The 144,179-nt window shown below is 44.2% G+C and overlaps 1 long non-coding RNA gene across 1 annotated transcript; it reads left to right on the top strand.

Annotated features, from left to right (window-relative positions):
- Nucleotides 1-26,745: 26,745 nt before the first annotated feature.
- Nucleotides 26,746-138,851, top strand: LOC141101066 (uncharacterized). Its single transcript, XR_012234877.1, has 2 exons — nucleotides 26,746-26,995; nucleotides 137,921-138,851. It is a non-coding gene; the product is annotated as an uncharacterized lncRNA (long non-coding RNA).
- Nucleotides 138,852-144,179: the final 5,328 nt, after the last annotated feature.

The following is a 144,179-nucleotide window of genomic DNA, read 5'->3' as shown; positions in this document are numbered from 1 at the left end:
TTTTTTAACTTTATGACATTGTCCTGGGGGGACATCACTATCATGTGTCAGATCGCTGATCTGACACGTCACACAGCGCTGTGTCAGATCAGCGATCTGACAGGCGCTGCACAAGGCTTCCTCATGCCTGCGCTCTGCAGGCACTGAGGAAGCCGCCTTCCTGCAGGCCCCCAAAGACCCCGGCAGCCATAATGGATCCGGGGGCCTGCAGGGAAGGAGGCCCCCAGAGCAGCGCAGCACATCACGCTGCTTCGGGGGTCTCAGGGAAGCACGGGGGGAGCCCCTCCCTACCGATGGTTCTCTAAACCCCCGATATACTGCCATCATGTTTGATCGCTGTGTGCCAGGGGTTAACATGCCGGGGGCGGTCCGTGACTGCCCCTGACACATAGTGCCGGGTGTCAGCCATGATAATCAGCTGACACCCCGCCGCGATCAGCAGCGGCGCCCCCCCGGGAGCGCCGCTGGTCGCGATGATGTACTATCCTGTTCCCGGTCATAGGGGCCCGGGTCCCATGGGCGGGATAGTACGACAGATGTCAGAAAGGGGTGAAAAAAAAGTCTGGCGGAACAAGCCAAACTACATCCACAGGTCCATAATCTCTTTTTGTAACTTTTCTATGTATCTGTTTTCATGAGCTCATCTCAGCTAATTTAGGACCAGATCAAAGTTTAGCTCAATGTTTGTGGTCATCAATCATTTGGGGGAATTTCAGGAAAAGGACAGTCAAAAACAGTTATAAAATTCCCATCAGAGCCAGCTCACTAAGAATTCCACAGGTAAAGAGAACCTGGCACCTGATTCATGCTGCCCAAACCTAATTGCTGAATTGTATATATTTTCAGCAGAAATGCTCCAGCCTTCAGAGAAAAGATATTTTTAAAGACCCGGCCGAGTACCACAAGAGACAAGTTAGCTGCCTCCCCTGGCCGGCTGCTCCCAGCACCTCTGCAGGAGATTGACAGGTCTGTCTCAAAACAAAGGACGCTTTCAATTACTTTTAACAGTGCAGGGAAGAGCTGCTGGAGGTGGTAAACTATAAGATGCAAACACTGCAAGATTTGTCATGAATTCCAATTACATTTTAGCATTTAAGTAACAAAAAACAAAATGCCCCTGAAATCGTCCATACCCCGAAAACTTCTTACGCTGTAAAACTTTTGTCAAATTAGAGCAGAAAAATAAAATAAAGAACAAAAAAATCAAATTTATTTTACAAACCCGGGGCAATTCTTTTCAGTTCTGTGCTACCTCTGATGGGAAGAATACTGACCTTCAAACAGAGATCATCACAGTCTCATCATAAAAATGTCAAAGCGATCGTAAATCCTGGTAATACTTCATGTTGTGCAACATCTAAATATGGATAGAAACAAACGGTGAAATATATATTTTCAACTCTATCATTGTAAAAATATACCCTTGATGATCCTATATTGATTTATGAGTAGAGTTGAGCGATACCGTCCGATACTTCAAAGTTTCGGATCGGAATGGATCGGCCGATCTTAAAAAAAAAAGTATCGGTATCGCCGATTCCGATACCGGAAGTCCCATTCAAGTCTATGGGACTTCCGGTATCGGAATAAGAAAAACCCTGTTTTTGCCTTGTACAGCCTCTCTGGGGTCTGTACGGGCCTTTCGGGGGGCTGTGCCGGCCTGCCAGGGGGTCTGTGCAGGCTCCGGTGGTCTGTGCCGGTCTGCCGGGGGGCTGTGCCGGCCTGCCGGTGGTCTGTGCAGGCTCCGGTGGGCTGTGCCGGCCTGCCGGTGGTCTGTGCAGGCTCCGGTGGGCTGTGCCGGCCTGCCGGGGGGCTGTGCCGGCCTGCCGGTGGTCTGTGCAGGCTCCGGGGGCTGTGCCGGCCTGCTGGGGGGCTGTACCGGCCTGCCGGTGGTCTGTGCAGGCTCCGGTGGGCTGTGCCGGCCTGCCTGGGGGCTGTGCCGGCCTGCCGGTGGTCTGTGCAGGCTCCGGGGGGCTGTGCCGGCCCGCCGGGGGGCTGTGCCGGCCTGCCGGTGGTCTGTGCAGGCTTCGGGGGTCTGTGCAGGCATCGTCCGATGGGACTACAAGTCCCATCGGGCGATGCCTGCTACCATGACAGTGATTGACACATTAGCCAATGATGGGACAGTAGTAGTCCCATCATCCGGCTAATGTGTTGAATGTAAAAAAAAAAAAAAAATTACATGCTACATACATGCTACATACATACAACATGCATATTACATATATACTACATTCATACTACATACATGCTACATTCATACTACATATATACTACATGCATGCAACATGCATACTACATATATACTACATGCTACATACATACTACATATATACTACATGCATGCTACATACATACTGCATGCTACATACATACTACATGCTACATACATACTACATATATGCTACATACATGCTACATACATACTGCATGCTACATACATACTGCATGCTACATACATACTACATGCTACATACATACTACATATATGCTACATACATACTACATATATACTACATGCATGCTACATACATACTACATGCTACATACATACTACATATATACTACATGCATGCTACATACATATTACATGCTACATACATACTACATGCATGCTACATACATACTACATGCATGCTACATACATACTGCATGCTACATACATACTACATACATACTACATACATACCACATATATACTACATACATACTACATGCATGCTACATACATAACACATATATACTACATGCATGCTACATACATACTACATGCTACATACATACCACATACATACTACATACATACTACATGCTACATACATACTACATATATGCTACATACATACTGCATGCTACATGCATGCTACATACATACTACATACATACCACATATATACTACATACATACTACATACAATACATTCATACAATACATACATAGACATACAGTACATATAACATAGAGTAACATACTTACCAATACTTGTCACATTGTTCCCCGAAGCCATTGTCTTTTACGGAATAAATATTAACATAACAAACCACAAAAATACTCACCCACGATCCGAAGCAGTCCACGAGTGTGTCCCACGACGATCTTGGGTAGAGAACTGCAGCATCAGTTGATGCTGCCTTTCTCTACGGGCTGCAGGAATCCAATGACGGAAGGTAGGTATCCTTCCGCACTGTATTCCTCCGCCACTTAAAAAAAAAAAAGTCCCTAGTCTCACTTTATGCCATTGCTGTGTGGGAATTTCCCACGCAGCAATGGCATAAAGTGAGACTAGGGACTTTTTTTTTTTTTAAGTGGCGGAGGAATACAGTGCGGAAGGATACCTACCTTCCGTCATTGGATTCCTGCAGCCCGTAGAGAACGGCAGCATCAGCTGATGCTGCAGTTCTCTACCCAAGATCGTCGTGGGACACACTCGTGGACTGCTTCGGATCGTGGGTGAGTATTTTTGTGGTTTGTTATGTTAATATTTATTCCGTAAAAGACAATGGCTTCGGGGAACAATGTGACAAGTATTGGTAAGTATGTTACTCTATGTTATATGTACTGTATGTCTATGTATGTATTGTATGAATGTATTGTATGTAGTATGTATGTAGTATATATGTGGTATGTATGTAGTATGTATGTAGCATGCATGTAGCATGCAGTATGTATGTAGCATATATGTAGTATGTATGTAGCATGTAGTATGTATGTAGTATGTATGTGGTATGTATGTAGCATGTAGTATGTATGTAGCATGCATGTAGTATATATGTGTTATGTATGTAGCATGCATGTAGTATGTATGTAGTATATATGTGGTATGTATGTAGTATGTATGTAGTATGTATGTAGCATGCAGTATGTATGTAGCATGCATGTAGTATATATGTAGTATGTATGTAGCATGTAGTATGTATGTAGCATGCATGTAGTATATATGTAGTATGTATGTAGCATGTAGTATGTATGTAGCATGCATGTAGTATGTATGTAGTATATATGTGGTATGTATGTAGCATGCATGTAGTATGTATGTAGTATATATGTGGTATGTATGTAGTATGTAGTATGTATGTAGTATGTATGTAGCATGCATGTAGTATGTATGTAGTATACACTCACTGGCCACTTTATTAGGTACACCATGCTAGTAACGGGTTGGACCCCCTTTTGCCTTCAGAACTGCCTCAATTCTTCGTGGCAGAGATTCAACAAGGTGCTGGAAGCATTCCTCAGAGATTTTGGACCATATTGACATGATGGCATCACACAGTTGGCGCAGATTTGTCGGCTGCACATCCCTGATGCGAATCTCCCGTTCCACCACATCCCAAAGATGCTCTATTGGATTGAGATCTGGTGACTGAGGAGGCCATTTGAGTACAGTGAACTCATTGTCATGTTCAAGAAACCAATCTGAGATGATTCGAGCTTTATGACATGGCGCATTATCCTGCTGAAAGTAGCCATCAGATGTTGGGTACATTGTGGTCATAAAGGGATGGACATGGTCAGCAACAATACTCAGGTAGGCTGTGGCGTTGCAAAGATGCTCAATTGGTACCAAGGGGCCCAAAGAGTGCCAAGAAAAAATTCCCCACACCATGACACCACCACCACCAGCCTGAACCGTTGATACAAGGCTGGATGGATCCATGCTTTCATGTTGTTTACGCCAAATTCTGACCCTACCATCCGAATGTCGCAGCAGAAATCGAGACTCATCAGACCAGGCAACGTTTTTCCAATCTTCTACTGTCCAATTTCGATGAGCTTGTGCAAATTGTAGCCTCAGTTTCCTGTTCTTAGCTGAGAGGAGTGGTACCCGGTGTGGTCTTCTGCTGCTGTAGCCCATCTGCCTCAAAGTTCAACGCACTGTGCGTTCAGAGATGCTCTTCTGTCTACCTTGGTTGTAACGGGTGGCAATTTGAGTCACTGTTGCCTTTCTATCAGCTCGAACCAGTATGCCCATTCTCCTCTGACCTTTGGCATCAACAAGGCATTTCCGGCCACAGAACTGCCGCTCACTGGATTTTTTTTCTTTTTCGGACCATTCTCTGTAAACCCTAGAGATGGTTGTGCGTGAAAATCCCAGTAGATCAGCAGTTTCTGAAATACTCAGACCAGCCCTTCTGGCACCAACAATCATGCCACGTTCAAAGGCACTCAAATCACCTTTCTTCCCCATACTGATGCTCGGTTTGAACTGCAGGAGATTGTCTTAACCATGTCAACATGCCTAAATGCACTGAGTTGCCGCCATGTGATTGGCTGATTAGAAATTAAGTCTTAACACACAGTTGGACAGGTGTACCTAATAAAGTGGCCAGTGAGTGTATATGTGGTATGTATGTAGTATGTATGTAGCATGCAGTATGTATGTAGCATGCATGTAGTATGTATGTAGTATGTATGTAGCATGTATTATGTATGTAGCATGCATGTAGTATATATGTAGTATGTATGTAGCATGTAGTATGTATGTAGCATGCATGTAGTATGTATGTAGTATATATGTGGTATGTATGTAGCATGCATGTAGTATGTATGTAGTATATATGTGGTATGTATGTAGTATGTAGTATGTATGTAGTATGTATGTAGCATGCATGTAGTATGTATGTAGTATATATGTGGTATGTATGTAGTATGTATGTAGCATGCAGTATGTATGTAGCATGCATGTAGTATGTATGTAGCATGTAGTATGTATGTAGTATATATGTGGTATGTATGTAGTATGTATGTAGTATGTATGTAGCATGCAGTATGTATGTAGCATGCATGTAGTATATATGTAGTATGTATGTAGCATGTATGTAGCATGCATGTAGTATATATGTAGTATGTATGTAGCATGTAGTATGTATGTAGCATGCATGTAGTATGTATGTAGTATGTATGTAGTATTTTTTTTTTTTTTTTTTAACATTTAACACATTAGCCGGATGATGGGACTACTACTGCCCCATCATTGGCAAATGTGTCAATCACTGTCATGGTAGCAGGCATCGCCAGATGGGACTTATAGTCCCATCGGACGATGCTTGCACAGACCCCCGGACATCAGCACAGCCCCCCGGCAGGCCGGCACAGCCCCCCAGCAGGCCGGTACAGACCCCCACAGGGTGCACAGACCACCGGCAGGCCGGCACAGCCCCCCGGCAGGCCGGTACAGACCCCCACAGGGTGCACAGACCACCGGCAGGCCGGCACAGCCCCCCGGCAGGCCGGTACAGACCCCGGGCAGTCCACACAGCCCCCCGGCAGGCCGGCAGAGACCCCCGGAAGGCCCAAAATGACGGCGCATCATGATGCGCACACACCGCGCATCATGATGACGTCAGGCTGTCAATCAACTTTGAACTTCCGATTCCGATGCCGACTTCCGATATTGAAAAAATATCGGAAGTCGGTATCGGAATTCCGATACAGCAAGTATCGGCCGATACCCGATACTTGCGGTATCGGAATGCTCAACATTATTTATGAGCTATTTTAAAGAGAAACTGTGGCAATAATGATGTTATGACACTGATTAAATTAAATTGATACCTTTCTTGAAAGAATCCAATCAGTTGTTCTTCTTTAAGTTTTGTTCTGATGATGTCTTCTGTGGATCGGGGCAGGCTTGCTGGTTCATTTTCTGCCCCAGCTCCTCTGCCTCCCTCCTGTGTTTCTACTAGTCACTGAATATTCGGTCACCTGCCTCTGTTTCGACATTTTGTGCTGCCCTCATCATCATTGGGTGGGCAGCGCGTGTGCAATGTGAGATTCCCTGTCTGGTTTTCGGGTCTTCAGTAAAATGCCGCCGGAGTCGACGTAGAGCAGATCGTAGGTCTCAGCTCAGCTCTCTATCTGTACACTGATTTAAATAAAAAGTTTATAAGAAACATTTAATACTTTTCTCTATTCTACATTGAATTTTTAATCACATGAAAGTAGAAAAGCAAATTAAGCGTCCACACATAATAGCTTAATTTATTGCATATAAATGTAGAACAAGAAGCAAAGATAGATCTGTAACAATATTAACATCTGTGATAAATCATTTCTTAATATAACTTAATGGTGGATAGAACTCAGTTTATATGATACACGATATAATATCGTCTTTATATAAATAGTGTACGATAAAACTGTGTCTGCATACAGTGATACATGATAAGATTCTGTCTGCAGCCAACACCAGGGAGAGCTCTCTGTATACAGAAACACATGATAAGGTTCTCTCTGCAGCCACCACTAGGGGGAGTTCCCTGGATACAAAGATACATGATAAGATCCCATCTGCAGTCACCACTTGGGGGAGCTCCCTGTATACAGAGATACATGATAAGATCCTGTCCGCAGCCACCACTAGGGGGAGCTCCCTGTATACAGAGATACATGATAACATCCCATCTGCAGTCACCACTAGGGGGAGCTCCCTGTATGCAGAAATACATGATAAGATTCTCTCTGCAATCACCACTAGGGGTAGCTCCTTGTATACAGAGATATATGATAAGATCATGTCTGTAGTCACCACTAGGGGGAGCTCCCAGTATACAGAGATACATGATAAGATCCTGTCTGCAGCCACCACTAGGGGGAGCTCCCTGTAGACAGAGCTAAATGATAAGATCTGTCTGCAGCCACCACTAGGGGGAGCTCCCTGTATACAGAAATACATGATAAGATCCTGTCTGCAATCACCACTAGGGGGAGCTCCCTGTATACAGAGATACATGATCAGCTTTAGCAGTAGTTCAGAATTCACACCATTACTGTGCTCATTGTCTGTTGGATGCTAGATATAGCCAATCTCTGTACTAATATTTGCTTTTCTTTCTTTTCCTGGACACACTGCTAGTTACCTCTTTCCTCAGTTGAACCTGAGGGGTACGTCTTTTCTCTTAATATTCTCACTATGTTAATATTCCAATTTAGGTGAATAAAGGATATTAGTAGTTTTCTCACATTTCCTTAATCTCTTTTGATGCATTCAGACCATGGTGTTCGTTTACTCCAGGTGTGATACCCAGACTGTCAGCTATGTTTCAGCTTTGCTTTTAATCTCTCCCTGAAGCCAATAATAAGAGATAAGTCATTGACAGCGATTGCCTGTCTAAGGCTAATGTGTATGTGTATATATAAGATATATATTTTAGGTATGAGTTGTGTTCTTTGAAGAGATCATTTGTGGGAGGGCTGGAAATTGGATTACTGTTATCTGCTGTGTAAATGACAAGGATATTCAATGTCCTAAAAACGTTGAGTCGACTTTAATTAAAAATGCAAAACGTAGGGACAATATTTGGTGCAGATACTGTCAGTCATGTACATCAAAGCCACAAATTAGAGAAAAAAAAAGACAATTGTAAATAAGATTTGATTTATTCTAACGTTTAATTAGTGGTGTCTTACAAAGACTCTATTATGAACTAATTACTTTGAGCAAACATTGCTGGTGAGTTTAATGACTGACACCGCATAATTCTGTTCACTTTATTCTTTTTTTTTTAACTTATTTAGCTTAAATACATTAAAATTAGGAATTCAATTAATGGAAAAGTGAAGAAAAGTGGAAGAATACAAAGAGAAATCTGCATCTGAATATTGTGTGTAAATACCCTGAATTTATAGACAACAGAGCGGTTGGTAAGGTGCCAACGTCTCCAGCCTGAAGCTTTCTGTCATGATCCAGGATGGGGTTTGTCTTTGGCCCGTCCTGGTCAGACAGGGGTTAATTGTTTCTGCCTCTCTCTGGCAGAGGGCGAATATTTAATGCCCACTTGACCTAGGTCCGGTGTCAGTTAAACTCCTGCCCTCGGCTGAGTTAGTTGACCTCGTGCGTATGTGTGCCTTGTGCCTGATAACTTGCTTGCTTGTTTGGTTTTGATCCGGTTCTGTCCCTGTTACGAGTTCTGTCTGTCCATCTTGTACTGCGCTACCTCTCTGTGTATGACCCTCTGCCTATGACCTGACTATTCTCTGCTCGTCCCTCTGGTACCGCACAGCCCTCTCCGTGTACAAACCCTCGCTTGTCTGACCTGCGTTTTCCTCTCCTCTACAACAGTTTCCCTGCAGGAAGCACATTACATCATCTGCAGCAGTAGGACGCTAAGCCCCGCCCCCTGTAGTCACATGATCGTAGGTCCTGGGACGCCTTACTATTTTCAGTGTCGCAGGTCCTGTCTGCTTGAACCATCACTACAGTGTTGGACCCCGTGCTCTCCCATAGTGTGGGTAAGTCACCCTGCTCTGCGTGGCAGTTTGCCGATGCTGACAGGGTCCTGACATTAGAGTCCTGACACTTTCAGTCACAGTTGTCAGAATCACCCCTTTCTCACTCACTATATTAATTTGATACATTATTACTAGTGATGTGCAAGATTGCTCAATATTCAAGCAAACATTTCTCTCTCGTGCATTCCGGGGAATTGGAGCAGCTGGCTAGCAGTCTTGGAGACACGAGTGGAAGGTTTGGATTGTTGAGTAGGTTACTTTTAGGTCATTAGTGGAATGGAGAGGGGCGGTATGGTGGTAGACTGAGATGAGGCAGGAGACGTAGGGTGGTGCAGAAGTGCGGAGAGGACAGGCAGGGTGGTAGAAGGAGATGAGGAGGAAATGTAGGGCAGTGCATCACTGTAGAGAGGAAAGGAATGGTGGTAGACAGACATGAGAAGATGTATGGCTGTGCAGCACTGTGGAGAGGATGGGTAGGGTGGTACATAGAGATGAGGAGATGTAGGATGGTGCAGAAGTGTGGAGAAGACAGGTAGTGTGGTAGACAGCGATGAGGAGAAGATGTAGAGTGGTGCAAAAGTGTGGAGAGGATGGGTAGGATGGTAGACAGTGATGAGGAGGAGATTAGGGTGTGCAGAAGTGTAGAGAGGACAGCTTGGGTCGTAGACAGCAATGAGGAGGAGATGTAGAGGAGTGCAGAACTGTGGAGAGGACAGGCAGGGTGGTAGACAGTGAAAAGGAGATGTAAAGCGGTGCAGCACTGTGGAGAGGACAGGCAGGGTGGTAGACAGCGTTAAGAAGGTGATGTAGGGTGGTGCAGAAGTGTGGAGAGGACAGGTAGGGTGGTAGACAGCGATGAGGAGGAGACGTAGGGCGGTGCAGCACTGTGGAGAGGATGGGTAGGGAGGTAGACAGCGATGAGGAGGAGATGTAGAGTGGTGCAGCACTGTGGATAGGATAGGCAGGGTGGTAGACAGCGATGAGGAGGAGATGTAGGGCGGTGCAGAACTGTGGAGAGGATGTGTAGGGTGGTAGACAGAGATGAGGAGGAGGTGTATAGCTGTGCAGTGATGAGGAGGAGATGTAGGGTGCTGCAGCACAGTGGAGAAGACAGGCAGGGTGATAGACAGCAATAGGGTGGAGATGTAGGGCAGTGCAGCACTGTGGATAGAACAGGTAGGGTGGTAGACAGTGATGAAGAGGAGATGTAGGGTGGTGCAGATGTGTGGAGAGGACAGGCATTGTGGTAGACAACGATGAGGTGGAGATGTAGGGTGGGTAGGGTGTCAGACAGAGATTAAGAAAGAGATGTAGGGTGATGCAGAATTGTGGAGATTACAGATTCAATTTTCAGTGTTCAGGACCTGGTTCCTACATTGTGAGATTACCGTGCAGCTGTACTCAGTGAGTGTTAGTGCGCATATGCAGACACAAGAGCTGAGTTCAGGCTGTGTACGCTCATGGCAATTGAGTGCTGTCAATCAGAATTGGGGAAAATCAGTGAATTGCAGGTTGAGGGGTCATAACATTGTACTGATCTCTTGGCCATGCAAATATTAGGTGAGCCAAAGCCTCCTTATTTAGTTGTGATATTAAAGTGTTGGTACTGTAAGGTACTATAAGCCTAAAATGTACACTGCTAGAATGGGTTTTATATTGGATAAGTCACTTGCATCACTGTACCTCCCTTTAAAAAAATATGGACAATTTTCAAACAATTTTCTTTCTAATAAAAAGCATAAAAGTCATGCATTGGGAGATAAACACATTTTGGCAATTGGGTTTGGCAATTTGGGTCTGCTGGGTATCGCTGATCGCGCTCGAACGTCGTGGGCCGTTTTTTGATCGTTGGTCTCCCGCTGGCCAGCGCGCATCGCTGCGTATGGCAGCAAGAGACCAGGGATCAGCGACGCTGGGAGCTGGTTTCCAATGTAAACAACGGGTATCTAAGAGCCGTGCAGGCTCTTAGATACCCGCTGTTTACATTGGAAACCAGCGTGCTCGCTGGTCCTGATCGCTGGAGGGGCTGTCTATGTGATAGCTCACCAGAGATCAGCTAACTATGTCCCAGCGATCCCATCCACGTCGGATCGTTGGTGGGATCGCAGGGACATTGATACGTGTAACGGGGCCCTTAGTTAACTTATTCTGCAGCCAACAATGTGCATTGAAACAAACAGCAGAGGTGTAATGATCACGGTTGCAGAGGTCACGACAGGGACCTGCTGGTGGGTGATACACCAACGCCAGTACAAACTTCATCTGGATGTGCATATGTCAAACCTTTAGCTGAAGTTTATTGTGGCACTGTAGGGAGGTTGAACTGACAGATAGATCTGCCTGTAGGAAGAGGCAGAGGGGTAGTGCAGTATAGGTACAAAAGCGCTGAGATAAAGAGAAAGGGGTGCTGTGTTGTAGTTTGACCATTAGAGGGCAGTGGGGAGGGTAGGAGTTTGACTGTGTAACTGCCATTGGTCAAAGAAACTGTCAGGTGATAGTGGGCGGAGCTACCAGGACTGGGAGTATAAGAGGTTGAGTGAAGGTTCTGGAAAGTCCAGTCAGCCAGGTAGAGAGAGACGGTAGAAAGGCTCCACAGAGTAACTGACAGTTGAGACGATCACGGGGGGTGACCTAGACGACAGTAGCTGCAGATGTAGACGGTCTGAGGGTACCAAGCGGACGGCGTACTTGGAATGGTGAAGCGCTGTGGTGGGTAGGCCTAGGGCAGCCACAGTGAGAAGAGCCACAAAGGACGCCATGACGATGTAAATAAGAAGTGAAGGTACCTGAGTCTGTGAATAAAAGAAGTGTGAAATTCCTGTGGAGAATTGCTGTGGTCGTCAGTGAGGCGGCCAATAAAGACGGACCTGTTGAATACAACCCTTGTCTCAGTCTCGTGTCTGTCGGCGGCAAGAAGTGGGTCACCCACCATCCCTGTTGGTTACACTCTCTCACCTATCCTGCAGCAGAGATCTGTGAGCAAATTACAAACCAGCAGATGACATAGGCATGCACGTGAGTGGCAGCTCATGTCCTGTCACTTGCTCGCTGAAGCCAGCTGCCAGATTCAGAAGATGATGTCATGAGGCTTGGGAACAGGGGAAGGTTAGTAGAATAGTTTATAATTTTTTATGCGTTAAAGAACTTCAGCAGAATGGGGGACATAAAGTATACAACAATTGGAAATTTCAGGATGGAGCTCGGATAAGGGCCATATATATCAGAATGGGGGATATATATCATTATTTGGGGTATACAGTGCCTACAAGTAGTATTCAACCCCCTGCAGATTTAGCAGGTTTACACATTCGGAATTAACTTGGCATTGTGACATTTGGACTGTAGATCAGCCTGGAAGTGTGAAATGCACTGCAGCAAAAAAGAATGTTATTTCTTTGTTTAATTTTTTTTTAAATTGTGAAAAGTTTATTCAGAGGGTCATTTATTATTCAACCCCTCAAACCACCAGAGTTATGTTTGGTTCCCCTAAAGTATTAAGAAGTATTTCAGGCACAAAGAACAATGAGCTTCACATGTTTGGATTAATTATCTTTTTCCAGCCTTTTCTGACTATTTAAGACCCTCCCCAAACTTGTGAACAGCACTCATACATGGTCAACATGGGAAAGACAAAGGAGCATTCCAAGGCCATCAGAGACAAGATCGTGGAGGGTCACAAGGCTGGCAAGGGGTACAAAACCCTTTCCAAGGAGTTGGGCCTACCTGTCTCCACTGTTGGGAGCATCATACGGAAGTGGAAGGCTTATGGAACTACTGTTAGCCTTCCACGGCCTGGACAGCCTTTGAAAGTTTCCTCCCGTGCCGAGGCCAGGCTTGTCCAAAGAGTCAAGGCTAACCCAAGGACAACAAGGAAGGAGCTCCGGGAAGATCTCATGGCAGTGGGGACATTGGTTTCAGTCAATACCATAAGTAACGTACTCCACCGCAATGGTCTCCGTTCCAGACGAGCCCGTAAGGTACCTTTACTTTCAAAGCGTCATGTCAAGGCTCGTCTACAGTTTGCTCATGATCACTTGGAGGACTCTGAGACAGACTGGTTCAAGGTTCTCTGGTCTGATGAGACCAAAATCGAGATCTTTGGTGCCAACCACACACGTGACGTTTGGAGACTGGATGGCACTGCATACGACCCCAAGAATACCATCCCTACAGTCAAGCATGGTGGTGGCAGCATCATGCTGTGGGGCTGTTTCTCAGCCAAGGGGCCTGGCCATCTGGTCCGCATCCATGGGAAGATGGATAGCACGGCCTACCTGGAGATTTTGGCCAAGAACCTCCGCTCCTCCATCAAGGATCTTAAGATGGGTCATCATTTCATCTTCCAACAAGACAACGACCAAAAGCACACAGCCAAGAAAACCAAGGCCTGGTTCAAGAGGCAAAAAATCAAGGTGTTGGAGTGGCCTAGTCAGTCTCCTGACCTTAACCCAATTGAAAACTTGTGGAAGGAGCTCAAGATTAAAGTCCACATGAGACACCCAAAGAACCTAGATAACTTGGAGAAGATCTGCATGGAGGAGTGGGCCAAGATAACTCCAGAGACCTGTGCCGGCCTGATCAGGTCTTATAAAAGACGATTATTAGCTGTAATTGCAAACAAGGGTTATTCCACAAAATATTAAACCTAGGGGTTGAATAATAATTGACCCACACTTGTATGTTTAAAATTTATTAAAATTTAACTGAGCAACATAACTTTTTCGTTTGTAAGATTTATGCATCTGTTAATAAATCCTGCTCTTGTGTGAAGTTTGAAGGCTCTAACTTATTTGCATCTTATCAAACCTGCTAAATCTTCAGGGTGTTGAATACTACTTGTAGGCACTGTATGTACCAGGATGGGGGGATATACTGTATATACCAGGATGGGGAATATATACCAGGCTGGGAGATATATATACCATGATGGAGCTAGAATAAGGGACTTATATACCAGGATGGGGGATATATATCAGGATGGCGGGTATATGTACCAGGATGGGGGGATATACTGTATATACCAGGATGGGGAATATATACCAGGCTGGGAGATATATACACCATGATGGAGCTAGAATAAGGGACTTATATACCAGGATGGGGGATATATATCAGGATGGCGGGTATATGTACCAGGATGGGGGATATATATACCAGGATGGGGAATATATACCAGGATGGGGAATATATACCAGGATGGGAGATATATATATAAACTAGGATGGAGCTAGGATAAGGGACATATATACCAGGATGGGGGATATACTGTATATACCAGGATGGAGCTAAGATAAGGACATATATACCAGAATGGGTGATATATATCAAGATGGGGGGCATATGTACCAGCAAAGGGTCCAGTATAAGAGACATATATACCACGATGGAGCCCAGGATGGGGAACACATATACCAGGCTGGGGAACATATATACCAGGATGGAGGACATATATAACAGGATGAAGAACATATACACCAGGATAGGGAATATATACAACAGGATGACGAACATATATATCACGACAGAGGTCATATATGCCAGGATGAGGGACATGTATACCAGGATGGGGGATATATATACTATGATGTGCCCAGGGTGGAAGACATATATATCAGGAAGGAGCCCAGGATGGGGGACATTACTACATAATGTGGGAGGGGGAGCAACTTATATGTCCTTATAGGATTTAAAACGCTACAAGGACCAATACATCCGACCAACATGCGGGGTGCAGGTCCAAACTTTGCATATGGGGTACATTAGACTCTATTTACCCCACTGACAAGGAGAAATTAAAAAACAAACAATGCAACATGTTAATGAAACTTAACTTCATAAATTATTTTTAGCCTCAAATATACACATTTAGGTAAAAAAAGAAAGATTCCAAGGGTTTTCATACCCTTTAAAGGGGTTACTCGGGACACACATCCATGGAAGTCACCTCTTCACTGGCCATAAAGCAGCCAAATTTACTTAGTGTATGGAGCTGGAGCAGTTTGAGTGGCTCTTCTTGGGTGCTGCAGCTCAGCATTCATTCACAGTCACAGGAGCTGAGCTGTAGTACCTGAAATGGGCACTATATGATTTAAGGCGCTGTGGTGTTCTGGTTCTGTCCACTAATATTACCACAACTCAACTGAAATCCTCCGACCTGGCATTATCTGTCACATGGGGAAGAGACAGAACTGGTAAAGTACCGCCACTCATTGCACATTACTCCTGCAGACTTATGTCCATCCAGCATCTGATCGCCATAACTAAATCAGAATTTTTCCATTGTCTTTCTCCCTTTCGATTATATTTTTGAGATTTTTGTTTCTATCCCTCTCATTCTCTTGATTCAGCTCCTTATTTGTCCCCTTTTCATTTCTCCTCATTGCTGTGCCCAATATTTATGGAAGCTATCTACATTGAGAAGATTAAGAGTGCCTTCCCTCCGCATGTCTTGGCTTCACAAGCGAGGACCGAGGTTGTGATTGACTATGCGGCTCGGAGTTTGGAGAAGACCTTGATTATTTTTATTGTGAAACACAAAGACACAAACAGATGAAAGTAGAAATTTGTTGATGTTACCAGTCATCTCCATTGATTAGGTTTGCTCGAGTGGAAAACTCACATTTCATATTGATACAGACTGCGCCGTTGATGAATCCTTTTGTATTACGGTGGTGCGGGTACTTTATTATTACTTGTTACATGGAGAAATACACCATCGTTCTCCTGAAATCCAGCCAGGAATCTGCAAATGACTATTGATGTTGTGTCTCGTTATCCATAAACATCGTGGAGCGCACTTATAATAAATGTGTCAGTAACGCACTTCATAAACTCTACAATTAAATGTTCATTTCTGAAATTGCAATGGAAAATGGGTCATATATTGTGTCGGCAAATCTGAGCTAGAAGTTACCGGGCTCCCAGGAATCTCTTACTTATTCAGCTCCAGAATCCTTCACTTCAGAAGACGGTGTCTCGATAGTAAGGTCATCATGCGAGCCCATCATTGGAAACGTACTTCTGATCGACTCAAGGTTCTTCATTTCAGATTGTTTCTTATTCCTTAAGATAGAACATACAAGATTGTGGAATGAGTAAATTCTTCTGGACCATTCCAAAAGTCCCAATTTACAGCTCAATGTGAGATTTGCGCCATTAGAATATACTGGGAGTATCAATTTATATGTATGGCCCTGTCTATCTGTCTGCTACTTATTGCTCCTCGGCTCAGACCATTGGCTTTGTTCATTGTCTATTGTCTTGCAATCTGCTCATCCAATGTCGACCCTTGGTTCCATACCAGAATCTGCTGATTTACTGCCCCCAATCTATGTTCTTGCGATCTTCCTGCAGCAAAGTTCACATCTCCATGCACTGGTTATAAGTGAAATTAAAATCTGTTATACCTTGCACTCTAGACTAGCTAAAAGGGTGGAACATGACTGATCACTGAACATAGCACTCTGTGTTCCAGATCTGATGTTCATAGTTCTGCCACTTTCCATATAGGAGGAAATTTTAGAGTGATAAAATCCCTGAACTGTTACAGCAGAATCCACCTTGAATTACCCTGCACGTTTCATCATTGCTTCTTCTGGGGATCAGAAAATGGGATAAATCTCAATATGACTATATGGATTAATATGTTATTTAAGGTTTGCAGGAAGGTAATTGACAACCCAAATGGATATTGGGATGCCAGACATCAGTTCTCCTGAATCTGTTTTCCATTAAAACGTGACTATTAAGAATAAGCCATCCTGTGTGTCTATATTAGAAATAACACCATTTATCTTCATTGTAGCTTTTCATTATGCAGATTCCATCTCAGAATTTCAGTTTTCTATATGTTTGTGACTGTTTTGATGTTTTCCATAAACAGCATCTACAGCAGTACTGAGCAGTGTAGCCATGAATCCAGCGCTAATGTAAGCTAAACACTTACTTGGAAACAGTAGCATAGGTTTGTATGTGTATTTTCCTCTCTCTGTGCCCCATTTCCATTTGTGCAGGCTTCAGCAATCAGCTGTAAACTGATCGCCATTTAGCTGACCGTTCATCTTGATTTGACTAAGACAGATTTTACCACTGTTTCACAGGAGGCAGGATGAGGAGAAATGGATCACATGTGGAGAAAGAAGCAGATTTTTCTCAAAAAATAGTGCAAAATATCTTCCATTTGCTTGTTCTACTGAATCATTCAAAGTTTGTTGAAACGACAGAGACCATTAAGTAAGCAAGACAACTCAGAAGCAGCTGAACAGACAACGCATATTTTACCAAAGAATGTCAGTCACAATAATGTAAATCTATATAACATTAATACAGTCACCGATTTAGATTTTCCTGAAACCCTCCAGGTACAACCAGTAACAGGGTATAAAACTGAAAGCACAGAACATTAGAAATGAAATTGCAAAGATCCTAGAGAGCAGCAGATGTGGTGTATAATTAATATGAGCATTAATGTGGGATGAATTATCGATTCTTTGTTTCCTTGACACTTTAACAAGAGTCAAACCAAAGAGAAATCTTTTGGAAGAAAAATACTAAAAAAAAAAACCACCATATCCAAAAATGTTCAACAAGCAAAAATTGTATGAAAATTCACAACTAAATCTCAGGAAGGATCCAGCTCAGATAAAACTCAACAAGGAGATATCAAAGGACCAAAATGTGACAATGAGTCAGTAAGAGGGAAATTGTTTCTGCACAAAAATGTGCGACTTACTGTGATCCTGAACCGCTCTCGTCCTCCTATCTTTAAAAAGTTGGTGGGAAAGTTGGAGTTAGGCCTCTTTCACACATCAGGTTTTCGGCATCAGGCGCGATCCGGCGCTTTTGACTAAAACCGGATCCGGCGAAATGCAATGCCGGATCCGGTTTCCCCCCCATTGACTTGCATTAGAGCCGGATTGAGCCGGATGGCCATGCGTTTCATCCGATTTTCGCCGGATGCGGCAATGTGACGCGATCCGGCGTCTGGAAAAAACGGCTACTGTAACGTTTTTTGTCTCCGGCGAAAAAGCCGGACACGCCGGATCCGGCGTGTCCGGCTTTTTCATACAATGAAAGCCTATGAGCGCCGCAATGCGCCTGATCCGGCGACAGCCGGATCCGGCGGCCGGATCCGGTTTCTTTGGTCTGAGCATGCTCAGTAGCTCTGCCCACAGGACATATATAAAAGCAAGACAATGGGACCCTCAGCCACACCCAACATGCCACCCAAGCCAAGAACCAGGAGCAGGAGAAGGCAGCAGACATCTGCAGCAGCAGCACCATCAGCACCACCCCAAATGGAGCAGCATGCTGAACAACGGGAGGGGAGTCCAGCAGCAGATGAGAGACGGTAATTATCAAATCCCCCATTCCTCCAAACTAGGGCTATGGAATATCAAGATATTCATTGGCCCTTTGTTTCTCTTTATTCAACAGCCGCCCAATAGATGCAGCAGCAGCAGCAATGGCAGCAGCAGAAACACCACCCACAGCCATGGAGTCTGGCCATGAGGAAGACAGCATATCTTCTGGGAGCCCTCCCTCGCATCATCAGCGTTTGACGGTAAGTTTTTATTTCCAAAATCCATCTCTGTAATATATGTCTATTCATTGCCTTTTATTTCAAAACAGGAATCACAAGATGAAGAGGAGCTCCCAGAAGAAGAAGGAAGGGGTGGACAGACACTTGGAGTGGGCTCACAATTGGTAAGTTTTTTGCATCAAACGCAGAAACACAACATCACACTACACACAACACATAGAAAACAATGTTCTGCAGACCACACACAGCAAACAAATGCCTACATCCAAAGACATAACATTTTTTGTTTTCTTCTCTAGTCTTCCCAATCTGGTGCTCGGCCAAGAGGTCCTCGCAGTGCCTCCCAGGGTCGTCAGCGACAGCAACGCGGCGGTCACCAGCGTGTAAGTATAAATATTTTTGCTTTGTTTTTTTTGCACTTTTTATTTCATTTCTTTTGTGGAGGCTAATTATGTTATTTTTGTCTTTTTCTTTAACAGCCTTCACAGCGTGCTCCCGACTCTGACGGTGAGGATGGAGGGATTGATGTGGACCGCCTCATCGATCTCGTCAGAGAAAGGGAGCCGCTCTGGAATATGGCTGACCGCCGCCACGCTGACCTTATCGTTACCCGACGACTCTGGGAGGAAATCTGTTCGCTCCTTGTGGGCCGCTGGGAGGACCTCGAAGCTCGGGCCCAGATTAAAGAGCGTAAGTATATACAGTACCGGTTGCTTGATTTAAACCAGTGTTTCCCGAACTCCAGTCCTCGTGGTCCCCACGGATCATGTGTTCAGGATTTCTATTTACTTTGGAAATCCTGAAAACATGACCCCTGGGGACCATGAGGACTGGAGTTTGGGAAACACTGATGTTGTATACTAACCACTTTGTCCTTTCTCGTTTCAGGGGAGAGAATTGTGAAGCGGTGGCGGTCTGTGAGGGATTGTTTCAAGAAGGAGTTCAATAAAGAGATGCGGGCCCCGAGTGGATCTGGAGGACGCAGGAGCAAGTACGCACGAGCCCTGTCGTTCCTCCGGGAGACAATGCTCACAATAAAGGTAAATATTACACACCACATGTGACAAAAAAATGTTTAGATGTAACTTTTTTTTTTCAGCCAGGGCCATACCATGTCACTATTTTAATTGTTTTTTTTTCTCTTTATTCCACAGCACGGTGAGCAGCACTCGGGAGCCTGCACGATTGGACCCTTCTGAGGCGATCCCTGAGGAGACCGACACCGAGGGACACTTCGACCGCCCCGGTACATCTGCACCTTCCCAGCCTTCCCACACATTCGACCCATCTGTCCCATCCACCAGCACAGGAGCATCGTGGCCGCCTACATTACATGAAGCTGCTGGTGAGGAGATCGCTTTCCCTTTACCCCACCCTTCTGCCCCTGCCACCTCTAGTACACCTGCGGGTACTGGGCAGCAGCGGCAGAGGGGTCAGGAAAAGAGTTATGCGCCAGAGTTCTTGCATCTGAATGCATCTTTCCAGAACTGTCTAAAAGTCTTGTCAGAGCAAATCTCCGCAGGCTTTCAGCAGATCAACTCCAGCATTCTGGAGGTGAAGACACTTCTGCAAACCATGCATTCAGAAGCAAGTTCTTCGCCAAACCACACCTTTTTCAGGTCTGTTGTGGAGCGCATGGCAATACTATCTCCTACCCAGCAGATGCATGTAATGCATTCGTGCCACGGTGCTTTACAGCAGGTTACCTCCCAACCTCCACCTCCCACCACTGTAGTTCCTCCACCTGCACCCCCTCCAGCCACTTTCCATCCTCCCCCTCCTATTACATCTGCACCCCCTCCAGCCACTTTCCATCCTCCCCCTCCTATTACATACCAGCAACCTCCCCAGTACCAGCAACCTCCCCAGTACCAGTCATCTCCCCACTTCCAGCAACCTGCCCCATATCAAACTCCTTCCCCGTACCAAACTCCTTCCCCGTACCAAACTCCTTCCCCATACAACTTTCCATCAACATCATCTGCTCCTACAGTCCCTGCCCAACCCTCCACTCCACCGCCCACCACCTCTTCTGCCTCCCACATGTCCACCCATTCTGTAGCTTTTTCCACACCATCACCTCTAACTGTTCCTTCCCCACCACGATCCCAATCCTCTCTCCACACTCCCAGTGTCGAAGTGTCCCGCAGCCCCTCCAGCAGTATTTCCACCCCACACTACACAGATTTATGATGTGTTTTGTAATAAAAATGCCCATGTTTTTTCAAACCTTTATTAAAAAAGTTTTTTTAACTTTAAAAACAGTTTACAAACAAAAAAATATTTTAAATAAAAAGTTAAATTATTGTTTACACTGGTTGTCTGTCATTTCTTTCTGCGGCGAAATATGTTTAAAAAAAAGGTTAAATAAAGGGTATTTAAAAGGTAAAAAGGTATTCCAAACCAGGTATATAACTGTGGGTAAATTTTAGCTTTTTGCCACAGTTGTGTTCCTGGTTGTGTTTGAAGCAAAGTATTTCACCTAAAAAGTTGTGTTTATTGTTGGTGATTTCCTAACAATGTACACAACTTTTGTTAAAAGGTGAAATACTTTGCATAAAACACAACCAGGTACACACCTGTGGCCTAAAGCTAAAAATAGAGACCATGACAAGATAGCCAACTTTGGTTGGCAAAGGTATATACTGTTGGTCCAGAAGGTACACAAGTTTGGTTAGGGCACAAATCTTTCACACTCTGTCATCCTGCCAGTGTACTCTGCCTTGAGGTGACATAAAGTATAGTGCAAAATTGTCCCTCATTACTGAAACCGTCACAGAACTTCTAGTGGTAATGTCATGGTAATCTTGCAAGGTGGTTTCTTCAGAGGTGTCCTCAATGGAAATGGGTTCCTTGCAGATAACAAAATTGTGGAGTACCACGCAAGCTTTGATCACCTCGTCCACAGTTTCTGTCTTGAGGTTGATCGCAGTCAATAGGACCCGCCATTTGGCTGTCAGAATACCAAAGGTACATTCAACCATTCTTCTTGCTCTTGTGAGGCGGTAATTAAAAATGCGTTTTGGTCTTGTCAATCCTCTGCTAGAGTATGGTTTCAAAAGGTGTTCTGACAGCTGGAAGGCTTCATCCCCTACACAGACAAATGGCATAGGTGGACCAGATGTTTGCGGCAGCGGTTCAGGGGGTGGGAACTGGAAGGTGTTTCCATACAGTTTACGCCCCATGGCAGACAGTTTGAAAACTTGAGAGTCATTGGAGCGGCCATAGGCCCCAATATCCACAGCAATAAATTTGTATTCCGCATCAGCGATGGCCATGAGGACAATTGAAAAATATTTCTTGTAATTGAAATATTCCGATCCCGATCCGGCTGGCTTTACAGTGCAGATATGTTTCCCGTTCACAGCGCCCAAGCAGTTGGGAAACTGACATATCTGTTGAAACTTGTCAGCAATTTCAATCCACCTCTCTGTTGTGGGCTCTGGTAAAAACTTCAGCTAAGGAGTCCCACAGTGCACGGCATGTGTACTTCACTATTCCTGATATGGTGGAAATCCCGAGTCTGTACTGGAAATGCAGTGACGAAAGGGATTCTCCAGTTGTAAGAAATCTGTGGGGAATTAAAAAACAATAAATTAGTTTAAAATCACAGCATTACATACCAAAACTCAGCTATAACACTTGGAGATACAAACTACCACCAACAAGATTGCAGTGAAAGTGTGCTCTGATGCGAGCATATCCAATAAATGTGGCTTACCTTAAAGTCACCATCAGACGCTCTGCGGGTGAAACAGAGAAGCGGCAATAGGTGTCTGCTTTTCTTATGAGGTGTGCAATGCGCTCCACCAAGTAATCAAAATTCTCCATTTTCATCCGAACATAGCCAAAAAATTTATCCGGGTTTCGTCGAAGGTCCATGCAGAGTGTAGAATAGACCCCACGCGTCATTCTCTTGGCTGTGATGGGGTGGATCCACAAACGTCGTCTACGATGCCTGATGCGCTGCTGTCTCGCTCTCTCCTTCTCCAGAACAATCACCCTCAAACGATTCGCCTCCGCTATAAAATCCGCCAAATTCTTCAAAATATTTCCAATGACAACATCCATCTTCGCCAGTAACTTGCTCTTCTCTCCAACCTGCACTTTCTCCTCGACAACCTGTCAAAGAAGGGCTGTAGGAACACGCTATATATAGTTTTCCAGTAGCCAATCCCGTTCGGAAGGCCACAAGGGTCAATTTTAAAAACCGGATCCGGCGTAATCCGTCGAAAAACGGATAGAAAAACGGATGAACCGGATGAGACGGATCCGGTTTTGTCTGTCAAGAAAAAGACGGATCCGGCAGAAAACCGGATCCGTCACATCCGGTTTTACTAAACATTTGCCGGATCCGGCGTTCCGGCACGACGCCGGATCGCGCCTGACGCCGAAAACCTGATGTGTGAAAGTAGCCTTAGAAAGTCATAGTTTTCTCTCCAGGACAATCTAAAAAATGGAGTTACAGCTCTCTGCATAAGTGTTACATCTAAGGATGCAGCAAATGTATCATATGGGCTATAATTTGATAACTTTTGTGTACATGAAGAAAATGCTGCTAAAAGCAAAAGTGACCAATAAATCCCCCCCCCCCATTTTTGGAGGGGTCAAACAGGTAGTCATCTTGACGACCTGATCTACAGTCATGGCCAAAAGTGTTGGCACCCTTGAATTTGTTCCATAAAATTAAGTATTTCTCCCAGAAAATTATCACAATTACACTTGTTTTGTTATACACATTTACTTCTTTTGAGTGTATTGGAGCAACACACATAACAGAGAAAAAAGACAAATTGGACATAATTACACACAAACCCCAAAAATGGGCCAATCTTGTTGACACCCTCAACTTAATTTTTGTTTGCATCCTTTGGAATAAATAAGTGCAATCAATCACTTCGTATAACCAACCACAAGCCTCTTGCACTTTTCAGCTGGAATCTTGGACGACTCTTTTTACAAACTGCTCCCGGTCTCATGTTTCGCCGTCTCCTAACAGCAATTTTAAGATCTCCCCATCAGGTGATCAGTGGGATTTAGATCCAGACTCATTGCTGCCACTTCCGAACTCTCCATCACTTTATTTCCATCCATTTCTGGGGGCATCTTGAAGTTTGTTTGGGGTCATTGTCCTGCTGGAAGACCCATGACCTTGGATGCAAACCCAGCTTTCTGACACTGGGCACTACATTGCGGCCCAAAATCCTTTGGTAATCTTCAGATTTCATGGTGCCTAGCACACAGTCAAGGCACCCAGTGACAGCAGCAGCAAAAGAACCCCACCGTATTTAACTGTTGGTACTGTGTTCTTTTCCTTGTAGGCCTCCTTCCATTTTTGGAAAATAGTAGAATGATCTGCTTCACCAAAAAGCTCTATCTTGGGGTCATCTGTCCACAAGACCATTACCAAAGTAATTTTGGCTTACTCAGTACATTTTGGCATACTGTAATCTAGCGTTTTGTGTCTCTGTCAGCATCGGGGTCTTCCTGGGTCTCCTGTCATAGTGTTTCATTTTATTGAAATGTTGTCGAATACATATTCTGGAGTATGGAATTCATATATAAATGCTTAAACAAAAGCTATGAATTAACAAAAACCCATAACATAATAAAATGGGAGGCTGAACTTCACTTAAGTCTTGATCCTTCTGAATGGGAAAAAGCTTGTACCATTTCTTACTCTGCCACAGCTTCAATGTTCACTCCTTACAAGAATCCCACCATAAAATTCTTACTAGATGGTATTATACACCTGCCAAACTTTCTAAAATGAACCAAGAACATTCTTCATGCTGTTGGAGAAACTGCGGGCAATATGGAAGCTTAATTCACATCTTTTGACATTGTCCTATTATTAAGTCGCTTTGGAAAAACATTAATAAAATCATAAACTCAATACTTTCAAAAAAGATTCACCTCTCTCCTCAATTGGCACTTCTATCGTTGATCTCAGATCAGATAGACCCTACCGTAAAACCTCTTGTTATCCACAACTTATTAGGTACTAAAAATGCTTTGGCCTATTACTGGAAAAAGCCTGAACCGCCATCGATTCAAAATATTATTGAAAAAGTTAGCCTTCACAAAGGATTTGAACGGAAGCTAGCCATGCTAAACAACTCCTATGACAAATTTCTAAAGAAATGGACTCGTTGGATAGAACTATATCCTTGAACCCCTATGGGCTACAATATATATATATATATATATATATATATATATATATATATATATACACCAAATTGGTTGGTCATTCGATTTAAAGGGAAGGTGCCATCCAAAAAAATTTTTTCAGCAATTGAAAAAATGTAAAGAATTAATGTTTACATTTTCTTAAAAAATATTATCATTTGTTTTTAACTTTGCAAAATATGAAAAATAATTTTAAAAAGTTTGGCATTTCCACTTGTTAACACTAGGGGGAGCAGCTACTGAAATCTGGCACAAAAACCTATGACATCTAGGAACACAGTGAGCAGCCATTTTGATGGGACCTGCAAAGTTACTGACTGTCTTTGCATGTAAAGTCTGGATCAGAACGGCCATCAATCAGCCTGATCCAGACTTTGCATGCAAAGACCCCATTCCCCTCCTCAGATCCTGTCCTGGCCATGTGTGAAAGCGAGGCGACAGGTGCAGTCCGGGGTGCCGCTGGGAAGCAGGCTGGGGGGAAATGTAGCCATACAGTAACGATAAAAATGAGACCCCTCTCTTCAGCTGCCTCACCAGCCCTCCCCTGACTGCACCTATTACCCCTGACCCGTGTGCAGGTGCTCAGCCAGAACCACCCTAGAATGGGTCCCCTTTTAGCAGATAATACTGCCATAGTGTTCTCACATAATACCGCCATATAGATCATACACAATACCACCATGTAGATCTCACACAAAACCAGCAGGGTGACAGCAGCACAGAGTATTTCAGGAGAGCAGTATCACACGGGATAGGATTAGATATACGGCTCAGCAGGCAGCATCACACAGGAGAGGATTAGATACACTGTTCAGCAGTCAGTATCACACAGGATAGGATTAGATACACAGCTCAGCAGTCAGTATCACACAGGAGAGGATTAGATACACGGCTCAGCAGTCAGTATCACACAGGAGAGGATTAGATACACGGCTCAGCAGTCAGTATCACACAGGAGAGGATTAGATACACGGCTCAGCAGTCAGTATCACACAGGAGAGGATTAGATACACGGCTCAGCAGTCAGTATCACACAGGAGAGGATTAGATACACGGCTCAGCAGTCAGTATCACACAGGATATGATTAGATACACAGCTCAGCAGTCAGTATCACACAGGATAGGATTAGATACACGGCTCAGCAGTCAGTATGACACAGGGGAGGATTAGATACATGGCTCAGCTGTCAGTATCACATAGGATAGGATTAGATACATGGCTCAGCAGTCAGTATCACACAGGATAGGATTAGATACATGGCTCAGCTGTCAGTATCACATAGGATAGGATTAGATACACAGCTCAGCAGTCAGTATCACATAGGATAGGATTAGATACACGGCTCAGCAGTCAGTATCACACAGGAGAGGATTAGATACACGGCTCAGCAGTCAGTATCACACAGGAGAGGATTAGATACACGGCTCAGCAGTCAGTATCACACAGGAGAGGATTAGATACACGGCTCAGCAGTCAGTATCACACAGGAGAGGATTAGATACACGGCTCAGCAGTCAGTATCACACAGGATAGGATTAGATACACGGCTCAGCAGTCAGTATCACACAGGATAGGATTAGATACACAGCTCAGCAGTCAGTATCACACAGGATAGGATTAGATACACGGCTCAGCAGTCAGTATCACACAGGATAGGATTAGATACACGGCTTACAGATATACCCACACTGGTGAAACTTCCAGCCCCCCCATACACTAGACTATGGGCTGTATAAGTCACTGTCCTCCTCAGACAGCCATAAAAGCAAAGGTGTCAGATTACCGGAGATCACTGGGGCTGTGAGTGAGGAGGCGGAGACAGAGCAGGAGGACGCTGGAGCAGGAAGCACAGGGCTGAGCCTGGAGTAAGCAGTACAGAGGAGCATAGATAAAAGTCACCCGCACTCACCACTCTCCATCCTCCGGCTCCAGTGAGCGCTTCTCTCCTCTGCTGACCACCTTCTCCATATCTACAGCCTCTCCTCACAACACAGGACCTGTTGTGCCACAAGTGGTCCTGTGATAGAGGGTAAGTGGAGCTCAGCAGATAGCACTGGGCTACAGTAAAATGGCGCCCAGCCACACCTACAGCAGTGAATGGTGCAGCCCACAGGGGCGTGCCCAGTTCACTGCTACTGAGGCTGCAATGTGCGGTCGGAAGCCGACCGCAGTTTCCTATGTGCAGGGACGGCCATATTTGCAGACTGTATGAGTCCTCCACAGATCTGCAAATCAAGATGGCAGCGCCCAGTGGCTACATTAAAACATTATTACAAACAAACCATAAATCCTGGTTAGTACAACATTTGCTGAAACAACATGTTTTGTTACTTACTATTTTTTTGCAAATTATATAAAATTGCGGCACCTTCCCTTTAACATTGGTCGATATATTCACCTAATCTAATACCATATCGGTTGGTCAACTACTGTCTATATTAGAATTGATATAGAATACTCAAATAGTGTTTGTGCTTTCATTTTAACAATATGCAAACATTGTCTCTATTCATTTTAAGCCGTTCTGCGTAATGGCATGTTTGTATTAACAATGTTGAAAAATTTAAATGTTTGTTCTATATTCCCTCCTGGTCCTCCCTTGTTCCCCCCTCTTTCCCTCCCTCTCCATCTCCCTCCCTACCCCCCTTCGCCCCTTCCTTTCCCTTTTACCCTTTCCCTTTTAAATTCCAAAACCAATGAAAATGTTTGGAAAAGAAATGTTGTCGAATCGTTTGCACTGACAGTGAGACCCCTGAGTCGGCAGGACAGCTTGAATTTCTTTGGAAATTGATTGGGGCTGCTAATCCACAATCCAGGCTATTTTGTACTGCAACATTTCATACATTTTTATATTATGATTGCTTAATAGCGGGGGGACGGTTGTCATCTTAGATGTTGAGCTCCAGTGCACACTTCAACACTTCTCTGGCTCTCCACTTTCCCCACATGGAGAGCTTGCTTGAGCAGTGTTGAAGTGTGTTCCAACCTCGCAGGCTGCATAGAATGACATGACGGACCGTGGGCCTTGAATTTGTTACTTATGTGCTAGATGGTTTTTTTGCAGGGCATCATGGCAAGGCCAAGCCGCAAGATAAAACAGCTAACATAGAAAAATTCAAAAAAATTCACACAACAAGATTTGGCCTTACCAAAACCCTGTCTGATGACAAATGCACATATAGCAGGATTCAGCGGGCCTCCACTAATAAAGGCAAGGGACAGCTCAGGTGCAAACTACTGATAAAAACAACCACCCCACACCTAACAAACCATGGTGGGGTTGGCTGCCTAGTAGGAAAAATGCACGTAGATAAGGCTTGCATAGGACGTCAGGATACCCGATGTTTACCTTGGAAACCGGCTTACACACTGGTTTCCAAGGTAAACATCGGGTATCTAAGAGCCGCGCGGCTTCTGGATACCCGATGTTTACATTAGAAACCAGTGTCCAGCGTTGCTGATCGCTGTTCTCTCCCTGCCACATGCAGCAACGCGTACTGGCCAGCGAGAGACCAGCAATCAAAAAATGGACCAGGCCGATCGAGAACTATTAGCGATACCCGGCAGGGGGGCCGGTCGCTGATCCCCGTCACACGAAGCGATCTTGCTGGCGAGATCACTGTGGCATCACAAAATCAGCGATCTCACTAGCGAGATCGCTGTGTGTGATGGGGCTTAAGACTTGCTCTAGATAAAGTCACCAAGATCACTGCAGGCTATGATTGGAGCAAACATTTCTTCCTGCGCTGGATCCGTGTATGGGCTGAAAAGACATTATGCCTCTGATTGCTATTTTAAAACCATTACTGCCTAGATAAAAAAGTATTCAAGAGTTCTATAACCCCTTTAATAAGTTGGGGAAATAGCCAAAATCGCTAGCTCTTACATAATACGTGTGGGTTTCCTCTGGATTCTCTGATTTCCTTCCACAATCCTAAGACATACAGATAAGGAATTTAGATTGTGAGATGACAATGTATGTAAAGAACTGTGGAAATGGATAGCACTATATAAGCAATGCATAATAAATAAATAAATAATAAAATGCATACCTCTGGAAGTGCTGATCTCTGGGTGACCGGTGACAAAAATCAATCTCCATAATGTGGCTGGCCATAGCGACAATCGGACATCCACAGACAGTAGACACAACCCGTCAGGGGCAGGAACAGCTAAACTTCCATGGGATCAGCTGACCTTTACAATAATGGTGATACTGTAAATTAAACAATGAAATGATACATTGCAAATCCCCAAATCTAAATGTAGCAAAATTCTTATCCTTAGTGGTGGCATTTTCTTCATTCTTCTCACCCGTAAAAATTCACCCTCAGTCTTTAAATTCTTTTCTGGAGCAAAAGGTGCTAAAACATCTACTAAAAAAACAACCAAATAATACCAAGAAAAGAAAAAAACACGCTCCTTCCAGTCCAAACAATGTAGAATATTGGAAACTGTGACAGCCGTAAAATCTGTTTGTTTTCTCTAACAAACCTCGTCTGGATTCCTGAGGAGCACACAACATCAATAAGATGACATCTGCATTCTAATCCAGAAAGTTGAAATCTTTGTGTCCTTCGCCTTCATATAAAACTTTAGTTTCATGCTTTGAGAAGCGTTCACTCTTCTGTGGTTCCAAAGCTGCAAAGATGTAACTTTTCTGTTTCTTTAAAAAGAACATTTAAAATTTGCAACAAAATTTCAAAGTGGTTCCCCATGCAAAAAAATCTTCAAATCTCAAAATATTCGAATTTGCATGAAACTGCAGATTTCAGGAAACTCTACTGTAACTCGATTCTCTGTTGATCGATCTGCTCATCTCTATTCTCCATCTAGAGATGCCTGCATTGTTATTGTTGATATAGAGACGCCATGGTCCCTACTCTGGTTGTGCCCCAACCCACCCAGATTTTTACAGGATGAAAATGATGAAATGGTAAGACAGGATGTTGAGAAGGCTGAACTTTTAAATTCCTATTTTGCATCTGTTTTCTCTCAGAAAGAAAATGTAACATCAACTGTTCTTCACTGTCCTATTAAGGGAATAGAAGAATCCAGGATATCTATAAACAGAAAGATAGTGAGGAAACACTTAGCTAACCTAAATGAATTCAAGTCTCCAGGTCCAGATAAATTACACCCCAGAGTACTGAAGGAGATAGCAGAAGAAATTTTTGAACCCCTCTCCATAATCTTTGAAAATTCTTGGAGAACAGGAGAAGTGCCAGAAGACTGGAGAAGAGCAAATGTTGTTCCTATCTTCAAAAAGGGGAAGAAGGTGGACCCAGGCAACTATAGGTGAGTCTGACTTCTATACCAGGAAAGATCTTTGAACAAATTATTAAACAACATGTATGTCAATACCTGGATAAGAATGAAGTGATTAATCAGAGTCAGCATGGGTTTGTAACTAATAAGTCATGTCAGACTAATTTAATTTCCTTCTATGATGGTATTACTGATTGGGTGGATCAAGGAAATGCTGTAGATATAGTATATCTTGACTTCAGCAAAGCATTTGACAAAGTCTCTCATACAATCCTTATTGAAAAAATGACTAAGTATGGAATGGACAAGGCAACTGTTAGGTGGATTCATAACTGGCTTAGTGATCGGACCCAAAGAGTGGTCGTAAATGGCTGCACATCCAGTTGGAAGAATGTCTCAAGTGGGGTACCACAGGGCTCTGTCCTGGGCCCTGTATTGTTCAACATCTTTATCAACGATTTAGATGAAGGAATTGAGGGTAAACTGATTAAATTTGCTGATGACACAAAGCTAGGAGGGATAGCTAATACTAGAGAAGAGAGAGAGAGGATTCAAAAAGATTTAAATAAACTGGAGAAGTGGGCAGCAACTAACAGAATGGTTTTTAACAGGGAGAAATGCAAAGTACTACATCTGGGCAATAAAAATGAAAAAAGCATATTTAGAATGGGAGGAATAGGGCTAAGTGACAGCACATGTGAAAAAGACTTGGGTATACTAATAGATCACAGACTGAATATGAGTCAACAGTGTGATGCAGCAGCAAAAAAGGCAAATGCAATTCTAGGATGTATTAACAGAAGCATACAGTCTAGATCACGTGAAGTCATTATTTCCCTCTACTCCTCTTTGGTCAGACCTCATCTGGAATATTGTGTCCAGTTTTGGGCACCACATTTTAAAAAAGACATCAACAAACTGGAGCAAGTTCAGAAAAGAGCGACCAGATTGGTGACGAGTCTGCAAACCCTGTCTTATGAGGAAAGGTTGCAGGATTTGGGAATGTTTAGTTTGCAAAAGAGAAGACTGAGAGGAGACTTAATAGCTGTCTACAAATATCTAAAGGGCTGTCACATTGTAGAAGGATCAACTTTATTCTCATTTGCACAAGGAAAGACTAGAAGCAATGGGATGAAACTGAATGGGAGGAGACACAGATTAGATATTAGAAAAAACTTTTTGACAGTTAGAGTGATCAATGAGTGGAACAGGCTGCCAAGAGAAGTGGTGAGTTCTCCTTCAATGGAAGTCTTCAAACAGAGGCTGGACAGACATCTGACTGGGATGATTTAGCGAATCCTGCTTTGAGCAGGGGGTTGGACCAGATGGCCCAGGAGGTCCCTTCCAACTCTACGATTCTATGATTCTATGATTCTATACACACCAATTTGTGAGAGCAGTTTGTGTAAACTCCAACTTTTTCAGAAAGAGACTCTGCTAATTTAGTGGGTCAGTTTAGTAGGACAGTGGCCATTTGAGGTGTGCAGTCACCCATCTATACAGTTCCTCCTTTTACCTGCATTAGTGATTTGTTGCGCTTATATTAACCTTTCGTTTTCTTTCCAAATTTCTTTAACTGCTGTAGAAATGAATAGTAGTTATGGAAGCAGAACCTTGCTATTCTATTATTATACCCTCTTCTTCAGTGGCAAGCAGGCTTTTGGATAACCTTTTCCGCAACTTTGCTCCACCAACCAGCAGTTAATGCAAGGATGCTGCAAAGGGGCGCCTGCAGCAATGGTCAGATCCCTAAAGATGGGACACAGGGTGAACACCAGTAACACTTGTGCCAAGACACTGTGTCTGAGTTATGAGCTGGCATAAGACACATCTACCTTTCTTATTTTACTCATTGTAAATTTTCCAATGCACCTTCTCAACGGCTGTTACCCTAATATGAACTCCCTTAAAATTCTTCTTGCTGGAATTATCGGTCATTTTCACTTCATTTATTTTTAGGAATGTTTATATGTTTATTGGTTATTCAGGAGATTATTGTAGAAGTTACACTTTTGTCAGACGCCGTTAGGGAAACTTCTTACTGTCGCATTGATTTTCCCATCTCTGATCTTAGACGGGTGTGAGGTCTGTAAGTGAGAAAACAGTTAAATGGCAAGATAAATTCTAACATTTCACTGGAGACATTAAAACCTTCCTAATATTCAGAAGTTTTCAGTAATTTTCATCTGCAGTAAAAAAGAAATAAATTAAGTGGTTTATAGAGATTCTAATAAATAATAACAAAATAACTGAACTAAGACAAAAATTCACCAGAAGTTACAGTATATAGACATCACTAATCAATACGTAGTGCGAGGGACATGAAGTATTACACTTCAGAGCTGCGCTCACTATTCTGCTGATGGAGTTACTGTGTACATACTAGTGATGAGCAAACATGCTCACCACTACTCGTTACTCACTCGAGTATCGCTGTACTTGCGGTACTCAGCGAGCACTGAGCATTTCCAGTATTATCCAGCAAGAGCTCGGGTCCCTGCCCTGCAAGTTTGGTGCTCTTTAGAGTGCCAATCAACTTGCAGGGATTGTCTGCCACGCACTATAATGCCACAGCCATCATTGTTGTGGTATTACAGTGATTGGCTGGCCGCACAGCGTCATCAGGTCTATATCAGATCTGGCGCCACCCTGCTCGGCGCAGTTGCCTCCAGAATCAGACTGTGTAGGGAGAGTTGCTGCTGAGATATGGAGAGATTTGTGCTTTAATTAGTGTGGGTATACCATTGTTGAATCCACATGTCCAGCTAAACCAAAAGTCCTTCAAAGGACTAATTATAGATTGCAGTGCTAGGTAGGCAGGGAGTATATGTGGTTATATAATATCAGTTTAAGGCATGCAGACACTGTATCTGGCTCAGAGGCGTAGCTAGGGTTTTGGTTCAGGGGGACGAAACTTCTGAGTGGGCCCCTAACCAGAGAACCTAAGCAGACGACCGCGCTGTTGCTAAAAATAATCTATATATAAAAAGACCAATATTGATATTACGTCCCCGCTGTGTACTGGTCTGACTGCAGTGCAGCTCCTGACATCGGAGCAGAATCGCCGCTGAAATCAGCGTGGGAGCAAGGAGGAGAGGCGAATATAGTGGGGTTGTTAAAAAAATTTATATAGTGAGTCCTGGTTGCATGATTATGATACCCCATATGGGGGGGGGTGGCAGCATGACACCCTTATGAGGGGGCAGCATAATATACCCCGTATGAGGAGGGGGCAGCATGATACCCAGTATGATGGGGGCAGCATGATACCCTGTATAAGGGGGGCAGCATGATACCTAATATAAGGGAGGGCAGCATGATACCCTATGAGGGGGGCTGCATTATATTCTGAAGGGGCTACATTATATTCTTTGGGGTGGCTGTATTATACCATATGAAGGGGCTACATTATAAAGAAAGAAAGAACAGAGAGAAAGAAAGAGAGGAAAGAAAGAGAGGAAAGAAAGAGAGGTGAGAAAGAAGGAGGGGAAAGAAAGAGAACAGAGAGAGAGAAAGCAAGAACAGAGAGAGAGAGAAAGGAAGAACAGAAAGAGCGAAAGAAAGATTAGCAAAAGAAAGAAAGATTAGATAGAGAGAGAGAGAAAGATTAGAGAGAGAAAGAAAGAAATAAAGAAAGAAAGATTAGAGAGAGAAAGAAAGAACAGAGAGAGAAAGAAAGAAATACCAGAGAGAGAGAAAGACACAGAGAGAGAAAGAAAGATTCTATAAAGATACTATAGCAGCCCAGCTCCCATTGTAATGCCCACCTGAGCCTCCCGAGGCAGGACATATCATGATCCGCTCACATGGCCAACATCCCCTAGTCCAAGGCGATCCCGCTGTCTGCGCTGGAGAAGGAGGACACGGTGATGGATCTGAAGCATTCCCTGAAGTGCCTCCATGGTTCTGTCACAATTTCCTCCTGAAATTATCTCCTTTCTTGTCAGCTTCTAGCATGTCACTTCCAGTAGAATGTCACGTGTGAATTTTAAAGTGCTCCTCGGGACTCCGCCGTGTACACACACACGGCTCTGCTCCGTACACACACGGCTCCGCTCCGTACACCTCGTACACACAACTCTGCTACATGCACCCTGCAAACTCATCCTGACCCCGCACATAAACTTCCCCTCATCCAACACTATGACAATGAGCACACTGAGGCCCCTGATCAGGTGACCCCTGACTCCTCCCCTCCTGTGACCTCATCACAGGTCCTGTGCACACAGAAGAGAGAACAAAGCAGAGCAGGGAGGGAGATGATCGATTCACCCTGCTCTGCCACAGATACAGTTACAGTGGGTGGGCCCCCTCAGAGCACGGGGCCTAGGGCCACCGCCCCCCCTGCCCCAGGTAGTTATGCTACTGATCTGGTTTAATAGATATCATAGCATACATCAAGAGGGTCCATTCCATTACTGTCTGATGCTGCTGCCTATTACATATATTGACCGTATATACCTAGCCCCAATTATCAGTGGCTAGGAATAATTTTTTTTGCATCTTAATCCTGATTATTTTATTCCAAAGCAATCCAGAACCCCTATTTTTCTACATTCTTAATTTAAGAGTAAATAGATGACCAGCAGATAAATAAGTATAAGGAAAAATCCAAAGGTGGTAATCCAGATAACAAATATACCAGTTTTAAAGCCATATAAAGCACATAACAAATTGAGGCACATACCAGGAAAACAGGGACATTGTACATCTATTTGCTCTTAACCCTTCTGTACTGTTTTTTTGGCCATGTAATAGCTACTTCTATTAATTCACATTACCAGGCTATGTCATATGTTTGACGTTACACTTTTTAGGGGACATTGTAAACCATCCCTCTACTGTGTTCTTATGTGTCACTACTTTTAAGCCACATTTGTTTGCTATCTGGTTTTTCAATAAAGCTTTGTGATTTTTAAACCACAATATACTTTGGACTTTAGGCATTGCTTTTTTCTTTTTGGTTTATATTTATATTTTGGCAGTGCGTCCTGCATTGTCCTTATAATGAGCTGGAGTATTTATTTATGAACTTTCTAAATTATGACGTTATTGCTATTCAGCTTTCTTTGCTGTCTTTTTTGCTCATTTTCCCTCTCCCATGTACAGCTCCCATGCACTCCTCACCTTCCTGAGAAACCTCAGCCCATCTTGCCCAAACACATTGCAGAAAAAAACTACTTACAATTCCAACAACTATTTGCTCTTTATCTTCCTACTACTACTGATTTCAGGGGACATCTCCCCCAACCCTGGTCCACCATCCCCCAACCTCAACTCCTACCCTACCTCATATCGAAACCATAAAAATCCAATTAATATCACTTGCACTGCCTCATCTCCATCTTTTAATTGTGCCTTCTGGAATCTACGGTCTGTTTGTAACAATCTTCCTTTCCTACACAACTACGTTCTGAACAACTCTCTTAATCTGTTGGCCCTCACTGAAACCTTGATTCAGGATTCTGACACTGTCTCTCCTGCTGCCATTTCCTATGGTGGCTTACAATTCTCTCATTTCCCAAGACCCACAAACAGACATGGTCGGCATGGTCGACATGGTCGGTCAGACACAGTCGGCATACTCCTGTCCCCACAATGCACTTTCCAGGTCATCCCCCCAGTTCCATCACTCATATTCCCTTCTTTTGAGGTCCACACCGTCAGGCTCTTCCGTCCCCTCTCCCTCAGAGTAGCGGTCATATACCGGCCCCCAGACTCACCCACCCACTTCCTTGACCACTTTTCAGCCTGACTGCCGCACTTCATGTCCTCAGAACTTCCAACCCTTATCCTGGGAGACTTCAACATCCCCATTAACAGCCCTACTTTGACATCTGCATCCCAGCTTCTATCACTAACCACCTCTCTAGGCCTCTCTCAGCTTTCAACCTCTGAGACACACAAGGACGGTAACACCCTTGATCTGGTCTTTGTCCGGCTCTGTTCAATCTCCCAACTAAATAACTCACCGCTTCCACTCTCTGACCACAACATCCTCTCCTTCATGCTCACAAATCCTCGCCCACCCCAGCTCACTCCTACCTACCACACATTCATAAATCTACAAGCCATTAACCCTCTTTCAGATTGCCTACACTCATCACTGTCCCCAATCTCCTCTTTTTCCTGTCCTAATCTGGCTGTTCATCACTACAACAACACTCTTAGAAGCAACCTTGACCAAGTAGCTCCCCTCACCCTCAGAACCTCCAAGCACAGAGTAAAACAGTCCTGGCTCACATTGCAAACTCAACTTCTCCAGCGATGCTTTAGGAGTGCTGAACGCCTATGGAGAAAAACCCGCACACCAGATGACTTCATCCACTTCAAATTTATGTTAAGAACCTATAACGCTGCCCTTAACCTCGCCAAACAGACCTACTTCACCACCCTGATCTCCTCACTAGCCAACAACCCCAAGAAACTTTTTGACACTTTTCACTCCCTCCTCAGGCCAAAAGCAGAAGCCCCTATCACAGATATTTATGCTGATGACCTGGCCTCCCACTTTACAGAAAAAATAGATAATATCCGTCAGGAAATCTGCTCCCAACCACCAAGTGTTGTGACTACCATCACTTCCTGCATCTCCCCTGGCTCACTTTCCACATTTGATCCCATCACAGAAGAAGAAGCCTCCAGACTCCTCTCTTCTCGTCTGACTACATGCACTACTGACCCCATTCCCTCACATCTTCTCCAGTCTCTCTCTCCAGTCGTCACAACCCACCTAACTACAATCTTTAATCTCTCCTCCTCGGGCATTTTCCCATCCATTCAAACATGCCATCGTTACTCCATTACTAAAGAAACCCGCTCTCGACCCATCCTGCACAAACAACTACAGACCAGTCTCCAATCTCCCCTTCATCTCTAAACTTTTGGAGCACCTAGTTTATTCCCGCCTTGCCTGTTACCTCTCCACTCACTCCCTTCTAGACCCTTCACAGTCCGGCTTCCACCCCCTACATTCGACTGAAACTGCACTCATCAAAGTGACCAATGACCTTCTGACAGAAAAACATAATGGTGACCATTCTCTGCTCATTCTTCTTGACCTATCTGCAGCTTTCGATACTGTTGACCACCATCTCCCACTCTCTAGGCTCCAGTCACTAGGCATTAAGGACACTGCTCTCTCCTGGTTCTCTTCCTATCTCTCAGACCGCTCCTTCAGTGTTTTGTTCTCTGGCTCCATGTCATCTCCTCTTCTTCTTGCAGTCGGGGTACCTCAGGACTCAGTCCTTGGCCCCTTTCTTTTCTCTCTCTACACGGCCCCAATTGGACAGACTATCAGCAGATTTGGCTTTCAGTATTTCAGTACCATCTTTATGCTGATGACACACAACTATATACATTGTCCCCCGACCTTCCCCCTGCTGTACTACAGAACGCCAGTGACTGTCTCTCCGCAGTCTCCAACATCATGTCCGCTCTCTATCTGAAAGTTATCCTCTCCAAAACTGCACTTCTTCTGCTCCCGCCGTCTACTAACCTCCCTAAATCTGACATTTCCCTCTCCGAGGGTGGTACCACAATAACACCCCAGCAGCAGGCCCGCTGTCTGGGTGTTATGTTTGACACCAATCTCTCCTTCACATCCCATATACAATCTCTTGCCCTCTCTTGCCGCTTACACCTAAAGAACAAAAACCCTCACTGTAGCATTGATCCACTCCCGCCTGGACTACTGCAACGCTCTATTAATTGGCCTCCCCGTCACTCGACTATCCCCTCTCCAGTCCATACTTAATGTAGCAGCCAGGGTCATCTATCTGACCAATCAGTACTCGGACACGTCCGCTCTTCGCCAGTCCTTACATTGGCTGCCCATTCATTATAGGATCCAATTCAAAGTACTTGCTCTCACCCACAAAGCTCTCCACAGTGCAGCACCCCCCTACAACTCTTCCCAACGGCCTAACTGACCGCTGCGCTCTGCAAACGACTTTTGACTAACCTCTGCACTAATCCATACCTCCCACTCCCAACTCCAAGACTTCTCCCGTGCTGCTCCTATCCTCTGGAATGCTCTACCCCAAGAAATCAGGACTATCCACAATTTGCATAGTTTCAGGCGTTCCCTCAAAACACATTTGTTCAGAGTGGCCTATCACGTTCACTAATCAAAGTCATTCTATGTGTAAGTGTGCGTGTGTAGCCCATTCACTATCTCCATCCATACCTCACTCCCTCAAGATGGCTGGACCTTCTTTGTAAATACACCATTGTAAATACACACCTGTACTTTGTATCTCCCCACCTCATTGTAGATTGTAAGCTCTCACAAGCAAGGTCGTCTTATTTTGCTTTAATTATTGTATTGTTAACGTTGTTACTTATGACTTGTGTTTTTAAAATGTTAAATTGTAAAGCACTGCAGAATATGTTGGCGCTATATAAATAAAGATTATTATTATTGTTGACACTGCAGACTACAGCCAAATCCTTTTGATAGTACAGCGTGAAAATCTGAGTGTGCAGAAAAATCTACCATTTTTTGTGGTACTGTAGAACTGTTTTGGAGTCAATTTTTTCACACCATTTTGCTGCCCAAAAATATTTAGCTACAGGGTAGATATTTTACAATGGTGCAGTAAATAAGTATCTCTCTGTCCAATCCCTCTACACTTGGGCACATTATAGGCAGTCTGTCTGCACAAAATGACTGTTCAAACCAAGCACACGTGCTCGGTGCTCCAGTGGAATTGTCAAACGATTGAGTGTATCTGTGTATTTCCCACCCCCTTGTTTTCAATCTATCTCCATCACATCTTACTTGATTGACAGCCCTGTACCTTCAGATGCCAGAGGAGGATAGAGATAAAAGATAAAAAAGTAGGTGGCTAGGTGCACTGAATTGTTTGGCCTCACCAGAGGTGCATTGAGCGCCTGACCTTTGTCTGAACAGTCATTTTGCTGAGAAAGACACCATGTTATGGAGATACCATGCCAGAGAGGGGCCAGAAGATCTGCATCTGGTTTCATGAACTTCTGGTTAGAAGAACTTCACTATAATATTAAGCTGTGCAGGTTTTTTCCTTGTATCAGTGCAATGGTTAATCAGTTCAGTTGATCTCTCCTATTTGGATTGTTTCAGGTGTTTAGTGTTGGCCACTCTCCTCTGCTATATATATGCTTGCCTCTAGTACTTAGGAATTGCCAGTGTTACTTCTTATTTCCTGGTATTTAGTTGGAGGTGTAGTTTGTGGTAGGAGTTTGTGGTTGGAGATTGTTGCTTGGAGTGTTATCTGTGTGCACATCCTCATCCTCTCCTATTTTGTTTCTACTTCCTGTTTCTCTTTTGCATTCCACTCTGTTGCTTGGTGAATGTACAGTATATGGTATGATTGTTTTTTTCAGTTATACCTTTCCATCTTCCCTTGCTTGTCTGGTTATTGTTATCCTATGTACTTCAGCTATATATAGGGGCATAGCAAGGCACAAGAACCCAGTGTCACCACCTTCAGGAGTAATCCGGAGGACAGGGATAGACTGGGGAGCCCCTAGTTCTAGGGACATGGTTAGCACCCAGTGTCCCAAGACGCTGCGTGACAGTCTCTTTAGGAAGATGCTTGAGAGCTTTAGACAACCCCTTTAAGTAGCTGATTCACAAAGTGTAATTGGGTATCTGTTGACCGAACTTTCACTTAGCCGATATAATAACTCTTGTATATGAGGAGAGATTACTGTCAGCTGTGAGAGGGAGACAGTCTGCGTAGCATCATCACCAGCTGAACAAAGGGATCAGCTGAATGAATTCCAACTGAGTGACCCTTACTTACCGAATATCATCTGTCAGGGGACAAAAGGGGTGACCCCAAAATGAATTAAATGTTATGCCAATCCTGCCCAAATCAGTGGGTTCAGCTGAAGTTTATCTAATAAGTATGGCAGCTTTTAAAGTCCTGCTAAATGTTTGAAGACAAATGTGAGAAGTGCGCGCAAAACACTGATATATTTGGTGTGTTTTATACAGAGTACTTAAAGGCATTGTCCACTACTTAGATAAAGCTGTAGTCTCCTGAGTCAAATAAACAATATACGGTACTCACCTCCAGTATCGTCACCATCCCAGCAATGTCGGCTATTCATTGTGCGACTTTTTTGTACACGTAAATGATGCTAACAGTGGCTGCTTTAAGCTGCTTCACTTACACTTCCCTCCGAAAGATCTCGGACATCTGGGGTACACGAGAAGATGGCCGCATATCATCTGCCACTGATTTACTAAAGCACTTGCGTGACATGACATTATCATGCGAGCACTGGAAGATGCGGTGCCAACAATGATGCTAGTGTAGCAGGAGAGTATGAGGTTTTTTTTTAGGTTTTTTTTATATTTTACTCGGGAGACCAACACATTTTAAAAGGAGTAGTTCAAGTAGTGGACAACCCCTTTAAAATTGTACCTCTCCTGCCATATTAAAAAGACAATTAGTGTCACAGTGGAGTTACTTCCACTTACTCTGGATCATCACGTTCTAAGTTTCACACTTTGTGACAATTTGTCCAAACCTTTATACTGTAGTAGAAATATTAAATAGACTGAAATATTCTTCAAATTCTCGCTAAAGAAGAACAAAAAAAATGCTTGCAGCGTTAAGGTGAATGTTAAGGAATAATTACGATGCAGCCTCATGAAACATTGATAAAAGTAGATGTAATCAGTCTCCAAATCTCTTAACCTGGATGTCACATTTCTCTGTGCACAAATATTCTCTCATTACAGCGTGGAAAGCTTCTGGGGTGAAAGCAGTAAAGATTTTGTTAGGATATTATACACTGACCTTCTAAATAATAAAACGTGGATACTTTGTAAACATGGAGGCATGGAGTAAAATAAAGACTCCAGGGGAAAAGCTGTGCTCTCAGTGCTGCCGAGAAGAAACAAAGTGTCTGCTTTGATTACTATTACTACTAGTAATGAGCAAGCACTAAAATGCTCGAGTGCTTGTTACTCGAGTTGGGCAAATTGTAATGTTTGGGAGCTTGACCTGAGTATCGAGTATAATGAAAGTCAACGGGAAATTCAAGCATTTTTCCAGCACCCTCTCCCTCTCTTCCCCCTGAGATCTGGAGGGGTGTCACGGTCGGGAAGGACAGGGGACGCAGCTTAGCTTGGTTAGTTTACACTCCCACGCTGCCAGGCCATGACAACGTGGGGCATGCGCTACAGGTGGTAATGGAATGTGGACCCACTGGACCACAGAGGGAGACCCAGGCCTACCCGGACTAGGGAAGGGCAGCGACCAAGGTCTGTGGCAGCTGAACATGTGAGTGAGGTGGTAACATGCAGGACTGGATGACACCACACAACTTCAGGTATGAACGAACATAAAGTTTACTACATAAAGTCACATACAGAAAACAAGACAGTATGATGCATGGCTCCCGATACCACACATCAGGCAAGGGTGAACATCTAGGTCTCCAGGCGTCAGACGATGGCAGGAGGTCATCAAGAGTTGATGCAGTCCAGGGTCATCTGGCACGGGTATATCAGGAGAACCTCTCTCTTACGCCTCAGCCGTAGCACAGGCACAGCAGGAGAACATCAGACACTGACCTTGACAGACATCATCACAGGATGGACCCCAGGGCACAGGCAGGACATCGGGGGCACAGGCAGTACACTGACAGCATGAATTCAGAAAAACTGACGTGGCAGCACACGACATCGGCTGCTCAGATTCAGGAATCACTGGCAGAGGAAACAAGACTGGAGGCTCCCCAGAAACACGGAGGAGGAGCCTGTCCAGGAACATGACTCTAGAACACCGGCTGAACCACCTGGACCATGAACTGGATATCTGGACACAGGCTGGACACCAAGGACAAAGACAGAACATCTGGACTCCAGACAACAGACATGGCTCCAGGCAAAGAATATTAGGACCCAGGCAGGACATCAGAGACATCGGCAAACATTGGGCAGAGGTCATCAGGCTCCAGGCACCAGACAGCGGTCATCAGGCTCCAGACACCAGACAAAAGTCATCAGGCTCCAGGCACCAGACAGTGGTCATCAGGCTCCAGGCACCAGACAGCGGTCATCAGGCTCCAGGCAGCGATTGTCAGGCTCCAGGCTGCGGTCGTCAATCTCCAGGCTGTGGTCGTCAGGCTCTCAGCTGCGGTCGTCAGGCTCCGGGCTGCGATCGTCAGGCTCCCGGCTGCGATCGTCAGGCTCCTGGTAGCAATTGTCAGGCTCCAGGCACAAGAACACAACCTAGAAAGGAACTGCACTGCAGGATCAGGCCTGGACAGAGCTAGCACCGCATAATAAGCTGAGCACAGCGTAGTAGATGCTCAGTTCATCAAAAGATGAACACAGGTTTAATTTTCCAGACACAGGTTACAAGAAACTCACAGTCACTGGGTACATGCTTCAAGACACAGAAGAACTTCAGGGACATCACATAGCAGGAATCCACATTCAAGGCAAGGACTTTGGTACCAACACATAGACAGGACAGGTCCAGGGACAAAGATATCAGCTTTCCTAGAATTGATAGCAGGCAGACCAGGAGCAACATGGAGCACAAACACAAATAGCTAGGTTAAGAAACCTACTGAGAAGCTCTGGTAACACCCAACAGGGAAGAGGAACTTTAAATAAGAGCTGCCCCTCAGCAATAGGCTGGGGACAGCAATTCAACTGCACCCCCCGCCCTTAACAAAAGCAGGGAAGGTGTGGCCACGCACATCCTAAGCACAGACAGAAACCAGTACAGCATAGCCAGCACAGGAACTGAGGCGTAAGGCACCTGGCAGTGGCTGCAAGCCTGGACACACTTGGAAACTCATGCACCAGCTGCAGAGGACCTTGCAACTCGCGGATAGCTTCCACAGAGGCAACCAGGGACCGCACACACGGAGGGTCGTGCAGCAGAGTCAAGACTCTACAACACATGTACAGGTACACAGCAGAGCAGGGAACTGAGCAGCATCTATACAGGTAACAGTCAACAGTATTACAGCTGATTAGGGGGAAAGGCGCAAAGGGTAAGAGCACAGATATGCAGAGTAACACTGGGGAAACATGGTACAAACACATCGGCGTTACAAGGGGATCTAATAATTGCTGAAAACTATTTAAACAGTGTTGAAACAGCATGGGAAAAGCAAGGTAAAGACCCTTGGAAGCATCTCTGAATCCCAGGTTGCTGCTGAGAACAATGTTGTCAGGGTATTATGCCACTTTTACGGCTGACAATAAAACATACAAAACAGCACTGGAAAGAATGGTTAAGAAACATTCTTTCCAGGATAATTGTATATAGTAACATAGTAACATATGTTTGAAGGCTGAAGGAAGACCTTATGTCCATCTAGTTCAGCCTATTTTTAGTGCAGCTGTTCTGCATTGTTGATCCTGGGGAAGGCAAAAAAACCACAGAGTAGAAGCCAATTTTCTCCATAGGGAAAAAAATTCCTTCCCCTAAGCTGGGTCAACCATCTACCTATAATATTATGTTATTCATAACCTTCTATACTGTTACTCACAAGAAAAGCATCCATTCCTTTCTTAAATTCATTCAGTGAGTTGGCCATCACCACTTCCTCAGGAAGAGAATTCCAGAGCCTCACTGCTCTTACCGTGAAGAACCCTCTTCTATTCTGGTGCAGAAATTGTCTTTCCTCCAAACGAAGAGAATGCTCCCTTGTTCTTGTCACAGTACTTGATACAAACAGTTCATTGGAGAGATCTCTGTATTGCCCTCTGATATACTTGTACATATATGTTAGGTCTCCCCTAAGTCTTCTCTTTTCTAGAGTAAATAGACCTAATTTTGATAACCTTTCTGGGTATTGTAGTGAACCAACTCCATTTATCATTTTAGTAGCCCGCCTTTGAACCCATTCAAGTTCAGTAATGTTTTTCTTGAGCACCGGCGTCCAAAATTGCACACAATACTCCAAGTGTGGTGTGACGAGTGATAGATGGTCTGACGAGAGGTAGAATTATGTTTTCATCTCGTGTCCCCAGACCTCTTTTAATGCATCCCATGACCCTATTTGCTTTGGTGGCAGCTGCCTGACACTGGGCACTCCAATTTAGCTTCTAATTGACTAAGATGCCTAAGTCTTTTTCCATGTCTGATTTCCGCAGCAGTTTCCCATTTAATAAGTAATTGTAGCATCTGTTTCTCCTTCCCATGTGCATAACCTTACACTTATCTGTGTTAAACCTCATTTGACATTTTTCAGCCCAATTCTCCAATTTACTCAAATCTGTCTGTAGTTGCAAACTGTCCTCCTTTGTGTTAACTACCTTACATAGTTTTGTATCATCTGCAAATCCTGATATTTTACTATATAAGCCATCCACTAGATCATTAATAAATATATTAAATAGTAGGGGGCCCAATACAGAATCCTGTGGTACCCCACTAGTAACCCTGGCCCAATCTGAGCACCATTAATAACCACTCTTTGCTTTCTATCACTAAGCCAGCTACCTACCCATCTACACACATTTTCCCCTAGCCCAAGCTTTCTCATCTTACTTACCAATCTTTTATGTGGGACAGTGTCAAATGCTTTAGAGAAGTCGAGATAAATCACATCCAATGATTCTCCTTGGTCCATTTGAGAGCTTACTTCCTCATAGAAGCTGATCAGGTTAGTTTGACAGGAGCGATCCTTCATAAATCCATGTTGATATGGAGTTAAACATTTATTAACATTGAGATATTCCATAATGGTATCCCTTAGAAACCCTTCAAAAATGTTACACACAACAGATGTTAAGCTTATCGGCCTATAGTTTCCAGGTTCCCTTTCACACCCCTTTTTGAATATTGGTACCACATTTGCTTGCCGCCAATCAAATGGAACAGACCCTGTTTCTATAGAGTCTTTAAATATAAGGAATAGAGGCCTGTCTATCACATTACTTAACTCCCTTAATACCCGAGGGTGAATGCCATCAGAGCATATAAGGCAAAATAAATAAGAGACAGAAAAATGCTTCTCCACATCTTAGGCTATGTTCAAATGCAGTGTTTTTGCTGCATTTTTGTATGTTTGCAATGCTTTCAATTGTGAAAAAAACATTCCGCAGGAAATTTTATCACTTTAATTTCCATATCTGGCCATGTGCTGTGTGAGACATGATCAGACACAATGAAAGTTACTTTTTTTAAGGGCTATCAGGCAGCCATCATTATTTGTAGAGGGCAATCAGGTGACACTTTCTATTGCTAGAGTATCATAGGGTGTCTTTTAGTCAGAAAAGCCCAAGATAGAGCTTTTTGGTAAAGTACATTCATTCTATTGTTTACTGAAAATGCAATGATATCTGTAAATAAAAGAACACAGTAGTTACAGTCAAATATGATGGAGGTTCAAAGATATTTTGGGGTTGTTTTGCTGCCTCTGACCATGGGTGCCTTGACTGTGTGCAAGGCATCATAAAATGTGAAGATTCCGAAAGGTTTTTTGTCGCAATGTAGTGTCCAGTGTCAGAAATCTCGGTTTGCATCCTATGTCATGGGACTTGAGGCAGGACAAAGACCCCAAACATACTTCAAGAACCACCCACAAATAGATTGAAAAAGAGCACTGGAGAGTTCAGAAGTGGTAATTCCAGCTTAAGTAGCGTAAAGTCTCCCATCACTACCTCCTACATACACAAGCTACAGAAAAACTGTGAATGGACGCATGAAATCATTTAATTTTGCCTGTATTAATGAATTTCTGAGTACAAATCACCGTAAAAAACATAAATTGGTCAATAAGTGCAAGGAGAAAACCAGCAACAAGGCTTACAATTTATAAGGCATAATACCTGACTAGATGCTTGTTATATGCTATTCCTACTGCCACACACACCTCACCGCTGATGAATTGCAGATAGGACTGGTATTATTTTAGAATACAGAAGGGATTTGAATCGGCCCTGAAATTTTTTTTCGTTTCATTTTCATGGCAGCAAGAAACTGTGGAGTAATGCCAGTAACACTGCCAGCATTGATGAATTTCTGAGTACAGATTACATAAAAACAATGAGTGCACGGAAAAAAAGCAGCAGCAAGACTTAAGCTCCTTTCTGAAATAGCAAGATCGCTAGCGAGATCGCTGAAGCGTCAACGATTTTGTGACGCAACAGGGACCTCGCCAGCGATCTTGCTACATGTGACACGCAACGGCGACCGCCCCCCCGCTTGATATTGCTGATCGTACTCGAATGTCAGCACGTTTATTAGCATCCTGAATATGACCTGTGCACAATATATGCCGTATGGGAATAAACATGCTAGAAATAGGAGGAAACCACTATGGTTAAATAGAGCTGTAAGGGGTGCAATAAGAGATAAAAATAAAGCAGGAATTAAGCACAGTCATAGATAGACCATTATTTTTAATCTTTAAAGATTCCATAATAACAGAGTCTGTACCACAGGACTGGCGTATGGCAAATTTGGTGCCAATATTCAAAAAGGGGACAAAAATTGAACTTGGAAATTATAGGCCAATAAGTTTAACCTCAACTGTGGGCAAAATACTGGAGTATCTGGAGAAGAATAACCTCATGACCCAATATCAACATGGGTTTACAAGGGACCATTCCTGTCAGACTAATCTGATAAGCTTTTATGAAGAGGTAAGTTCTGGACTGGACCAAGGGAATACAGTGGACGTGGTGTACATGGACTTTTCAAAAGCTTTTGATACGGTGCCACACAAAAGGTTGATACATAAAATGAGAACAATGGGGATAGGGGAAAATATGTGTAGGTGGATTAAGAGCTGGCTCAGGGATAGGAAACAAAGGGTGGTTATTAATGGAGCACACTCGGACTGGGTCACGGTTAGCAGTGGGGTACCACAGGGGTCAGTTTTGGGCCCGCTTCTTTTTAACATATTTATTAATGACCTTGTAAGGGGCATAGAGAGTAGAATTTCAATATTTGCAGATGACACTAAACTCTGCAGGGTAATCAATTCAGAGGAGGACAATTTTATATTACAGGAGGATTTATGTAAACTAGAAGCTTGGGCTGATAAATGGCAAATGAGCTTTAATGGGGATAAATGTAAGGTCATGCACTTGGGTAGAACGAACAAGATGTATAATTACATGCATAATTGTAGAACACTGGGCAAAACTGTCACTGAAAAAGACCTGGGTGTATGGGTGGATGACAAACTCACATTTAGTGGCCAGTGTCAGGCAGCTGCTGCAAAGGCAAATAAAATAATGGGATGCATTAAAAGAGGCATAGATGCTCATGAGGAGAACATAATTTTACCTCTATATAAGTCACTAGTGCGACCACACTTAGAATACTGTGTACACTTCTGGACTCTGGTGTATAAGAAAGACAGCTGAACTGGAGTGGGTGCAGAGAAGAGCGACCAAGGTTATTAGGGAACTGGGGGATCTACAATACCAAGACAGGTTATTACACTTGGGGTTATTTAGTTTGGAAAATCAAAGGCTTAGGGGTGATCTTATTTCAATGTATGGATATATGTGGTGACAGTACAAAGACCTTTCTAATGATCTTTTTACTCTTAGACCTGTGACGGGGACAAGGGGGCATCCTCTACGTCTGGAGGAAAGAAGGTTTAAGCATACTCACAGACGCGGCTTCTTTTCTGTAAGAGCAGTGACACTATGGAACTCTCTGCCATGTGATTTTGTAATGAGTGATTCCCTACTAAAATTTAAGAAGGGACTGGATGCCTTTCTTGAAAAGTATAATACTACAGGGTATATACACTAGTTTCCTTAATTTTGCGTTGATCCAGGGAGCTAGTCTGATTGCCTTATGTGGAGTCAGGAAGGAATTTTTTTCCCCAATGTGAAGCTTACTGTTTGCCACATGGGTTTTTTTTGCCTTCCTCTGGATCAACATGTTAGGGCAAGTTAGGATGGGATATGGGTTGAACTAGATGGACTTAAAGTCTTCCTTCAGCCCTAATAACTATTGTTTCATTGCCAGCGTCCCACTGGCCTGCACGCATCGCTATGTTTGATGCCGACGAGCGACCTCGCTGAACTCAGGGACACAGGCGGGAATCGTCTGAAAAGCTGCTGTGTGACAAGGTACTAATGACCGGCGAGGTCGTTACGGGGATCACCGGATTGTTGTTGCATCGTTGAAGAGATCTGCCTGTTTGGCAGCCTACTAGTGACCATTTAGCGCCGTACCAGCGATCCTTACCAGGTCATATCGTCGGGATCTCTGGTGCGTTGCTAAGTGAAACGGGACCCTTAGAGTTTACAAGGCAATAATCCCTAATTAAATGCCTATCATACGCTATACCTACTGCAACAACTCACTGTAGATGAATTGCAGATAATAGAGATATTTTTTTCTTGTACATGGCAGGAACAAAATCTGGAGGAATGCAAGTAACACTGACAGCGTTAATTAATTTCTGAGTACAGATGACCATAAAAAACATGAAATGGTCAATGAGTGCATGGTAAAAAAACAGCAGCATGGCTCAGAAGTTATAATGCAATAATACCTGACTAGGTGATTTTTCATACGCTATACCTACAGCAACACCTCACATAGATGAATTGCAGATAAGAGGGTTATTACTATAATTAAAGAGAATCTATTTGAATTAGCCCTGAAAAAAGTGATTAGTTTAATGTAGCACCATCAAGGACAGTTATTTCATCAACTCTGCTGGGGAATATAATGAAGAGTTTCGCATCTACTCAGCCTTATATGGAGAATCTTCTGTACTTACTGTACAAACTCTCCTGTCCCAGCTTTGAATTTCTGTATGCAGTGAGAGAGCTCCCTATGTGATGACCACCTGACAGCCCACAACAAGGCACTGGATCATATACTAAGAGAACCTTTCGGCTCTTTTGGTTTCAAAAAAATTTCTCTTAACTACGAGGTGGATCCTCAGAAAAGCATTTTTTTCTTATTACTAAGGAGTGGATCTTCTAAACTGGTAAAGCGTGTGCACTAAGTGCAAGGGATGCAAAAAATTGGAAGGAGGTACCCCAATACCCCTTTGAAGAGGCGCAGAGGAGGGCTGGAGAAAACATTTTTTTCCCATTATTAAGGAGTGGGTATCCTAGACTTGTAATGATGGGCACTAAATGCGTGGGCTGAAAAATATTTAACCATGGGGGGTATACACAGGGCCGGCATTTGGAACAGGCAGACCAGGCAGATGCCTGGGGGCCCCACCTACAAAGGGGGCCCCCTGCATCTGCAGCCCATTTATCAAGTGCCCAGAGGGTGTACATCAGTGAATAATGCTGTGCATTGCTCTGAAGTCTTGGAGTGTCACTCACAAAGCCCCTGGAGGCCCCCTGTCTATTTCTTCCTGCAGTCAGGTTAAAAGTTGAGAGAGAGGGGGAGGGGCCGATTACAGCACAGTGACAGTGCAGGAAGATACCTGAAGCTCTGTATGTCTCCTCCTGAGTCCTGATCATGGCTGCTCCTAGCACTGTCCTTAGAATGGATATGCCTAAGTGAAGCCTCAGAACCTGTTAAGAACAGCAGTAACAGGTCAGAGTGCAGTGATTTCCTCACTGTGGTCCGGTGCTCTGTGTTGATTGCTGTAGGATCAGGATTCACAGCCACATACAGCAGCGATCAGCATCAGCTCTGACCACAGTCACTAATCACTGCTTGTAATGTGACAGAGCGACCTCCTGTCACTACTGTCTAGATGACACAAGACAGGGATATTGTCTGCTGAATCAGGGGATTTATGATATAGAAATAAATGAATTCCCATGTGAAATAATAAGGGTAAACCATACATATATATAGTACTATTACAGGTGTGCATAGGAATCCGTGTTTTTGGTGCTTTTTTTTTTTTTTTTGCTGCCAAAGCCTGCTCTCTTGGCAGTAAAAACACTGCTTTCAAAACGCCCATTTTTTAGGGTATGTGCAGACGATCCGGAAATGGCAGCACTTTGGATCCAGCGGACATGTGCTCCATCTAAGGTGCTGCCATCTTACACAGGTGATTCCACATGTGTTCATCCCATCCACTATGCTGTAACATCTGGCCGCTGCGGGTTGGATGACCGTGGACACACATACCCTTAGAGCTTTTGCTGTTTTTTTGGGTTTTTTTAGTATTCATTTTGTCTACAGTACATGTTTAATAAAGTTCGTTTTATTCACCAAAAACGCAGCGAAAAACAACGTTGCAACATTTGCAGCTTTTCTAAACCTTTTTCATTGCTTTCTACGGGTGAAAAAATTGCTGAAAGAAGTGACACGCTGCAGATTTAAAAAAACGCTGCAGTTGTGAAAATCAGTCAGGAGAAAATAAAAGGGTGTGCAGGAGATTCCTGAAAATCTCAGTCTTTGCTTGTGCTGTAAAATGCTGCTAACTTCTTATTTGCAGAAGAAAAAGCTGCAAAAATTCTGCCTATGAACGTGGCCAAAAGCTGCTTTTTAAAGTGCCAGCAAAACACATGAGATTTACGAAATCTTCTGCATGCGCTTGTTTTTTTTCCTGACTGAATTTCTGAATTGTAGCGCTTTTTTTTAAATCTGCAGCGTGTCACTTCTTTCAGTGTGTTTTCACCTGTAGAAAGCAATGAAAGAATATAAAAAAGAAAGCTGCAGATATTGCAACAGCATTTTTCGCTGCAATTTTTTAAGTGGCTTTGGTGAATTAAACTAATAAGTGTCGTTTACATGTTCAGTATTTGGTCAGTATTTCACATCAGTATTTGTAATGCAGAAACAGCAGTGGAACAATCAGAGGAAAAGTATAACAGAAACACGTCACCACGTCTGGATTTCTCACCCTCCTGGTTTTGACTTGCACATACTGATGTGAAATTCTGACCGAATACTCAATGTGTGAACGTGGCCTTAACCTCTTTCCTACATTGGACGTAATATTCCGTCCATGTGACCTGGGCCCTAAGTCCCATGGACGGAATATTACGTCTAATGCGATCAGCAGTGCCCACGTGGTGAGCGCTGCGGATCACGGCCGGGTGTCTTCTGATTATCACAGCTGACACCCGGTACAATGTGTCAGGGGCGGTCATGGACCGCCCCCGAAACGTTAACCACTTGCACACCGCGATCAAACACGATCGCGGTGTACCGGGGGTTAAAGGGAAGCATCGGCAGGGAGGGGGGTTCCCTCCATGCTTCCCTGAGCCCCCCACAGCAGCGCAATGTGCAGCGCTGCTGCGGGGGTCTCTTTCCCTACAGGTCCCCAGATCCAAGATGGCGACAGGGACCTTCGGGGGCCTGTAGGGAGCTGACTTCCTCTTCCTCAGTGCCTGCAAAGCGCAGGCATGAGGAAGTCTGCGTCTATGCCTGTGACAGATTGCTGATCTGTGATGTGACAGATCAGCAATCTGTCACAGGACAGTGATGTCCCCCCTGGGACAACCTAATAAAGTTAAAAAAATTAAAAAAAAGTGTAAAAATAATTTTTAAGAAATCGCTAAATAAATTAAAAAAAAAAATATTCCCAAATAAATTCATTTTTTGGAAATAAAAAAAAAACAATAAAAGTACACATATTTGGTATCGCCGCATCCGTCACAACCTGCCCTATAAAACTGTCCCATTAGTTAACCCCTTTAGCAAACCCCTTAAAATTTAAAAATAAAAAACGAAGCAAAAAATAATGATTTATCATATCGCCGAACAAAAAGTGCAATAACGCGCGATCAAAAAGACGCATATAAATATCCATGGTACCGCTGAAAACGTCATCTTGTCCCGCAGAAAACGAGCCATGATACAGCATCATAGGCAAAAAAATAAAAAAGTTATAGCTCACAGAATAAAGCGATGCAAAAATTATTTTTTATATAAAATAGTTTTCATTGCATAAAACCGCCAAAACATAAAAAAACAACATAAGTGAGGTATTGCTGTAACCGTACCGATCCGAAGAATAAAACTGCTTTATCAATTTTACCGCATGCAGAACGGTGTAAACGCACCCCCCAAAAGAAATTCATGAAACTTTTTTTTTGTTCATTCTGCGTCCCAAAAATCGGAATAAAAAGCGATCAAAATAAGTCATGTGCCCGAAAATGATACCAATAAAAATGTCAACTCGTCCCGCAAAAAATAATACCTCACATGACTCAGTTGGTCAAAATACGGAAAAATTATAGCTCTCAATATGTGGTGATGCAAAAACTATTTTTACAATAAAAAGCGTCTTTTAGCGTGTGACAGCTGCCAAATATAAAAACCCGCTATAAATAGTAAATCAAACCCCCCGTTATCACCCCCTTAGTTAGCAAAAAATAATAAAATTAAAAGAAAATGTATTTATTTCCATTTTCCCATTAGGGCTAGGGCTAGGGTTAGGGCTAGGGTTAGGGCTAGGGTTAGGGCTGAGACTAGGGTTTGGGGTGTGTTGGGGTTAGGGTTTCCAATGTTTGGGCATATCAGGTGCTCTCCAAATGCAACATGGCGTCGGATCTCAATTCCGGCCAATTCTGCGTTGAAAAAGTCAAATGGTGCTCCTTCCCTTCCAAGCTCTGCCATGCGCCCAAACAGTGTTTTACCCCCACATATAGGGTATCAGCCTACTAAGGACAAATTGCAAAACAACTTTTGGGGTCCAATTTCTCCTGTTACCCTTAGGAAAATAAAAAATTGGGGGAAAAATATCATTTTTGGGGAAAAAAAGATTTTTTTATTTTCACGCCCGGGCGTTATAAACTTCTGTGAATCACTTGGGGGTTCAAAGTTCTCACCACACATCTAGATAAGTTCTGTGGGAGGTCTAGTTTCCAAAATGGGGTCACTTGGGGGGAGTTTCAATAGTTTAGGTACCTCAGGGCCTCTCCAAACGCACATGACACCCGCAGACCATTCCATCAAAGTCTGCATTCCAAAACGTCACTACTTCCCTTCCAAGCCCCGATGTGGACCCATACAGTAGTTTTCTCCCACATATAAGGTATCAGCGTACTCAGGACAAATTGGACAACAACTTTTGGGGTCCACTTTCTCCTGGTACCCTTGGGAAAATAAAAAAATTGGGGACTAATTGATCATGTTTGTGGAAAAAATACGATTTTTTATTTTCATGCCCGGGCATTATAAACTTCTGTGAAACCCTTGGGGGTTCAAAGTGCTCACCACACATCTAGATAAGTTCCTTAGGGCGTCTAGTTTCTAAAATGGGGTCACTTGTGGGGGTTCCCACTGTTTAGGTACATCAGGGGCTTTCCAAACGCGACATGGTGTCCGATCTCAATTCCAGCCAAAAACGTCTAATGGCGATGCTTCCCTTCCGAGCTCTGCCATGCGCCCAAATAGTGGTTTACCTCCACATGTGGGGTATCAGCGTACTCAGGGCAAATTGCACAATAACTTTTAGGGTCCTGTTACCCTTGGAAAAATAAGAATTGAGGGTGAAAAGATCATTTTTTTGGACAAAATATGATTTTTTAATTGTACGGCTGTATGCTATAAACTTCTGTGAAGCCCTTGGGGGTTCAAAGCTCTCACCACACATCTAGATAAGTTCCTTGGGGGGTCTAGTTTCCAAAATGGTGTGATTTGTGGGTGGTTTCCACTGTTTTGGTACATCAGGGGTTTTCCAATCGCGAGATGGTGTCCGATCTCAATTCTAGCCAAAAACGTCAAATGGCCCTGCTTCCCTTCCGAGCTCTACCATGCGCCCAAATAGTGGTTTACCCCCACATGTGGGGTATCAGCGTACTCAGGACAAATTGCACAATAACATTTAGGGTCCTGTTACCCTTGGAAAACTAAGAATTAAAGATCATTTTTGTGGAAAAAATATGATTTTTTAAATGTACCACTGTACGTTATAAACTTCTGTGAAGCCCTTGTGGGTTCAAAGCTCTCACCACATATCTAGATAAGTTCCTTGGGGGGTCTAGTTTCCAAAATGGGGTCACTTGTTGGGGGTTTCCACTGTTTAGGTACATCAGGGGCTCTCCAAACGTGACATGGCGTCCGATCTGAATTCCAGCCAATTTTGCATTGAAAAAGTCAAACGGCGCTCCTTCCCTTCTGAGCTCTGCCATGCGCCGAATCAGTGGTTTACCCCCCATATATCAGGTATCAGCGTACTCAGGACAAATTGCACAATAACTTTTGCAGTTCAATTTCACCTGTTACCCTTGGTAAAATAAAAAAAATTGAACCTGAAGTATTTTTTTTGTGCAAAAAAAGTTAAATGTTCATTTTTTTTAAATATTCAAAAAATTCCTGTGAAGCACCTAAAGGGTTAATAAACTTCTTTGAATGTGGTTTTGAGCACCTTAAGGGGTGCAGTTTTTAGAATGGTGTCACTTTTGGGTATTTTCTATCATATAGACCCCGCAAAGTGGCTTCAAATGTGATGTGGTCCGTAAGAATAAAATGGTGTTGCAAAAATGAGAAATCGCTGGTCAATTTTTAACCCTTATAACTTCCTAACAAAAAAAAAATTTGGTTACAAAATTGTGCTGATGTAAAGTAAACATGTGGGAAATGTTACTTATCAAGTTTTTTGTGTGCTGTATCTCTGTGATTTAAGGGCATAAAAATTGAAAGTTGGAAAATTGCAAAATTTAAAAAATTTTCGCCAAATTTTCATTTTTTTCACAAATAAACACAAGTTATTTGAATGAAATTTTACCACTAACGTGAAGTACAGTATGTCTCAAGAAAACATTGTCAGAATCACCGGGATCCATGGAAGCGTTTCAGAGTTATTACCTCATAAAGGGACAGTGGTCAGAATTGTAAAAATTGGCCCAGGAGTTAACGTGCAAACCACCCTTGGTAGTGAAGGGGTTAAACATACTGTAGACAAAGCAAACATCCTCACTTTAAAAAAAGCTGAAAAAGTATAAAGAACACCAGAAAACAAGCTGAAAAACAGGTGTTTTGAGCACAACATTTTTACTGCCAATAGAACAGGGGTTTTGGCTACTGAAAAAAATGCATGTGAACATAGTCTTACTCTGAAACGCTATGGCTATCTGTGGTGTTACATAGGACTGCAGGTGACATCTACTACATTGTTCCCAGAGAGTTATTACTGCTCTCTCTGGTGTTACATAGGATGAGGTCACAGTCATGTGACTGGTCACGTGAGCCGGGGAGGGCTTCTGTTCTGGAGTGTGCTGTGCATAGAGGGAATTGTATGGCAATCGGTACACAGTCCCTTCTGAAATGACCGGTGGGTGTGGCGGCTGATTTGCAGTGCGGGAAAACTACAATCCCGCAGGTCGGAGTGTCAAAATCGGGACTGTTCCGCTGGATCCAGGACGGTTGGGAGCCCTGCTGTGATATCTGCAGTGTTAAAAAGAAAAATTAAGAGGGGGTTGGGGGACAGCTCTGTCTTTGGGGCTTGGGCCTCCATTCTTTTCTGACCCTAGCAACGCTCCTGTGTAATGCTAATAGTGGCAGACCCGTCGGCCGATATAAGGCCCCTGAATATGCTGGCCACAGTGCCAGCACTGGCTCCAGTCCCCTCTGCCAACTGTTCGTGTAATGTAATCTAAATGTATGGTTTTACAATGTTAGCATTTGGGGCCCCACTTTAAACTTTAGTCTAGGGCCCCACTTTGTCTAAAACCGGCCCTGGATATGCATACTGTATACATGAAAAAGAAAGTTCGATGTAGGCCTCTAAAAATTGTTAATGTGGGCATCAAAAACACTCTTAAAAAATTTACAGCAAGGGAAGCGTGATCAACCTGTTGATATGGTGGAGGAGGATGACCCAAAAAAGACGAAATCCTGAAGCGTATTCCCATATTTGGGTGGGATGTGTGCATGCGAATAGACTAGAGAAAAAAATGGATTTGGATTTAAGTTTATGTTCCACTGCTGTTATCTGGTGGTGTTATGAAGTCCGGGCCAATCCAGCCCTTATTCATTTTGATAAGAGTCAGCCTGTCAGCATTTTCAGTTGACAGGTGGATGCGCCTATTGATTATAATTAGTAATGGGCAAGCACTAAAATGCTCAGGTGCTCGTTGCTCAGGTAGAGCAAATTTGAATGCTCAGGTGCTTGACCTGAGCAACGAGCCCTATGTAAGCATTTTTGCCGGATCCCCCCCCCGAGATGGGAACAGTGCTCAAATGCCATGGGGACTTTATGGAGACTACCCCTGACTCCCAGGTCACAGCTGTGAACAATGTTTTCAGAGTGTTACGTCTTTTACAAGCGCACACTAAAACATACAAAAACGAAACCAAAATGGATTTTTCTGGGAAATATGTTAAGGAACATCCTTTCCAGGGTAATAATTTGTATGTAAGGCAAAATAAATACCCACCCCCCAAAAAAATGTACCTCCACCACTTGGGCTATGTTCACCTGTAGCATTTTTAATGCGTTTTTCAACTGTAGCATTGCTTTCAACCAATCCAAATGCATTCACTGTGAAATGTCATTTTAACATTTAAGAACCTTAGCTGGCCATGTGTAGTATGAAACATCATCAGACACATCTTGATTCATTTATGAAGGAGATCTTAACTCTGAAAGTCACAAAGCCTATTTTGATAGGGGCATCAGGCGGCATTAAGCTTCTTAAAGGGTCATCAGCCGGCTTTGCTTTGTTGTTCCATTATTAAACAGTGGGTCTCCTATACTGTTATTATCTATGCAGTGAGTGGCTGGGCTGGCAAAAATTAGGACGCACCCCAATACCACTTTGATGACACGTACTGTACAGGAGGGCCTCGTGAAAAAAGTTCCCATTATAAGAAAATGGGTCACCCATAGTGTTTGCCTATGCACTTAATGCAAGGCCTGCCTTGCCGCAAAGTTACACGCACACCAATAACACTTGTAACAGAGGTCCTGAATGGCCACATAAAAACCAAGTTGCCATTTTTTTCATTTGATACTGCCATACTGTTAGCCTATGCTTTGAATGCAAGGCCTGCCCTACCCTAAAGTTACACGCATCCCTATAACACTTGTAACAGACGTCCTGGATGGCCACATGAAACCAAAGTTCCCATTATTTTTCATTTGGTACTGCCATACTGTCAGCCTATGCATTGAATGCAAGGCCTGCCCTGTCACAAAGTTACACGCACCGCAATAACACTTGTAACAGACGTCCTGGACGGCCACATGAAACCAAAGTACCTATTATTTTTCATTTGATACTGCCATACTGTTAGCCTATGTATTGAATGCAAGGCCTGCCCTGCCACAAAGTTACATGGACCCCAATAACACTTGTAACAGACGTCCTGGATGGCCACATGAAACCAAAGTTCCCATTCTTTTTCATTTGGCACTGCCATACTATTAGACTATACCTTGAATGCAAGGCCTGCCCTGCCACAAAGTAGCACACACTGCAATAGCACTTGTGACAGACATCCTGGATGGCCACATGAATCCAAAGTGGCCATTTTTTTCAATTGCTACTGCCATACTGTTAGCCTATGCATTGAATACAAGACCTGCCTTGCCCCAAAGTTACACGCATCCCAATAACACTTGTAACAGACGTCCTGGATGGCCATATCAAACAAAAGTTCCCATTCTTTTTCATTTGGTGCTGCTATACTTTTAGCATATGCATTGAATACAAGGCCTGCCTTGCCCCAAAGTTACACGCACCCCAATAACACTTGGAACAAATGTCCTGGATGGCCACATGAAACCAAAGTTCCAATTATTTTTCATTTGGTACTGCCATATTGTTAGCCTATGCATTGAATGCAAGCACTACCCTGCCACAAAGTTACACGCACCCCAATAAACTTGTAACAGACGTCCTGGATGGACACATGAAACCAAAGTTGCCATTTTTTTCATTTGGTACTGCCATACTGTTAGACTATGCATTGAATGCAAGGCCCGTCCTGCCACAAAGTTAAACATACCCCTATAACCCTTTGAACCGACATACTGGATAGCCACATGAAACCAAAGTTCCCATTATTATGAATTTTCTGCATCCATAAGTTTGCCCACAAGTGAATGTAAGGCCTTCCCCAAATTTGCTCGCACCCCAATCTCCTTTGGAAGAAACGTGGAGAAGGGCCTCATAAAAAATGTTCCCATTAAAAAGGAGCGTGTCTCCTTTACTTAAAATGCCCATACACTTTAGTATGGGCTGATATACCTTTCCTCCTTGGGGGGTACACATCAACATAGTGTGTAATCTAATTTTTTAAGGGCATCATAAACACCCTTGAAAACAGTAACGTGGTTTCTTGCACAGTTGCTGCTGTGAAGGTGCAGGTTTTTAGCATAAATATGGTGGACAAGTTGTTGGATGAAGTGATCAGGAAAAGGGGCATGGTGACGGCAGGAATGGGAACATAAAGGATTATTAATAGGGGGCTATGGAAGGTATGAGATACAGGATCCAGCCTACAATGATTAGTTGTTTACCCACCACCAATTACCAGAATGCATTTGACGCCTGTCAGAAGATAGGTGTAACAGATGCGCGTCTGAAGCTCGGCATAAAAAATGCCCATGAGGAATAAGTTGCAAAAGACGCACGAGTACGTATAAAGGGTAATGTGCGAGATGTTTAATTCTAGAAAGCAGCAGATCAGTGTTGGAGGAAAACCAAACAAACTGATGCTCGGGAAAAAATAAGTTTACACCAGCCATAACTATCAACACACCCGTGGCACAAGGTTCTTCATCTTCACCCATACATATTATATTACCAAGAATATCCATATTTCACAGCAGAAAACTGTTTGTTCCGGTGTAACGAACACTGTTAAAAGAATGCCAAAAAACTTCATTAACCACGACCCTGGGAAACAACAGATTTACTCTTTACAAGATATGGACAATGATGGTATTGAAGATGACTTGGAACTTTCCCACATCCCAACCAAGAAGATGAAGATCACAGCTGCCAACACTGTGCAAAAAGGGCTGTGAATGTCTGGAAATTCATTTTCGCTTGGTCAAACTTCTCCTCTTACTGAAGTGGTAGAGAATGAGGCATACATAGCTCCCATGTCTACTCAGCAGGAGACTTCGACACCTTTATTGCACACAAAGGCTCTAACCATCATGTCATGGACACTTGTCACAAAGGAGGCTAGTTCATTAGTAGGGCCCACTCCAAAAGAGTCTGCCTTTAGCCCAAAAAATTACCATTAATAGTTTGCTTTCAAGAGTCACAGAGGATGCTATTGTGGAGCTTTTCTGTGTATGTGGTGTCTTGAAGCACACCTGCTTGTTGAGTTACGAAGTTGCCGAGGTTGTGTTTGTAAGAAAGTTAGATGCAGTTGGTGCCTACAAAAAATACAACAACAGATACCTAGATGGACAACCAATGAAATGCAATCTTCCTTTAAATGGTAGTGTGATAACATCAGACCAGCCTATACTTCTAAGATTAAGTGACACCCCATCAAAGAAGGAAGGTGAATCTAGAAAAAACACAACCTCCTCCTCCTCTAGTGTTGCTTAAAATCCTCCACCTGAAGTTGATCCTGATACTATCTTAACCCCTTCCTTACATTGGATGTACTATTCCGTCCATGTGACCAGGGACTTAAGTCGTATGCGAACAGCTGACACCCGGCACTATGTGCCAGGAGTGGTCACGGACCACCCCTGGCACATTAACCCTTGGTACACTGCGATCAAACATGATCGCAGTGTACCGGGGGCATGAGGAAGAATCGCTCAGGGAGGGGCCTTCCTGCGTGCTTCCCTAAGACGCTCGGAGCATTGTGATGTGCTCGCGTTGCTCCGAGGGGCTCCTCCCTGCAGGCCCCTGGATCCAATATGGCTGCAGGGGCCTTCGGGGTTGTGCAGGGAGGCAGCTTTCTCAGTGCCTGCTGAGAACAGGCACTGAGAAAGCCTCCTGCAGTGCCTGTCAGATCAGCGATCTGACACTTTATTGTAATCGCCCCCAGGACAATATAATAAAGTTAAAAAAAATCATGTGTAAAAATATTTTTTATAAAAAAATCCTAAATAAATAAAAAAATTCTCTAATAATTTTTTTTGTAAATAATAAAAATAAACAATAAAAGTGCACATTTTTAGTATCACCGCGTCCATAATGACCCGCCCTATAAAACTGTCGCACTAGTTAATCCCTTTAGTGAACCCCTTAACAAAAAAAACAAGGCAAAAAACAATGCTTTATCATCAAACCGCCAAACAAAAAGTGCAATAACACGCGATCAAAAAGACTTATATAAATATACATGGTACCGCTGAAAACGTCATCTTGTCCTGCAAAAAATGAGCCATGATACAGCATCTTCAGCAAAAAAATTAAAAAAGTATAGCTCGTAGAATAAAGCAATATAAAAATAATTATTTTTTATATAAAATTGTTTTTATTGTAAAAAAGCGCCAAAAAATAAAAAAATGATCTAAATGAGGTATCACTGTTATTGTACTGACCCGAAGAATAAAACTGCTTTATAAATTTTACCACACGTGGAACGGTGAAAACCCCCCCCAAATGAAATTCATTAAATGCTGGTTTTTGTTCATTCTGCGTCCCAAAAATCAGAATAAAAAGTGATAAAAAAATGTCACGTGCCCGAAAATGGTACCAACAAAAACGTCAACTCGTCCCGCAAAAAATAAGACCTAACATGACTGTGGGCAAAAATATGGAAAGATTATAGCTCTCAAAATGTGGTGATGCAAAAACTATTTTTATAATAAAAAGTGTCTTTTAGCGTGTGACAGCTGCCAAACATAAAAACCCACCATAAATAGTAAATCAAAGCCCCTTAGTTAGGGAAAAATAATAAAGTAAAAAAATTGTATTTCTTTCTATTTTCCCATTAGGGTTAGGGTTAGGGCTAGGGTTAAGGCTAGGGTTAGTGTTAGGGCTAGGGTTAGGGCTGAGATTTGGGTTTGGGATGTGTTTGGGTTAGGGTTGGAGTTAGAAATGGAGGGTTTCCACTGATTAGCACATCAAGGGCTCTCCAAACGGAACATGACATCTGATCTCAATTCCAGCCAATTCTGTGTTGAAAAAGTCAAACGGCGCTCCTTCCCTTTCAAGCTCTGCCATGCACCAAACAGTGGTTTATCCCCACATATGGAGTATTAGCATACTCAGGACAAATTGCACAACCACTTTTGGGGTCCAATTTCTCCTGTTACCCTTGGAAAAATAAAAAAATTGGGGAAAAATATCATTTTTGTGGAAAAAAATATGATTTTTTTATTTTTATGGCTCGACGTTATAAACTTCTGTGAAATGGTGTCATTTATGGGGAGTTTACATTGTTTATGCACATCAGGGGCTCTCCAAATGCGACATGGCGTCCGATCTCAATTTCAGCCAAAAAAGTCAAATGGTGCTGCTTCCCTTCCGAGCTCTGCCATGCGCCCAATTAGTGGCTTACTCCCACATTTGGGGTATCAGCGTACTCAGGAAAAATTGCCCAAGAACTTTTAGGGTCCTGTTACCCTTGGAAAAATAAAAATTGGGGTGAAAAGATCATTTTTGTGGAAAAAATATGAATTTTAAATTTTACTGCTGTACATTATAAAGTTATGTGAAGCTATGGGGGTTCAAAGTTCTCACCACATATCTAGATAAGTTCCTTTGGGGTCTAGTTTCCAAAATGGTGTCATTTGTGGGGGGTTTCCACTGTTTAGGCACATCAGGGGCTCTTCAAATGCAACATGGCGTCTGATCTCAATTCCAGCCAAAAAAGTCAAATGGTGCTGCTTCCCTTCCAAGCTCTGCCATGCGCCCAGATCGTGGTTTATGCCCACATTTGGGGTATCAGCATGCTCAGGACAAATTTCACAACAACTTTTGGGGTCCTGTTACCCTTGGGAAAATAAAAATTGGGGTGAAAAGATCATTTTTGTGGAAAAAATATGATTTTTTTAATTGTACGGCTGTACCTTAAAAACTTCTGTGAAGCCCTTGGGGATTCAAAGTTCTGACCACATATCTATATAAGTTCCTTGGGAGGGTCTAGTTTCCAAAATGGGGTCACTTGTGGGGGGTTTCCACTGTTTAGGCACATCAAGGGTTCTCCAAATGTGACATGGCATCCAATCTCAATTCCAGTCAATTTTCCGTTGAAAAAGTCAAACTGTGCTCATTCCCTTCTGAGCTCTGCCATGCGCCGAAACAGTGGTTCTCCCCACATTTAAGGTATCAGCGTACTCAGAACAAATTGCACAATAACTTTTGCAGTCCAATTTCTCCTGTTACCCTTGGTAAAATAAAAAAAATTGGACCTGAAGAAATTTTTTTGTGAAAAAAAGTTAAATGTTCATTTTTTTTTAAACATTCAAAAAATTCCTGTGAAGCACCTGAAGGGTAAATAAACTTCTTGAATGTGGTTTTGAGCACCTTGAGGTGTATAGTTTTTAGAATGGTGTCACTTTTGGGTATTTTCTATAATATAGACCCCTCAAAGTGACTTCAAATGTGATGTGGTCCCAAAAAATAAAATGGTGCTGTAAAAATGAGAAGTTGCTGGTCAACTTTTAACCCTTCTAACTTCCTAACAAAAAAAAATTGGTTCCAAAATTGTGCTGATGTAAAGTAAACATGTGGGAAATGTTACTTATTAAGTTTTTTGTGTGCCATATCTTTGTGATTTAAGGGCATAAAAATTCAAAGTTGGAAAATTGCAAAATTTTCATCAAATTTCCTTTTTTTCACAAATTAACGGAAGTTATATCAAATAAATTTTACAACTACCATGAAGTACAATATGTCTCGAGAAAAACAATGTCAGAATCACCAGGATGCATAGAAGTGTTCCAGAGTTATTACCTCATAAAGGGACAGTGGTCAGAATTGTAAAAATTGGCCCGGTCATTAACATGCAAACCACCCTTTGGGGTAAAGGGGTTATAAGGACTGTTTAAATCCTCAGGGTAATCAGCAGTCATCCAACCACCTGCATTTAAGATTAAGCTATGATGACACAGACACAACTTGGAGACTGCAATAAAAGAGATTCAAAATTCACATATGGGCCCAGAGACTCCTTTAAAAAAAACCTTCATTTTTTTTCTTGCTTTTTTTATAGCGCTGATGATCACCAGCAGGGAGTTGATGTTTGAAGGAGTCTGGCATCAGACATTGGACAATGTATCCTGTTCCCAGCATTGTAGTACAGTTCACCATCAGATTTGGTCCTGCGGATCCGCAGCAGTTTCCATGCGGTTTACAGTACCATGTAAACCTATGGAAAGCCAAATCCGCTGTGCACATGCTGCAGAAAATTCCACGCAGATTTGCTGCAGTTTATTTTCCGCAGCATGTTACTTCTTTTCCTGCAGCTGCAGTCTTTGTTACAGGACATAAAAGTATCTGTCTCTCTCTCTCTCTGGTATCTGTGATTTGAAGACACAGAAATGCTGAAGGGAAATTGCTAATAGTGATATAAATACTGAGATGTGTACAGAGGAATACTAGGAGGACACACAATGTGGTTTTCTATGAACTTCATCTGCATTTAAAAATTGTTATTTAATGCTGGTAATTAAAACACAATTACTCTATTGTGCCATACCACGACTATCAATTTTCTTCCTGTACAACCCTATATTTTTTTAAAATTGATATTTATTTTGCCGCCTCATCGGGGGGAGACACAATAATCGATAAGTGAACTCTGCTGAGACCACAAACACCTCTTTGCAAATAATAATGTGGTTGTTGCACATGTTCACTCTGGTGATCTAGTGGTGGTGTCTGAAGAGACGTGGAGGATTTGTAGTATCCCACACAGTGGCCAATTCTATGGGATACCGGACATATAGTGTGTTTTCATATAAATGCTGTGAATTTTTATGTGGAGTTGGCATTTTAAATACATTGTGAGACCTGCTGACAGGCAGCACAAAAAGGTTCATCTCCTGCTCCCAGGCATGATCAAGTGACCCAGCACTGTTTTAATATTCAGAACGTTTCAGGCCTCCATGGAATTGTTTTTGTCATGTCTTAGCCTACTTATTCACACCAGTTTTCCAGCACCAAAAAAAAAGGCAAGATATTTGAAAGTGGGCTATCTCCGTCAGATGCCTCATCTGTCTGTAGGCTAAAAATTGGGGCATTTGAGGCCTCCATTCAAATGTTTCTCCTGTGTCTTACCCTAGTTATTGACAGGAGTTTGCTGAAAAAAAAAATTGTTACCTACAGGCCAGATATTTTAAATCACATATAAGCTTGCTCCAATTTCAGTCATTTGTAGTGAACGTGGAAAATATTGTAGTCCATTTAAAATGAGCAAGGTGTGTGGCTAAGGTCAGAGAAGTGGACGTGATGGTGATGATGCATGAAGAGGCCGAGGCTGTGGGCAAGCTGAAATTGGGCCACAACAAACATCCACATCTTCTCGCTCGACCTTCCTGTCCCAATTACTAGGGCACTGCAGCAGCACACCACTATTGAACCCAGAGCAGTGTCAAAAGGTTGGTGGTTGGATGGTGGATAATGCTTCCATTCAGTTTGCCACCACCACCTCTAGCACCCTGTCTTCCACACAGTGAAGTCAGAGTAGCCGTGAGTCTGGAACAACGCATATTCTTCACCCTTATCCTCCTTGCTCCCACCATGCCGAGTGCCCGGATACAACTGATCCTACATTTGGATACTCCGAAGAGCAGTTCACTTTTCCATTTATAGATTCGGGCCTATCGCCCCGGTCCACTTGAAGTGGGGCAAGATGAGATCGCATGTAGCAATGCCCAAATATTTGAGCAGCCACGGTCACACGAAGACGACGGTGGGAACATGTCACAAGAGGTGGACGATGATAAAACACAATTGCCAGAAAGTCAGGAGGAGGACCAAGATGCGGAAGTGGAAGACGATGTGGTGGATGATATAGTAACTGACCCAACCTGGCAGGAGGACATGCAGAGTGAAGACAGCAGCACACAGGAGGAAGGAGGTGTAGCACCCCAACAGGCAGGAATGAGCAGAGTGGTGGTTGCAGGCAGAAGGCGGGTAACCATTCCTCGTAACACCAACAGCACGGAAGTTAGCAGTACAACTGTTAGGTCTTCCCGAGCCTGGTTGTTTTTTAAAGACTCTGCCGATAACCCCAAACAAGCCATTTGCACCACCTGCCATGCCCGCATCAGCAGGGGTAGCAAAACTACCAGCTTGACCACCACCAGCATAATCAGGCACATGGCAGTAAAGCACCCGACTTTGTGGGCTGAACCCCAGGCTTCAGTAACAGTGTCTGCAGGTGACACCACTGCTTCTTTCAGTGTTGTACGTGCAAGCCAATCCCCTGACCACGGTGCATGCAAAGATGCCTCCTGCTCTGCACCTGTCATTGCCCACACTCAACTAGCAACATTAACAAGCACGTCCACATTTTTGTCTCAGCGCAGCCTTCATTTGTCCATACCCCAGTCATTAGAATGCAAGCGGAAATACGCAGCCAGCGCCCCACAGGCCACAGTGCTAAATTCACACATTTCTCATCTGCTTGCGATCGAAATTTTGCCTTTTAGGCTAGTGGAGAGAGAAGCTTTATGCAACCTGATGACGGCAGCCGTCCCAAGGTACTCGGTCCCCAGCCGCCACTCTTTCTTTCAGTGTGCCGTCCCGGCTTTACAGAAGCACATGTCTCACAACATTACCCATACCTGTAACTAGGAAAGTCCACCTAACCACTGACATGTGGACAAGTGCTGTGGGCAGGGACGGTACATCTCTATGATGGCACACTGAGTTAACATAGTGGAAGCCGAGACCCAGTCTGACCTTGGGAGACCATGTCACAGATGTATGGAGGAGACACATTGTGGATGGCTTTGTATGTCATAGTTGGGGTTTTGAACTGTAGCCTCTGGGAAATAGGAAGCCAGTGATGGGCCTGGCAGAAAGGAGAGGCTGTGGAATAATGGTACTTGTGATGGAACACGTCCTCCCGACGCCGAGGATTGTGGGCCCTGCATCAATCTGGGTTGTCCCCACAGTCTACAGCTCCTGCACCTCCTCCTCCTCCTCTTCAGCCTCCATCTCTGAAATGACCACATCAGTCACAAGCTAGAAGCACCTTCAGCACTGCCTCAGCCAAGCAGCAACAAGCTGTGCTGAAGCTAATATGCTTAGGTGACAAACCACACAATGCAGAAGAGTTGTAGACAGCTCTAAAAGAGCAGGCAGATCTGAGCTGACACTGCTGAACCTACAGCCAGGCATGGTTGTGTGTGACAATGGCCAGAACCTGGTGGCAGCTCTGAGGCGAGGCGAGCTCACACACGTACCATTCCCGGCCCTTGTGCTTAACCTCGTTGTTCAACGGTTTCTCATAAGCTACACGGAGCTGCCTGATATGCTTGTGAAAGTACGCCGCCTGTGTGTCCATTTTAGAAAGTCAGCTACAGCTTCAGCTGCTCTTGCTGTGCTTCTGCAGTGTTTGCAGTATCAGGCTCACTGACTGGTGTGTGATGTCCCCAAGCATGGGAACTCTATATTGCAGATGTTGGAAAGGATTTGCGAGCAGAAGAGGGCAATTGAGGACTACCAGCATCAACAAGGCCGTCAGTATTCAGTTCAGACTCCACACATAAGACATCGGGAGTGGACATGGATGTCAGACATATGTACCATCCTCCAAAACTTTGAGGACTCCACCAAGATGGTGAGAGGCAATGACACCATAATTAGCATCACCATCCCGCTTCTCTGAGTTCTAATAATAATAACAATTGTTATTTATATAGCTCCAACATATTCCGCAGCACTTTTCAGTTTAACATTTTCAAACACAACAGTCATAAGTAACAACATTAACAATAATACAATAACTAAAACTAAATAAAACAACTCTGCTCGCGAGAGCTTACAATCTACAATGAGGTGGGGGAGATACAAAGTACAAGTGTGTATTTACAATGATGTATTTACAATGATGATCCAGCCTTCTTGAGATAGTGGGGGATAGAGATAGTGAATGGGCTACACACACACACTTACACATGAAATGACTTTGATAAGGGAACGTGATACACTGCTCTGAGCAAATATGTTTTGAAGGAGCGCCTAAAACTGTGCAATTTGTGGCTGCTCCTAATTTCCTGGGATAGATCATTCCAGAGGATTCCCACAACATGGGCGAAGTCTTTGAGTTGGGAGCAGGAGGTACAGATTAGTGGAGAGGTTAGTCGAAAGTTGTTTGCAGAGCGCAGCGATCGGCTAGGCTGATAGACAGAAATGAGGGAGGAGATGTGAGGGGGTGCCCCACTGTGGAGAGCTTTGTGGGTGAGAGAAAGTACTTTGAATTGGATCCTATAATGAATAGGCAGCCAAAGTAATGACTGGCGAAGAGCGGACGCGTCCGAGTACCGGTTGTCCAGATGGACGACCCTGGCTGCTGCATTAAGGATGGACTGGAGAGGGGAAAGTCGAGTGAGGGGGAGGACAATTAATAGAGCATTAAATGCTCTCTGCTCACAATCAAAAAGGATGAATTGCTGGTGGAGCATGATTAGACGGAGCAAGGAACCATACAGGGGGATTACACACAGCCCAGCCTCATCTCATCCCAGCGTGGATTGGGTGACAATGAGGAGGAGGAGGAGGAACAGGAGCTAGTTTCATGCACTATAGATGGTACTACAAGCACAACTATCATACCGTCTGTTCAGCATGGATGGCCTGAGGACAGGGAGGAGGAGGAGTAGAAGAGCATGGTCAGATGTCCGCTTGGTGAAGACATGGAAGTCTTGCCTGTTAGCTGACTGGCACGCATGACTGAGTTCATGTTACGCTGCCTTTCCCTTGACCCTTGCATTCTCAAAATGTTGAGTGACAGGTAACACTGGTTGATGACATTTCTAGAGCCACGCTACAAGGAGAACTTTCTATCTCTTTGTCTAGAGGCAGACAGGTGTACCAAAATGTTGTAGTACCAGAATTTTTAAAAACATTCCCATATGAAAACACTGGCGGCAGAGGTCACAGTTCGTTGGACAACCAAGGAGTACAGGTGAGAGAGACACAACTCCATTCCAGCAGAGTTAGTGGCAAAGTTCTGGGAGAGTTTTCTCAGACCCTCCCATCGCCCTGGCCGTGACATGTGGGGTACTCTCACAAGGAGTGCAATGTTTTGGAAGATGCTGGGGAAGTACCTTGCTGACCATACCAACTTCCTCCATGATTCCTTTGTGCCTTATAATTATTGGGTATCAAAGTTGGACATGTGGCATGAACTGGCTCTCTCTCCTGCACACGTGTGCTGTACTCACGGACTTGGAGCGCAGGTCACTGGGCACACAGCACCTCCCTATCTTGCAGTCCTGCTGTTAGCGGCGGGATCCAGCAGAAACAGTCCTTCACGGTGCCAGTGCCCTAAGGATGGAGCATGCTGCTCAACCTCCCATGCTCTGCTTGTTCCCGCCAAAACGCTCTGCTGTTGTGTGGTGCTTTCTCTTAGCCTCGCTCTCTGCCTCTAGGTCACCGGGTATGTCTGCTGCAGTCCGTTGCTTCGGATGCGTAATGCGCTGCCCCCTTGCTGCTCGCACGCTGACAGCGGGAGACTCACTCCTGGTTTGCGCGCTTTTTCCCTCAGCTTCTGACTGGGTTCCCTGTGAAAACATGCCCCCTCTTCCTGGGTCATGGGGCCTGTGCGTTCCCCTATTCCTTCCCCCAGGAAACAGGGGCCGCAGCCTCGACAGTTCCGGACCCTGTGCAGCACAGGTACCCGCAGCCCGGTCTTCCTCCTCCTTACATATCTGTCCAATCAGTTCTTTAATGCAAGCATCATAGAAGGCATGTGATCCAATTTTCAAGTGCAAATTGTGCATTGCATCCAGAACAGTTTCGCTTTGAAGGACTTTTTGGCTCACATCAATGCACAACATGATACTAGTCTCCTATTTCAAAATTTCGGTGGTAAATCCTTGCCACACAGATAGATTGTGTGTTCTGACTTCTGTAACATCATTTGGGAGATAATAATTCATACCTATTTGATTCATATTCATCATCTTATTAACCCTTTGGAATATAATGTTGTAAAAGTGAAAGCAAGTTGGTGAAGTTGGTGATAACTCATTTGTGAAACTAATAGTAATCTTTGCTATTTCTCCATTGCATGTGGGGCTAGCCACCTCATTGATCTTATTTAGTTTCCTTGGAAAGGAAAGAACAGCTCCATCAAAACCACATGCTTTTCCTATTAACTCATCATTCTGGTAAACTAGAGGTGACCTTAGGGATCTAGATTCCATCTGTGGACTATAGTCAACATGTAGGGATGAGCGAGTAGTGAAATACTCGGACTAGCTGTACTCATTACGAGTAGCTCCTAATACTCTGGTACTCGTAATGAGTAGTGAGTCCAATGTAAGTCTATGGGAAATGCAAGTAATGGGCTGTGTGTGTATGTGCGGGGCTCTGCTGGCCTGTACCGTGCTGTGCGGGGACTGTGCCGGGCTGTGCGAGACTGTGCTGGGCTGTTCGGGGACTGTGCCGGGCTGTGCGGGGACTGTGCCGGGACTGTGCGGGGACTGTGCCAGGCTGTGCGGGAATGTGCTGGGCTGTACGAGAACTGTGCGGGGACTGTGCTGGGCTGTGCAGGACTGTGCTGGGCTGTGCGAGGACTGTGTAGGTCTGTGCGGGGACTGTGCAGGAACTGTGCCGAGCTGTGCTGGGCTGTGCAGGGACTGTGCCAGGCTGTGCGGGGAATGTGCCGGGACTGTGCCGGGCTGTGCAGGACTGTGCTGGGCTGTGCGGGAACTGTGCCACGCAGTGCGGGACTGTGCGGGGACTGTGCCGGGCAGTGCAGGACTGTGCTGAGCTGTGCAGGGACTGTGCCGGGCTGTGCGGGGACTGTGCTGGGATGTGCGGGGACTGTGCGGGCTGTGCCGAATATTGTCAGGCGAGAAGTGAAATTTACTCGCCAGGATTCGAGTACTGTGAGTACCGCATTACTCGCCGAGTACCGAATCCTAACGAATATACTCGCTCATCCTTACCACTGTGTTCTAGCAATCAATTTGACATAGTTTGTGCACAGCTGAATAGAGTTGCCAGAAAAAAAACAGATTTTCATTTGAATTTATTTTTGCAGCACAATAGTGTATAGAACAAGGGTAAGACACAGCAAAAACAGTTGAATGGAAGCCTGAAATGCCACATTTTTTAACCCACTGGTAGATGAGGTGTCTGACAGAGATAGCCCACTTTTAAATACCTGGCCTGTATTTTTTGTTTTTTCTAGCACAATAGTGTATAGATCTAGGGTAAGACACAGTAAAAACAGTTGAATGGAGGTTAATGGAGTTGAATGATTGGAGTAGTAGTCCTATCAGCTGCCACCAGTGACCAGAGGTAAACTTTTTACCTCCGATCACAGCTGCGGGTTCACAATGTCATTTGACAGGGTGGGAACCACGGCTCTCTGGCCGGCAGTTTTGAATTTATCGCCGATCAAAGGTAGAGTTTGCCACGCTGTCATGCACAACCACTGGATATTCTGCCCCCCCATTTAAGCAAATGGGGTCCATGTTTGGGCTTGTGTACTGTTCTAATCTAACCTTTTTTTTAAATGTTCGCTGAACCCAAACATCCAGGGGTTCGCTCATCTCTAGTGACTTCATCATCCACCACCTCGCCTTCCATTTCTGAACCCTGGTCCTCCTCTTGAGTTGCTCACATGACAACACTACTTGCTGTCAATTGTGTCTCATCATTATCCAGCTCTTGTGACAGTAATTGCATTTCCCAAATATTTGAGCATCGCTACATGCGATCTCCTCATGTCCTGGTTGAAATAGGCGGTGTGAGATGTCAGAATCCCTAAATGGAAATATGAACAGCTCTTCGAAGTGTGGGATCACTTGTCTCCGGGCACTCAGCATGATGGGAGGAAGAAGGGTCAGGGTGAAGAATATGTGGTCCAGAGTCATGGCTACTGAGATTGGACAGTGCGGTAGACAGGATGGTGCTGGCAAAGTGACTGAAAGCATTATCTGCTATCCATCCAACAAACTTTTCACACTGGTCTGACTTCAAGAGTAGTATTCTGTGCCTCTTTACAATGTGGGACAGGAAGCTAGATCGATATGATGTGTGTTTCTTGTGCTCCTACAGCAGGCACGTATTCACCTTGTCCACGTCCTCAGCCTCTGCGCTCACCATTAGCTTCACGTTCACTTCCGCATCCCTTAGGGTGTGTGCACTCATTGCAGATTTTTTTCTGCACAAAAATTCGCATTGCTTGGCAGAAACCGCAGGGTAAAACGCATGCAGTTTTCCTTGCGGATTCCTATACTTTGTCCAGCAGAATTGATGCAGATTCTAGTGCAGTTTGGGCTGTGCAGATGAGAGAGAGACAGAGATTTTTTTTGTCCCGGGAGGGAAACTGCAGCACCGGAAACACAAAAAAGAAGTGACATGCTGCAGAAAATAAACCACAGCAAATCTGCGTGGATAGTTCCGCAGCATGTGCACAGCAGATTTGGTTTTCCATAGGTTTACATGGTACTGTAAACTGCATGGAAACTGCTGCGGGTCTGCAGGACCAAAACCGCTGCGGATACGCAGCGTGTGCACACACCCTTAACAGGCTCCTTTCCCATTTTTAATAACAGAAGATATATCCCTGTTAAGAAAATGTTGCAGACAGTATTAAAATGCCGGAGAAATTTGCTCACTACAGATGGATATATAAGACTGCAGTATCCCTATAGTAATGCAATTTTTCTAACAAACAATTTTTTTTTTTGGAGGGGGTTGAGGCCCAACTCTAGTATGATAAATTCTGTATAAAATTTAATTACTCAAAAAGTTGCAGTATTACAAGGCCAGCAAAATTTATCTATTGAGACTGTAGTATCAGCACAGCAATGCGCTTTACGTAACAAACATGATTTTTGTGGGAGGTTTGAGGCACGAATGTATTGCAATACCAGGCAAATTTGCACACCTCAGATGGATGTATGAGACTGCAGTATAAATATAGTAATGTGATTTCTTTAATAAAAAAAACTTTGGGGGGAGTTTTAAGGCCGAACTGTAGCACGCTAAATGCTGTATAGAATTCCAAAGCTCACAAACGACTGTATTACAATGCCAGAAAAATTATCACACCTCAGATGGATGAATGAGATTGCAGTATAAATATAGCAATGCAATTTTTTTTAACAATTTCTTTTTTGGGGTTTTTGAAGCCCAACTGTAGCACGTTAAATGCTGTATAAAAGTTCACAGCTCATTACAATGCCAGGCAAATTTTCAAACCTTAGATAGTTGTATGAGACTACAGTATAAATTTAGCAATAATATTTTTTGTATCAAAAAAACTCCTTTGGGGGGGTTTGAGGCTCACTTTACCTTTCTAAATACTGTCATAAATTTCACAGCTAAAAAAAAGCTTTATTACAATGCCAGGCAAATTTACCCACCTCAGATGGACGTGTTACACTGCAGGAACAATATAACGATGCTATTCAGATCCAGCCAAGTCTGGCTGTATGCTTTTGACACACAACTGGCACAGTATAAATGGTGTATAATATTTCCCTGCTCAAAACAATTTACAGGATTAAGAGCAAAAATAATATTATTAGCCCTAAGAAGGGGTTTTGGTAAGAGTTGCAGCAGAAAGGACGTGCAATTCACCCTATCCTGTCCTACACAATGCTTTAGCACAATTTCTCCCTAAGTGCTGCTAACAGCAGTATTACTATTGATTATCATTAGCCCTAATAGGGCTGTTGTTGTACTTCACAGAAATATAAATGTGGTAGAATCCCTGGCTAATATGCAGCTACAATTCTATGCCTCTCTCACCAGCACATGTCCCTACACTACCAGTGTTTGGGGTACAGTGTGCTGAGCGTGGTGTCACGGGTCTCATATACACCTGATGACGCTATGCGGCCAGCCAATCACAGTAATTCCACAACGAAGATGGCTACTGCATTACAGTGACTGGCAGGCAATCCTGGCATGTTTATTGGCTGTCTAAAAAGCGCCAAAAGGGGACTCGAGCTCGCACTCAAGCACTCAGAAATACTCGCTGAGTAACGAGAATCCCGAGCATGCTGATGCTCGTGTAAGTGACGAGTATTGACAAGCACCCTCGCTCATCACAGATCACTACTTCTGAGAGGATGTTCATCTTATTTATACATCATGTATCCAGTAAAAAAAAGGAAGGAATCTCAATGTATGGAACATAGAGGAACCTGCAACAAATGTTGCTTTATAGAGCACTGCCATATTACAGGGAATGTATCATCAGAATATAATCTGCTGTTTGCAATAGGTTATACAGGTAAAATTTAATATTTGGTAATGTGTTCTTTTTCTTAAATATAAATATTTAAAGTTTAACACTTGTTGCTGGGACTAATTTGTTTAGTTATTGCTGTTTTATAATGATAACATCACATCACCAACAATAGACTATATCTGACTCTATTATTGGTATCTCAGCATCTAATGAGCAATAAACCTGGGGCTTAGAGGATCCACCTCATCTAGTGAGCCCTTTTTACTAAGTTGCCATTTTTTTCCTGGTATTTTATTGCTGATGCTTCCCCCCCATCCCTGAGTATGATGTATATACATGGGCATGTGAAAAATTCATAGTAAAAGGAGGAGTCAGTGAGCTGTGTCATTACCTAAAGTGAGTGGTAGATCAGGAGGAGTGAGCTGTGACCCCCTGGATTGTGAATGGTGGATCCTGTCTTATCATTCATTATACAGGAGGAGAAGGTGAGCTGTGACCCCCTTGATTGTGAATGGTGGATCCTGTCTTATCATTCATTATACAGGAGGAGAAGGTGAGCTGAGACCCCCTTGATTGTGAATGGTGGATCCTGTCTTATCATTCATTATACAGGAGGAGGAGGTGAGCTGTGACCCCCTTGATTGTGAATGGTGGATCTTGTGTTATCAGCTCTATATAGAGATGTTATCTATCATTGTACAGGAGAGAGAGAGAAGGTGAGCTGTCTGTCATCATCTATAGTGATTGGTGGATCCTGTGTTTTTACTGTATATAGAGGTGTTATCAGTTATTGTCCAGGAGTGGGATGTGGGTGAGCTGTGACATCACCTTCTCAATGGTGGATCCTGTGTTATCTACTGTATAGAGGTTTTATTAGTCATTATACAGGAGGAGGAGGTGAGATGTGACATCCCTTATTGAGAATGGTGGATCCTGTGTTATGTGCTGTATATAGAGATGTTAACAGTTATTGTACATGGGGAGGAGGTGAGCTGAGATTTACAGTGACATGTAAAATTACTGCTATTGTGAACAGTTAATTGTAGATTAAATGATCTCTAGTAGGCCTAAAGTTAAAGATGACACATTTCCTTTGTATTTTAGGCAAAAAAATAAAAATATCTTGTCATTTTTTTTACATTTTAAAAATTACTAAAAGAAAAATACAATACAAAAGATTGGGCACTAGGGGTGAGTGAGCACTAAAATGCTAGTATGCCCGTTACTCAAACCAAGCAATTCGTAATGCTCAGATGCTTGTTTCGAGTAACGAGTATAATGGGAGTTAATGGGAAATCGGAGTATTTTTCCAGCAGACCCAACAAGGAGGTCTAGGGGGGACAGTGAAAATGTCAAAATGGATGTTAAAAGTACAGAATGGGAGGTGAAGAGCATGGGGAAGACAACCGGAAGCATCTCTGATTAGAGATCGATGCTAAGAACAATGGGGTCACACATTTACCTCACTTTAAACCTTCATAAGGCTACTTTCACACATCAGGTTTTCGGCGTCAGGCGCGATCCGGCGTCGTGCCGGAATGCCGGATCCGGCAAATGTTTTGTAAAACCTGATGTGCCGGATCCGGTTTTCTGCCGGATCCGTCTTGTTCTTGACAGACAAAACCGGATCCGTCTCATCCGGTTCATCCGTTTTTCTATCCGTTTTTCGACGGATTACGCCGGATCTGGTTTTTAAAATTGACCCTTGTGGCCTTCCGAACGGGATTGGCTACTGGAAAACTATATATAGCATGTTCCTACAGCCCTTCTTTGACAGGTTGTAGAGGAGAAAGTGCAGGTTGGAGAGAAGAGCAAGTTACTGGCGAAGATGGATGTTGTCATTGGAAATATTACCACTAGAAGTTCTGTGACGGTTTCAGTAATGAGGGACAATTTTGCACTATACTTTATGTCACCTCAAGGCAGAGTACACTGGCAGGATGACGGAGTGTGAAAGATTTGTGCCCTAACCAAACTTGTGTACCTTCTGGACCAACAGTATATACCTTTGCCAACCAAAGTTGGCTATCTTGTCATGGTCTTACTACTTTTAGCTTTAGGCCACAGGTGTGTACCTGGTTGTGTTTTATGCAAAGTATTTCACCTTTTAACAAAACTTGTGTTCATTGTTAGGAAATCACCAACAATAAACACAACTTTTCAGGTGAAATACTTTGCTTCAAACACAACCAGGAACACAACTGTGGCAAAAAGCTAAAATTTACCCACAGTTATATACCTGGTTTTGAATACCTTTTTACCTTTTAAATACCCTGTATTTAACCTTTTTTAAACATATTTCGCCGCAGAAAGAAATGACAGACAACCAGTGTAAACAATAATTTAACTTTTATTTAAAATATTTTTTTTTGTGCAAACTGTTTTTAAAGTTAAAAAAACTTTTTTAATAAAGGTTTGAAACCAACCAAATGGGCATTTTTTATTACAAAAAAAACATTATAACTCGGTGTAGTGTGGGGTGGAAATACTGCTGGAGGGGCTGCGGGACACTTCGACAATGGGAGTGTGGAGAGAGGACTGGGATCGTGGTGGGGAAGGAACAGTTAGAGGTGATGGTGTGGAAAAAGCTACAGAATGGGTGGACATGTGGGAGGCAGAAGAGGTGGTGGGCGGTGGAGTGGAGGGTTGGGCAGGGACTGTAGGAGCAGATGATGTTGATGGAAAGTTGTACGGGGAAGGAGTTTGGTACGGGGAAGGAGTTTGGTACGGGGAAGGAGTTTGGTACGGGGAAGGAGTTTGGTACGGGGCAGGTTGCTGGAAGTGGGGAGATGTCTGGTACTGGGGAGGTTGCTGGTACTGGGAAGGTTGCTGGTACTGGTGAGGTTGCTGGTATGTAATAGGAGGGGGAGGATGGAAAGTGGCTGGAGGGGGTGCAGATGTAATAGGAGGGGGAGGATGGAAAGTGGCTGGAGGGGGTGCAGATGTAATAGGAGGGGGAGGATGGAAAGTGGCTGGAGGGGGTGCAGGTGGAGGAACTACAGTGGTGGGAGGTGGAGGTTGGGAGGTAACCTGCTGTAGAGCACCGTGGCACGAATGCATTACATGCATCTGCTGGGTAGGAGATAGTGTTGCCATGCGCTCCACAACAGACCTGAAAAAGGTGTGGTTTGGCGAAGATCTTGCTTCTGAATGCATGGTTTGCAGAAGTGTCTTCACCTCCAGAATGCTGGAGTTGATCTGCTGAAAGCCTGCGGAGATTTGCTCTGACAAGACTTTTAGACAGTTCTGGAAAGATGCATTCAGATGCAAGAACTCTGGCGCATAACTCTTTTCCTGACCCCTCTGCCGCAGCCGCCCAGTACCCGCAGGTGTACTAGAGGTGGCAGGGGCAGAAGGGTGGGGTAAAGGGAAAGCGATCTCCTCACCAGCAGCTTCATGTAATGTAGGCGGCCACGATGCTCCTGTGCTGGTGGATGGGACAGATGGGTCGAATGTGTGGGAAGGCTGGGAAGGTGCAGATGTACCGGGGCGGTCGAAGTGTCCCTCGGTGCCGGTCTCCTCAGGGATCGCCTCAGAAGGGTCCAATCGTGCAGGCTCCCGAGTGCTGCTCACCGTGCTGTGGAATAAAGAGAAAAAAAAACAATTAAAATACTGACATGGTATGGCCCTGGCTGAAAAAAAAAAGTTACATCTAACATTTTTTTTCACATGTGGTGTGTAATATTTATCTTCTAGTGACCATTGTTTCCCGGAGGGACGACAGGGCTTGTGCGTACTTGTACTTGCTCCTGCGTCCTCCAGATCCACCGGGGGCCCGCATCTCTTTATTGAACTCCTTCTTGAAACGATCCCTCACAGACCGCCACCGATTCACAATTCTGTTCCCTGAAACGAGAAAGGAGTGGTTAGTATACAACATCAGTGTTTCCCAAACTCCAGTCCTCATGGTCCCCAGGGGTCATGTTTTCAGGATTTCCATAGTAAATAGAAATCCTGAACACATGATCCGTGGGGACCACGAGGACTGGAGTTCGGGAAACACTGGTTTACATCAAGCAACCGGTACTGTATATACTTACGCTCTTTAATCTGGACCCGAACATCGAGGTCCTCCCAGCGGCCCACAAGGAGCGAACAGATTTCCTCCCAGAGTCGTCGGGTAACGATAAGGTCAGCGTGGCGGTGGTCAGCCATATTCCAGAGCGGCTCCCTTTCTCTGACGAGATCGATGAGGTGGTCCACATCGAGTCCTCCATCCTCACCGTCAGAGTCGGGAGCACGCTGTGAAGGCTGTTAAAGAAAAAGACAAAATTAACATAATTAGCCTCCACAAAAGAAATGAAATAAAAAGTGCAAAAAAAAAAAGCAAAAATATTTATACTTACACGCTGGTGACCGCCGCGTTGCTGTCGCCGACGACCCTGGGAGGCACTGCGAGGACCTCTTGGCCGAGCACCAGATTGGGAAGACTAGAGAAGAAAACAAAAAATGTTATGTCTTTGGATGTAGGCATTTGTTTGCTGTGTGTGGTCTGCAGAACATTGTTTTCTATGTGTTGTGTGTAGTGTGATGTTGTGTTTCTGCGTTTGATGCAAAAAACTTACCAATTGTGAGCCCACTCCAGGTGTCTGTCCACCCCTTCCTTCTTCTTCTGGGAGCTCCTCTTCATCTTGTGAATCCTGTTTTGAAATAAAAGGCAATAAATAGACATATATTACAGAGATGATGGATTTTGGAAATAAAAACTTACCGTCAAACGCTGACGATGCGAGGGAGGGCTCCCAGAAGATGATGTGCTGTCTTCCTGGTGGCCACACTCCATGCCTGTGGGTGGTGTTCCAGCTGCTGCCATTGCTGCTGCTGCTGCTGCTGCTGCATCTATTGGGCGGCTGTTGAATAAAGAGAAACAAAGGGCCAATGAATATCTTGATATTCAATAGCCCTAGTTTGGAGGAATGGGGGATTTGATAATTACCGTCTCTCATCTGCTGCTGGCCTCCCCTCCTCAGCATGTTCCATTTGCTGCTCCATTTGGGGTGGTGGTGCTGATGGTGCTGCAGTGGTCTCCTGCCTTCTCCTGCTGCGCTTGGTTGTTTTCTTGGGTGGCATGTTGGGTGTGGCTGTGGGTCCCACTGTCTTGCTTTTATATATGTCTTGTGGGCAGAGCTACTGAGCATGCTCAGACCAAAAAAACCGGATCCGGCCACCGGATCCGGCTTTCGCCGGATCAGGCGCATTGCGGCACTCATAGGCTTTCATTGTGTGAAAAAGACGGACGTGCCGGATCCGGCGTGTCCGGCTTTTTCGCCGGAGACAAAAAACGTTACAGTAGCCGTTTTTTCCAGACGCCGGATCGCGACACATTGCCGGATCCGGCGAAAACCGGATGAAACGCATGGCCATCCGGCGCGATCCGGCGCAAATGCAAGTCAATGGGGGGGAAACCGGATCCGGCATTGCATTTCGCCGGATCCGGTTTCTGTCAAAAGCGCCGGATCGCGCCTGACGGCGAAAACCTGATGTGTGAAAGAGGCCTTACCTTTGCATTGCAATGTATTAGAACTGTGATCAAACAACAGAAAGTGAAAGTGACATAAAAGTTTTAAAAAATTGTAAAATGTTTTTTTTAAAGCACAAAATAATAATAAACAAATGAAAAATATATTGTACCCATAAAAAAACACATATTTGGTATCACCGCGTCCAGAATGATCCGACCTATAAATCTGTCTTAACCGTTAACCATTTCAGTGAACAGCATAAAAAAAGGCAAAAAGTTATGTTCTTTCATCATACCGCCAAACAAAAAGTGTAATAAAACACGATCAAAAAGACGAATATAAATAAAAATTGTATTTCTGAAAACAGCATTTTCCAGCAAAAAAATAAGCTGCCATAGCTATCAGAATAAAGAGATGCAAAAATAATTATTTTTTCTATAAAATAGTTTTATTGTGTAAAAGTGCCAAAACACAAAAAAACTATACACATGTCGTACTGCTGTAATAATATTGACCCAAAAGCTGCCTTATCAATTTTACCATATGCGGAATGGCATTAACCCCCCCCCCCTAAAAACACTTCCTGAATTCCTGTATTTTCGCTCATTTTGCCTCCCAAAAATTGAAATAGAAAGTGAACAAAGAATGTCATGTGCACGAAAATGGTACCAGTAAAAACATCAAGTTGTCCCACAAAAAACAAGACCTCACATGACTGTCGGCCGAAATATTGAAAATTATAGCTCTTAATATGTGGTGATGCAAAAACTGGTTTTCGCAATAAAAAAATTTTTTTTTACAGTGTGAGAGCAGCCAAACATAAAATCCCAATATAAATCTGGTATGGCTGTAATCGCACCGACCTGAAGAATAACATCACCTAATCACTTACACCGCACGAGGATTGGCGTAAAAATTAAATAAAATCAATTCTTCACCTGCTGTTGATTTGTTCATTCTGCTTCCCAAAAATCGCAGTAAGGCTCGGCGCACATTTATCCTGTGCTCTGCGCTGAGAGCTTACACCAGGGTTTCGGTGTAAATCTCTGAAATACATGATTTATACAGAACCCCCGGCGGAGGATTCCCTATAATGAGGCTGATGGAGACACTGTGGATGCTGTTTGGCCTATTATCTGGCGGTGTCCATCTTTTTAGGCGTGCATAAATGTGCTGTTAGCAACAGTTTTGTGCCCCTCTGAATAGAAGGACACCACTGAACGGAGGCCAGATGGAGTCCAGAATAACTCTGCTGCCTCATTATAATGAATGGATTCCTCGAGGGTTTTATCTGAATCATGTTACTCGGAAACCCCAAAGTAAGTGCTCAGCACAGAGCACCGGATAAATGTGATCCCAAATGTTATGTAAAATGTTCCTAACAAAAGCTTCAACTTAATCCACAAAACAGCAAGTCTCCACTCAGGTCTGTCATCTGTTAACGGAAATTTAGGGGCTTCCATGATTATTAGAAGTGGCATCTACTACATTATCTGTGCTCAGAGAGTTATCACTGTGTTATCTGTGGTATTACATAGGACTGCAGGTGACATCTACTACATTATCTGTGCTCAGAGAGTTATCACTTTGTTATCTGTGGTGTTACATAGGACTGTGCAAACAAAGAAAAAACAAAAGCCAGCTCACCAGTAACCTGCTACAGACCTCGGAACTCCATACAGACTGACGTGGAGACTAATCAAGGAAAGAGTTTGTTTGTTCCAGCTGCGTAAAATCACTTCTTTATTTCACCATTTTGAAATACAAAACTCTCCATAGTATATGCCATAATCACAGACACGTGTCCGTGATTATGGCATATACTATGGAGAGTTTTGTATTTAAGGCTAGTTTCACACTAGCGTTTATTCGATGCAGCGCACGGCGCCGCTAAGCCCTGCCCCCTGCCGCCTCCCTGCCCGCCCCATCCGGTCATCGCCGCCTACTATCGCACATGGACGCTTGCGATCTGCGCACCCTATCTTTAGCATAGGGTGCGCAGATCGTGCGCTGGCCGTGCGCTAGAAGGATTTTGGCGTGCGCTGAGCACTTTTGAAGGTGCGCCGTGCGCGCCGAAATGCAACATGCTGCGTTCAGCGTGCACGGGCGCACCTTCAAAAGTGTGCAGCGCACGGCAAAATCCTACTAGCGCACGGCCAGCGCACGATCTGCGCACCCTATGCTAAAGATAGGGTGCGCAGATCGCAAGCGTCCATGTGCGATAGTAGGCGGCGATGACCGGATGGGGCGGACAGGGAGCCGGCAGGGGCGGGGCTTAGCGGCGCCGTGTGCTGCATCGAATAAACGCTAGTGTGAAACTAGCCTTAAAATGGTGAAATAAAGAAGTGATTTTACGCAGCTGGAACAAACAAACTCTTTCCTTTGTTACATAGGACTACATGTTACATCTACTACATTATCTGTACTCAGAGAGTTACCCCTGTGTTATCTGTGGTATTACATAGGACTGCAGGTGACTTCTACATTATCTGTAGTCAGACTTATCACTATGTTATCTGTGGTGTTACATAGGACTGCAGGTGACATCTACTACATTATCTGTACTCAGAGAGTTATCACTGTGTTATCTGTGGTGTTGCATAGGACTGCGGGTGACATTTACTACATTATCAGTACTCAGGAAGTTATCACTGTATTGTCTGTGGTGTTAATTAGGACGGCAGGTGACATCTACTACATTATCTATACTCAGAGAGTTATCACTGTGTTATCTGTTGTGTTACATAGGACTGCAGGTGACATCTACTCTATTATCTGTACATAAAGAGTTATTACTGTGTTATCTGTGGTGTTACATAGGACTGCAGGTGACATCTACTACATTATCTGTACTCAGAGAGTTATCACTGTGTTTTCTGTGGTGTTACATAGGACTGCAGTTGTGATCTACTCTATTATCTCTACATAAAGAGTTATCACTGTGTTATCTGCGATGTTACATAGGACTGCAGGTGACCTCTACTACATTATCTGTACTCAGAGAGTTATCGCTGTGTTTTCTGTGGTGTTACATAGGACTGCAGTTGCGATCTACTCTATTATCTCTACATAAAGAGTTATCACTGTGTTATCTGTGGTGTTACATAGGACTGCAGGTGATCTCTACTACATTATATGTACTCAGAGTTATTACTGTGTTATCTGTGGTGTTACATAGCACTGCAGGTGACATTTACTACATTATCTGTACTCGGAGTTATCACTGTGTTATCTGATGTGATACATAGGACTGCGGGTGACATCTACTATATTATCTGTATATAGAGAGTTATCACTGTGTTATCTGTGGTGTTACATAGGACTGCAGGTGACATTTACTACATTATCTGTATATAGAGTTATCACTGTGTTCTGTGGTGTTACATAGGACTGCAGGTGACATTTACTACATTATCTGTGCTCAGAGTTATCACTGTGTTATCTGATGTGATACATAGGACTGCAGGTGACATCTACTATATTATCTGTATATAGAGAGTTATCACTGTGTTATCTGTGGTGTTACATAGGACTGCAGGTGACATTTACTACATTATCTGTACTCAGAGATATTACTGTGTTATCTGATGTGATACATAGGACTGCAGATCACCACACTATGGCTGCTATATTTTGCACACATTCTGCACCCTCTGATTTCTCCCTTCTTTGTTCCATACACTGTTGATGTAGCATGAATATTATAGTATAGAACAGAAGATACTCAGCTCCTTTTCCATTGTTGAAGAATGACAGTAAATGTCCCCTTTGCAGCCCCCAGTATTTCCATCTTTACCCGCACAGAATACGACTATCTGTGATAAACACATTTCTTTCTTAGTGAAGCCTTTTCCATCCAGATCATCCGGCAAACAGAACCATCTTCATCTGTGAGGACATTCCGCTTTCTCCTGCAGGGGGCAGTGTTTGTCCATAGTAAACATTCCTCATCTTTATTTCCTCCCCTGTGTTTTGAGGCCGCATCGTGGCATTAAACGCGTTTTTCCGTATTATATGCACAACAATTTTCCTAAGTTATTCTCTTGATTGATAATGTTGGCAAAAGCTAAATCACTTCTGTTTGCAAACTGCTGTTTGTATAAATTTACATTTGTATACCTACACAACAAAGAAAGATAAGTTTAGGGAGATGCTCGTTATGTCATCCTGTCACTGCATTATGCGTCCTGTAATATTGTGTTAGGCGACGCTCTCGTATTCACTTGTTTCTCTGCAGTGGGTTCGCTCAGCGCTTGTGGATGAAATTGCGCCTTCGTTCATCATATTTACGCCGGGCTTTGTGTCAGTGACCTTCACGTGGGATGAGAATGCAAAGCTGTCACTGTGGTCACAGGGCTGCATTCATCCGTGTGGTGCCCCAAAAGCAGGCGTGCAGATTTACAGGCGCTCGGTGGACCACTGGTGTCGCTGAGCAGTTCATTGCTCCTTCCCACCTACTTCCGTTCAGTCCGCTTTCTTGATCACCAAGAGGTGGACAGTGCCAATGACACCACTACGATGGATGGCAGATTGCCAGATATTGTGCACTGATCCTGGTGAAATAAAGGTAGCACTTGCACGATATCTGCAGACTGTGCACAAGTCCCAGCCTGTACATGGGGATGCAATGCCATGTAATGGGATAGGGGTACTATAACTGTCATATTCTAACAGATTATGGCCCCAATTCCCCCTGATTTAGATGCGAGCGCCTCGATTGCACCAGCATAAGAAATGGTCTCCAGTTAGGGACTGTAGTATGTTATTGTCATCATTTGCACCATTTTTTTCTGCAAATTATGATGAATTTGTTGTCTGCACTCAGTTGTAAGAAGATGGACAGGACCGGGGGTACCGCTCTTGCACCGGTTCCAGAACTGTCGGGGCGGTCACCATTGTTGCCTGGGGGAAAGCTGTCCAACCCGGATTGACCTTTGTACTATTCAACATGGGGGTGTCTCTAATAAAAAGGGCTGTGTGTGGGAAGGGAAGGGGAGACTTGACGGGAAGACAGCGCGTGCAGCAGGGGAAGTTTGGTGCTCTGTCTGCCGAGCAAAGTTGCAGCGCAGGCCCGTGCTATAGATCCCCGACTGTCAAGTACAGTGACTGTCAGCAGAGACCTGCTGTGTGCCTGCTGGTTCCTGCATCTGAAAGTGCCAGACGCTCCGGGCCGGTTTGTGCTGCGCGTGTGCCGCCTAAGACAGACCGTGTGACTTGCATAGAACTGTGTCCTTCCTCACCCACAGTTTACTGCAAAGCTGAATTAGGCTCGGGCAGCATCACAGACTACTCTTCACTCCGCACGACGAATCCAGACCCAGGACCCCGCATAAGATGGCGAGGACTCGTTGCCACTGTTAGGAACTGGATCTTCAACTTCTTTAGGACAACCCCGGGATCATCACACGCCGGTTGTGAAGGCGCCACGGCTGAAACTTAGGACTCTGCAGTTAAGATGCTGTCGGAATGATAAGTTTAACCCCTTATGAACAGTTGCTTTATCTATTGCCATTGTCATCTTATCCCGCCCTTATACCGTGCCTTTTCGTCTTGCCATATTCCTGTTTACCCATCGTCTCCCTGCGTGGAGTAGCCCCTTTGTTAATAATCCAGTTAACTCTTGTTCTGCCTCCTGCTGTCACTGCATCCCGCAAATTGCTCACACAGTTATGATCCCTTCCTAATAACGCCACAGAGATGGGCAGAGTTGGCACAAAAAATGCAAACTTTTTGAGCAACTACAAGTTAGACAAAAAGTTTGTGACATTTCAAACAGTCTTAGGCCAGAATTCTGTTGCAAACTGATGAATGGGCTGTGCTGTTTTCCAATTGCACACTATTTGCAATAATTTTCACTAATTCCCCATGTTGTCATTGTATAAAACCACAGGGTTTTTTAAATGAAAATATTTGACAAAGTCTTTTCACATTTCACATATTTTTTGTAAGATTTTCTGAGTTTCTCATTTATCTAATGGGGTTTTGCATTTTGCTTTTTACTGTAACAAATCAATGAGAGTACAATAACTCTTAGTTAAAAAAAAATTTTCTAAGGACATCTGCAGTGTGTGAATATTGTCCAAGAATCCTTACTGCTAAATGTTGTTTAGGAATGTGTCCTGTCTGTGTTATTCTTCACGGACTAAACAGAGCAGCAGGATAAGGGTATGTTTCCTGTTTCCATGGTCAGTAATTGGCAGCACTTTGGACGCAGCACATGTCTGCTCCGTCCAAAGCGCTGCCGGCTTTTGAACACCGGTGATATACATTGTATGGATGACCTTATCTTGCGGAGACGGAGCATCTCCGCAAGATAAATAAGCATGCTGCGGTCTGGAAAGACACGCCGCATGTCCGGTTATGCAGGGAAGCCGGAGGCGTCCCTGCACGCATAGTGGGATGGGATTTCATTAAATCCCCTCTACTATGCTGTAACATCTGATCGCTGCGGGTTGGATGATGCGGCTGAACACAGCGTCCAACCTGCAGCATTTACTGACCGTGGGAAAATACCCTAAAGCTGGGTTCCCATTGCGTCTGTGCCATGCGTTTAACGCATCCATTACAAAGCGGCACTAACGCTATGTAATGGATGCGTTAACGCACCCATTGGCCGCTCTTATAGTAACGCATCCTAATGCATATCAAATTCGGCACGCGTTAGCGATGATGTGTTACTTTGTGACACACCGTTGAACGCGGTCTACCGTGTTCGAGGGTGCGTTAGGTCTAGCGCACAGCCAACGGAGCATTCACTGTGCATAGCCTTGTATTGCTAACGCATGGTAATGCATGGTAACTAGTAGAGTTGAGTGTTCTATCCCCACACGAGGCGAATGGAGGTGTAGTTGATTGGGCTGGGAGAGATTCCTACCTTCTGTCTCCTCAATGCAGAGCAGACAGGACCATGGTTGCTGTTTTGCTGTTCATGCGTCCGTAGAGATCATACACACCAGGTATTGTGAAGTCCAGACTTGTTTATTGGAAATCTGGACATACAGCGTAAGATTGGTAATGCAGTACTTCTCCAGAAATGCAGGTGTAACAAACCAGGTAGTACAGCAAGATGTGTGCAGCAAGTTTAGCAAATTGTGAGTGCAGCGAAGTGGTCAAAAAACTGATGCCTTTCACAGCCCGTACAGGCAAGTCTCTCCCAAGAGAAAATGAAACTAATAATGGCCACCAGCAGGAAGAGAAGCAGTGACCCTGACCAGGAAGTGGAAGGCATGTACTAGAAATAATTAGCTGCAGTCTGCTATACAGGAAAAGGACAGCAGGTGGCAGCAGACCAAATGCAAAACTGAATACGAAGAAAGGTAACATAACACAAGTATATGAGCATACAATAATAACCTTAGATGGGACAGCACATTGAGCGAAACAGGTCGGTCAGATTCAAAGATCGCCGAATTTCGCCAAAGTTGGGTTTCGCCGATCGAAAACCGACCCTAACGTGATGTCGGCCATGAGGTCGCTGATCAGCGCGCCAAAGTCGCGTTTCAAATGATGCTTTCAGTGCCTTTTCTCACCCAATGATGGAGGATGCACACTGTGGGCAACGCGATGACATGCGCAGCGGCCAGCACCATCTTAGAGAAGAGCATTGAAGTGATTGGCTGGCTTTGTGTGGCGTCACAGTGGGTATAAAAGGCTGTAAACGCCGACCGCCATCTTACTTCTGCCGATCTTACAATAGGGAGAGATGCTACTGATGATTCTGAACAAGGAGAGCGTTAGGCAGGGAAGAAGAAAAAAAAAACTTCGTCTGCTGATAGCGCTTTTCACTGTACAGTTAGTGTGCAGTGAAAGGAGAGGAGTTTTGTTGTGTGCAGCAGAGTTGGTGGTGATTAGGCTGCCTTTTAAGGCTACCTGCTAGCTGCATTGCTGTGTGCACACTTCTGTTCAAACTGCTTTCTTCAAAGCACTCCAAATTTTAATATTTTGCCCTGGTGAGTTACTGAGCACACACTACTGTGTACCGGCTGGTATCACGGACAAATAGAAGCTATCTGGGTGTGACTCTGGAAGAAAAAGCCAAGGAGTTTGTCCATTTTTCCCGACCTACCCCTTAGAGTTGTGTCCGTTTTTCAAACATTTTCGTATATCTGCTGTTTGATTACAGTCAAAACTAGACAGAGACAGCGTGTGTCAGTCCGTATACAAATACAAGGAGCTTGACAATTTTACATACACACACTACAGCGGTGTACACTCCTCACACAGTACCATGTACCGCTTTCTAAAATGGACAAATAGAAGGTACCTGTGTGTGACTCTCGAAAAAAAAGCCGAGGAGTTTTTCCATTTTTCCAGACCTACACCTTAGAGTCGTGTCCGTTTTTCAAACAGTTTCGTATATCTGCTGTTTGATAACGGTCAAGACTAGACAGAGGCAGCGTGTGTCAGTCCGTATACGAATGCAAGGAGCTTGACAATTTTACTTACACACACTACAGCGGTGTACGCTCCTCACACACTACCATGTACCACCTTCTAGCACGGACAAATAGAAGCTACGTGTGTGTGACTCTGGAAAAAAAGCCGAGGAGTTTTTCCATTTTTCCAGACCTACACCTTAGAGTCGTGTCCTTTTTCAAACAGTTTCATATATCTGCTGTTTGATCATGGTCTAAACTACTCCACACTGATGAGGGGCAATACCCGGAAACAGCTGTCTGTGGATGGATACCATGTTTTGGCATAGGTGGGCCTCATGGATGATGCTCCAGTGTATAATGTGCCCCTTAGATGCTGCTCCAGTGTCTGATCTGCCGCATTTACAATGCTCCAGTGTATCATGGGTCCTAATAATGCTCCATATATAATACTCCCCATTTGTAATGCTCCAGTGTATAATGGGCCCCATAGATGCTGCTCCAGTGTCTGATCTGCCCCATTTACAATGCTCCAGTACATGATGGGCCTCATGGATGATGCTCCAGTGTATCATGGGCCCCAATAATGCTCCATATATAATGGGCCCCATTTGTAATGCTCCAGTGTATAATGGGCCCCTTAGATGCTGCTCCAATGTCTGATCTGCCCCATTTACATTGCTCCAGTACATGATGGGCCTCATGGATGATGTTCCAGTGTATGATGGGCTCCAATAATGCTCCATATATAATGGGCCCCATTTGTAAAGCTCCAGTGTATAATGTGCCCCTTAGACACTGCTCCAGTGTCTGATCTGCCCCATTTACATTGCTCCAGTACATGATGGGCCCTATTTTTAATTAACCCAGGCATGGTATGTGAAAAGTGCTCCATGGAGTAATCTGAGGTGTGTGCTTCCACATCCTTCACTTTTGGTGTTGGTGAAGGACACAAGGAAATGGGTTGCTCCTGACCAGAAGCCTGCAGTTACGACTCAGTGCTTGCATTTTTTACTTCAGAGAGGAGGCGATAGAGCTGGAGGCTGTTTCAGCAATGTAAGCTTCAAACAGTTCCTGATGCTCCGGCTTTAAAAGCAGTCTACCTACTCCCAGAAAAGGGAGCCTTACAGGCCTTTCAGAACTACACAATGATGCTGGCTCAACATCTCCTGCCTTAGCTGCTATTTTGTTTTTGGCACTACCAGCAGATGCACCACCACCACCATCAGTACCAGATGGCCCGCCACCCCCACATCCGCATCCTCTTCCACCATACTTCCTCATGTTTTTGAAAATGGACCCAAAATACAGCAGATATATGGTACTGTATCATAAGCGTACAGCTCTATACAGTCTATGGATAACAGTAAATCTCCGTATATATTTCATGAGGCATACACAGACACTCACAGGCTCAGTATGGATTACCCAATCAAATAACAAGTTGAAAAAGGGTACAGTATCACCAGATACAAGGTATATATAGTATAGTGTAAACATTCTGATTCTCCATATACATTTCAGGAGGCAGACACAAATGCTGTCAGGCCCAGTATGGATTACACAAGAATATGAAAAGCTGTAAATGGGTTATGTAGCACAAGCGTACAGCTGTATACAGTGTTGGGGTAATCTTAAAGTTCCAAATATATTGCCGGAGTAACAGACAGACATTTACAGGCTCATTATGGATTACACCAGAATCTAAATAGCTAAAAAGGTTACTGTATCAGAAGCGTTCTGCTGTATACAGTGTTGGCCAAATTGAAAATATCGGTATATATTTCCTTAGACACCCTCACACGCTCACTCAGTTTGGTTTTGACCATAATAAAAAATGTTGTAAAAAAATTCCTGGATAACAAGATAGCAAGTATATGTTTTTAGGGTACAATTGAAATCTCTGTATATATAGTCCCGTAGTCACCCTCAGACGCTTACACAGTATGGATTTGACCGTAATGCTAAATGTCGAACAAAGGTTCTGTATAACAAGATACAAGCTGTATCGAGTATAGTGTAAAAATTTGTTTCTCCGATTCACCGTATATATAGAAGGCGTAACCCACACATGCTCACTCACTATGGATGATGTAGGGAAGGTGAACTGACAGACAAACCAGCCTGTAGTGAGAAGTAGAGGTGTAGCGCAGTGTAGATGTGAAACCGCTAAGATAAAGAGGGTGCAGTGATTTAGCTTGCCCATTGGAGGGCAGTGGAAAGTGTAGGAGTGGAACTGAATAACTGCCATTGGTCAGAGAAACTGTTAGGTGATGGTGGACGGAGTTACCAGAACTGGAAGTATAAAAGGCTGAGGGAAGGTTCTGGGAGAGTCAGTCAGCGAAGGGAGCACAGTAAAGAGGAAGTTCTGCTGAGGAAATAGAGACAGTGGAAAGGCTCCAAAGAGGACTGACAGTTGAGGCGGTCACGGGGGGGGTGGCCCAAGAGGACAGTAGCCGCAGACTAAGACGGCCTGGGGCTATCATACGGATGGTGTGCTCAGACTGGTGCAGCACTGTGGTGGTTGGGCCTAGGCAAGCCACAGTGGAAAAGCCACAGAGGACGCCACGATTATAGTTACAAAGGAAGTGAAGGTACCTGGACCTGTGTACAGAGAGATGCGAAACGGCTGTGATGAGTTGCTGTTGTTGACAGAAGGATGGGCACTAAAAATGGACCTGTTCAATATAAACTCTGTCTCAGTCTCATGTTTGTCTGCGGCAAGAAGAGGGTCCCCCCCACAGTTGGTTATCCTACAGATGATACCTTAATACAAATTTTTGAAACAAGGTACTGTATCAGCACATACCAGGTGTGTCCAGTCTAGGGTTAAATTTCCGTCTATACTTCCGGAGTCAGACACAGACACTCACAGGCTCACTATGTATTACACCAGAATTAAAAAAGTAGAAAAAAGGAAAGGTATTCATAGCGTACACTAGTATACAGTGTTGTGGTACTTTTAATTCTTCGTATATATTTCAATCTCAGTAAGCCAGTCCAGAATCTCAGCTACTGGAAACTACATGGATACAAGTATAGACGCAAAATCGAGTGTTAGCAGAAATTTTGGAATTACTCATCGTGGGAAAACCTCCCAGCAGATGTTGCAGAGGCGATGCAGACCCTCAATTACTGTGTGGAGAAAGCGAAAAAGGTTCTTTGTGAAGAAAGGATTGCTTTATCGCAGTAGCGTGGATCACATCACCGTTACTTGTCTCCATCAAATTGTGATCACAGGGAGAGATGTACCCATGGTCCTCACTGCCTATCATGATGTGTCTGGTAATTTTGGTGTGCAAAAGACAGAAGCCACAGGCTGTAGGCGATTCTATTGGATTGGCATGAGAAGAGACATTGAAAAATGGTAGCAGGAATGTCACACGTCTGTGACTATCACAACTGTGAAAGGTGATCATAAACCACCACTGCATCAGCTTGTAAGTTGACGTCCATTTCAAATGGTAGCCATTGATCATCTGAAGGTAGAGGCCAGCAGGACAGGCCATAGCTACATCTTAACCATCATTGATCAATACACCAAATTTCTAGTGGCTGTCCCTGTGAAGGATTGAACTGCCCAGACTACACAGCGGTGGAGCAGGGAGAGGTAAGTATTGCAACTTGCAAGTGCTGTGGCCATGACCAAGCAGGGGGGGCACAATCATGGTCGACGGTACTAGCACAGGGCCCCTCATAGTACGCTGGTGTGTCTGACGGCAAGTGGGCCCTCCCACCGTCTGAGATACTGTATTGTACTATGAGGGGCCCTGTGCCATTGCTGTCAGCCATCAGTGGGCCCATCCACCTGTTCAGAGCAACGGCACTTGCCCGGGTGCGCAAGATCTTGACCCCAGCCGTTGGGAGAGGGGTGGGCAGCCCAGTTAGAGAGGTATAAAAATTGGCATATGTAGATGTGTTTGCTGGACATTCAGCTACTGCAAAGGTTGTAATTGGGCAAGTCCGAGGAAGAGGAGGAAAAAATCGAGGCACTTTTCTGGTAACCTATGTGTCATCAGGGAAAGGTGGGACAAAATCCTTTGAAACCCATGCATGGTTCATTTTAATGAAGGTTAGATCATCAACATTTTGGATCAACAGACGGGTCCTTTTTTCTGTCAGGATTGATCCAGCAGCACTGAAGACTCTTTCAGATAACACACTAGCAGCAGGGCAAGCGAGCTCCTGTAAGGCATATTGTGCCAATTCAAGCCAGGCGTCCAGTTTAGAGGCCCAATAGTCAAAGGGGAATGACCTGTGTGGGAGAACATCGATATGGGAGGAAAAGTAGTTTGTAACCATAGTTGACAACTGATGCTTCCTGTCACTTCTAATCGATGCGGTATTAGCAGTCGTGTGAGCTGTACTTGAGAAATCATTCCACAACATGGTCATTATACCCCTGTCTCCAATGCCACTTCTGCTGTGTGCACCATGAACACCTCTTCCATTTTGCCCACTACGGCTCGTGGGAGGAGAACCAGCACTGCTGCTGTGTGCTGGGAAATCCTCAAACAAACGGTTTACCAGAGTTGCTTTTTTGTTTGCCAATATTATCTCTAGGTTCTCCTGTGGCATGATGTTGTGTAATTTGCTTTTGTAGCATGGATCGAGGATGCTGTCAAGCCAGTAGTCATCATCCCTCATCATTTTGGCAATGCGGGGGTCCCTTTTTAGGATCCGCAAGGCATAATCGCACATGTGGGCCAATGTTCCAGGTGTCAATGATGCACTGCCCGTGGTGGGTGGAGGAGTAGTTTCGGGCAAATCCACATCCCTACAGTCACGCACAAACACTGTCCCTGACCTTGGAATGCCAACATTTTCTCTTGCCCCCTGCCCAAAATAATCATCCCCTCATCCTCCTCCTCTTCCTCTTCTTCCAACACCTCGTCCAGGACAGTTCCCTGACCAGACAATGGCTGACTGTCATCAAGGCTTCCCTCCTCTTCCTCCTCCGCTGCAGATGCCTGATCCTTAATGTGCGTCAAACTTTGCATGAGCAGACGCATAAGTGGGATGCTCATGCTTATGATGATGTCGTCTGCGCTTAGCAGCCGTGTGCATTCCTCAAAACACTGAAGGACTTTACAGAGGTCTTTCAGCTTTGACCACTGCACACCCGACAATTCCATGTCTTCCCTCAAACTGCCTGCCCATGTTTCCTCCCACAAATGTATTACAGCCTGCTTCTGTTTGCACAGCCTCTCAACCATGTGCAGGGTGGAGTTCCACCATGTTGCAACGTCTATGATTAGGCGGTGTTTGGGGAGGTGGAGCAATCGCTGCAGCTTCTGCATACGACTGGAGTGTACGGCCGAGCGTCGGATGTGTGAGCACAGTCTTCGCACCTTATGGAGCAGGGATATTAACTCCGGATAATTATTAAGGAAGCACTGCACCACCAGGTTCAAAGTGTGAGCCAGGCAAGGTATGTGTGTGAGTTTTGCACGGGCTATGGCTGCCACAAAATTAAGGCCGTTATCACTGACTATCTTGCCTGCCTCAAGATGTAGACTGCCCAGCCATGACTCTGTTTGTCACTGCAAGTAGTCGGTCAGTATCTCCGCGGTGTGTCTGTTGTCGCCCAAAGACATCATCTTTAGCACAGCCTGCTGACGCTTACCACTAGCTGTTCGATAGTGGGACACCTCTTGTGCAACACTGCCAGCTGCGGATGTAGTGCTCGTGCAACTGCGCTCTGTGGATGAGCTTTCGCTGATAGACGAGGAGGAAAAGGAGCGAAAGCCTACAGCCAACTGTTTCCTATACCGTGGGCTAGGCAGCACTGTTCCACCGCCTCTGTCCCCAGTGGAGCCTGCATCCACCACATTAACCCAGTGCGCAGTGATGGACATGTAATGGCCCTGACCATGCCTAATGGTCCATGCATCCGTTGTGAGGTGCACCTTTCCACTCACTGACTATTTTAGTGCATGGACAATGTGGTCTTTCACATGCCGGTGGAGGGCAGGGATGGCTTTTCGAGAAAAGAAGTGCCGAGTGGGTAGGTCATAGCATGGGACAGCGTAGGCCATGAGGTCGTGGAAAGCTTCGCTTTCAACCAAACAGTAGGGCATCATCTCTAATGAGATTAGTTTGGCAATGTAGGCGTTCAAACACAGTGAACGCGGATGAGAGGATGAGCATTTTCTTGTCCTATTCAAAGTGTCTGGTAGGGTGAGCTAGACTGGAGAGCTGCATATGGGGGAAGTAGTGGTGGACCGGATGGAGTGAGAGGGTGTTGGTGATGGTATTGGTGGTGATGGCCTAGATTCAGTGTTGTGTTGCAAAACCATTGTGATTCCCTGAGTGCTTTGGCCTTGTGACGACACCTCCACATTTAGTGATGGTGGTGTGCTTAACGGTGGTGGTGGTCTTACAGTGGGGTAGCGATGGAGCGTTGTTGGCTACCTTCAGTCGGAGCAGATGCACATGTGCTACCTGAGGTTTTGTAGTCCATCCACGCTTGCAAGTGCATGTTGATTAAATGTCTAAGCATCAAACTGGTATTCAAATTTCTGTGTTGTTTACCTCGGCTATAAGTCCTTCTCCACTTCTTACAGGTAATCTTTGCCTCATCAGTAGGATTTTGGACAAAGAAATGCCACACTGCACTCTTCCTACTATGGAAAACATTTTCTGGCCTTGCACGCTGTGCTAAGTTGACCGTCTGGTCAAGCTGTCCTGCAACTCTTTTACTTTTTGTTCCACGTTTTAGGACAGCTACGGGCCTGCTAGATAACCGCTGCTGCGATGTCAATGCCTGCTGTGGATCCTTCTCCTTATCTGAACTATTGCCAGTGCCACCCTCTTCCCCCAATGGATGCCAATCCGGGTCCAGAACTGGGTCATCCATCACCTCCTCTTCAAAGTCATCTGCACCTTTCTCTTTACCTTCCTCTGTGTCACCGTGTAAGGTGGTATAGTATGCGGGAAGGGGCACCTGGGTTTCATCAGGGTCAGATCCTGGCTCAATAGACTGCAAGGGCAAGGTAGTGCTGTGGGTCAATGTACCAGCAGAATCATCTATCAGTGACTGTGCATCAGTGAACTCCATGTAAGATTCATCTTGGACTGGGGAATTCAGGATTTGACTGGATAACCCAGGCATGGTATGTTAAAAGAGCTCCATAGAGTAATCTGAAGTGTGGGCTGCCGCATCCTTAACTTTTGGTGGGGGTGAAGGGCACAAGGAAAGGGGTTTTTTGTGACCAGAACCCTGCACTGACGACTCCGTGCTTGCAGGTTTCGACCGTTCAGAAGAGGAGGCAATAGAGCTGGTGGCTGTTTCGGCAATGTACGCCAAAACCTGTTCCTGATGCTCCGACTTTAAAAGCGGTTTGCCTACTCCAAGAAAAGGTAACCTTACAGGCCTTCTTGGGCCAGAGGATGACGCAGGCTCAACACCTCCTGCCTTAGCTGCTATTGTGATTTTGCCAGAACCAGCCGATGCACCACCACCATCAGTACCAGCTGGCCCCCATGCCCACGTCCACGGCCTTTTCCACAATACTTCCTCATGTTTGGGAAAATGTACAAAAATACCAGCAGAGAGATGGTACTGTATGAGGAGCGTCCAGCTGTGTAAGGTGTAATAAACAAATCAAATCAACGTATTTATTATGTTAGTCTCACAGACGCTCTCACAGTATTGAACCATAATCCAACAAGCAGATATACGGGACTGTATCAGAAGTGTACAGCTGTATATGATTTTTGTGCAACTAACAATCTCCGTATATGTATTTACGGAGTGTCACACACACACGCTGACTAGATATAAAAGTGACTGTAATGCAAACGGCAGATATACAATACTGTTGAAGAATCGGACAGCTTTATACAATGTGTGTAAGGAAAATTGTCAAGCTCCGTGTATTTGCATACGGACTGACACACGCTGTCTCTGTTTAGTTTTGACCATGATCAAACAGCAGATATACGAAACTGTTTGAAAAATGGACACGACTCTAAGGTGTAGGTCTGGAAAAATGGAAAAACTCCTCGGCTTTTTTTTCCAGAGTCACACACAGGTAGCTTCTATTTGTCCGTGTTAGTAGGTGGTACGTGGTAGTTTGTGAGGAGCGTACACCGCTAGACGGGGTCTGTATGGAAAATTGTCAAGCTCCGTGTATTTGTACACGGACTGACACATGCTGTCTCTGTCTAGTTTTGACTGTAATCAAACAGGAAATATACGAAACTGTTTGAAAAACGGACACAACTCTAAGGGGTAGGTCGGGAAAAACGGACAAACTCCGGACAACCAGGTAGCTTCTATTTGTCCGTGATACCAGCCGGAATACACGGTAGTGTGTGAGGAGTGTACACCGCTAGACGGTGTGTGAAAAAATGAACGCTCAGTAACTCACCAGGACAAAATAATGAAATTTGGAGTGCTTTGAAAAAAGCAGTTTGAACAGCAGTGTGCACACAGCAATGCAGCTAGCAGGTAGCCTTAAAAGGCAGCCTAATCACCACCAGCGCTGCTGCACACAACAAAAATCCTCCCCTTTCACTGCACACTAACTGTACAGTGAAAAGCGCTATCAGCAGAAGCAGTTTTTTTTTCTTCTTCCCTGCCTAATGCTCTCCCTGTTCACAATCAGCAGAAGCACCTCTCCCTATTGTAAGATTGGCAGAAGTAAGATGGTGGTCGGCATTCACAGCCTTTTATACCCACTGTGATGTCACACAAAGCCAGCCAATCACTTCAATGCCCTTCTCTAAGATGGTGCTGGCCGCTGCGCATGTCATCGCTTGCCCACAGTGTGCATCCTCCATCATTGGGTGAGAAAAGGCGCTAAAAGCATAATTTGAAACGCGACTTTGGCGCAGTGATCAGCGACCTCATGGTCGACCTCACGCTAGGGTCGGGTTTCTATCGGCGAAACCCGACTTTGGCGAAAGTCAGCGATTTTTGAATCTTACCGACCTGTTTTGCTCACCTCTACTAGTAACTAGTGATGAGCGAGTATACCTGTTGCTCGGGTTTTCCCGAGCATGCTCGGGTGTCCTCCGAGTATTTTAGTATGTTCGGAGATTAACTTTTTGTTGATGCAGCTGAATGATTTGCGGCTGCAAGACAGCCTGAATACATATGGGAATTCCCTAACAAACAGGCAACCCCACATGTATTCAGGCTGTCCAGCAGCCGTAAATCATGCAGCTACGTCGACACAAACTAAATCTCCGAGCATGCCAATGTAATGAACAGGCCGAAGGTTCCCTGCTATCCACCCCCACATGGTGTCCGCAGCCAAATGAATTATGACACACACCGGTATTGGGGATAACAGTTGCTTTTACTTCTGCAGGAATGGGAATTATAACTTGGAACAAATAAGGAACAGTTCACACTTAGATGCTGAGATGTGATTGTGGTCTGGAGCTTTAGAGTACTGGACAGTGTCTTTAGACACGCAGCAATTAGAGGTTACAGACCTGTACTTGGGGTTAGCTCCACAGTGTGTCAAGGCACGTGCACAAGTACTTATAGGTGAATGTAGAAACTGTGGTGAATCCTGCTAGCAATACTTTACATGTGGTGAATCCTGTCAGCAATACTTTTGATGTGGTGAATCCTGTTAGCAATACTTTACATGTGGTGAATCCTGTCAGCAATACTTTTGATGTGGTGAATCCTGTTAGCAATACTTTACATGTGGTGAATCCTGTCAGCAATACTTTTGATGTGGTGAATCCTGTTAGCAATACTTTACATGTGGTGAATCCTGTCAGCAATAGAATGATTGCTGTACAGGTTAGAGGGAACTCAGGCTTTTATGCCTGCAGGAGATCTTGAGGTAAAAACATCTTCTACATGTGTTCTGCTATCCCTGAAGGCATCCCTCAGACTCAAGAACATTCTTGACTTGCCTGGAAAAACTGCTCCTCCTATTGACCATGTGACTAGGAGCTGGCCAATAGGAGACCAAATTCACATTTCAGATCCTTACAAAACAATAATTCAGTCAATGTACACTTTCACCATTAGATGGTGACAGAACACAGCAAACAAGAAATGCATTGCATCTAAAATGAAGGTGACTAAAAATTAAGAATTACAGCTCACAAATAATGTAGAGAGCCAGTTAGAGAGTGAGCAGTAGTGTACAGTAGCTACTCACAATTCAGTATTACTTAATGGGACAGACACTCTGGACTGGGTCACTACATACTTCCCCTCTGACGTTAAGCCATCCTCGGTGACTGTGCTAGTGGTGGACTACTAAAGAAGGAAATATACAGGTAATGTAAAGCAACACCAAGGCAAGCATACTCAGATACAGTATATGGGAGAACAATATGCAATAAACATCTGCAAAACATGAAGGTGTAAGTGCCAGTATGAAATAGAGTCTCTTTTCGCAATATCCTATCGCCCATATGAAAGGCTCTGGAAAGGCAATTTAGTGGCAACCACCAGTCCATAATAAGTCCACGGCTGCATAGGAAAATAATGCAAACAATAAGCAAAGTGCATGGTATTATCTAGGTGCAGAGACGTAAACATTACTAAACTGACTAGCTTACTAAGTATACATATGAAACAGGATATTATTTTTTTTTAGGCTCTGTAGTGAGCTGGAAGTGTTCCCTTTGTGCTTCGCTCTGAACACCTCAACCTTTCATCTTCCTCTTGAGTAGGAATGAAACAGTCTACTGGTTCAGGTGGGGTTGGCAAAGGAGCAACAACTGGAGCAGGAATCGAGACGGGGACATATTGATTGCACGGGAGGATAAATTGATAGTGGAAAGGAGACTCTTCCACCGTGGGTTGTCTGGGTGGTGGTTCCAAGGTAGAATTTGGTGTGTAAACCGGCATGACTTGTGAAGGAGGTGAGGACATTACCAGTGGATCCTCTTTTGTACGTAACTTCATGTGGTTTCTGTGCACCGTCTGTGGGGCCATTCCGGGTTTCTTCACTTCATGTACATCGGACTTCGGATACAAGATAGCTGTAATTGTGTAGGGCTCTGTTTCCCAGAGTGAATCGAGTTTCCCTGTACGGTAGCATTTCTTTAGCCACACTTTGTCTCCAAGGTGAAATGAGGAAGCATTATCTTTTTTATTGTAACTCTCTTCCTGTATGTCCTACAAGGAACGATGAAAAAATCTGGGAATGTTTAGCTTGCAAAAAAGGAGGCTAAAAGGAGACAATAGCTGTCTACAAATATCTAAAGAGCTGTCACAGTGTAGAGGGATCATGATTATTCTCATTTGCACATGGAAACACGGGAAGCAATGGAATTAAACTGAAAGGGAGAAGAGACAGAATAGATAAAAAAAAATGTTTTGATAGTGAGAGTGCTCAATGAGCAGAACAGGTGGCCACAAAAGGTGGTGAGTAGTGATGAGCGAGCATACTCAGTTATGCTCATTATTCGCCCAAGCATCGCTGTTCTTGTGGTACTCGGCGAGCAACGAGCATTTCCGGGTTTTCTCAGCGGGAATTCGGGTCCCCGCCCTGCATGTTTGAGCCCCAATCAACATGCAGGGATTGTCTGCCATGCACTGTAATGTTGCAGCCATCTTGTGGTATTACAGTGATTGGCTGGCCGCACAGCGTCATAAGGTCTATAAGAGACCTACCACTGCCATGCTCATCGCATTCAGCTCTGGATTCAGACAATGTAGGGAGAGTTGCTGCCGAGATAGGGTCAGATTTGTGGATTTATATATTAGTGTGGGTATACCATCATAGAATACACAAATCCAGCTAAAACAAAAGTCCTTTTAAGGACTAATTATGGGGTATATAGATTGCAGTGTTAGGTAAGTGTATGTGGCTATATACATCACTGCAAGGCATGCATGCACTGTATGTGGGTATATAGATATCATTGCATCCTGTATGTGTCGTCAAAGGGGTATTGGGGTGCGTCCTAATTTTTGTCAGCCCATGCACTCACTGCATAGGCTATAACAGTATAGGAGTCGCACTGTTTTTAAATGGGAACAACAAAAAAATAGCTTGCTTACGGCTCTCTAAAAAAAGTGAGGGCCGACTGCTGAGCCTATAAAAATAGACTTTGTGACTTTCAGAGTCCCTCCTTCATGAATGAAACAGGATGTGTCTGATGATGTGTCACACTCCATATGGCCATATGGCCAGCTAAGGTTGTTAAATGTTAAAATTAAATTTCCCAGTGAATGCATTTGGATTGGTTGAAAGCAATGCTATAGTTGAAAAACGCATCAAAAATGCTACATGTGAACATAGCCCAAGCGGTGAAGGAACATTTTTGTTTTGGGTTATTTATTTTGCCTTACATACAAATCATTACCCTGGAAAGGATGTTCCTTAACGCATTTCCCAGGAAAATCCATTTTGGTTTTGTTTTTGTATGTTTTTGTGTGCGCCTGTAAAAGTGTGCTTTATTTCTCTGACAACATTGTTCACAACTGTGACCTGGGAGTCAGAAATGCTTCCAGGGGTATTCCCCATGATGTTCCCATGGCATTTGAGCACTGTTCCCATTGATTTCAGATGTTTCTAGAACCTAAAAGGACCCCGGGAGGCATTGCAGCAAAAATGCTCGGTTTTCCCATAGACTTACACTGGGCTCATTGCTTGGGTTGAGTACTTAAGCATTCCAATTTGTTCGACCCGAGCATTTTAGTGCTCGCCCATCACTAATCTTCATTTAAAAACTCCATTTTGTGATTACGTGTGTTATCTTTGTCGAATATTTACATTTGTTTGGTGATCTGAAACATTTAAGTGTGACAAACATGCAAAAGAATAGGAAATCAGGAAGGGGCAAACACTTTTTCACACCACTGTAAATGACAAATTTCTCCCACATACAATAATAAACAGAGATGACCCATCTAACCACCCGTAGCCTCTCACATTTAATCGTAGCTCAATTTTGATATTCCAGCCATTAGCCAAAAGTTTACTACAGCCATTCCAAAGTTTAAAGCCCTCGACACACTTAGCGATCTCACTAGCGAGATCGCTGCTGAGTCACAAGTTTTGTGACGCAACAGCGATCTTATCAGCGAGATCGCTGTGTGTGACACTGACCAGCGACCGGCCCCACTGCCGGGTATCGCTGATCGTCCTGGAATAGCCAGGACATTTTTTTGATTGCTGCGTGTGACAAACAGGAGACCAGCGATCAGCGCGCTGGTAACTAAGGTAAATGCAGAGTTTCTAAGCACCGGGCGGTGCTCAGAAACCCGATGTGTACCTTAGTTACCAGCGTGCTGATGCAGAGAGCTGGTAACCAAGGTACACATCGGGTTTCTAAATGACGCACACCCCTTAGAAACCCGATGTGTACCTTAGTTACCAACTCCCTGCATCAGCGCGCTAGTAACTAAAGTACACAGCGACGCCGCGCGCGCAGCGTTGCTGTGCTGATCACTGGTGAAGCTGCCTGTTTGACAGCTCACCAGCGATCATGTAGCGACTCACCAGCGATCCTGACAAGTTGATATCATTGTCAGGATCGCTGGTGAGTCGCTATGTGTGACGGGGCCCTTAAAAATGATCTATAAATTTGCACTGTTTTGTTTATTATTGTTCATTTACTTCTTTAACCCCTTAGTGAAAGAGCCATTTTGCAGCTTAATGACCAGGCCAATTTTTACAATTCTACGGTTATAACTCTGGAACATTTTAAGGGATCCCTGTGATTCTGAGACTTTTTTTTCGTGACATATCGTGCTTCATGGTTGTGGTAAAATTTCTTCGATATGACTTGCTTTTATTTATGAAAAAAATGGAAATATGGCAAAAATTTTGCAATTTTCAAAATTTTAATTTTTATGCCCTTAAATCAGAGAGATATGCCACAAAAATTTCTTATTAAATGACATTTCCCACATGCCTACTTCACATCAGCACAATTTTGGAAACAAAATTTTTTTTCATTAGGAAGTTAAAAGGGTTAAAAGTTGACCAGCGATTTCTCATTTTTACAACAAAATTTACAAAACCATTTTTTTAGGGACCACCTCACATTTGAAGTCACTTTGAGGGGTGAACTTGACAGAAAATACCCATTCTAAAAACTGGACCCCACAAGGTGCTTAAAATCACATTCAAGAAGTTTATTAACCCTTTACGTGCTTCACAGGAATTGAAGCAATGTGGAAGAAAAAAAATAACAGTTTTTGCAAAAAATTTACTTCAGAACAATTTTTTTTTATTTTCACAAGTGTTAAAAGAGAAAATGAACCACAAAATTTGTTAAGCAATTTCTCCTGATATGCTGATACCCCATATGTGGGGGTAAACCACTTTTTGGGCGCATGGCAGAGCTCGCAAGGGAAGGAGCGCCGTTTGACTTTTTCTATGCAGACATGGCTGGAATTGAGATCGAACGCCATGTTGCGTTCAGAGAGCCCCTGATGTGCCTAACCAGTGGAAACCCCCAACAAGTGTCCCCATTTTGGAAACTAGACCCCTTAAGAAACTTATCTAGATGTTCAGTGAGCACTTTTAACCCCCAAGTGCATCACAGAAGTGTATATCGCAGAGCACTGAAAATAAAAAATCATTTTTTTCCCACAAAAATGATCTTTTCACCCCAAATTTTTTATTTTTACAAGGGTAACAGGAAAAATTAGACTCTGAAAGTTGTTGTACAATTTGTCCTGAGTACGCGCATGCCCCATATGTGGGGGGGAACCACTGTTTGGGCGCATGGGAGAGCTCGGAAGGGAAGTAGCTCCATTTTGGAATTCAAACTTTGATGGAATGTTTTGCGGGCATCATGTTGCGTTTGCAGAGCCCTTGATGTGCCTAAACAGTAGCAACCCCCACAAGAGACCCCATTTTGGAAACTAGACCCCCCAACGAGCTTATCTAGATGTGTAGTGAGCACTTTCAACCCCAGGTGCTCCGCAGAAGTTTATAACGCAGAGCTTTGAAAATAAAAAATCATTTTTTCCCTCAAAAATTATTTTTTAGCCAGTTATTTTTTATTTTCCCAAGGGTATTAGGAGAAATTAGACAACAAAAGTTGTTATGCAATTTGTCCTGAGTACGCTGATACCCCATAAGTGGGGGGGAACCACTGATTGGGAACATGGGAGAGCTCGGAAGGGAAGGAATGCCATTTTGGAATGAAGACTTTGATGGAATGTTCTGCGGGTGTCATGTTGCATTTGCAGAGCTCATGATGTGCCTAAACAGTAGAAACCCCCCACAATTGACCCCATTTTGGAAACTAAACCCCTAAGGAACTTATCTAGAAGTGTGGTGAGCACTTTGAACCCCCAAGTGCTTCACAGAAGTTTATAACGCAAAGCCGTGAAAATAAAAAATAATTTTTTTCCCTCAAAAATGATTTTTTAGCCCGCTATTTTTATTTTCCCAAGGGTAACAGGAGAAATTGGACCCCAAAAGTTGTTTTACAATTTATCTTGAGTACAATGATACCCCATATGTGGGGGGACCACTGTTTGGGCACATAGGAGAGCTCAGAAGGGAAGGAACGCCATTTTGGAATGCAGACTTTGATGGAATGTTCTGCGGGCGTCATGTTGCATTTGCAGAGCCCCTGATGTGCCTAAACAGTAGAAACCCCCCAAAAGTGACCCCATTTTGGAAACTAGACCACCCCCCAAGGAGCTTACCTAGATGTGTGGTGAGCACTTTGAACCCCCAAGTGCTTCACAGAAATTTATAACGCAAAAATGATTTTTTAGCCCGCTATATTTTATTTTCCCAAGGGTAACAGGAGAAATTAGACCCCCAAAGTTGTTGTACAATTTGTCCTGACTACACTGATACCCCATATGTGCCGCAGAGCCGTGAAAATAAAATATCTAGACCTTCAAAGTTGGTAAATAGTGGAAACCCCTCAATTCTTGCTTCAACCCTAACCTCAACACACCCCTAACCCAAATCCTAACCCTAATTCCAACCCTAACCCTAATTATAACCCTAACCCTAATTATAACCCCAATTCTAACCCTAACCCTAATTCTAACCCTAACCCTAATTCCAACCCTAACCCTAATTCTAACGCTAACCCTAATGGAAAAATGAAAATAAATAAATTTCTGTATTTCACTCTATTTATTTATGTAAGGGGGATGATAAACAGTTTTTTTTTTTTTTACTATTTTTTTTATTTTGATCACTGTGATAGTTTATCACAGTGATCAAAATGAATGAATGGAATCTGCCGGCCGGCAGATTCGACGGGCGCACTGCGTAGTGCACCCGCCATTTTCTTCTGGGTCCAAGATGGCAGCACCTACTGGAGGAGGCAGGAGGAACCCTGGACCACCGGGCGGGGACCCTATTTCTCTCTCCTCTGATGTGTGATCACATCAGAGGAGAGAGAAATTAGATGCAAAATCGTGGGGGTTTTTTGCGATCGTCGTTGTAGGGTTAATAACGGCGATCTCAAAAGCTGGGTCAGTAAAAATCAACCCGATTCATGTTCTCTGGGGTCTCGGCTACTCCCGGCAGCTGAGACCCCGGACGATATTCACTTTCTCCACAGCGCCATGAATTAGCAACACTGTGGTTTAAGTACCCTTAGCGGCCACCGTTAAAAGGCGTATCGGCGGTTGTTAAGGGGCTAAAGCAAAATGCAGCAGATTTCTGAACAGTTTTCATTACAAACTTTTTAATTATTTTTCTGCCCATCAATTTGTTTTTGTTTGTGCCTATATTTGTGTTTCTTTAGAAATTCTGTTACACCATGCCTGAGGAAGGGACCTAAGAAGTCCAGAAAGCTGCTGTGCAACATATATTTTGTCAGCCATTAAAAGGTCTCATAACTACAAGATTACTTTGTTTTTCACACTCATACCAATTTTTTTTTTCAACTGGCTAACATGGTACCAAACCCCTTTTTATCTTTGAAATCCTACAAGAGAAATGTGTAACTCTAGGATCCAACTGCAAACTGCATATCAGGGCATCTGAAAATGAAATGAAGAAATGAAAATTAAAGATTGAAAATTACACTAGCGCATGTACAATCATTTTTCCCATAACCACATCCTCTAAAATGCAAATATTGCATGAGGTTCATCAATGAATAAATCATAAATTAAACAGTTATTTAACTTTACTTCTATAATTTGGAAGTTTATTTAATGTTCATAACTTACTCTTAAAAGAGGTGAATGGAGATTTCAAAGGATTCTAAATATAGGTGGCACTAGAGAGACAGTTTTCTTGCTTCTGGAGAAGATATATTTTGCATACACTGAACAATGGAGCATTATTCTAAAGACTTTTAAAGTCAAGCAAAAATTTTTGCTAAGTGCTCACCTGGTGAGGTGAATTCTCTAAACCATAATTTAAGGTCTGAAGGTGATGAAAAATGCAGCACAATGATCAGTGAGGACCAGGATAATGGAGTTTGAAGAACAGCAGGAGGGAAAGTGAACATGAAAGCAATTGATGCTGCTGGAGGACAGTCATACAGAGAAACAAAAGAAAGGTAAACAAGAATCGGAACTTGCAGCAACTATACAGTTAACCGCAGGATAGCAATGATGGAGCAGCAAACTAATAACTTGCTTACAGAGGTGCGTTGCTCAATTAAATAGCAGAAATGTATTGGCAAACTGCTAGTTTGCTTGCAGAGATTTTTTTTAACCTTGATAGCAGAGACTAAGGTATGAACAACTCTGAGAAGAGTTATGAGACGTTAATAACCTGTAATCTTGATTGCAGAGTGTGAACCTCCCTTAGATAAGCTGTACTTAGTTTGGAAATAATGTTGGTACTAGAATGGATGTCAGGCGTAGCAGAGAAGAAAGTTAGACACCTGGGTTGAACTGAACCAACTGAAGGTGAGTTAAACACCTGGCAATATGTATGGTTGCTAAAAACAATACTTTCTGAACACTGTGGCATATTTGAGTATTTAAACCAGGCCTAGAAATCCTTGAGTGATTAAATCAGTACTGATGTAACCTGGCATAGAATAGCATAGAGGGAGTCAGAAATCAGGGAAGGAATCAAGACCCGGCACTGGAGCTAGTACAGGTGAGTAACATTGGTATTAATCTGACTTTTCCACAAAGTGGTATGTGTCTCCAAAGCTCCAGTTAACATAACACGCTGTTCACATCAGCACTTGTTCTTTCTTTAGCTCTCCTTTCTCATATGAGAAGTGCAATACAATTAAAAAATTGCCAGTTCTGTCTCCTAACTGCTTGTCATTTACCAAATAAAAGTACTTTTAAATGTATGATGATTTGATTTTAAACACTATGAATTTTTCTAACACCATGATTTTGAGGAACATTTTACTTATTAATTAAAACTTTATCAACTCTTTCTGGGAAGAATAAAAAAAAAACACTGATTTGGTAAATTTTTAATGTTTTAAATTTTGCACCTTCAGCACGTGGCAAATAACCTACGGTATTTCCTTTTTCTGTGGGACAGTATGATTACATTGATACAAATTTATATAGTTTTTTCTTATGTTTCCTCCTTTTTCTACATGTTTAAAGAGCCATAATATCTTGGCATACATAGAACTTTAATTAATTAGCTTTCTTTTCATTTTTGACAATGTTTTATAGTTTCTTATGACTTTCACTTTGCTATGGGACCTGCATCTAATGCACAATGAAAGCATATCATATTGATATCCTATGTCTTAAAACCTTAAGTCGGATAGAGCCTAATACATGCACCATCGTGGTAATATCGTACCTTATTGGACTCCTAGCTGTCACAACCCATTGTCGACCATGATGCCGTTATGCAGTCAAAGATATTGGTGAATTTCTTTTGTCTAAACCCTTTAGATTCTGGGGTGTCTGTGGTTAAACATGACGGTATCTAAGGGCTTGTAGAAAGTTTCGATCTAGACTGTAGTGGGAGGATGTCAGCTGCTCCTGATCCCGCAAAATCACTGGGCCATAATGCCTTCCCTTGTAGGAAATGTGATGGAAGGGATGAAGATACATTTGGGGAAAACATTTCGTTGCACCATGTAGTAGCAGATCAAGACAAGATCCCCCGAATATTTTTCATTTTGACATGTGATTTTTCCTGAAGGTTCTCCGTCCTCATAATAAGATTCCAATTCAATAGTTGCCCAGGGATCCAGAGTATTTAATAATCCATTGCTTATTCTGACCCATATCAGACATATATTAAATGAAAATGGTTCGATAACTTGTTACAGTGTAATTTTTTATCCTCATTTTTTTGCGGATTCAGAAAACAAGAGGCCGAGAATCTCAGGGACCTGAGGGGACGGCGGGTCAGATCCAGAATCAGTAATGAGTCCGACTGCTCCACTTTTTCTTCTTATTAACGTTACAAATTCTTTTTTGTTATAAAGAGTAGGTTTTTTAAGTTGTAAAGCATTGCTCAATCAGAAAATCTGATAAATGAGTCCGTCACTTCCTATCAGCCACTTACTTTGTTCTTTAAGTACTTTATATTTTTTTGTAATGGCGTGGCGGGATCCTGTGCCCACGGCACGTCTCACTGAATCCCCTGACTTGCTGTATATTAACAGCTAAAAAGGAAAACGGCAGAATTGATGGCGTCTTCTGTAACTTTCATAGAGTTGTGGAGATTTGTTAAGTACATGGTCAGCAGAGAAAGATGGATGATTCCAGTTATATCACTCCGTCCCAAGAAAACCTAACGGATTGATCGGATTTTTATTTCATATATTTTATATGTTGAGACACAAATATATGAAAAATTGACCGATGTAGAGAAATATTCCGAATGACCGCAACACAACGAAAACAACAAACTGTGATGTCATTATCCTGTACCACGATCTGCGTCATTATCCTGCATCCCGAGTGTCAGTGTCATTATTCTATACCCCAAGTGTCAGTGTCATTATCCTGTACCCCAAGTGTCAGTGTTAGTATCCTGCACTCCGAGTGTCAGCGTCATTATCCTGCATCCCGAGTGTCAGTGTCATTATTCTATACCCCAAGTGTCAGTGTCATTATCCTGTACCCCAAGTGTCAGTGTTAGTATCCTGCACTCCGCGTGTCAGCGTCATTATCCTGCATCCCGAGTGTCAGTGTCATTATTCTATACCTCAAGTGTCAGTGTCATTATCCTGTTCCCCGAGTGTCAAGAGTCATTATCCTGTACCCCAAATGTCTGTCATTATCCTGTACCCCGAGTGTCAGTGCCATTATCCTGTACCCCAAGTGTCAGTGTCATTATCCTGTTCCCCGAGTGTCAAGAGTCATTATCCTGTACCTCGAGTGTCAGTGTCATTATCCTGTACCCCGAATGTCTGTGTCATTATCCTGTACCCCGAGTGTCAGCGTCATTATCCTGTACCCCGAGTGCCAGTGCCATTATCCTGTACCCCGAGTGCCAGTGCCATTATCCTGTACCCCGAGTGTCAGTGCCATTATCCTGTACCCCGAGTGTCAGTGTCATTATCCTGTTCCCCGAGTGTCAAGAGTCATTATCCTGTACCCCGAGTGTCAGTGTCATTATCCTGTACCCCGAATGTCTGTGTCATTATCCTGTACCCCGAGTGTCAGTGTTAGTATCCTGCACTCCGCGTGTCAGCGTCATTATCCTGCATCCCGAGTGTCAGTGTCATTATTCTATACCTCAAGTGTCAGTGTCATTATCCTGTTCCCCGAGTGTCAAGAGTCATTATCCTGTACCCCAAATGTCTGTCATTATCCTGTACCCCGAGTGTCAGTGCCATTATCCTGTACCCCAAGTGTCAGTGTCATTATCCTGTTCCCCGAGTGTCAAGAGTCATTATCCTGTACCTCGAGTGTCAGTGTCATTATCCTGTACCCCGAATGTCTGTGTCATTATCCTGTACCCCGAGTGTCAGCGTCATTATCCTGTACCCCGAGTGCCAGTGCCATTATCCTGTACCCCGAGTGCCAGTGCCATTATCCTGTACCCCGAGTGTCAGTGCCATTATCCTGTACCCCGAGTGTCAGTGTCATTATCCTGTTCCCCGAGTGTCAAGAGTCATTATCCTGTACCCCGAGTGTCAGTGTCATTATCCTGTACCCCGAATGTCTGTGTCATTATCCTGTACCCCGAGTGTCAGCGTCATTATCCTGTACCCCGAGTGTCAGTGTCATTATCCTGTACCCCAAGTGTCAGTGTTATTATCCTGCACTCCGAGTGTCAGTGTCATTATCCTGTACCCCGAGTGCCAGTGCCATTATCCAGTACCCCAAGTGTCAGTGTCAACATCCTGTACCCCAAGTGTCAGTGTCATTATCCTGTACCCCGAATGTCTGTGCCATTATCCTGTACCCCGAGTGTCAGTGTCATCATCCTGTACCTTGAGTGTCAGAGTCATTATCCTGTACCCCGAGTGTCAGTGTCATTATCCTATTCCCTGAGTGTCAGAGTCATTATCCTGTACCCCGAGTGTCAGTGTCATTATCCTATTCCCTGAGTGTCAGTGTCATTATCCTGTACCCCGAGTGTCAGTGTCCTTTTCCTGTATCCCGAGTGCCAGCATCATTATCCTGTACCCCGAATGTCAGTGTCATTATCCTGTACCCCAAGTGTCAGTGTTATTATCCTGTACCCCGAGTGTCAGTGTCATTATCCTATTCCCTGAGTGTCAGAGTCATTATCCTGTACCCCGAGTGTCAGTGTCATTATCCTATTCCCTGAGTGTCAGTGTCATTATCCTGTACCCCGAGTGTCAGTGTCCTTTTCCTGTATCCCGAGTGCCAGCATCATTATCCTGTACCCCGAATGTCAGTGTCATTATCCTGTACCCCAAGTGTCATTGTTATTATCCTGTACCCCGAGTGCCAGTGCCATTATCCTGTACCCCGAGTGCCAGTGCCATTATCCTGTACCCCAAGAGTCTGTGTTATTATCCTGTACCCCAAGCGCCAGTGCCATTATCCTGTACCCCGAGTGTCAGTGTCATTATCCTGTACCCCGAGTGTCAGTGTCAACATCCTGTACCCCGAGTGTCAGTGTCATTATCCTGTATCCTGAGAGTCAGTGCCATTATCCTGTACCCCAAGTGTCAGTGTGATCATTCTGTACCTTGAGTGTCAGTGTCATTATCCTGTACTCCAAGCAGGCTCGGACTGGCCCACCGAGGTACCGTTGGATCCCTCGGTGGGCCCCGCCCCCGAATGTCACTGTCACTCACTGGTCGCTCGTACCCAGGGGCAGGGCCGGCGTCAGCACCCGGGCAAGTGCAGGGGCCCTGGCGAGATCGGAGGGCCAACTCATGCTGTCTGTGATACCCGCCGGCCGCCGCCACGCCCCCCATGTACTGACCCCATCCTGCGCCCTCCGCGAGGGACCCACGCAGTGACGCAGCCCCTTACAGCCAGCAATGATCATCGCTTCCTTCGGCTGTAATCTTGTGTGCGGTGCCAGCACAGGACCTGTGATGAGGTCACAGGAGGGGAGGAGTCAGGGGTCACATGACCAGGGCGGCTGCAGGACTCTGCTGTGCTGGTCGCTTTTCATTATGGTGCTGGTCTGGATGGATGAGGTAACGTTTGTGTGGGACAGTGGGGTCAGGGAGGGGTTTCACAAGGTGGATGTAGCAGAGCCGTGTGTGTACTTGTGTGGGGTCAGGAGGGGTTTAACAAGGTGGATGTAGGAGAGCCGTGTGTGTACTTGTGTGGGGTCAGGAGGGGTTTACAAGGTGGATGTAGCAGAGCCGTGTGTGTACTTGTGTGGGGTCAGGAGGGGTTTACAAGGTGGATGTAGCAGAGCCGTGTGTGTACTTGTGTGGGGTCAGGGAGGGGTTTACAAGGTGGATGTAGCAGAGCCGTGTGTGTACTTGTGTGGGGTTAGGGAGGGGTTTAACAAGGTGGATGTAGCAGAGCCGTGTGTGTTCTTGGGTGGGGTCACGAGGGGTTTACAAGTTGTACGGAGCAGAGCCGTGTGTGTACGAGGTGTACGGAGCAGAGCCGTGTGTGTACGAGGTGTACGGAGCAGAGCCGTGTGTGTACGAGGTGTACGGAGCAGAGCCGTGTGTGTACGAGGTGTACGGAGCAGAGCCGTGTGTGTACGAGGTGTACGGAGCGAAGCCGTGTGTACGAGGTGTATGGAGCAGAGCCGTGTGTGTACGAGGTGTACGGAACGGAGCCGTGTGTGTACGGAGCTGAGCCGTGTGTTTATGGAGCGGAGCAGAGCCGGGGGTGTACGGAGTGAAGCTGCGTGTGTACAAGGTGTACGGAGCGGAGCCGTGTGTGTACGAGGCATACAAAGCGGAGCTGTGCGTGTATGGTGGGGAGCATTTATACATCCCGAGTCCCAACTGTCCCGGATCCAGCGAGACAGTCCCGATTTTGAGAGAGAGACTGCCCCAACCGGGAGCTTACTTTCCCCGCGGGACACAGGAGTACACAGCGGAGCCCCAAGGAGCAATTTAAAACTTGCACATAAAGTTCTGCCGGAAGTGACGTGCTGGAAGCTGACCAGAAATTAGGTCATTTCAGTAGGAGATTGTGACGGAACCATGGAGGCACTTCAGGGAATGCTTCAGATCCCTCACCGTGTCCTCCTCTGACAGCGGACAGCGAGATTGCCTTGGAATCGGGATGTCGGCCATGTGAGCGGATCATGATATGTCCTGCACCAGGAGGCTCAGGTAGGAACTACAATGGGAGCTGGGCTGCTATAGTATCTTTATAGAATTTTTCTTTCTCTGTTTCTTTCTCTCTCTGTTCTTTCTCTCTAATCTTTTTTTTCTCTCTCTCTGTTCTTTCGCTCTCTGTTCTCTTTCTTTCTGTCTCTGTTCTTTCTCTCTGTCTGTTCTCTCTTTCCTCTCTTTCTTTCTCTTTCTCTGTTCTTTCTTTCCCCTCTTCCTCTCTGTTCTTTCCCCTCTTTCTTTTTCTCTCTACCTCTCTGTTCTTTCTTTCCCCTCCTTTTTCTCTCTCCCTGTTCTTTTTTTCTGTCAACTCCTTTTTCTCTCTCCATTCTTTCTGTCTTTCTTTCTTTCTTTCTTTCTTTCTTTCTTTCTTTCTCTCTCTGTTCTTTTTTTCTGTCCACTCTTTCTTTCTCTTTGTTCTTTTTCTTTCTTTCTTCTTTCTCTCTGTTCTTTCTTTCCCCTCTTTCTTTCTCTATCTGTTCTTTCTTTCTTTACCCCCTTTCTTTCTCTTTCTCTCTGTTCTTTTCTTTCTCTGTGTTCTTCCTTTCTTTCTCTCTGTTCTTTCTTTCTTTCTTTCTTTCTTTCTCTGTTCATTCTTTCTATGTTCTTTCTTTCTCTCTCTGTATCTTTCTCTGTTCTTCCTTCCATTCTTTCTCTTTCTTTCTTTCTCTGTTCTTTATTTCCCGTCTCTTCTTTCTTTCATGCGTACACTACTAATCAGTAGCCTCCATCACATGAACGTGTTTTGCCACAGAGCGAGTGTCCATGTGGATCACATGCGTGTCCGTGTGATCCACATGGAGACAAGTCCGTTTTTGGCCGTCACCACGGATGTCACATGGCATGAGTCGTGGTATGTGTTAAGGGGGGGCCAACTGAGACTTTTTCGCCCGGGGCCCTCAAAAACCTGGAGCCGGCCCTGCCCAGGGGTGGGATTCAGCGGGTTCTCCCTGGTATCTGGTACACAGGCCAACGCCGGGTCAGTGAGTTACTGTCTGTATGTGCTGCGTATTGGGGACCTGTGCTGCCTACTAGGGACCTGTGCCTGCCTTTTGGGGACCTGTGCTGCCTGTTAGGGACCTGTGCTGCCTACTAGGGACCTGTGCCTGCCTATTGGGGACCTGTGCTGTCTATTGGGGACCTGTGCTGCCTATTGGGGACCAATGCTGCCTATAGGGAACAATGCTGCCTATTGGGGACCTGTGCTGCCTATTGGGGACCAGTGCTGCCTATAGGGAACAATGCTGCCTATTGGGGACCTGTGCTGCCTATTGGGACCTGTGCTGCCTATTGGGGACCTGTGCTGCCTATTGGGTACAATGCTACCTATTGGGACCTGTGCTGCCTATTGGGGACCTGTGCTCCCTATTTGGGACCAATGCTGCCTATTGGGGACCTGTGCTGCCTATTGGGGACCTGTGCTGCCTATTGGGGACCTGTGCTCCCTATTGGGGACCTTTGCTCCCTATTGGGGACCAATGCTGACTATTGGGGACCTGTGCTGCCTATTGGGGACGTGTGCTACCTATTGGGGACCTGTGCTGCCTTTTGGGGACCTGTGCTGCCTATTGGGGAGTTGTGCTGACTATTGGGAACCTGTGCTGCCTATAGGGACCAATGCTGCCTATTGGGGCAGCTAATCGCACGGGTACCGGGAGGCTTTCGCCGCTAAGACCGGCAGGCAGCAACACTGCCTGGCTGGTCCGGGCGAATTTTAGCCCCTCCTGCAGATACGAACGCTTCGATTGGCTGGGCTGTGTAGCATCTACCATGGAACTCTTGTTGGGACAAAGTGATCACTATACCCCCTACGTCAATCCTTGGGGGTGTAGATTCCAAAATGGGGTCACTTTTTAACTTCAAAGTAACACAGGTCAGATTTGCAAAAAATGGCCTGGGCATTAAGGTGAAAACAGGCCTGCGGCCCTAAAGGATTAAATGAATCGTAGTGCGGAAAGATCTGCAGCATATGAACAACGGTGCAGCTTTTAGTAGAATTAGGATGCTGAAATGATGCAGATTTGGCATGGGATATACGGCAAAAGAACCCATGGTGTAATTCTGCGGTCTCAAAGCCTAAATGTTGAGTTGTACATTACTGTAGGTGGGCCCCTAAAATTAATTCCCTTGGTGGGCCCTAGACACCCCAGTCCGACCCTGACTCCAAGTGTTAGTATCATTTTCCTATTCCCCGAGTGTCAGTGTCATTATCCTGTACCCCGAGTGTCAGTGTCCTTTTCCTGTATCCCGAATGTCAGTGTCATTATCCTGTACCCCGAGTGTCAGTGTCATTATCCTGTACCCCAAGTGTCGGTGTTATTATCCTGCACTCCGAGTGTCAGTGTCATTATCCTGTACCCCGAGTGCCACTGCCATTATCCTGTACCCCGAGTGCCAGTGCCATTATCCAGTACCCCAAGTGTCTGTGTTATTGTCCTGCACCCCAAGTGCTAGTGCCATTATCCTGTACCCCAAGTGTCAGTGTCAACATCCTGTACCTTGAGTGTCAGAGTCATTATCCTGTACCCCGAGTGTCAGTGTCCTTTTCCTATATCCCGAGTGTCAGCATCATTATCCTGTACCCCAAATGTCAGTGTCATTATCCTGTACCCCGAGTGTCAGTGTCATTATCCTGTACCCCGAGTGTCAGCATCATTATCCTGCACCCCGAGTGTCAGCGACATTATCCTGTACCGTGAGTGTCAGTGTCATTATCCTGTACCCCAAGTGTCAGTGTTATTATCCTGTACCCCGAGTGCCAGTGCCATTATCCTGTACCCCAAGTGTCAGTGTTATTATCCTGTACCCCAAGTGCCAGTGCCATTATCCTGTACCCCAAGTGTCAGTGTCAGCATCCTGTACCCTGAGAGTCAGTGCCATTATCCTGTACCCCGAGTGTCAGTGTCATCATCCTGTACCTTGAGTGTCAGTGTCATTATCCTGTACTCCGAGTGTTAGTATCATTATCCTGTACCTTGAGTGTCATTATCCTGTACCTTGAGTGTCATTATCCTGTACCCCGAGTGTCATTGTCATTTTCCTATTCCCCGAGTGTCAGTGTCATTATCCTGTACCCCGAGTGTCATTGTCATTTTCCTATTCCCCGAGTGTCAGTGTCATTATCCTGTACCCCGAGTGTCAGCATCATTATCCTGCACCCCGAATGTCAGTGTCATTATCCTGTACCCCGAGTGTCAGTGTCATTATCCTGTACCCCGAGTGTCAGCGTCATTATCCTGTACCCCGAGTGTCAGCATCATTATCCTGTACCCCGAGTGTCAGCGTCATTATCCTGTACCCCGAGTGTCAGCATCATTATCCTGTACCCCGAGTGTCAGCATCATTATCCTGCACCCCGAATGTCAGTGTCATTATCCTGTACCCCGAGTGTCAGCGTCATTATCCTGTACCCTGAGTGTCAGTGTCATTATCCTGTACCCTGAGTGTCAGTGTCATTATCCTGTACCCTGAGTGTCAGTGTCAATATCCTGTACCCTGAGTGTCAGTGTCATTATCCTGTACCCCCAGTGCCAGTGTCATTATCCTGTACCTCGAGTGTCAGTGTCATTATCCTGTACCCCGAGTGTCAGTATCCTGCACCATGAGTGTCAGTGTCACTATCCTGCACTCCGAGTGTCAGTGTCATTATCCTGTACCCTGAGTGTCAGTGTCATTATCCTGTACCCCGAGTGTCAGTATCCTGCACCATGAGTGTCAGTGTCACTATCCTGCACTCCGAGTGTCAGTGTCATTATCCTGTACCCTGAGTGTCAGTGTCATTATCCTGTACCCCGAGTGTCAGTATCCTGCACCATGAGTGTCAGTGTCACTATCCTGTACCCTGAGTGTCAGTGTCATTATCCTGTACCCTGAGTGTCAGTGTCATTATCCAGTACCCTGAGTGTCAGCGTCATTATCCAGTACCCTGAGTGTCAGCGTCATTATCCAGTACCCTGAGTGTCAGTGTCATTATCCTTTACCCTGAGTGTCAGTGTCATTATCCTGTACCCTATGTGTTGGTGCGTGTACGCAGGATGAGCAGTATTTTGGGAGTGACTGTAGATTATGTGATAGTACTGGTGAGCTCGGGGACACTGTGGCTCCTGTAGTCTCCAGGACATGAGCTCTTCACTCCATGAGATACATTGTTGCCTACTCTATGGTGTATCTGTTCCTCTGACACAATGCAGTAATCCCCACTTTCTACTGTCACCATGCTCCCGCCTCAGCCGCTTCTGCAGGTGGTATCGGGTTTGAGCACTGTGTATTAATAAGGAGCCATGAGGAGCGGTTCATCCTCGTTCATCTGCAACCTTCATAATGTCACATAACCGATCTCATCACAGAGCCATCACTAAATATATCCACCGCCCGCCACAACTGCTGCTGCTGCAACTGGCACGGCCCCGTCCCTGTTAGCACAGTATGGCAGACAATATGGGAATTTATTTCTGCTGCAATAATGGAACAGATGTCTGTCAAATGGAAATGAAATTACATGGAGGCCGGGGTAATTTAAATAAACAGCTGTCACTTTATGTAAAGCCGCCTCAGCTGAGTTTTGATTTATGTGTTTCCGGAAAGTGCACTGTTACATGTGGAGGAAAGTTTTGAGATTCGCCTTTAGAAAGTCAATGTAATGATTATGGTCGCAGTTATGGAGATCTATGGGGGTCGAACGTGGTAAATGGACGCCATTGCACATGTTGTTATGGAAGCTGTAATGGGGGTAGGGCTGTGAAGTCTTCTGTCAACAGCGAGGGATATCTGTACCAAGAGCATAATGTGAAAAGTCACCTGCTTATATGGCTGCGTCAGTCAGCAATTCCAAGTACAGAGCAGAATTTAGCCGCTCTAATACAATGGAGACGAAACATAGATCAAATCAAAATGTGACAACGCAAAATATGCAAAGTTATGTAAGCCCGGGATCCGTAATACCAACCTGCTGACTGTGTCCGCTCCCAACAGGAGCCGCTCAGTAATAACCAGACACGAGACAGGAGGAAATCAGGGAATATTTGCCTTTAGAACAAATCTTTGAATTGTGAAATTCCCATTTTGCATTCACATATCCAGTTTCAGTGCAGATGTATAAAGATCCAGCGCTATTAACAACATGTAAAGAATACTAACAATAACATAGCAAAGTTGTGTCCAATCATATGTCCGGAAATGAAAAAGACACAGATAGTACTGCCTCCCTGTCTCTCCCTATAACTGAGGTGAGTACAGATAGTTATAGGGAGAGACAGGGAGGAAGTACTATATGTATTTATCTCAGTTATAGGGAGAGAAAGGGAGGCAGTACTGAGATAAATACAGATAGTTCTGCCTCCCTGTCCTGTCACTCCCTATATCTAAGGTGAGTACAGATAGCATGCCTCTCTGTGAAGAAAGAAAGAAAGAAAGAAAGAAAGAAAGAAAGAAAGAAAGAAAGAAATATTTTTTCCACCGCCAGAAAGGATTTCAGGGTTTGACTGATGGTCAAAAACGGAAGTGTGAAACAGGCCTTAGCAGAGAAGCAAAAAGAAAAAAAAAAAAAAGGGAGAAAAAGACTAGGCTAATGATGGTATGCACATCCCAATAGACAATAAAAAACCTTTATTTCATATTGGATACAATAAGCTAAAACATTTAAAATACAGACAAAGAACCAATGACCCAGATACAACAGGTAATATGAACCTAAGATGTGGCCCATATTGGACTATTCATAGCCACCTGTAAGCAGGCACATATCATGCAATTCTATATAACAAGACAGCCATGTACATTGCAAGCAAAGATAAGGCAGAAAAACAGACTTGATATCAAGCATATAATAAAACAATGTAAGAAAACTTGTAAATCCTAGCTGCCCTAAAGCATGTGGAACTAACCACAGAATGAAATTGCCTAGTGCAAAAGACGCCCAAGAACGGTTATACCATGGCTGAAATTGCAAAGTTGCAGTGGATGCATAATGAGCAAATTACAACCACCAGATACAGGTCAGAGCAGCAAGAGTCCCAAAGGGGTTAATGAAAGGGGGTGGACGGCAGGCCCCACACGTATCGCCACTGCGACTGGTGGCTTCATCAGGGGAAGTGAGTCCAATATTGAAAAGAGTAGGTTTAAATACCTGCACCAATGATCAGAGAGGCGGAGCGATGCACAGCAAAGACTCCTGGAACTCGTGGACACACCAGCGCTACAGCTGTATCGCTGGAAGTAATAATCAGACATGCTAACAGCACATGCGCACTGTATGACACTGGTCAGAAAGTTTATCATGGTGGCCATAGTAATGGCCGCATGTGCGCATATCATGCCACAGACTGCAAACAAGGCTGCCTCCAAACAAAAATATGGACAGACGCAGAAGCTTATTTGTAGCAGTCTAGGTAACGGCCATGAAAAAAAAAAAAGGTTTATATAAATGTAGGAGGCCGGAATCACGGCTATGCTGTCACCGTCGCAATAGCGCATGCGCGCTACGTATTACTGGCCAGAAGATAGTATCAGCCATGCTTACACTGGTCAGAGAATTTACTCTGGCGGTAATAATGGCGGCCGTGCGTGCGCACAAAATGCCACGGGCGGCAATCCATGACCCAAAGGTAATGACAGCCGTGCATACACTGGTCAGAGCATTTGCTGTAGTGGTCATAGCAACAGCCGCACAAAAAGTTACAAGCGGCAAGCAGGGCTGCCCCCAGAGCAAGAATCCAGAAATGCTCAGAAATCTGTGTATGGTGGCCTAAGTGATGGCCATAATAACGGCCTCATGTGCGCATGAAAAAATAATAAAACACCAGGGTTGCAGCTATATCATCAAGATGGTAATCAGTCATCATGCACATTATGCATAGATAACCCAGGAGTTTGTTGAAGGAGGCATAATAATAGCCATGCATGCATACAAAGCGCCACCAGGGGCAGTCATGCCACCTTCAACAGAAATCTGCAGCTGTGTGCAAAGAGTCTAACAACAGCGGCCACATTCTCGGCCACACATGCACATATGAAGCCGCATAAAATGAAACACAATTATATGGTCATAACCAAAAATTGCTTGGTGGTGACCAAAGTCACAGCACAAAATGAACATAAACTGGCATATGCAGACAATAAGGCTGCCCCCAACATATCAATGGCACACATGTATTTTATGTCCAAAAAATGTTCATTTTGTGCTGTGACTTGAGTGCTAGCATCGATCGCGGGCATTTAACCCCTCCCTGCGCACTTCCATCAGAACAACGCAATGCGATCGCATTGTTCTGGTGGTCTCCAAGGAGACCCCCAGCACCGAGATGGTCACGGGGTCCTTCCAGATTCTGCAGGTAAGGTGGCTGTGAGCGCCTACTGGGAATAGGCGCTGGCATGCCTCTCCCCTGCCTGTCAAATCGCTGATCTGATGCTCTGTAGTGCAGCGTGTCAGATCAGCGATCTGATGTTATATAGTAAAGTCCCATACTGGGACAATGTAAAAAAGTTTAAAAAAAATTACAAAGTGTAAAAATATTATTTAAAAAAATCCCTAAGTAAAAATCAATATTTTTCCATTTATTTATGTAAGTAAAAAAAACAATAAAGTACACATACTGTATTTGGTATCGCCGCGTCCGTAACAACTCGCTCTATAAAACTGTTCCACTAGTTAACAACTTCAGTGAACATGAGGCAAAAAAATAATGCTTTATCATCAAACCGCCGAAGAAAAAGTGCAACGAAACGCAATCAAAAAGACAAATGTAAATAAAAATGGTACCACTGAAAATTTAATCTTGTCCCTTAAAAAACAAGCTGCCATACAGCTCTATCAGCAGAAAAATAAAAAAGCTATAGCTCTCAGAATAAAGTGATGCAAAAATAATAATTTTTTTTCTATAAAACAGTTCTTATTGTGTAAAAGCGCCAAAACATAAAAAAAGATATAAATGAGGTATCGTTGTAATCGTACTGATATGAAGCATAAAGCTACCTTACCAATTTTACCACATGTGGAACGGTATAAAGAAAAGCAATTCCAAAATTGCTGTTTTTTGTTCATTCTGTCTCCCAAAAATTAGAATAGAAAGAGATCAAAAAATGTCATGTGCCCGAAAATGGTACTAATAAAAACTTCAGCTTGTCCCGCAAAAAGCAAACCATAATACGACTCTGTCCGCCGAAATATGGAAAAATAATTAACTCTCAAAATGTGGTGATGCAAAAACTAGTTTTCACAATAAAAAGCATCTTTTAGTGTGTGACAGCAGCCAAGCATAAAAACCTGGAATAAATCTGGTATCGCTGTAATCGCACAGATGAGAAGAATACAGTCGACTAATCACTTATACAGTATGCGGAACAGAATAAAAAATACATAAAACCAATTTTTCACATGCTGTTGATTATTTCATTCTGCCTCCCAAATATTGAAGTAAGGCTTGGCACACATTTACCCTGAGCTCTGCGTTGAGCACTTACGCCGGGATTCCGTGCAAATCTCTGAAATACATGATTCAGACAGAACCCTTAGTGGAAGATTCCCTATAATGAGGCAGATGGAGTCACTCTGGACGCCGTCTGACCTGTGATCCGGCATGTTCGTCTTTTTAGGATTGCATAAAAATGCTGTCGGCCACAGTTTTGCACTTCTGAAAAGAAGAACACCGCTCAACAGAGGCCAGAGTCCAGAGTAACTCTGCTACCTCATTATATGGATCTTGAAGGGGTTTCATCTGTCACATCACTTGGTGATTTAGATAGAAACTCCAAATAAAATGGTCAGTGAAGCGCGCCGAATAATTGTGATCCCAAACATTCTGTAAAATGTTCCTAATAAAAGCTTCCACTCAATCCACAAAAAAAACAAGTCCCCACTCAGATCTGCCATCTGTTAACGGAAATATATGGGGCTTCCATATTACTGGTAACACAAAGGCTCTGGAAAAGTGAAATAGCTTCTCACCCGCCAAAATAAATTCAGCAAATTCTTGTCTCCCAAATCCAAATGCCCCCCCTTCTGAGCTCCAGTGTGGTTAAACGACATTTAGCGCCCACATGTTCTGTAGTGATGAGAGCCTGCCTAATTTTCGGTTGCGCAACTCCAGAAGCATGAGCTGGGCATAACGTATTGGTGACTGTAACAACAGTTTGCAATTTTCACTCAGTAACATCCACTACTGCTTGTTTCTAGAAAACACCCATGGAGTCAAAATCATCACTGCACCTGTAGATAAATTCACAAAGGGTTATAATTTCCAAAATGAGGTGACATGGGGGGATTCCGCTTTTCTTGCACTTAGGGGCTTTTTATATTGAATCCGCAAACAGTCTAGGGAAATCTGCACTCCAGAAGGCAAATAGTGCTTAGTTCTTCCCGAGTCTCTCCATATTTCAAAGTAGTACTGTAAAGCCAAATATGGAGTATTTCTACATTCAGTAGAAATTGTGGGACAAATTCTGGTGCCATTTTAGCCATTTCCCATTGCCCAATGGTATAAAGGTTTGTGACACACCTGTGGTGTCAATATAATCACTGCACCCCTAGATGAATTCATTGAGAGGTCTAATTGGTAAAATGGGGTCACTTACTGGGGGATTCTGCTGTTCTGACACCTCAGGGGCTCTGCTAATGTAACATGGCACCCTCAAACAAGTGCAGCAAAATCTGCACTGTAATATGGCGCTACTTCCCTTCTAAGCTTTGCACTGTGTCTCAAAAGTGTTTTTATATAAAGTGCTCTCAGTGAGAGAAACAAAATAGGAATCTTGTGGGTATGATACCTTTTAATGGCTAACAAATAATAGTGAATGTTGTTACAAAGCAAGCTTTCGGGACTGCTTACGTCCCTTCATCAGGCTGATATCAAAAATATGTAAAAAGTGTTTTTTGAACACATATGGGGTATTGGTGAACTCAGGAGATATTGCACAATAAACTTTTGGGTCCATTTTCTCATTTTGCCCTTGTTAAAATACAAAATTTGTAGCTAAAAAAGATTTTTATGGGAAAAACTTGATTTTTTTTTATTGCCACGACTCTACATTATAAACTTCTGTGAAGCATCTGTGGGTTCAAGGTGCTCAATACACATCTAGATAAGTTCCATAAGGGGTCTAGTTCCCAAAATTGGGTCACTTGTGGGGAGTTTCCACAGCTTAGAAACATCAGGGGCTCTTCAAACATTCAAACGCAACATGGCATCCGCTAATTAGTCCAGAAAATTTTGTATTCCAAAAGTCAAATGATGCTCTTTCCCTTCCAAGCCCTGCTGTGTGCCCAAACAGTTGTATTCCTTAAAATATTTGGATCTGCACGCTCAGGAGAAATTGTACAACAAACTCTATGAAAATGCAAAATTTGGAGCCAAAAAAAGATTTATCTGGGAAAAATGTGATTTTTTTTTTTATTTTTACGGCTCTTCATTATAGACTTCTGTGGAGCATCTGTGCGCTCAATACACTTCTACATAAGTTCTCTAAGGGATCTAGTTTCCAAAATGGTGTCACTTGTTGGGGGTTTCCAGCAAATTTTACATTCAAAAAATGGAATGGCGCTCCTTCCCTTCCGAGCTCTGCCGTATGCCCAATTAGTAGATTTCCCCCATATATGGGGTATCGACATGCTCAGGAAAAATTGCACAACAAAATGTATGGTCCATTTTCTTCTGTTACCCTTGCGAAAAGAACAAAAAATAGGTCTAAAGGAAAATTTTGTGAAAGAAAAGTAAACGTTTATTCTTTCCTTCCATATTCCATTAACTCCTGTGAAGCACCTGAAGGGTTAATAAGCTTCTTGAATGTGGTTTTGAGTACCTTGAGGGGTGCAGTTTTTAGAATGGTGTCATTTTTGGGTATTTTCTATCATATAGGCCCTTCAGAGTCACTTCAAATGTGAGGTGGTCTAAAAAAAAATGGTTTTACAAAGTTTGTTGTAAAAATGGGAAATCGATGGTCAACTTTTAACCCTTATAGCTACCTAATAAAATAAAAACTATGTTTCCAAAATTGTGCTGATGTAAAGTAGACATGTGGGAAATGTTACTTTTTAACTATGTTGTGTCACATCACTCTCTGATTTAAGGTCATAAAAATTAAAAATTTAAAAATTGCAAAATTTTCAAAATTTCCATCAAATTTCCATATTTTTCACAAATGAACTCAAGTCAGATCAAAGAAATTTTACAACTCTCATAAAGTACAATATGTCGTCAATATGTAATCTCAGAATCACCAGTATTCATTGAAGCGTTCCAGAGTTATGACCTCATAAAGTTACAGTGGTCAGAATTCTAAAAAATGGCCTGGTCACGAAGGTGAAAACAGGCTTTGGGGTGAAGGGGTTAAGCAATTTTGGTACAGATAGTACTTTCTTCCTGTCTCTCTCTGTAAATGATGTTGGTACAAAAAGAACTGGCCCATGTCTTGCCTGTAAGTGATGTATTTACAGATAATACTGCCTCCTTGTCTCTCCCTGTAAATGATGTAGGTGAATATAACACTGTCCTTTCCCCCTTCCCCTATACATGGTAAAAGCACAGATAGTACTAACTCCTTTTCTCTCCCTGTAAATGATGTAGATATAGATAGTAATGCCTCCTTGTCTCTCCCATTTAAGTGATGTAGGTACAGATAGTACTGCATCCATGTCTCTCCATGTAAATGATGTAGGTGAATATAGCACTGTTCTCTCCCCCTTCCCCTGTAAGTGATAAAAGCACAGATAGTACTGCCTCCTTGACTCTCTATAGTTACATCTGGTACTGCTTTTCTATCCTACCAATAATGTAGATTACCCTTATACAGAAGTGACTAAAAGACAACACAGTGGTAGAAATAGCAAAAAAAATGAAAAAAGATAAACAAAATGAAAAAAGAGTAATTCTAAACTTTTTTCATGGAATGAAATCCTAATATCCCAATATACAGCGGACAATTGCATATCCACTCCACATGCATTCACTATCTTATTGCACCATGATGGCGGGACAGAAGTGGAAAACCTCCACTTTACTCCATCATAATTTCTGAAGCACTAAACCTTTGTGAAATATTTACAGAAATGAATTATTTAAATGCCAAGTAAACATCCAGATAATGAAAAATACATGCACAGGTAAAATAATTTCATTTTAATGAAATTGCTGGCCCGGATTAATCTATATTTACAATCAATAAGGAAAGAAATCAATACTCGGCTCGCTCTTTGCTTTCAACCACAGCACAGTTTAGGAAAGTGCTTGTTACACTTCATTGAAATGATCCAGCAGCAATTGGTGGAGCATTATCTCCCTCAAAAGGATAAATGGGTTATCCATTCATGCAGGAGATGAGAACATCTGGTGACACATGTTATAGGCAGGTGCTACGACAGCGAAGCTTTATCATTTGGCAATGAACAGATGAACAATGACAAACTTGATAAAGTACTCAGGGCTAAGAAACTGTCAAAACTCGAAACTTCTCAATTCTTGTAAATTAGAAGGAAACCAAACTCAATGAAATGTAAAGGCGCCCAGGGCTTAGGATTTCATATTCCTTCCTTATGAATCTGTTCAATTGCATTTAAATAAACTCAATGGAAGAAAGTAGAGATCTGAATGTTACACCGAGACGAGACAACTTCTGCACAATCCTAGGTGGAGACACGGCTAAAGCACGATGAATCTTCTTAAATGCAAAGATTACAATTTCCAGCCTCGGCATTGTTCTTCACAGTGTTAGTTAATTATTTTGAACAATAAAAAGAAATAAAAATGAAAAAAATTAAATAAAAACCCCATCCTGACATGCGGGAACAAAATTGTAGGAATTTTTGCTTTATTTTAGATACATTGGAACAGGAGATTTTCTTGTTAGAATTGTATATTTTAGGTCCTGACAAAACATATTTTGGGTTTAAATAAGGACTAAAGAAAACCCTATATAAATCTCAAGTCATCAGCCACTCCTCAAGTATGACATTTTCCCCTAGGACTTAGACTTTTTTGGTCAAGACCAAAATTTATGGCTTTTCCAACGATGTCCACTGCAATAGGAGCCACCAGGGTAACAAATGGTCTGTTCATGATATTTCTTCTTCCTGAATCTTCCACCATCACTTGTGAGTAATATTATTGAGAAGTGGATGGAACTGCAGCAACTCAGCAACGAAGTGGAAACCCCGTAACGTTACAGAGCAGGGGGCCGAGTGCTGAGGGGTAAAGGTCAGAAAAGTCACCACGGCTTTACTGACCCCATAACTATAAAATCCAAAACTCCTCTGTTATCAGTACAAACACTACCCCTGGGAGCTCCATGGCCATACATCACCAAGCACAATCCCGAGTGTTAGATGGATTGATGTGAAGCCGCTGCCACTGGACTCTAGAGAAGACGTGTTCTGTACAGTGATGGATCACACTTCTCTATCTGATATTTGATACACTGGGTTTGGTGAATAGCAGAAGAATGTAACTTGTCTGACTCCATCCATCCATAAAAAAACAAAACTGACCAACATCTTTTAACAGAATGAAGCACATGTGAACAGATGAAACCTGCTGTGACTGCATTGCATACAAGCCAAAAAGTGCAGCTCACCCTCCTCCCATCAGTCTAATGCTGTTATGAAAGTGTTGGGGGTCTAATCTGTCAGGAAGCAGGGAATGCGGTGGTGGTCATACCGGGAGGGTTCTGGCACTTTGGATATCTGTGGGAGGTGCTGCGGATCACCGGTGGACAGAAGGGCTGCATTCTCCTGTGTCTCTGTAAGCAAGCATGCCCCTAGTGCTCTGGTTCCTCAGCGGGTTGCCTCTTGCCGCTCTCTGCTTGTGAGGAGTAATGTGTCACCTTTGCCCATGTACTCCATTGCATCAGGGCATGGTGTAGTTGGGAGGCGGGAGGCCATCGCTCAAAGCTCTGATGCTATTCACGGGTCCAGGGATGCCAGGTTCCCCAGGAGCAGTTGCTGCCAGGAGACATGGACACCACAGAAAATGACCTGCGCTTTACCTGTGGATTTTCTGCAGATTTTCCCTGCGTTTTTACACCTGTGGATTCCTATAATGGAATAGGTGTAAAAATGCTGCAGAATCCGCACAATGAAGTGACATGGTGCAGATTTAAATCCGCAGAAAATCCGCGTGGAAAAATCCACAGCACATGCACTGCGGTTTTGGTTTTAGATAGACTTTAATGGTACTGTACAACGCAGCAGAATCTGCTTCGGATCCACAGGGACAAATCCTCTGCGGATCCACAGCAGAATCCGCAACGTGTGCACATACCCTAACATATACTGTGCTATATATATATATATATATATATATATATATATATATATATATATATATATATATATATATATATATATTAGTGTGTGGTTGTGTTACATGACATCTCTGGGAGGTGAGCCTGGTCCTCAGCTATGGGACACCCCCGCTGGCTTCACCCAGGGCTGTGGGGTACTCGGTACCGGGCTGGTGTCAGGGGGATGATGTGTCACAGCAGCGGTGACCCGGTCCGTGGCCCTGGGCCCCAATATCAATGGCGGTGGTGTTTGGTTGTAATATAGAGATCGTAATGCCACCCGTGGTATTTGGCAAGTGAAGTGTTAGCCAACGCTGCATGCAGATCCTCTGGGGCTGATGGTGTGTTTGCAGCTTAGATGGTGTAGCTCCCCACAGGTGAAGCTGTAACCCTAAGGCAGTGTATAAGGGATGGGCACAGGGATGTAGCAGTGACGACAGGTTAGGAAGCAGACACAACACAGCGGGGTGCAATTTCTGTGCCTTTACTTGGTAACTGCAGTCCAGGGTCCTGATCACAGATGGTATTGGAGCAGGCTAGCCTGGAAGCAACTCAGGGATTCTCTCTCTCAGATGGGCTGTGCAGTCTCCCTAATAGCGCTGTGTGTGTGAAACACTCCAGTCCTTAGTTACTCTGAAGTTCCTCCTGTCATATGTTCCTAGACTTCCACTTGCACGGCAGACAGCTGTAGCCTCTCTCTCTGGGACTCCTCTCACTGTCTGAATCCCCGGCTCTCTATCCGTTTTGCTGTTGTGCCTCAAGTTTTCTAGGGGAGCAGGGCATCTACAGCCTCCTACTCCTTGGGTATCTGTGGCAGGGCCGTTAGTACCCATACCACCGTGGAGACCCGACTCCAGTTCTGTGCGCTCTCAAGCTGAGGGAGCTCGCCTGCTGCAGCTCAACCTCCAGCTTTGCATTCCCCGTCTGCACACTTCACCCTCCACAGACTAACTGACCCTTCTTCCTCCTGGCCCTCAGGGATCACTCCTCCCCTCAATCCTGGGTCAGAGCTCCCCCTGCTGGTCGGGGGGGAACTGTGTTGTACGCTTGGATTGACTGTGAGAGAGTCCCATTATTGCCTCCAAGCCTGGCATTACCCTCCCCTGGAGGAAGGCAAAGCCAGTGTGGCGACCGTACTCCTGGGGGTGCCACATTCCCCCTAGTGAAAATCAGCACTCCTGGGCTGAACAAAAGAAAACATGAAAAACAACATATAAACATTTGAACAATAATATATGTACAAGATTTGAAAAAGGAAAAATGTAAAAAAAAACAAGTGTTTCCAAAAATGGTCCTATGATGGTAAGTCCAGCATCAATGTCCATGGTCCATTCCTGGGCAAATGGTAAATTATTTATAAATAAAGTTTTTGACCACACACAAGTCCTGTGGTTCAGTGTCCATAAAAATCAAAGGGAACTTTTACAGGCTACCTGTAGGCACAAAAGCTTGAAAACAGTTACATATTTACATTTCAACAGTTTCATCATTTACATTTACTTTAGATGCGGTATCTAACTGGTAGTACTCCCTGTGTGGTACGTAACACTGGTGCTGTAGTGTGTGAGGTACTGGGTACACTACTAGGGATTCTACATGGCACAGGGATATGTTTGTCTAGTGACTCTTGGACTCCCCAGGGGTACAACAGGTTCACCACTGGCAGGGCGAGGGTTCTCTGGCTCCACTGCTGGTGTGGCTTCTGCTACCTGATTCTCCTGATCTTCTCTAGTCACGTCCTCCTGTGCTTCCACTTGAGGGAATAACAACACTGGTACCTCTATTGCATCATTAATTCTAGTCCAATTCGCGGGGAACTCCCCAAGTACTGTGCTGACCTTCTCTTCCGCCTCTATCGGTTGGAGGTTATCGGAGTCTTCTTTTCTCTCTTTTAACTAGTCAGGGCACAACTTCAAATGGTCCCTGAATACCGCTGCTGAGGTCTCTCCTCCATCTTTACTAACAAGGCATACTTTAGCATTATCAAAGTTTGAGGGCAGAATGGTGTAAGGTTCAGCCTCCCATTGATCATCCAGCTTGTGCAACCTCCTCTTCCTTTTGATGACTACTTCTCCTGGCGAAAAGGGGACAGCAGGTGCATTCTGATTGTAAAGCTTCTCCTGTCTTTGCCTTGCCTGGGCCAGACTCTTCTCCACACACTCCTGTACCCTTCTGTACTGCTGCTGCGTCTCCTTGTCCCAGTCAGTATCTGGCGACGTGGCCTCCAGCGTGAGGACTCCCATGTCCAAATCCACAGGCAGCCTACCAGGTCTTGCTCTCATCAGGTATGCTGGAGTACAGTTGGTAGAGTTCACTGGAATATGGTTGTAGAGGTCTACCAGATCTGGCAACTTCTCAGGCCACAGATTCCGCTCCTCCAAGGGCAGCGTCTTCAGCAGGTCAATCACTACCTGGCTCATTCTCTCGCACATGCCATTGGTCTGTGGGTGATAAGGTGTTGTCCGGATCTTCTTACAACCATACAAGTTGCAGAACTCATGGAACACTTCTGCCTCGAAAGCTGGACCTTGATCTGTGAGTACTCTTTCAGGATACCCATGTGGCCTACAGAAGTGTTGTTGGAAAGCTCTGGCTGCTGTCCTGGCAGTGAGATCTTTGACGGGTACAACTACCAGGAATCTTGAGTAGTGGTCCACAATGGTGAGAGCATAGCTGTAGCCCGACCGGCTTGGAACCAGCTTCACATGGTCCAGGGCTACCAACTCGAGGGGCTGTTTGGTGATGATTGGTTGCAGGGGAGCTCTCCGGCTGTCTCGATGCTTTCTGCACAGGTTACATCGTCCACACTCCCGGCACCACCTCTCAATGGCTTTCCTCATACCAGCCCAGTAGAACCTCTCTCGGAGCAATGCTTACAACTTCATCCATCCAAAGTGTCCAGCTCCTTGGTGGTATGCTTCCAGGACCATTGATGCCTCTCTCTTCGGGACTATTACCTGCCAGACCAGCTCATGTGTGCTGGCATTGATACTCCTCAGACACAGCTTCCCTTCGTAGATAAACAGCCGGCCTCTCTCCTTCCACAGCTGCTGGGTTTCTTCAGGAGCATCCGACTCCGGATGTGAGTCAGCTCGTATCAACAGCTCTTTCACCAGGCAGACTGCTGGGTCACTATTTTGCATTTCTGCCCAGTCATGATGGGGCAAAGGATTCAGGGTGACCTCCTTCAAGCTAGACCATCTGTCTCTCACTCCTTGAGCACGTTGGGCCGCCAGTGGCTTGTGGAAGGGAGGCAGTTCAATCTTCTCCAGAGCCTCAGGGTCTTCTGCATCTGGTAGGTTCGGCATCCTGCACAGCGCATCAGCATTGGCATCCTTGTTCCCCGCTCGGTACTTGATAGTGAACTCGTAATTGGACAGCTGAGCCATCCATCGCTGCTCCAGGGCACCTGTCTTTGCAGTATCCAAGTGGGTCAACGGACTGTTATCCGTGAAGATTTTAAACTTGGCAGAGGCTAGGTAGTGCTTGAATCTTTCGGTGACAGCCCAGACTATAGCAAGGAACTCCAACTTGAAAGAACTTTTGTTATCAGGGTTCCTTTCGGTGGGACGCAACTTCCTGCTGGCGTAGGAGATCACTTTTTCTCTTCCATTCTGTACCTGAGACAGTACCGCTCCTAGTCCCACATTGCTGGCATCTGTGTACAGCACAAAGGGTTTCTCATAGTCTGGGTAGGCCAACACTTTGTCACTCGTGAGAGCCATTTTCAATCGGGTGAAGGACCTCTCTAACTCTTCAGTCCATTCAATGGTGGAATTCTTCTGCTTGTTCTTGGACTGCCCCACCAAAAGGTTTTGCATAGGGGTAGCTATTTCAGTAAAGCCCTTGATGAATCATTGGTAGTAGCCTACCAGTCCAAGGAATTGGCGTACCTCATGGAGGTTGCTGGGCTTCGGCCAGTCCCGGATGACTGTGATCTTGTCCGGATCTGGTGCCACACCTTCTGCACTGACCACATGACCAAGGTATTGTACCTTGGGCTTCAGGAGGTGGCATTTGGAGGGCTTCACCTTCAAGCCAAAATTGGACAAAGCTTCAAACACTTCAGCCAAGTGTTCCAGATGCTCTTCATAGGTTTTGGAGAACACGATGACATCATCCAGGTACAGCAGGACCGTTTCAAAGTTCATGTGTCCCAGGCAGCACTCCATCAGCCGTTGAAACGTCCCTGGAGCAGTGCAGAGCCCAAATGGCATATAATTGAACTCACAGAGACCCATTGGAGTGGTAAATGCGGTTTTCTCTTTATCTGCCTCTGCCACGGGAACCTGCCAATACCCACTGGTAGGTTCCAAGGTGGAAAAGTAATTAGCAATTTTAAATGCAGCTAAGGATTCCTCAATCCTAGGTAATGGGTAGGCATCTTTATGTGTAATGCTATTAATCTTTCTGTAATCAACACACATTCTCATGGCACCATCCTTTTTCTTTACAAACACAATGGGAGCTGCCCAGGGGCTACAACTGTCTCTGATAACCCCAGCCTCCTTCATCTCCCTCAACATACTCTTAGCACACTGGTACTGTATTGGGGGTATTGGTCTGTACCTCTCCTTTATGGGTGGATGGTCTCCTGTGGGGATATGATATTGGACCCCTTTTGCCTGCCCAAAATCTAGTGGGTGTTTGCTGAATACCCGCTCATACTCTTGTGTCACTCTGTAGACCCCATTTCTCTGGTATGAAGGTGTAGAGTCAGTTCCCACCTGCAGTTGCTGGCACCACTCTGGCTGTTTCACAGAACCATTGTCCTCCACCTGATCAGATGAGACCAAAGGCTCTGCTGCCTGCAAAGAGTTGTTGTTAACGGTGAGCAGCTTAGCAACTGTGGCGTATCGAGGTATTGTGGCTTCTTCTTCCCCGCAATTCAGAAGACGTACAGGTACTCTCCCTGTTTTACATCAACCACCCCTCTGGCTGTCAGGACAGTGGGCCTACTTTCGGAGTATACTGGTTCTACCAATGCCTGGAAATCTCTCCCTCTAAGACCTATGGCTGCCCAACACCATACCAACATTTCACATCTGGGGGGTATTGCAATGGGGAAGGCATCACTCACTCTGACGCTGCCAATCTCACCACCAGCGAGTTCCACTTGTTGCCTTTGCATCAGGGCTCGGATCTCCTTCTGCAGGACTCTTTGTTCTCCGGAACCAGCAGTTTCAGCCACCTGTTGCAACAAGACAATAACCTCGGACAGACAGTTTTCAATTACATTGGTACCAAGAGTCATCATAGGGTTAAATTCACGTCTATCAATATCAACAATTATCAGAACTTGAGACTTTAATTCCACCCTCCCCACTTTGACAGTAATTTCCTTACATCCAATCTGCTGTAAGGTCTGACCATTACTAGCAACTACTGTCAGTTCATCAGTGGGACCACGGGTGAGTTCAGAATCAGCCCAATACCACTTGTAAAGAGTATAGGGCATGGTGGTCACCTGGGAGCCAGTGTCCAGCAAAGCGTTCATGGGGACACCATCAATCACGACAGGAAGGATTGGTCTCCCTCCCACATACTTGGCTCTCCAGTTCCTTGGGCCTGGGGATCCTACTCCTGGGGGTTGGCCCTCTGCCCCAGGGGTTGCTCGTTTAAAGGACAGTACCTGGCAAGATGACCTGCCTTGTGACAGCGACGACAGATGGGACGTCCATCCTGGTCATAACGATCGTTGGTCCTTCCTCGAAGTGGTGGGGCTCTCCTTCTCCGGAGCCATGGGACATCCTCTGGACTGGAAGCAAGCTGGATCTTGTCTTTGGAGGACATCTGGAGGGACTGCACGGTTTTAGTGAGTGCAGCCATTCCTTTGGTCAACTCCTGGACCTGTAGACGCAGCTCCTCAGTGGGGTCCTTGTCCAAAGTCTGTGCATCGGCCTCCACAGGAATGGAAGGAAAAGACGTCGCTTCTTGATGATAGTTGATCGCCGGGCGTCTAGGGGGCGCTGGATGGCTGTAAGTGGATTCCTGCAGTACCCGGATAGCCCTGTCCTTGAATTCAGCAAAGTCCAGGTCAGGGTTTTGCAGGGTTATTATACGCAACTGTCCTCGGTGGGTACTGGACAAGAGGCCTTCAATGAACTGCTCCTTCAACAGTTTATCTTCTTCTTTTACGCTGTCAGGATCAACTTGCTTGACTGCTCGCAGCGCCTCCTGCAGGTTGAGAGCATAGTCCCTGATACTGTCCTGTGCCCTCTGCTTGCAGCCAAAGAACCTCATCTTGATCTCAGCGGCAGTACGGGTGTCAAAAGTGCTCTTCAGCCTGGCCAGGACCTTTGCAACAGTATCTTTATCCGTGTCCTGCCAGGCTTTCACTTCTCTCAGCGCTGCACCCGTGAGCTGTCCAATCAGGATATTTACTTTCTGGCTTTCAGACAGGGGGTAAACTTTAAACAAGCTGCACAGTCTCTCCTTAAACTCACTCAGGGTGTGTGACTCACCCGAGTACTGCGGTAGCCAGGCCGCTCACGGTATGTAGGGCATGGATAGCGGCATTATGGGGACCGCTGCGGCGGGTGCTCCTCCTGGCGGTACCGCGGGGTTGGCAGCGGCGTCCGCCGCTGCATTGGCTTGTGGCGCAGACATTCTCTCCCCCCCCAGTTAACGTTAGCCAGGGCCGGGGGTTGCGGGAGCTCTCCGGCGGCCACTTTGCAGGCCCGACGCTCCGGGCTGTAGGCCTCAGCTCCTCCTCCTCTCGCGCGCTGTCCTCTCTTCCCGCACGGCACTTTACCGCTTCGCGCTCTGTGGCAGGCTCCGCCCACGAAGGCCGCCCCTCTTTCTTCCCGCGCGCGCCAAGCACCAAGCAGCGCGGCAATGGCGGCAACTGGCGCCAAATTCACACAGTCATGTCAATTCTTTCTGCGGATTGAAAACCGCAGATAATCCGCGCGGAAAATTCTGCACCGTCTGCACTGCGGTTTTTGATTCCCATAGGGAAAACCGCTGCGGAACCGCAGCAAAATCCGCAGCGTGTGCACACAGCCTGAGGAGATGCAAAACCGCAGAGCAATCCGCAGGTAAAACCGCAGGTCTTTTGACCTGCGGTTTCACCTGCGGATTTTACAAAATCTGCGCGGATGAATCCGCACATAATCCGCAGCGTGTGCACACAGCCTTAAAGTCTATCTAAAACCAAAACCGCAGTGCATGTGCTGTGGATTTTTCCACGCGGATTTAAATCTGCACCATGTCACTTCTTTGTGCGGATTCTGCAGCATTTTTACACCTATTCCATTACAGGAATCCACAGGTGTAAAAACGCAGGGGAAATCTGCAGAAAATCCACAGGTAAAGCGCAGGTCATTTTTACCTGTGGATTCAGCTAAATCCCAGCGGAAAAATCCGCAGCACAATCTGTAATGTGCACATACCCTAAAAGTATGCAAAAATTCCACAGTACTGTATTACAGAAAAGTAACTGAGGCCGGACTCCAGCATGAGAGGCTATTGAGAGAAGATCTGCAGGGGGAATGAAGGCTCTTAGTCCTCGCTCACATGAACGTATAACACGACTGAGCACTATGTGATGTTTTATTGGATAACACTCGGCACAATGATATACTTTGGGGCATCGCAGATCTGTGATCTTTTCTACAGACCAAATTTGTCTATGGAAAAATAATCTGCAGCATGCCGCGAGTGGCTCTGGAATTCGGATCACACGGACCCTTTGAAATCTATGGATGCGTGTGAAACCTCAGGCTGCACTCAGTCCGAATCCATGACCTCAGACAATGGAGAAGATGGAGAAATTATGGTAAGTTCCCTGTCTTCTCAATGTGCTCCGATTATCTCATGCAAGAGAATCAGATGACACTCGGATGAGAGTTTGGGCCGAGTGTCAGTAGCATAATTGAGCCGATTCTCTCACATGAGAGAATCATCACTCGTGTGACCCCGGCCATACTCTTTTTTTTTTTTTTTCAGCTGGACAATTCTTTTACAGGAATGGCCAAAAGTATTGACACCCCTGCAATTCTGTCAGATAATATTCAGTTTCTTCCTGAAAATGATTGCAAACACAAATTCTTTGGTATTATTATCTTCATTTAATTTGTCTTAAATGAAAAAACACAAAAGAGAATGAAGCAAAAAGCAAAACATTGATCATTTCACACAAAACTCCAAAAATGCGCCAGACAAAAGTATTGGCACCCTCAGCCTAATACTTGGTTGCACAACCTTTAGCCAAAATAACTGCGACCAACCGCTTCCGGTAACCATCAATGCGTTTCTTACAATGCTCTGCTGGAATTTTAGACCATTCTTCTTTGGCAAACTACTCCAGGTCCCTGATATATGAAGGGTGCCTTCTCCAAACTGCCATTTTTAGATCTCTCCACAGGTGTTCTATGGGATTCAGGTCTGGACTCATTGCTGGCCACCTTAGAAGTCTGCAGTGCTTTCTCTCAAACCATTTTCTAGTGCTTTTTGAAGTGTGTTTTGGGATATTGTCCTGCTGGAAGACTCATGACCTCTGAGGTAGACCCAGCTTTCTCACACTGGGCCCTACATTATGCTGCAAAATTTGTTGGTAGTCTTCTGACTTCATAATGCCATGCACACGGTCAAGCAGTCCAGTGCCAGAGGCAGCAAAGCAACCCCAAAACATCAGGGAACCTCCGCCATGTTTGACTGTAGGGACCGTGTACTTTTCTTTGAATGCCTCTTTTTTCTCCTGTAAACTCTATGTTGATGCTTTTGCCCTAAAAGCTCTACTTTTGTCTCATCTGACCAGAGAACATCCTTCCAAAATGTTTTAGGCTTTTTTAGGTAAGTTTTGGCAAACTCCAGCCTGGCTTTTTTATGTCTCGGGGTAAGAAGTGGAGTCTTCCTGGGTCTCCTACCATACAGTCCCTTTTCATTCAGATGCCGACGGATAGTACGGGTTGACACCGTTGTACCCTTGGACTGCAGGGCAGCTTTAACTTGTTTGGATGTTAGTGGGGGTTCTTTATCCAACATCCGCACAATCTTGCATTGAAATCTCTTGTCAATTTTTCTTTTCCGGCCACATCTAGGGAGGTTAGCCACAGTGCCATGGGCTTTAAACTTCTTGATGACACTGCGCACGGTAGACACAGGAACATTCAGATCTTTGGAGATGGACTTGTAGCCTTGAGATTGCTCATGCTTCCTCACAATTTGGTTTCTCAAGTCCTCAGACAGTTCTTTGGTCTTCTTTCTTTTCTCCATGCTTAATGTGGCGCACACACAAGGACACAGGACAGAGGTTGAGTCAACTTTAATCCATGTCAACTGGCTGCAAGTGTGATTTAGTTATTGCCAACACCTGTTAGGTGCCACAGGTAAGTTATAGGTGCTGTTAATTACACAAATTAGAGAAGCATCACATGATTTTTCGAACAGTGCCAATACTTTTGTCCACCCCCTTTGTTATGTTTGGTGTGGAATTATATCCAATTTGGCTTTAGGACAATTCTTTTTGTGTTTTTTCATTTAAGACAAATTAAATGAAGATAATAATACCAAAGAATTTGTGTTTGCAATCATTTTCAGGAAGAAACTGAGTATTATCTGACAGAATTGCAGGGGTGTCAATACTTTTGGCCATGACTGTATATACCTTAATTATTCCTAATATTCCCGAAGACTTTATAATATAAGTATCCTTCTTCCCAAACCCACTGCCCTAAGCAGGGCCGCTATCAGGGCATTACTGCCCTTACTGGATGGGGCCTGATGAGCAGAGGGGGCCCCGGTCGCCATGTGGTGGTAATATGGTGTCTGGTCATGGTGCGGTGGTATTTGTCCCTTGTATGTGGCATTATTGGTAATTTAAAAAATGGAAAAATAAAAATATACCGAAATTGTATTGGATATTTTAGCAAATGTTTAGTACGTTACAGTAGAGTAGGGCCTGACCAAAACAGTCTACTTTGACGTGGTGGCAGATTAAAAAATCTTTTGGCCAAAACAAAAGCTGCCTGCTATGTATGTGGTGATGGGAACTGTTAATGTGTGATTTGTGAGGACATGGTGCAGAAGTGGAGTTGTTCCAAGAGAGGGCGGTGGGACTTTGAAAGGTTCGAGGGGTGGAGATGGAGGTGGGGTGGAGCCTGGGCGGAGTTTCAAGGGGCCCCGAAAATTTTGCCAGTATGGGGCCCTGAAATTCCTAGTGGCAGCCCTGCTCACGGATACCACTGGCGACAGATGTGGCGGCAGAGGGCGTACAGCGGTGTATGAGCCACTACAGGACAGCTGACGTCCACTGACTGCTCACACAGGGTGGGATGGTACAGTCACCTCGGCAAGGAGAATAATGGCTCCCCACCATCAGCTATCAGCGCAGGCAACCTCCAGGGAGAAAGCACAAAGCGCAGAGGGGGAAGGGAAGGGAGGCAGACATCAGGGAGGGCAGGCCCGGCCAATGGAGCAGACAGGAGACAGAGTGAGGGCAGGATGGGGGGGGCGGAAGAGGGAGGACCGACACAACGGCACCACTTTCCGATAAAGGCTGACTGCGAACCGGGGACTGTGTGAGGACACCTCATGTTGTGAGCACAGGGAGCGCCTGGCGGGGACACGTGTACAGCTCCCGGCCACTGCTCATCATCCCGGGAGCCATGGACGAGGACCGCGCCGGGGAACAGATGAGACCGCTGCTCACCACAGTACCAGAAGCGGCTCATTGTCTCTGCGGTACCGCATGCCCGGCCAGCTGCTGAGTGTGTATGGGTACAGTAACACAGGGGCACTGTGGTACATGGGCACTGTAACATGGGTGCTGCATGGCACACGGGCACAGTAACACAGGGGCATAGTAACATGTATTTGTATTTACATTAGTGAGCAACTTAAAATATAAAATTATCAATGCTTAACTAATTTGATTGTATTGACTGAGTTACAGGATTAGGAATAATTGTGTTACATTATTTCTAATTCTGTTACTTAATGTGACTCTAGTATGCATTATCGGTAAGGGGGTGCGTCTTGAAGGGGGTGCGTCTTGAAGGTGTGTGTCTTTGGAGGGGGTGTCTTTGAGGGGGCCCCGTTTAAAAGTTTGCTATGGGGCCCATTCAGTTCTAGTTACGCCCCTGCCTATTAGAATACCATAGCCATAAAGTGTCTCATCACTGGAAAAATACCCGTATAAGTCAAACCCATAGCCTGAGTAGCGTTTACACCCACCATGCCACTTTTACATTAGTAACCCATTAATAAAGGAAAAGGGGAATAAAGGGGGAGCCAGACAAAAAAGGACGGGTCTCTCACCATGTGCTGTGGCGTCCTGAGCACACCCTGACGCACATTTCGCTGCTGTCAGCCTTGATTTCTCAAGGGGAGGTGTAATACTACATATCTACAGGACCTTTTATATCCTAGGATACCGATCACGTGACCATCACGTGACACTGCCTCAGTATGGCTGTGTTAGAATGGACCTGGATGGCCCTCTCTGCGAGTTGATTCTCAAACTGCTGCACTTTGCCCTTACACATAATTTTTTTACTTTCAAAGATTTATTTTACCATCAGAAGCATGGGTGTGGCCTGTGCCCCTGCGAACACCAACCTTTTCCTAGGTTACTGGGAGAGGCTGGTATTTGGTGATGCGGGGGCCGCATACCATGTGCTGTGCTGGTTACGCTATATAGACAATATTTTGTTATTGTGGCGGGGAACAGTGCAGCAGTTGGAGGATTTTATGATTATGTTAAATACTAATTCTTTCAATATAAAATTAACATACAGATATGACGTTACAAAATTAACATACAGATATGACTTTACAAAGATTGACTTCCTGGACATCAGCCTTGAGGTGGACAGTGCCCAGTCCATCCAGACTGATGTCTTCCGCAAAACAACATCAGTAAACTCGTTTTTACATGCCAAGTCAGCACATAGCCAAACTACAGACAGGGCCATCCCGGTTGGACAGTTTTTGAGGTTGCGGAGGATCTGTTCGACGGGCCAAAAATTTGAAGCACAGGCCTTAGGGAACGTTATAAGCAACGGGGTTACAGTGGGAGAAGCTTAGAAAGAGGATACAATAGGGCTAAAACCACCCCACGAAACCAACTGTTGTATCATAAGGCCTATAGAAAGAGAAGATGATAATATGCGCTTCATTTCTGTTTTCAACCACAAATGGGAGAGTATGAGAGAGATTTTTGTCAAGCACTGGCCAGTACTGATTACCAAACCCTCCCTGAGATCATTCTCAACAGACCGACCCCAGATGACACCACAAAGGTCAAAAAACCTGAGGGACATGCTTGTCAAAAGCCACTATATAGCACCTAACAAAAACCTATTTGGAAATAAAAAAACAATGAAGAGCTGTTTTACTTGTGGGCATTGTGTGGCATGTGCTAATGTTCTTCGCAGTACATCTTTTGAATCAACAGATGGTATGAAAAGTTACGAAATTAGGGAATACATCTCTTGTGGTAAAAGTAACGTAATTTACTATGCGACATGTAGCTGCTCCCTAATTTGCATCAGTCTAACATCACGTGAACTTAGACTACGGGTTAGAGAACACGTGCGAGACATTGGTGCAGCGAGTACGGTGGAAGATATTTCAAATCTAAAAACCATTCCAAAACACTTTAGGATGGCCCATAATTTGTGACCCTACACAATTCTGGGTGAGAGGTATAGAGATGGTACATACAGGAACTAGAGAGGGGAATGTTAAAAAAAACTTTTGGCACAGCGGGAGTTAAGATGGATTATCACATTAGGTACAATGAAACCGGCTGGTTTGAATGACTCTGAATTTTGCCCCATTCCTATAAAGCATGTTGTAGCTCCACAGATCCTTTCCCTATATATGCATCTTTTAAAGTTGTGTCTCTGTAGTATTGTTCTTATTTGTACTCATTTTCTGATATTTGATTTTTATTTAGTTCACGTCTCCTGATCCTACCTACTTAGGGACCTCTGGTAACCCCTTACTTGGCATATCCATGAAAACATCTGAATTCATATCCGTGGATACCGGAGAGGCGCTACAATGAATGCCACTGAAACGTCATATATCCTACGCTGATAGACAACCAATATGGACTGCATTACTGTTGTCATTATGGAGTTTTGTATACTCAGTGTATTATATGGATTACTGCTTTCATGTTTGCGCTGCGTTGCGCATGTGCCCACTGGTGACTTGTAACTGCCCCCCCATCATCCGGCAAAGTCCCGCCGATGCACAGCTGATGCCCTATCTGGGCGTTTGTCTGTGAGGTAGGCTGGACACGTCTGAGTCACATGGGGTTGGTGCAGTGACGACGGGCGCATGCGCCGTTCTAACGCAGCCACACTGAGGCAGCGTCACGTGATGATCACGTGATCGGTATCCTAGGATGCAAAAGGACCTGTAGATATGCAGTATTACACCTCCCCTTAAGAAAGCGAGGCTGACAGCAGCGAAACGCGTGTCGGGGTGCGCTCAGGATGCCACAGTACATGGTGAGAGACCCGTCCTTTTTTGTCTGGCTCCCCTTTATTCCCCTTTTCCCTAATTAATGGGTTACTAATATAAAGGTGGCACAGTGGGTGCAGACGCTACTCAGGCTATGGGTTTGACTTATACAGGTATTTTTCCAGTGATGACGAGACACTTTATGGCTATGGTATTCTAATAGGTGGTTATATAGACTTATATCAATGGAAGTTCTCTCACCTTATGGTGCTACTGATTCACATGGAATATGGATTTTGTGCTGCTAGGTGTCAAACTTTTCTGGTGTCTGTTTTTAACACATCTTTTTATCTTATACTTGTGTGTTTATTTATTGTATTGTGCAAATAAAGTATTTTGTGAATTTTTCATAAAAACTCTTACGTTTCTCTGGTTTTAGATGTAATTAGATATGGAGTTATGTGTAGTTATGAGGTGAAGTATTCACCGCTACATATTACACAAAATAAGTCTGAATTTTTTTTATATTTATACTATAAAAACTAATGTGTGGTCCATTATACAGTATAGAAGCTAAGGTGGGGCCCATTATACAGTATAAAGACTGTGTGGCCATTATACAGTATATAATCTAATGTGTGGCCATTATACAGTATAGAAGCTAATGTTGGGCCATTATTCAGTATAGAAGCTAATGTGTGGCCACTATACTGTATAAAAGATAATGTGGGGCCATTATACAGTATATGAGCTAATGTGGGGCCACTATACAGTACAGAAGCTAATGTGGGGCCATTTTACAGAATATAACCTATTGTTGGGCCCATTATACAGTATAAAAGCTAATTTGTGGCCCATTATACAGTATATGAGCTAATGTTGGGCACTTTATACAGTATAGAAGCTAATGTGAGGCCAATTATACAGTATATGAGCTAATGTAGGGCCATTATACAGTATTGGAGCTATTATGGGGCCCGTTATACAGTATAGAACTAATGTGGGGCGATTATACAGTATAGAAGCTAATATGGGGCCCATTATGCAATATTGGAGCTAATGTTGGGATCATTAGACAGTATAGGAGCTAATGTAGGACCATTACACAGTATAAAAGCTAATGTGGGGCCCATTATACAGTAAAGGAGCAAATACAAACACATGAGCTATGCACACAGTGAACCAGTCTGTAGGACAGTGTTCACACCACCAAAAGACTGGAACATAGAAAAGCATAGTAAAATAAAACATATAAAAATACTCTGTTGGAAAGAAGTAACAGAGTGCTTTGAGCAGGGGGTTGGACCAGATGGCCCAGGAGGTCCCTTCCAACTCTACGATTCTATGATTAAACAGCAAGTGCTGACAAAAAAACAATAAAAAGCATGGTATTTGGTTGATATGTTTTTTGCAAAAAAAACCTGCTCTGATATGGGTTACTTTGACGTTTGGTAGAGCGGCTTAGTATACATTTTTTGGAGCAAATATAGGTTCATTATACAGCATAGAAGCTAATATGAGGCCATTACACAGTATAGGAGCTAATGAGGGGCCCATTGTACAGTATAGAAGCTAATGTGAGGCCATTATACAGTATAGGAGATAATGTGGGGCCATTATACAGTATAGAAGCTAATGTGAGACCATTATACAGTGTAGGAGCTAATGTGGGGCCCATTATACAGTACGTAAGCTAACGTGGGGCCCATTGTACAGTATAGAAGCCAATGTGGGGTCATTATTCAGTATGTAAGTTTACGTGGGGCCATTATACAGTTTAGAAGCTAATGTAGGACCCACTATACAGTGTGGACGCTAATGTGTGACCCAATATACAGTATAGAAGCTAATGTTGGACCATTATACAGTATAAAAGCTAACGTGGGGCCCATTATACAGAAGAGAAGCTAACATGGGGCCCATTCTACAGTATAGACGCTAATGTGGGGCCATTAAATATTATAGAAGCTAATGTGGGGCCATTAAACAGTATGTAAGCTAGTATGGGACCATTACATGATGTAGAAGCTAATTTGGGGACATTATGCAGTATAGAAGCTGATGTAGGGCCCATGATACAGTATAGGAGCTAATGTGGGGCTCATATACAGTATAGAAGCTAATGTGTGACCATTATACAGTATAGAAGCTATTGTGGGGCTATTATACAGTATGGAAGCTAATACGGGACCATTATACAGTATATTAGCTAATGTGGGGCCCATTATACAATATAGTAACTAATGTGGGACCTTTAGACATTATAAAAGTTAAGGTGGGACCATTGTACAGTATGGGAGCTAATATAGGGCAATTATACAGTATATGAGATAATGTGAGGCCATTATACAGTATATGAGCTAGTGTGGAGACCATTATACAGTATAGGAGCTAATGTGGGACTATTATACAGTATAGGAGGTAATGTAATTATACAGAATAGGAGCTAATGTGAGGCCATTTTACAGTATAGGAGCTAATCCGGTGCCCAATATACAGTATATGAGCTAATGTGGGACCAATATACAGAATAGGAGCTAATATATATATATATATATATATATATATATACAGTATATGAGGTAATGTGGTATCATTGTACAGTTTGGGGCTAACGTGGGACAATTATACAGTATAGGAGCTAATGTGGGGCAATTATACAGTATATAAGCTAATGTGAGGCCATTATACAGTATAGGATCTAATGTGGGGCCCATTATACAGTATAGGAGCTAATGTGGGACCATTATACAGAAAAGGAGCTAATATGAAGGCCATAATACAGTATATAAGCTAATGTGGGGCATATCATACAGTTTGGGGGCTAATGTTTGGGTCATTATACAACATGGAAGGTAATTTAGTGGCAATTATACAGTTTTGGGGCTAAAATGAGGGCTGTTATACAGTTTGGGCTTTACTCCAGGGGCCAGTGTGGGTGCTAATACTGGGGCCGTTATATAGTTTGAGGGCTAGTTTTGGGACTAGTGTGGAGGCCATTATACAGTGTGTTGGCCATTATACAGTGTGAGGGCTTTTAGGGGGTCACTATATTGTGTTGTGGGGAGTAGTAGGGGAGCAGTGGGAACATCATACTGTGTTTAATGGAGCTGCGGACCCATCACACTGAGTATAGAGGAGCTGTGGGCCCTCTACTTTGTCTGTAGAAGAGCTGTGGTGACATCATACTATGTATAAGGGAGCTGAGGGCTCATCATACTGAGTATAGGGGAGCTGTGGGACCACCACTCTGTGTGTAGGAGAGTTGTGGGGACATCATACTGTGTATAGAGGAGCTGTACATTGGGGAACAAAGTGCACAATATCAATTGTTAAGTGGGCACTTAAGAAGTATTTTTGTTATTGGGGCACTAGGAGTATTGTGGCTGTCAAAGGGACAAAATGTGGACATTATTTTCTTGGCACTTGCACAGGGGATTAATATTTTCTAGGTAGGCAACTTTTACCACCTAAAGTGCACAAAGGAGGCATTAATATTATGTAAGGGGCAGAGTGGTGAGCATTATTATGTGGGGCACCAAGATAAGCACACAGTATTTCGGTATCAGTAGGATGAGGAGTTTGTGCAGGTTCGGAATAGATGGGGATGGTGCAGGATATGTGAGAAGTCAGATGTGTCTTTGCTATAATCTGTGCAGACGAGTTGTGGCTCAAAAAAGTTGCCATGTTGCTCTGGGCCAAATGGAAAAGATGAGAACAATGAACAATACTATCAGAAAGAAAGTCATCTGTAAGTCACTATAAATAACTGTACTGTAATCATTTGCATGTTCTGCAGGATTGGTAGCTACCATTTTATGTCACCAAATGACGGTAATATCAGTGTGCCACCATAATTGTAATCAGGTTTACCGGTCAGGGGCCAACTCAGATTTTTTTCAGCCCTCTGAGCCGAGCCCCTAGCTATGCCTCTGATACAAATAGTTTAATTTTTGTCTCATCTGACCAGACTATATTCTCCCAGTATTTCACAGGCTTGTCTATATGTTGTTGAGCAAACTGTAAACATGCTTGAACGTGCTTTTTGTTCAGGAATGGAGTCTTGCATGGTGAGCATGCATACAGGCCATGGAGGTTGCATGGTGAGCATGCATACAAGCTATGGTGGTTGAATGCATTACTTATAGCTTTCTGTGAATAAATTGTACCTGTACTTGATGATTTCAGGTCTTTCTATAGTTCTCCACAGGTAGTTCTTGGCTCCAATACAATTCTTCTGATAATTTTTTTCAGTCCTCTGTCTGAAATCTTACTGGGAGAACCTGATCATGGCCTGTTTATGATGAAATGATTTTCTTTCCACTTCTGGATTATGGCCCCAGCAGTGATCACTGGAAGCTTCAGTAGTTTAGAAATTATTCTGTAACCAATGCCACAGGTATGTTTTGCAGCAGTAAGGTTGTTAAGGTCTTGAGACAGCTTACTGGTCTTATCATTCATGAGATGGCACGTTGGTAATGAAACTCCTTTTTATAGGGCATCAGTTGAACCAGATGTTATTGGCTATATATCTATCTATGTATCTATCTTTCCTGACTGCGGTATATACGATGTAATGCTCTGATCATGGCATTCATGTCTGTTGCCTCTAATACTTTATGAAGCTGGTCTTTGGTCCGGAGGGAAGCTTGACTTGTGATTAGGTTCTGCTTCTTGATGTTGATTTGTTTTATCTGCCGATTACAGATGTAATTCCTGGAGGTGAAAATAAAGGAGAATTTCTATTGCTCGGGGACATTACTCAGATGTTTTAAGAAATGCAGCCTGGGCATTAAAGTTTCAGAACTTGACTGTATTAAGGTGGCTTGTGAGATCTATCTAATTTCAATGTGTGCTCTACCTCCGTGTAATATAATTCAGGTTTCTCATACAGGTGAATTCAGTGTTTAAGATATTAAATTTTAATGGTTAATGACTTAGGAGACACAATGGTGCTGTGTCAAGGATTCCCAGATATTACATTTATGAAAAATATATAGCTGTAAGTGAAATGTGTGGCTTTTGTCTCCATTGGATTAAGTATCAATTGTATTCAGTGGAGGCTGCAATATCTGAGCTGTAGAGGGGATTTTCGTATGGGGTGCGGAGAGAACATCAGCCTTGCCTTGTAATGTGGTTTGGGCTCCACTCTGGCTCGGGTTGTTTGTATATCCTCATTGTAAAGCTCGTATATATCCCAGTGTACAGAATTGTGCTCTGTGTACAATGTTACATTATGGATTATACAATGTTGTAACTTCCGTGATGCAGATTTTTCCACACCAGTGAATGGTTTTGGACTCCGCTGATGTTTTTTTCCTTTTCCAGGAATCATTCTGGAGTCCATTTATGTAGATCCATTACAGTCTGTTGGAAACTCTACTATCACCACATCAGACAGCAAGTTCCTTCTCTATTGCAGAATCCTGGAGAAAAAACACTCATTATGTTATTTATAAGCTAAAACATTCTTGTATAGTCTCTGGAATTAGGCACATGTGACAATATCACGGTCACAACGTTGATTATAATTGTATCATGTCATGCTGCATTTTTCCAGTGGAAACGCTGAAGGATATTGAGCCATTAAGGACAGATACTTGTTTTTTTTTTCTTTTTTGTTTTTTCTTGACTTTACAATTTTTGACCCATAAGGTTATACAAATATATTTTCAAGGGTATGTTGAAATAAAAAAAACAAATTGCCTAAAAAAGGTGGTCTTGTTTTGGTTATGGACACTGAC

This window comes from Dendrobates tinctorius, unplaced genomic scaffold (genome assembly GCF_039654945.1).
Source record: "Dendrobates tinctorius isolate UK_male_01 unplaced genomic scaffold, ASM3965494v1 ptg000114l, whole genome shotgun sequence".
In the NCBI taxonomy this organism is placed as follows: Eukaryota; Metazoa; Chordata; class Amphibia; order Anura; family Dendrobatidae; genus Dendrobates; species Dendrobates tinctorius.
The sequence above is the reverse complement of the archived record's forward strand: the minus strand, read 5'-3'. Positions and strand labels throughout refer to the sequence as shown.